The sequence below is a fragment of the Mus musculus genome, chromosome 18, assembly GCF_000001635.26.
Source record: "Mus musculus strain C57BL/6J chromosome 18, GRCm38.p6 C57BL/6J".
Classification (NCBI taxonomy): Eukaryota; Metazoa; Chordata; class Mammalia; order Rodentia; family Muridae; genus Mus; species Mus musculus.
This window is the reverse complement of record NC_000084.6, coordinates 14,617,775-14,761,953: the sequence shown is the minus strand read 5'-3', so window position 1 is coordinate 14,761,953 and position 144,179 is coordinate 14,617,775. Positions and strand designations below refer to the sequence as shown.

Sequence of the window (144,179 nt, the reverse complement as noted above, 5' to 3'; positions counted from 1 at the left end):
TAAAAAAGAAAAACCAATAATCTGAGCTTATTTTTGTCCCTATATTTTTTTTAGCATCTATCACAATGCCTAACTTACAATCCTTCTGCTTTAGCCTATGGAGTCAGCACATACAGATTTTATCAAATTGTTGACACCTCACCAACACATTGATGTCCTTACCATTCACCAAGAAATGCCGCTCAGGGTTCTGTTTACTCTGAGATGACTAGCTCCTTAACTAACAGAGAAGAGACAAACTTCAAAACATTACTAACTTTAAAAATCATCTTCTTTCCCCCTAGAATTTGCTTGTATGAAGAAAAGCAACAGTACTATTCTATTCAAGCTCTACAGTATACGATTAGAGTTACGTGGAACTGAGGAATTTTACAGAAAATCTTCCCATTAACTTATGTTTGAAAACAACGGACATTCTTGAAGATGAACGTAGAAAAGCTCAATGGTTGGTTCCAACCCATTGATTTCTTCTAAAACCTCAGGAGGGAACTCTCAGCGCCCAGTGACGCTGGCATTAGGTTGACTTCTTTGACTTTGTCTTCTCTGCTTCGTCCTTTTCCCTTTCTATTTCACTCACCTCCAGTTCAATTTCTTTGGCACTAAACATCTGAGAAAAGAAAACATCAAAAAAGTATACCAATACTTGAATATTTTCTATCTGTAACTTCGTATCGTATAACCTCAGAATGCCACAAAATACCTCAAAGTGATGCACCTGTACTAAGGGGGTTAAATTCAGGCCTGCGACATCCGGCAGCATTGCAGGGCAGGGCATGATACTTCCTTACACATCCTGTACATACACTGTCACCCTGTGACATGTAAATGTCATGCTGATTTCTGAGAACTCCCTCTCTTTCCTCCTACTGTGTGCTTCTCTTACATAGTTCAGCTATTGCTATGGCTAGCATGTAGATGATTCCCACAGACTAAGGTATTTTGGGCATTTGGTGCCAACCTGGTGTTGTTCTTTTGGAAAACAGTGGAACCTTGGAAAGGTAGGGGCCTTAAGTTTTGTAGCTTGGTGCCACTTCTTGTCCTGTCTCTACTTCCTATTATAGGGTATGCATTAGAAGGTAGGAAGGAGTTCTAGCCCAGATTGTGGGGTGGGGGTGGGGGAGGCAGGGAGCAGACAGACAGTGTGAGTGCATGTGCATACACACACCTGTGAGGATAGTATGTAAAGACACTCCTTACTAGAAGCTGATCATGCCGGCACTTGATCTGGAATTTCAGGGCTGAGAGAAATAATTGCATTTTAAGTCATCCACTCTGCAATAATTCTGTGAAGGCCTCCCCAACTGAGACAAGCTTACAGTAAGGATACAGTTTCCAAAAGGGGTAAACACCATGTTCTAGGAACACAGAATGAACCAGGCAAGGAGATCTGAGCATGACATAGCTGGTCCTTCCGAACAGAGGAAAGGGATGGTCAGCTGGCCCTGTGGAATGGGAGGGGAGTCTGAGACACCTTTCTCCCAGGGCTCTGAGTTGACTGCAGCTTCAGACTACTCAACCTCATGCCTCACCTCACTGTGCCAGTTCCAACTTCTTCCAGCACGGCTGAGATTTCTAGAGCCTGCTTATCATCCTTAATCTTTTATTTGGGCACCAAGGTTTCTTTCTGAATTTCTACCCTTAAAAAAACTTTTGACATCGTTCATAAGAAATATTCTGTGTTTTTCCCCTTTTAAGCAAATACATTTTCCTTCTGTTTACTATTATCCCTTTATTCCAGCCCCCAATTTTTTCTTGATACTTTATCTAGACATTATAGAAACATGGTTAAACAGGCCAAGAACCAAACTGTGGTATTTTCTACTTCTGTATATAAGAACACAAACATATTTCATATCTCCTTTTTGTTTAATTATACTGATTGAAATGAGTACAATTCAATAAGAATCTACCAATCTAGCACAGAACACTACCATTTCATGTTATTTCATTTACTAATAGCATTTTAGTGGTGGTGTGGGGGTGGGTTGTTGTTGTTGTTGTTGTTGTTGTTTTCGTTTTTGAATCAGGGTCTCACTATGTAGCCTTGACTGCCCTGGAACTCATTATATAAACCAGGCTGGCCTTAAACTCACGGAGCTCGGCCCAACTCTGTCTTCTGGGTACTGGGATTAAAACTATGCCTGTCCCATACTTCTTTGAGGTAGGAGATCTTGCTAAGTAGCCATGGCTTGCTTACATCTTGGGATCCACTGCTTTGGTCTCCCTAGTGCTAGTATGACAGGCATGTATCATCGTGGTAGGTTATATAGCGATGCTTGGGTGGAGTAATTAATAGCCTCATTTTGTAGAGGAGAAAGCTGAAAGCTAATGATGGGGGAAATTTGCTCAAGGTCATCCTGCAAAACGAATTGATGTGCTAGAGTGTAGACTCAGGACAGTACACCTCAGCATGTTAAACTAGGTCTACTAAATCAAAGTGCTCTACTCACGGTGCAGCCTATGCTGAAATGTTATGTGGAATGACACTATAACTCTGTATCCAGTCACTTGTCACCAAGTCATGCATAACTTGTATGTGTGTATCTATCCCAGCAGGTATGCTTGTGACATAGCTAAAGAAACAACCCTGGCTTCTGTGGTTTCATAGCTTCTCTGGTATTGTTGTATCTGTCCCTAAAGTCTTGTCAGAGGTGAAAACCTAGTCCACTACTCATCTCCACAGCCTGTGTTTACACTCCATTGTTTCTGTGGGACTGGGCAGGGGGCCTACTCCAAGACCCTGCCCCCATTCCTCTTATTTATTGAAACTTTGCTGCTGTCCTATCTTCTTGTTCCATCTTTTGGAAAAGTGGTAAAACACACACATACACGTGTGTGTGTGCACATTATTTTACATACTACTAAATTTGACATGAATTTTTTTTCTGAAAATACTTTCCTTAGACACAAAGGAAAACACATATAAAATCTATCTTCTAAGTATATTTTAGTACAGCTTCCCATGTTTTGAGAGGTTTTATGATTTTATGTAAAGAACTATTGGCGAATGAGACTGCTAACAATTCTACCTCAGGGACAAGAAACCACATAAGAAATGCTCTTAAGCCACTGAGGCCACTAGCATAATAATCTGACAAGTTGTTCTGATTTTAACTCATAATGGTTGAAGAAAGGCATAAAAGCAATATTAGGATTGTTTCCAAGAAGTATGAAAAGGTTATTATACTAGAGATTAAAATTAAGATGTGAAAGAGGAGGAGTTACAGAGACAAAGTTTGGAGCTGAGACAAAAGGATGGACCATCTAGAGACTGCCATATCCAGGGATCCATCCCATAATTAGCCTCCAAACGCTGACACCATTGCATACACTAGCAAGATTTTATCGAAAGGACCCAGATGTAGCTGTCTCTTGTGAGACTATGCCGGGGCCTAGCAAACACAGAAGTGGATGCTCACAGTCAGCTAATGGATGGACCACAGGGCTCCCAATGGAGGAGCTAGAGAAAGTACCCAAGGAGCTAAAGGGATCTGCAACCCTATAGGTGGAACAACAATATGAACTAACCAGTACCCCAGAGCTCTTGACTCTAGCTGCATATGTATCAAAAGATGGCCTAGTCTGCCATCACTGGAAAGAGAGGCCCATTGGACTTGCAAACTTTATATGCCCCAGTACAGGGGAACGCCAGGGCCAAAAAGTGGGAATGGATGGGTAGGGGAGTGGGGGGGGAGGGTATGGGGGACTTTTGGGATAGCATTGGAAATGTAATTGAGGAAAATACATAATAATAATTTTAAAAAGAGATGTGAAAGAGGATCAAGGCATTTACAAGTGAAATGTAGAGACATCAGATGAAAACCCACCACACAGGACAGAGGCATGTAACTCAGTGGGATAATGCTTATGATGTACACGGGACTGAAGTGTGTAGCACATACGATGCACAAAGCCTTGGAACCAGAGGAAAAACTGCAGTGATCAGAAAGTATGAAGGCCTTTCATATAGTGGTGGCAACACAAGTTCCTGCTCTCTGGGTGGGCAGACTATAAGAGTTCCTACTGACAGGCATCAACAATAAGTGGGCAATCTGTATCAAGCTCTTATCACCTCTCTAAGTCTTCACAAAGCCAGGAGCATGGCCTTGCTTGCAGTAAGCTAGCAGATGAGCAACTCTCAGCCCAAACAGAGATGCCTCTGGTGTCTATGGATGTAGCATGCTTGCAATGGCAATTCACAGGCACCAACAGCATTTTAACGTCGATCCAACTATGCTAGTAGTATTTCTACGTTGGTCAGTAACATACCTTCAAAGGTTGATCTCTTCTTATTATAGCCAGTTCAATGTTCTTTCCGCCAGACTGGACAACCTAGTGTGGAGCAAGGACACATAAATACCTCTTCAGCTGATTTGGGTACAGCTCAGTGGTACAGTATGTGCCTGGTATGTGTGTGTGTGTGTGGCCCTGGGCGTGAGTCTTCAACATTATAAGCAAACAACCTACTTCTGGAAATTGTGTGTTTAATGAACAAAGCAAAGTAAAGAAACCCAAAACAAATCCTCAGAACACAGCATGCAAGGTCACTCACTTCGAGCAAAGCTTTTATTGCTAATTTGATAGCTTCCTTGTCATTTGAAATTGCATCTTCTGTGTAATTTTTTTCCAGAAATTCCCGGACAGTTTTAGCACTTCGGCCTATTGCATTTGCCTAGAAAAATTAAAACAAAATTATTGATACAAATGGGTTTTTTGTTACCATATATGACCAGGTTTTGGGGGTTTACTCCAGTGTTGAATAATAAGAGAATCATAAAGTGAAAACTTGACAAGCATTTTAGAGAGTCATTTGTTACTATGTGATTAATCCATAATATTACCCCCGAGTCTTCCATAATTCTTTCCAGATCTACCTTCACCTCTCTAAAATCCCCACGTTTATTCCCTCTATTTAAACAACCCACTGAGTCCAATTTGTGCTGCCTATATACATGTCTGGATCAGCCATGGAGTGTAGTTACCCACCAGAACCACACCCTTAACAGAAACTGACTGCATCACCTGGCCACAGCTCTCAGTCGGGGGTGGGGACCACGAGCTCTCACCCCTTACCACCCATGGTCCAATGTGGACCTGGTCTTATGCAAGCAGCCAAAGCTGCTGTAAGTTTACAGATGCAGCTGCCCTGTCACTTTAAGAGGACAGTCGCAGTCCAGTCCTCCTGACCTCTGTGCCTCACATTCTTTCTGCCCTCTCCTTTGAGATGGTTCTCTGAGCCTCAGGGTGAGGTGACAGATGTCTCATTTGTAGCTGAGCACTCCACGGACACTTAGGCTCAGCACTGTAATCAGCTATGAGGTCCATAGCAGTTACCACCCACTGCACAACGACACATCTATGGTGGGAATATTTGTAAAAGGTATTATTTTTGAGTGTGTGTATGTATGAATATCTGCCCACAGAAGCCAAAAGACCTGTCACCTGATATGAGTGCGGGGAACTGAACTCAGATGCTCAGCAAGGCCAGTATGCATTCTTAACATCAGAAGTAAACCCTTCTGTTTGGCGTGGTTATTGAGACTAATTTGCTTCTCATAATTTTGTGTTACCTGGCTGCTTCCCAGAGTTTTATTAGAAAATTTCCCTAAATCCTAAAAGTCTTACAAGCTCATTTCACAGAGCTCACCCAGCCACACTGGTCTCCAAGGCTCTTTGAAACTGAGAGAAGGCGCTGTAACACTGCTCATGCTTGGTGTGTGTGTGTGTGTGTGTGTGTGTGTGTGTGTGTGTGTGTTTGTTTGTTTTCATGCATCAAAAGCTTACACTTCCACATCACATTTCATCATCAAAGGAAGTCAGAACAGGAACTCAACCAAGGCAGGAACCTAGAGACAGGAGCTGATGCTGGGGCCATGAAGAGGTGCTGCTTGCTAGCTTGATCCTCATGGTTTATTCAGCCTGCTTTCTTAAAAGACTCAAGACCATCAGCGCTAAGCCTTCCCCATTAGTCACTAATTAAGAATGCACTATAGGCTTGCCTGCAGCTTGATCTTATGGAGATTTTCTTAATTGGATCACCTTCCTCTCTGATGAATCTACCTTGTGTCAAGTTGACACAAAGCTAGGCAGCGCAGTGTTCTCCTGTGATAAGAAAAAGAGAGGTGACATTCTGGCTGTAAGACAGGCGAAATCAATCTCAAATCAACTGGGAAATGTCCTCTCTTCTGGATATTGTTTATAGTGCTAGAAGATACCGTCCAGCCAGAAGTCATATCAATGATCTTATCAGAATTGGACACTTCCTGCTGCAATACTTACCTACTAATGCAATAGTGCCATGACACTTATGTGATAACTAGCTACTTTGTGATTTAGGCCTTCTTCACAGGAAGGGATTTATTCCTGGAACTGTAGTCCTGGTCAAAACCTTGTGGCCAACAAATCACTGGCCCTAAGGAAAACCCTGTTGTTATTATTTTGCTAAATGATCAAACTGTCAAACTGCCTTCTAAATATCTTCACACATTGACCTCAGCTGTTCTCAAACTTTGTCAGAGAAGCATCTTTGTGCAGTGGGCAGGAATCAATGGAGAGATGGGTAAGTGGTCTAAGTGCTCAGCCCTAACAGGACATACACACTAACCCTACTGTCCCCAAGGATCAGGGGATGTCATGGAAGATGAGGCAGAAGAATGTAAGAGACCATTTGGAAAAGACTGCTGGCTTCTGGACATGACCAGGCTATTGCAAAACTTCCAGCAGCTATGGATACTTACATAAGATCAAGCCAGCCAGCCAGGTGTGGTGGCCTTTAATCCCAGCACTTGGGAGGCAGAGTCAGGCAGATTTCTGATTTCGAGGCTGGCCTGGTCTACAAAGTGAGTTCCAGGACAGCCACGGCTATACAGAGAAACCCTGTCTCAAAAAACCAAAAAAAAAAAAAAAAAAAAAAAAAAAAAAAAAAAAAGATCAAGCCAGCTGTATTGACTATATTTGGAATGAACTACAATCCAGAATTAGAAGGCTCACCAGTGAGAGCTGGGAGATAGAAATTTCTGATCTGGATCTTGAGGCATAGTGACTATGGATTCCAGAAGATTATGACAGGGACGTCTCCGAGTTCAAGGTCATCTGGGATTAAAGGTGTGGTGGAACACACCTTTAATCTGGGATATACCTTCTGCTGGAGACCATATAAGGACATTGGAAGAAGGGAGTCTGGCTCTCCTTCACCTGCTTGCCTTGTGGGACTGAGTAACTGCTAGATCCTTGGACTTCCATTCACAGCTACTACTGAACCATTGTTGGGAATTGGGCTGCAGACTGTAAGTCATCAATAAATTCCTTTACTATATAGAGACTATCCATAAGTTCTGTGACTCTAGAGAACCCTGACTAATACACCAGCCAAATACCAGAGAGGATAAGGGTAGATGGTGTCCAGGTCCCACCCTGGAGTAAGAAGCTAATGACAAAAAATAGTTGATGAAAAAAGAATCATTACTGAGGATGTAGCCACTGCTAGGTTTCCCATATTGCACTGGATGGCTCCATAGCTGTGAATGCTAACTAAACTTAGATTATTAAAACACACATGTTCTTGCGTGCAAGAACACACACACACATACACAGTGGAGGCTGCCAAGTTGAGGAGACATAATAGAAGACAGAAGGGAAAATGAGGGGCTAGATATTTCATTGTACATACTTATTAAAGTCTAGAAATGTAGGAATATGAAACTTTATCCATAATATATAAAATTGGTAATAATTTCTATTTTGAAATACATATAATAGAAAAAGATAAGCCAAATGTTTTTAGTAATGATGAGTTAGATGTTCCTGTTAAAGACCCTGAAGAGCTCCTTCAGGATCTGCCAAAGTGACTCAGCAAGGACTTATGAAGTGTTCGTGGCACTAATCTGGAGACCTGAGTTCTACCTCCAAACCCACATAAAGTTGGCAGAACACCACCTCCTTTGACCTTCACTTGAACACCGTGGCATGCATGGGATCACATATGCACATGCATTCACAGGCAATAGGAACAGCCTGAAGAGGCAGCTCAGGAGTTGAGAGCTCTTGTTGGTCTTGCAGAGAATCCAGGTTCAATTCACAGAACCTATGCGGCGGTTCACAGCCATTTATAACTCCAGCTCGCAACCATCCATAACTCTAGTTCTAGGGGATCGGACCCTGGCAACCATAGAAACTAGGCATGCACATGGAGCATATAAATACATGGAGACAGCACACTCATACACAGAAAAAGATACATATTAAATATGTGTAAACTTAAAAAATCCTTTCAGTCCCAAGGTTTTGTGTTTAAGGTGTCAGAATTTAAAGTAGGTTCCGTAGACTGTCAGAATTTAGAGAAGGAAGATAAGATGTAAGATAAAGTGGTTCTAAACTGAAATAATTTTGAAGGGACCTATTAACTATAAGGTTAACCACAATTAAAATATCTACAGTGCCTTTTAGAAGACGTGGAAGTGTTTCAATAATGAAACACTAAATTTCTTTAGGGAAATGTTTCCCACAGATATAAAGAGCTCATTATATTCTTTAACACAAAAGAAAAACACTCAGAGAAATAATAATCTTAAAGGTATAATATAGTATCTTACTTCTCAACTTTAAGCATTTATGGCCAATGTTGAAAAAAGCAAAACCTGTCCCCAGAGCATCAGTACTGTTAGTGCCTGGCCTTAGTCTAGAGAAGCGAGTGTCCTGACAAACTGGTTTTAGTTAATCTTCCCATTTAAACACTTCACCCATACTTGTTCTCATTATGCCCCTCATATCAGCGCTTACCAGTGTTCATTACCAGATAATTTTAATGCTTTTAAATGAAAATCTAAAGAAATAAATAATAAGCAAGAAATCTTTGAATATAAAGTTTGAGTGGTAATGACAACAGTGTAGTAAAAATTTTATAAGCAGTAACATAAATGAAAGGTTCTTATAAGCATATTTCATTTCTTATATACATATTTAGGTACCTATACTTCAGATCTGCTGTAGCCACATACTCAATTTTTAAAAATAAATGTTACAAAATACTGGTTTTTTAAAAAAATCATTTAATTAGGATTACAGCAAAAGAAATTCAGAATTTAATAATCTGAAGGCCTTATTTCCTCATCATAAAGTATATGATTAGTGAGAAAATAAATCTTGAATGTCCAGGACACAAACTTTCTCTAGCACATTTTATGTAATAGAGGAAATAATTAAAAAATGTATAAGGTTTCAAAAGTTCAAGAGAATACTTCCAGCTGAGATCCAAGTAGACCATGCAATATGCCTACCTCCCTTATTCATTAACTATAATTAATGCCTCTCTAGTATGTAAGGTTCTGGGGCTTGGCACTAGGATTCTAATAATGTAAGACACAGACAAAAATCCCTGTTCTTGGACAGCTTAAAGTCCAGTGTGAAATGGAGAAGCAGACAATGCACAAGGAAATACTATGTATTTGAAACAACATGCTGGTGAAAATATAGACAAACACACAAACAAACAAAAACCAGAAAGAGAAGGGCATGGGGAATAGGTTGCAGTACCAGGGAAAATGGTTAGGAAGAGTCCTCAAAACAAAAGATGGAAGCCATGAAGACATCTTTGAGAAGAAAGCTCAAAGCAAAGAGAAACATGTGGGAAAACAAAAGAGAAAAACTGTGAGGAAGGCACATGCTGGCAAAGAAGAGCAGAAGATACTAGTGTGACTGAACCAAGAAGGCAAGGGTGGGTGGACACCTAAGCAGACGAAGGGGTTAAAGTAGCAGAATAAACTGAATTTCGTTTTTCAGACTCCATTTTAGGTTGACTTGCCCTCAGAGAGGCATGGCCCCCACCCTGGAGTTCTGAGAAAAACACGAAATGTGTCTGGCAGTTGCAAATAGACACAGCAGCTGCAGATAACAACAGAGTGGGCTAAGAAAACACAAGTCATTCCCAGGTCAAGATGCCCCTTTTTGATGTATGGCCCCTCCTTTTGGTTTGACCAAATGTTGTGAACAATCAGCTTAAAGGCCAACATCCCTTTACCCTCTCATGTAATGCCAAAGCTTGGAAACTCCAGCTTGCAGTTTTTTTCCTTTATAAATCCCTTTCCTCTAGATCTTGGAGCAGCTCTCCTATCCTGTTGCATAAGGAAGGCTTGTGGCCTAGCCTCAAGCCTGAACAAAGAGTCTTGTGTGCTCGCATCAGAGTTGTGGTTCCTGGTGGTCACTTTGGGGGTCTGTTGATCTGGGTGTTGGCCTGGAAATCCGGAGTCCCATGACCTAGCTGGAGGGTCTGGCACTGGCCAGTAAGTTTCTAGTGTCTTTGTGTATTGTCCCTGTCTGTTCTTACTTTTGTTTTTTTTGGAAAAAGAAAAAGTCTTGAAGTGTCAGTATATGCAGCAGGGAGTGGAAGCACTGGAGGGTCACAGCTGCAGGGGTCAAGGAGACGCCCCACCCCACCCCCCTGCAGGTGGATGAGGTGCGCACCCATCAGAGGAAGTTTTGGTGGAAGACGGAGAGTTCCACCATCAGTTACTTTCCTTTCTGTGCCGCTTTTGTTTCCAGTTGCAGAGCAGCTATTTTTTCTATGTCTGTCTGTTCTGATTCTTTTGTTGTTTGGTCTTTGTCTGCATTGGACTGTGACAGATGCCATGGGACAGACTGCCTCTCGCCCCCTCAATCTTATTTTGACTCATTTTAAGGAATTTAAGGCTAGGGCTCATAACCTTTCTTTGGATAAGGAGAAAGGGAAGATGGCCATTTATTGCAGCTCGGAATGGCTGGCTCTAGATGTTGGATGGTCGCTGGAGGCCTTCCTTTTCTCCACATTATTGGCAGTAGAAGATTAAGTGTTTCAAAAAGCTCAAGGGCACCCTGCTGCTAAAGCATTTCAAAAGAATCAAGGGTACCCTGATCACATCCCCTATATAGTAGTCTGGAAGGATTTAGTTACTAACCCTCCATCTTGCATTAAGCCTTTCCTCTTTTCCCTTGCTAACATTTTTTTCATCAACAAGAACAGTTCCAACCCTGGTGACCAATGAGCAAAGAACCTCCTAGACCAACAGCTCCTTCCTACCCTGTTTTACAGGATAGTACCCCAAAGACACCCTGTGCCTGTGCCACAGGGTGGTGGGGAACAATTGGAGTTAGCTCCAACCCTGCCACCTGCCTCAGTGGCATCAGCTTTGGGGTCAGAAGGAGGATCTGCACAGGGCACGAGAAGTAGGTGCATTGTGTCCTCTGACTCTAGAGGGCTAGAAGCAGACTCCATTGCTCTGCCTCTACAGGCAATGGGGCCAGCAGACCAACATGGAAATCAACCTCACCACTGCAGGCCCTTTGATGCTGCCAACTTCTATAATTGGAGGACAAAAAATGTCCCATTTTCGGAGAACCCTAAGGACCTTATTGACCTCTTAGACACTGTTCTATTTACTCACCAGCCTACCCAAAGTTCAGGGCAGGTAGAAAGAATGAATAGAACATTAAAAAGTGACCTTATCACAAAGGAACTTTCACAATATGTACTCACTGATAAGTGGATATTAGTCCAGAAACTTAGGATACCCAAGATATAAGATACAATTTGCTAAACACATTAAACTCAAGAGAATGAAGACCAAAGTGTGGACACTTTGCCCCTTCTTAGAATAGGAAACAAAACACCCATGGAAGGAGTTACAGAGACAAAATTTGGAAGTGTGACGAAAGGATGGACCATCTAGTGATTGCCATATCCAGAGATCCATCCCATGATCAGCTTCCAAACGCTGACACCATTGCATACACTAGCAAGATTTTGCTGAAAGGACCCAGATATAGCTGTCTCTTGTGAGACTATGCCAGGGCCTAGCAAACACAGAAGTGGATGCTCACAGTCAGCTATTGAATGGACCACAGGTCCCCCAATGGAGGAACTAGAGAAAGCACCCAAGGAACTAAAGGGAACTGCAACCCTATAGGTGGAACAATATGAACTAAGCAGTACCCCGGAGCTCTTGTCTCTAGCTGCATATGTATCAAAAGATGGCCTAGTCGGCCATCACTACAAAGAGAGGCCCATTGGACTTGCAAACTTTATATGCCCCAGTACAGGGGAACCCCAGGGCCAAAAAGGGGGAGTGGGTGGGTAGGGGAGTGGGGGTGGGTGGGTATGGGGGACTTTTGGTATAGCATTGGAAATGTAAATGAGCTAAATACCTAATAAAAAATGGAAAAAAAATTAAAAAGTGACCTTAACTAAATTAGCCTTAGAGAGTGGTGGGGACTGGATGATGCTCCTTCCCTTTGCCTATATCAAGTAAGGAATTCTCCTTAGCAGATGAACAGCCCCCCCCCCCCTTGGGGCTATCCCAGCCCCCACTGTACCTGCAGTCAGCCTGCAGTCAGCAGCCATCGCAGAACTGGAGGATGCTGATTTAATGTTTAGGGTCAGAGCTACCCAATGGTCTCATAAACATGTTTGGCCCAAATTATGTGCCCTTTATGAAGCAGGCCTGGTTCCAGAACCTCAAGTTTTGACCAGGAGACTGAGCCTATGTGAGGAGATTTCACCAAGGCGTGCTTGAACCAGATGGAAAGGACTTTGCATCATCCTCTTGACCTTGCCAACCGCCATCAAAATGAATGGAATTGCTGCCTGGGTGCACTACACACATACCAGACCTGATAATCCCTTTTCCACTAAAGAACACTACCTGACTCCAGCCTCAGTGGAATAGAAGTTTCAAAGGGACACCAATCCTCTCAAATTAAAATTGACATGGTCCTGAGTCTACTGTCCCTGCTAACTGTATGTACTGCAACCCCTAACCCACACCAGCCTTTTGATTTAACTTGGGCGACTGAAAATTCTGAGACTGGTTATCATGCCATTTGGCTTGTACAAAAGGGCCAATTGGAATATCCTGTTTCCCAGACTTGATTTTTGATTTATAGTATCTGGCTGGATAACTCATGGCCCAACACCCTACAGACTCCTCAAGACTCACACCCTGAATGCTGATGAAAAACTTTTTCCATATATCCAGGGCAAAAAGAACTATCAAATATGGGGATCCCGAACAGTTCTACTGTGCTGCCTGGGGATGTGAAACAGTCCCTGGAAATAGAGGATAAATGGTGTCAAAAGAGGGTCTTTCCATGGTTGCCCAACAAAGAGATAATCCCAAAGTTTTGCTCAGGTCACTGACAAGGGAAAAGAAGCCAAGGGATGGGAAGTCAGGAAGTCTTGGGGTCTCTGGCTCAGCATCATCGAGGGTTACAATCCTGGGTCACTTCTTACAGTCTAACTCCTAATGAGGCCAACCACAGACAAGTCACCAATGGCAATAGGCCAAATCAAATTCCAGCACCCCCTAAATCAGTACTGGGCCCAACATCTTCTAGAACAAAAACTACGTTACCATCAGTTACCCAATCTCAGGGACCCTTAGTTCCAGAGCTCCCTCTTAAACAACCAGAATCAGCCAATCCCCTCTGGTCAATGATGGTAAATACCTTCCAGACATTAAATGCTTCCAAACCTGAACTTACCACCTCCTGCAGTTATACTATATGTCAGACCCATCTTTTATAAAGGTATTGGGTTAATAACATAATGCAATATTTCTAAAAGGGATTATGCATGTAGATGATCTCAGGAAGGTCTGGCTTTAACCCTCCAAATCATAGCAGAACAGGGTATCTGCCTGGGAAAGGTCCCCTTGTTGCATCGACACCTCTGTGATCAGACTATTCCCATAGTCCACTCAAATGAGTTATCCCCCCCAGAACAGGCATGGTGGGCCTGCTTAACAGGACTGACCCCTTGTGTGAATGGGGCAGTTCTTAATTCTTCTACCCCAGATGGGTTCTACATCTTGGTTCAATTAGTGCCCCGTATAACCTACTATTCAGAGGAACAGTGCTGAGAACTTTGGTAGGACAAACTGAGAGAGGCTTAATGAAACAAAAATGAGAACCTATCTCTTTGATCTTAGCATTGACTCTAGGGGCAGGACTAGCCAGAGCCAGCACTGGAATAGCTGCACTGGCATTACAGAAAAAGAATCATAACACTTTAGAAGCAGACATAGATGAAAATATCCAGTGCCTAGAAAGATCAATTTCCTATCTGGAGCATAACATAGATTCTCTGACTGAAGTGGTGTTACAAATAGGCGGGGACTAGACTTACTGACATCACTCTACCAATTGGCCCAAGTCCGCTGAAGCGGCAAGAATCTGTAGCACAACATCAGAAGTTTTTTGGTGCATTTATCTCTATGGAGTCCTGACAAACGGAGCTCAATGGTGCAATGTAAGGTGGACCGATACATGTGTGCTGTTAGCAAAGAATCCTTTTATCACATATCCTTTCATGTGCTTGCTTTAGTAGAACATCCTTTCACCTGTGTCTGCTTCAGCAAATTGTTCCTTCACGTGTTTGTCCCAGCAAAACACAATCCAACACAACTGACTTTCCAAAGAACCCTTAGGTTTCCACTTCAGTACCGCTTCTGTCTCAGGGGCATTTGAGTCTTTTACCATAAAATAGTAGCAGGCTAATTTACATAATATGTAAATACTATGGCATAAAATGAAGCCCAAAGTAATTAGAACTAAACACTGAGGCTGGTCAGTGGAGTACACACCTATAATCCCAACAGGAAGATCTCTCTGAGTTCTAGGCCAGCCTGGTTTACAGAGTGAGTTCCAAGATAGGCAGGGCTACACAGAGAAACCCTGTCTCGAAAAACTAAAAAACGAAAATAAGAAAAGAAGAGTAGAGAAGAGAAGACTGAGACAATGTTGAAATTGTTAATTCATTTAAAAATAACAAGCCTATTCTATGTTTTCTGTGTTAGCCTTTTTTGGTCTACCATTACAAAATACCACCAATTAGGTGGCTTCAGAAACGGAAATTCCTCAAAGTTCTGGTGTCTTGAATTGCAAACTGCTTTCAAAGGGTTTTCTTACAATATCCTCACACAGTTCCTCACCCTACCCTACCCCACCCCTGCTTTGGAAAATATGATCTTAAATAAAACCATAACACTTATATTAACTTACTAGAATTTGTTATGTTTCCTTCAATTCATAAGTTGAAGTCCCAGCCCTTCAATAAGACAGTCTTGAGGCTAATATGTTAAGTGAGATAACTGAGGTTAAATGAGATTTTTAAAGTAGGACTTTAATTTTTGTGTCCTTTGAGATGAGAGAGACACCTAAACTACCTTTTCTGTGTGAACATGCCAGTGGGGATGGGGAAAATATCACAGGGCCCCACCTCTATGGAGAGATGCAGGCAGCTAATAACTACTGAGAGAGGTAGAATCCCCAGGTATGAGCCTGCTAGTTGGTTATTCAAAACAACATGGATAACCCTAAAATCTCTACATAATAAAAGCAACATGAAGCAAACAGACTCAACAATTTTGTGTGCATACACACATACACACATATTCTCACAAATACACACACATATACGTATGTGTGTAACAAGAATGAAGAAAAAGAGGCTATAAATTTGAGAGGGAGGAGATGGAGGGTGGAAAGCAAAGAGGGAAAGTGATGTGATTATAATTTAATTAAAAATAAAATACTTTTTTAAAAAGTAAACTTGAGGAGCAGAGAGGCGGCTCAGTAGTTAGGAGTGCAATCTGCTCTTCCAGAGGCCCTGGGTTTTATTCCAAGCACCCACGTGGCAACTGAACAACCACCTGAAGTCTACTTCTAAAGGATGCGATGCCCTCTTCTGGTCTTAGATGTATTCGTGGTACACAGACATATATATGCAAGTGAAACCCATACACATAAAAATACATCTTAGAAAAAACTTTTAAAAACTTTAACACACACATGCACACACACATAAAAGCAGAATTTTTCTGTTATTTTGCACTCAATGTTTTGAAATACTATTAATTTGGGTGAACTATAGCATCATTCGAGTGTTAAGAAATAAAGGGACATTTTAATGCCCTTCTCAGTGAAATGTTCATATTCTACTCAAGGTAGTTGCTTTCTAACAGTTGATTACAGGGTGGAATCTGGAACCACGTGTTTTAAACTTTTTAAACAGGAACTATTAAAATGGTTTACACAAAAGTCTCTTGGCCAACAATTATTTAAAGTAAACTAAAAATTTCTTGTTAGGATAAAGTTGTACATGCCTATAATCCCAGAAGTCAGGAAGCTGAGACATATGTTCTAGGCCAGCATGAACCACACAGTAAGAACCTGTCTAAAAGCAAACAAACAAAAAAGCAAGCAAACAAAATAACCCTACAATTTTTAGACTTCTGTTCTCAGCAGTGACAGTATTTTAGTTTTTTTTTGGTTTTGGTTTTGGTTTGCTTTTGTAAATGCTTCTCCGTATGCTGTACATATCTCAGGCTGCTCCCAAATCTTTTATTCTCTTCATTCAGTAACAGGATGCTGTGATCAGTTTTTAACTTTGAATAGTTGATGATCATTGGGGGTTTGGAATGAATCTTTTATACTGTGCCTTGGTCACCTGGAAAACACTGGCTCACTGAATTAAACAGACATTCTAACTGTTGACCTATCTCATTTCTAAAATATCAAATGAGTAAACTCCTTTTTACCAATAGTTTCATCAAAGGAATACTGAGAAACTGTCAGGCACAGTGTGATAGATAGATGTTTCTAAATCTTGCTTAAAACCTTGAATTGTATCATTAGCAACAAATAATATCTGGTGTTTTCTGCAGAAACAGGCTTAGCTTGTTCAATCCTGAGAACACATCCTGGCAAATTTCACATCTCAATAAACACCATTGTTGATATTGTTCTATGAGACACAAGTGAAGTGCTATTAAGTATGGGCAGTTTTGACTTGCAAAGGAAAGAATAACTTTTTGTGTTTCTGAGCATAATTCCCACTATGCTTACAGAGGTGCTGTATGCTGATCGCTCCATCACACAAAAAGCTACAGGGCTGCTCATGTCGCCAGAATTTTACAGCAGCAATGAACAGCATCTGTTCTTTCATCAAAGATAACTTGAATTTGCTCATTTACTTGCTGCAAATTCCTGATGGCGTAGAGTAATAAGTACCACTAAGGCTCGGTGCTCCGGCATCAGCAGCTTTACCACATTTAATCAGTTTACCTGTCCACCTATACAAACTGTTGCTATGAGTTTTACCTTGTGGGCTGTAGAGGCACAGCTAGCCTCAGATACACTGTGGGAAGGGAAGTGAGAACACGGTGATCTGGTCAATCACATGACGACTGACCTAGCATTTTTATTGGGTTCCAGATATTCAATCTTGCCCTCTGAGGAAGTGCTGAGAATATCAAAGGGGTAGGAATGGGAAACTAACTCTCAAAGACTTCTCCAAGTATTTATAAGGCCTCAGCCTTCAACTGGTAACCGCAGGGGCACAGTCTAATTAGCCAGCTGGTGAGTCACCTGCCCATACCTTATTCAACCAGTGGTGTAAAAAAGTTCCCATTTGCAATCTTTGCCAATTATCATTTAAATCTATGGAGGTAGTTATATCTGGTCACTTGCTCACATTTGCAAGATGCCTAGACTTTACTGGCAAGAATAGTGCCCCTCCCCAGCTTAATTCACATGCTGACAGTGAAGGAATCACTAATATTTCTGGATTGAGATGATATTAAAATGCACAGCTATTAGACTCAGTCAGCTTGCATGCCAGAAGAGATACAGTTATGGAACTCATCTATTCTTAGAGCAGGATGCAATTGGACAATTCACTTTGGGTTGGTTGCTGTAAGATTGTCTCCTATCACCTAAACTACAGAATTAGTTGTAAATTGGCCAATTGGTTTAAAGGTCTTTGATAGAAAACACTGAGTATCTGTGGTGGTTTGAATATGCTTGATCCAAGGACTGTCACTATTGGAGGTGTGACCTTGTTGGAGTGGCCTTGTGTGGCCTTGTGGAGGAAGTGTGTCACTGTGGGGTAGCCTTTGAGACCCTTCTCCTAGCTGCCTGGAGGACAGTCTTCTCCTGACTGAATTCTGATCAAGATGTAGAACTCTTGGTTTCTTATCCAGCACCATGTCTGCCTGAATACTGACATGCTTCCTGCATGGACTGAACCTCTGAGCCTGTAAGCCATCCCCAAATAAATGGTGTCCTTTATAACAGTTGCCTTGTTCATAGTGTCTCTTCTCAGTAATAAAACCCTAATAAGATATAAGTTGAAACCAGGGACTAGGGTATTGCTGTGATAGGCCTGACTGCTTTTGTTTAGAAGACTGTGAGTTTGGGACTTTGAATTTAGAAAGCAGTGGAATGCTTTAAGTGGAGCTTAATAGGACATACTAGTAGAAGCATGAAAGACAGTGTTCCTGAGGGTGATTTGATTTGTGGGGACCCAGCTCAAGAGGTTTCAGAGCAATCATCTGTGTATGTAGCCTAGATACTGTTCTTGTTATATTTTGGTGAAGAATGTGGCTGCTTTTTGCCCGTGTTTGAAGAGTCTACCTGAGGCTAAGGTAAAGAGATTTTGATTAATTGCACTGACAAAAGAAAGGCTCAGAAAAGCCCGCATGTAATAAACAGGCACCAGGAAGGGAAATGGAATTAAATCCTGTGTTCAGGGAGATAAGCAGATTAAGGGAATGGTGACTTTGAGGCAAGATCCCACTAAGCTAAGCTTATTGTTTGCCATTGAACAAGAAATAGTTATATATCATGTTAGATGTTATTATTAATTGGTTACTGTTTTCACTAGGACTTTTAATCTGGAATGAACTATAATCCAAAAATGGAGGACATAGGATTTTGATCTGGATCTTGAGGCATTGTAGCCATGAAAAGCTTAGGCCTAGGCATGGTGGTACATGCCTTTAATCCTAGGAGACAGAGGCAAGCAGATATATGAGTTCAAGGCCAACCTAGAACAGAGCAAATTCCAGGTAAAGAAAAAGTTAAACCGGGCAGTGGTGGCACACGCCTTTAATCCCAGCACTTAGGAGGCAGAGGCAGGTGGATTTCTGAGTTTGAGGCCAGCCTGGTCTACAAAGTGAGTTCCAGGACAGCCAGGGCTATACAGAGAAACCCTGTCTCAAAAAACAAAACAAAAAAAAAAAAAACAAAAAAAAAAGAAAGAAAGAAAAAAAGAAAAGAGGAAAAGAAAAAGTTAAGTTCAAGTGCTATGGTACACGGCTTTAATCCAAGCATTCAGGACACATGGTCATGCAGATCTCTGAGTTCAAGGTCAATCTACAGAGCAAGATCCTGGATAGCCTAGATTAAGCAGTGAAGGAGTTAGAAAACAGAAATCTGGTGAAGATGTAATAGAACAAAGGGGTCAGGTTCCAGCTCCAGCAAGTATCAGCTTTGTCCATGTGGCTTTGGCTTTTGAGTCTAGAGGGGACTACTGAGACAATTGATGCTGGCTAACTGGAGCTAAGAAGTGATTAAGAAGAGACCAGCATCACTGAGGTGACATCTTCTGGGAAGTGTTTTCTGAGAGCACAAAGAAACTGTGTTCCTCATGTTTCAGCTGAACTTGATAATGTTTAATAATTACCCAGGTGGTACTGGTGAGGCCTGGCACTGTGAGAGGCCAGGGAAGGCCATTGGTAAAAGTGCAGCCTCAGTTACAGTTGATGGCCATGCAAAGAATTTGAGGCTTGTCATCATGAAAGGAACCTATGAGGAACTATTGGTGAAACATAGTAGAAGTGGGAGACTCCATTGAATTGGAGAAGCCAGTACCATGAAATAATCACCAAGAACAGCAGCAACAGTAGAGTGGAGTCAACCAGACCCCAGAGTGCTACAGAGAGCAGATCTGGAGAAGTGGTGCAAGCCCTTTGGAGGAGCCCTGAAAATCATGTGTGGATCTCAGGCACTGGAACAAGAAGCTGTAAAGTTTAAGTTGCCTTGGAGACCCCAAGATGTTTGAGATGCCAGAGCCATGGGATATCTGCTAAGGAAAGTTGCTAACAGAGTGGAAGCAGCCTAGTAGAAATAAGTTTGTTGCAGCCAACAGAGCAGAAAGGAGTTGGAGATCTAAAGAGCATTTTGACATCAGGCATGGAAAATCAAAGCTTAGAGTTTGCTCAGCTGGATTTTGGTCTTGCTTTGGTCCAGTATTTCCTCATGGTGATGTTTTGGAATGATAATGTGTGTCCTGTGATGTTGGAGGCATGGGTCTGCTTTTTGACAGTTAAGTGATTGGAACACTGTTGACACTGTTATATAGACTATGGGGACGTTGGAAGTTGAATGAAATGTATTTTGCATTATTCTATGTTTAGGTATGGACCCCATAGACTCGTGTGTTTGAACAAACCTATGGGGGTCAGGGAGTACAATTTGGTGATTTGAATATGCTTGGCCCAGGGAGTGGCACTATTAGGAGATTGTGGCCTTGCTGGAGAAAATGTGTCACTGTGGGGGTGGACATTAAGACCCTCCTCTTGGCTGCCTGGAAGACAGCCTTCTCCTGACTACATCAAGATACAGAATTCTTGGCTCCTTATCCAGTATTGTGTCTGCCTGGATGCTGCCATGTTTCCTACATGAACTGAACCTCTGATCCTGTAAGCCAGCCCCAGTTAAATGTTGCTCCTTACAAGAGTTGTCTTGGTCATGGTGTCTCTTCTCAGCAATAACCCCTAACTAAGGACTTGTCCAGGTCAGCCAGCTCTGTACATGTAACATACCTGCTAGTGTCGTGAAAGCACAAAGTTCAGACCATATTTTCCAGACCCAGAGGCAGTCCCTTCCATGCAACTGTGATTTGCCACTGTTTCCATACACCGTGAAGGAACTCAGCAGTTCCAGGCTCCTTGACTGCTCTGCTGCACTGTGCATGGTCTATACAGGGGCTGTGCTAATGGAGGTCATGGACCTGCATAGCCAGCTGTTGCTAGATAAAGACTCACATTTACACTGAAATTGACAACTGGCTGGTTGATTTTGGCAAACTCTCCTTGCAGGGGCTAGACAAACTGGAGGTGTACAAGCAGAAATACAATAGACTTTCAGACATCAAGGGACACACCCAAAAAGACTCACACCAAATTTAGATTTATTTCTCATGCTACCCATCTTGATCCTCTTTTCCAGATTATCAGTCTTTTATTCCAAGACATTAGGGTCTCCTGCTAACCTTGGATATTGCTTGAGATATAATAATATATTACTATATAGTATATATAATACTATACTATACTCTCTTATAATGAGTCTTATCATCATCCTGCAGCGCTGGAGTTTCATAGATACCAGCTAAGGCACTAGGTACAGTAGATATGAAGAGAACTTCTGAGCTAAAGAAATCTACCTCAACATGGAATTCCCATGAGAGCTGACAGTCTCACTGGAATGGTCCTGAGATCAGACATGGTGAATGTCTGGCTACCAGATCTCATTGGCCATGAAAGACATAGAAAATACTGTACACACTCACAGAAGAATTAATGGGGAGGTCTACGAAAACCAGTTACCTCCTGGATCAGAGGTTTGAAGATTACATTTTGAGAACTGTAAGTTATACTTTATATCTGATTTGGCTAGATACTTTAGACTTTTAAGTTTCAGCAACTGTTATATAGGAAATATTTGATAAACATCTACTTTCATAACAAGCCATCTGGACAGAGTCTTCTAACATCACTCACCTAACATACCACCACACAGGCTTGTCTTTCTCTAGCATCTAGAATATAACAGGCTTGTTTTAGGCACTCCTATCTCCAGTGTTCAGAACAGGTCTTGGCAAATCGTCCTTGGTCCTCTTGTTGAAGGAAGAAGAGTTCCCTTGCATCTGTGTTCTCATCTAGCTACTGTTCTATTTCTATGCTCCTCCTCATCATCTTAAAAAGACAAAACTAGCCACTGTTTTCCTCATCACCTGCTTTTTGGGAGGGATTTCAAAACTTAAGAACATGAAATATTAACAGTATATTCTTTAACTCTACACCTGACACTAACACTGAGATATGTATTGCACTTTTCTTCATACACACACACACACACACACAATTTCAGTATTATAGATACTATATTTTATTACATTCATTAATTTATTTTGTGGGTATAAATTGTATTGGTGGGTAGAGGTCAGAGGACAATTTGAAGAAGTTGGTTTTCTTCCATCAGGGGGGTCCTGGCTATTTAACTCAAGTCATAAGATTTGGCCAAGTGTCTTTACCTCCCAAGCCATCTTGCCAGTCCTAGGTCCTTATTTGACTACATTATACTTACCACATCCAGAAGACTTCACAGTATTATCTAATGTAAGCCCACATAAAACTATATCTGCACCTCCAGAATCTTCTTTGAGTCTATTTTTCCCATCCAGAATATAACCAAAAATTATGGTTCACATTTGCCTGTTTTGATTTATATCACAAAAGTCTCCTTGTGTTTGTTCTGTCTTTCAATAGCAAGAGACTAGTTCATGTTCTGAATATATCTGATTGTTCCTTCCTTATTAGAGTCAGGAACCCAGTGGTATGAATACTTCAAAGGTAATGTTATTTCCTTCCCAAGGCATCGACCAGGAAGCACGTATATCATTTTAGCCACTGTCATGGCTATTTTTGTCACCTTGACTATATCTAAATTAACTAAAACGTAAGTGGCTGGTACCTGTAAGGGAGTTTGTTTGTTTGTTTGTTTGTTTCTCAAAACAGAGTTTATTTGTATACCTCTGAGTGTCCTGGAACTCGTTCTGTAGACCAACTCACCTGGGATTTTTTTTGTAATTAAATCATTTGAAATTGGAAGACCCACTTTAATATGGGTCACACCTTTGGTATCCGTCTATAGAAAGGATATGGAAGAAGGAAGCTCGTGCAATGCCTGCTTGCCCTCACTGTTGCTGGCAAGTCTATTCCCGTGCTGGCACTAGAGCCTGCTTCCTCAGGATTCTGGTGTAAGCTGAGACATCCAGTCTTTTTTTTTTTTTTTTTTTTTTTTTTTAATTAGGTATTTAGCTCATTTACATTTCCAATGCTATACCAAAAGTCCCCCCCACCCACCCACCCCCACTCCCCTACCCACCCACTCCCCCCCTTTGGCCCTGGCGTTCCCCTGTACCGGGGCACACAAAGTCTGCGTGTCCAATGGGCCTCTCTTTCCAGTGATGGCCGACTAGGCCATCTTTTGATACATATGCAGCTAGAGTCAAGAGCTCAGGGGTACTGGTTAGTTCATAATGTTGTTCCACCTATAGGGTTGAAGATCCCTTTAGCTCCTTGGGTACTTTCTCTAGCTCCTCCATTGGGAGCCCTGTGATCCATCCATTAGCTGACTGTGAGCATCCACTTCTGTGTTTGCTAGGCCCCGGCATAGTCTCACAAGAGACAGCTACATCTGGGTCCTTTCAGTAAAATCTTGCTAGTGTATGCAATGGTGTCAGCATTTGGAAGCTGATTATGGGGTGGATCCCTGGATATGGCAGTCTCTACATGGTCCATCCTTTCATCTCAGCTCCATACTTTGTTTCTGTAACTCCTTCCATGGGTGTTTTGTTCCCACTTCTAAGGAGGGGCATAGTGTCCACACTTCAGTCTTCATTTTTCTTGAGTTTCATGTGTTTAGGAAATTGTATCTTATATCGTGGGTATCCTAGGTTTTGGGCTAGTATCCACTTATCAGTGAGTACATATTGTGTGAGTTCCTTTGTGATTGTGTTACCTCACTCAGGATGATGCTCTCCAGGTCCATCCATTTGGCTAGGAATTTCATAAATTCATTCTTTTTAATAGCTGAGTAGTACTCCATTGTGTAGATGTACCACATTTTCTGTATCCATTCCTCTGTTGAGGGGCATCTGGGTTCTTTCCAGTTTCTGGCTATTATAAATAAGGCTGCTATGAACATAGTGGAGCATGTGTCCTTCTTACCAGTTGGGGCTTCTTCTGGATATATGCCCAGGAGAGGTATTGCTGGATCCTCCGGTAGTACTATGTCCAATTTTCTGAGGAACCGCCAGACTGATTTCCAGAGTGGTTGTACAAGCCTGCAATCCCACCAACAATGGAGGAGTGTTCCTCTTTCTCCACATCCTCGCCAGCATCTGCTGTCACCTGAATTTTTGATCTTAGCCATTCTCACTGGTGTGAGGTGGAATCTCAGGGTTGTTTTGATTTGCATTTCCCTGATGATTAAGGATGTTGAACATTTTTTCAGGTGCTTCTCTGCCATTCGGTATTCCTCAGGTGAGAATTCTTTGTTCAGTTCTGAGCCCCATTTTTTAAGGGGGTTATTTGATTTTCTGAGGTCCACCTTCTTGAGTTCTTTATATATGTTGGATATTAGTCCCCTATCTGATTTAGGATAGGTAAAGATCCTTTCCCAGTCTGCTGGTGGTCTTTTTGTCTTATAGACAGTGTCTTTTGCCTTGCAGAAACTTTGGAGTTTCATTAGGTCCCATTTGTCAATTCTCGATCTTACAGCACAAGCCATTGCTGTTCTGTTCAGGAATTTTTCCCCTGTGCCCATATCTTCAAGGCTTTTCCCCACTTTCTCCTCTATAAGTTTCAGTGTCTCTGGTTTTATGTGAAGTTCCTTGATCCACTTAGATTTGACCTTAGTACAAGGAGATAAGTATGGATCGATTCGCATTCTTGTACATGATAACAACCAGTTGTGCCAGCACCAATTGTTGAAAATGCTGTCTTTCTTCCACTGGATGGTTTTGGCTCCCTTGTCGAAGATCAAGTGACCATAGGTGTGTGGGTTCATTTCTGGGTCTTCAATTCTATTCCATTGGTCCACTTGTCTGTCTCTATACCAGTACCATGCAGTTTTTATCACAATTGCTCTGTAGTAAAGCTTTAGGTCAGGCATGGTGATTCCACCAGAGGTTCTTTTATCCTTGAGAAGAGTTTTTGCTATCCTCGGTTTTTTGTTATTCCAGATGAATTTGCAAATTGCTCCTTCTAATTCGTTGAAGAATTGAGTTGGAATTTTAATGGGGATTGCATTGAATCTGTAGATTGCTTTTGGCAAGATAGCCATTTTTACAATGTTGGTCCTGCCAATCCATGAGCATGGGAGATCTTTCCATCTTCTGAGATCTTCTTTAATTTCTTTCTTCAGGGACTTGAAGTTTTTATCATACAGATCTTTCACTTCCTTCGTTAGAGTCACGCCGAGATATTTTATATTATTTGTGGCTATTGAGAAGGGTGTTGTTTCCCTAATTTCTTTCTCAGCCTGTTTATTCTTTGTGTAGAGAAAGGCCATTGACTTGTTTGAGTTAATTTTATATCCAGCTACTTCACCGAAGCTGTTTATCAGGTTTAGGAGTTCTCTGTTGGAATTTTTAGGGTCACTTATATATACTATCATATCATCTGCAAAAAGTGATATTTTGACTTCCTCTTTTCCAATTTGTATGCCCTTGATCTCCTTTTGTTGTCGAATTGCTCTGGCTAATACTTCAAGTACTATGTTGAAAAGGTAGGGAGAAAGTGGGCAGCCTTGTCTAGTCCCTGATTTTAGTGGGATTGCTTCCAGCTTCTCTCCATTTACTTTGATGTTGGCTACTGGTTTGCTGTAGATTGCTTTTATCATGTTTAGGTATTGGCCTTGAATTCCTGATCTTTCCAGAACTTTTATCATGAATGGGTGTTGGATCTTGTCAAATGCTTTTTCTGCATCTAACGAGATGATCATGTGGTTTTTGTCTTTGAGTTTGTTTATATAATGGATTACATTGATGGATTTTCGTATATTAAACCATCCCTGCATCCCTGGAATAAAACCTACTTGGTCAGGATGGATGATTGCTTTAATGTGTTCTTGGATTCGGTTAGCGAGAATTTTATTAAGAATTTTTGCATCGATGTTCATAAGAGAAATTGGTCTGAAGTTCTCTATCTTTGTTGGATCTTTCTGTGGTTTAGGTATCAGAGTAATAGTGGCTTCATAAAATGAGTTGGGTAGAATACCTTCTACTTCTATCTTGTGAAAAAGTTTGTGCAGAACTGGAGTTAGATCTTCTTTGAAGGTCTGATAGAACTCTGCACTAAACCCGTCTGGTCCTGGGCTTTTTTTGGCTGGGAGACTATTAATAACTGCTTCTATTTCTTTAGGGGATATGGGACTGTTTAGAAGGTCAACTTGATCCTGATTCAACTTTGGTACCTGGTATCTGTCCAGAAATTTGTCCATTTCGTCCAGGTTTTCCAGTTTTGTTGAGTATAGCCTTTTGTAGAAGGATCTGATGGTGTTTTGGATTTCTTCAGGATCTGTTGTTATGTCTCCCTTTTCATTTCTGATTTTGTTAATTAGGATTTTGTCCCTGTGCCCTTTAGTGAGTCTAGCTAAGGGTTTATCTATCTTGTTGATTTTCTCAAAGAACCAACTCCTCGTTTGGTTAATTCTTTGAATAGTTCTTCTTGTTTCCACTTGGTTGATTTCACCCCTGAGTTTGATTATTTCCTGCCGTCTACTCCTCTTGGGTGAATTTGCTTCCTTTTTTTCTAGAGCTTTTAGATGTGTTGTCAAGCTGCTAGTATGTGCTCTCTCCCGTTTTTTCTTGAAGGCACTCATAGCTATGAGTTTCCCTCTTAGAAATGCTTTCATTGTGTCCCAAAGGTTTGGGTACGTTGTGGCTTCATTTTCATTAAACTCTAAAAAGTCTTTAATTTCTTTCTTTATTCCTTCCTTGACCAAGGTATCATTGAGAAGAGTGTTGTTCAGTTTCCATGTGAATGTTGGCTTTCTGTTATTTATTTTGTTATTGAAGATCAGCCTTAGTGCATGGTGATCTGATAGGCTACATGGGACAATTTCAATATTTTTGAATCTGTTGAGGCCTGATTTGTGACCTATTATGTGGTCAATTTTGGAGAAGGTACCATGAGGTGCTGAGAAGAAGGTATATCCTTTTGTTTTAGGATAAAATGTTCTGTAGATATCTGTCAGATCCATTTGTTTCATCACTTCTGTTAGTTTCAGTGTGTCCCTGTTTAGTTTCTGTTTCCATGATCTGTCCATTGGTGAAAGTGGTGTGTTGAAGTCTCCCACTATTATTGTGTGAGGCGCAATGTGTGCTTTGAGCTTTACTAAAGTTTCTTTAGTGAATGTGGCTGCTCTTGTATTTGGAGCATAGATATTCAGAATTGAGAGTTCCTCTTGGAGGATTTTACCTTTGATGAGAATGAAGTGTCCCTCCTTGTCTTTTTTGATGACTTTGGGTTGGAAGTCAATCTTATCAGATATTAGGATGGCTACTCCTGCTTGTTTCTTCATACCATTTGCTTGGAAAATTGTTTTCCAGCCTTTCATTCTGAGGTAGTGTCTATCTTTTTCTCTGAGATGAGTTTCCTGTAAGCAGCAAAATGTTGGGTCTTGTTTGTGTAGCCAGTTTGTTAGTCTATGTCTTTTTATTGGCGAGTTGAGACCATTGATGTTAAGAGATATTAAGGAAAAGTAATTGTTGCTTCCTGTTATTTTAATTGTTAAAGGTGGCATTCTGTTCTTGTGGCTGTCTTCTTTTAGGTTTGTTGAGGGATTACCTTCTTGTTTTTTCTAGGGCGTTGTTCCCGTTCTTGTATTGGTTTTTTTCTGTTATTATCCTTTGAAGGGCTGGATTCGTGGAGAGATAATGCGTGAATTTGGTTTTGTCGTGGAATACTTTGGTTTCTCCCTCTATGATAATTGAGAGTTTGGCTGGGTATAGTAGCCTGGGCTGCAGTTTGTGTTCTCTTAGTGTCTGTATAACATCTGTCCAGGCTCTTCTGGCTTTCATAGTCTCTGGTGAAAAATCTGGTGTAATTCTGATAGGCTTGCCTTTATATGTTACTTGACCTTTTTCCCTTACTGCTTTTAGTATTCTATCTTTATTTAGTGCATTTGATGTTCTGATTATTATGTGTCGGGAGGAATTTCTTTTCTGGTCCAGTCTATTTGGAGTTCTGTAGGCTTCTTGTATGTTCATATGCATCTCATTCTTTAGATTTGGGAAGTTTTCTTCAATAATTTTGTTGAAGATGTTTGCTGGACCTTTGAGTTGAAAATCTTCATTCTCATCCACTCCTATTATCCGTACGTTTGGTCTTCTTATTGTGTCCTGGATTTCCTGGATATTTTGAGTTAGGATCTTTTTGCATTTTCCATTTTCTTTGATTGTTGTGCCGATGTTCTCTATGGAATCTTCTGCACCTGAGATTCTCTCTTCCATCTCTTGTATTCTGTTGCTGATGCTCAAATCTATGGTTCCAGATTTCTTTCCTAGGGTTTCTATCTCTAGTGTTGCCTCGCTTTGAGTTTTCTTTATTGTGTCTACTTCCCTTTTTAGGTCTAGTATGGTTTTGTTCATTTCCATCACCTGTTTGTATGTTTTTTCCTCTTTTTCTGTAAGGACTTCTACCTGTTTGATTGTGTTTTCCTGTTTTTCTTTAAGGACTTGTAACTCTTTAGCAGTGTTCTCCTGTATTTCTTTAAGTGATTTATTAAAGTCCTTCTTGATGTCCTCTACCATCATCATGAGATATGCTTTTAAATCTAGGTCTAGGTTCTCAGGTGTGTTGGGGTTCCCTGGACTGGGCGAAGTGGGTGTGCTGGGTTCTGGTGATGGTGAGTGGTCTTGGTTCCTGTTAGTAAGATTCCTCCGTTTACCTTTCGCCATCTGGTAATCTCTGGAGTTAGTAGTTATAGTTGACTCTGTTTAGAGATTGTTCTTCTGGTGATTCTGTTACCGTCTATCAGCAGACCTGGGAGACAGATTCTCTCCTCTGAGTTTCAGTGCTCAGAGCACTCTCTGCTGGCAAGCTCTCTTACAGGGAAGGTGCGCAGATATCTTGTATTTGGACCTCCTCCTGGCCGAAGAAGAAGGCCCAAAACAGGACCTTTCTCAGACAGTGTGTTGCTTTGGCAGTTCCCAGGTGGTACAGACTCTCACCTAAGCAGACTAAATTCCTAAGTTCCTTGGAGTCCCGGGACCAAGATGGCGACCGCTGCTGCTGTGGCTTAGGCCGCCTCCCCAGCCGGGTGGGCACCTGTCCTCCGGTCCGGAAGGTGGCCGGCTGTCCCCGGCCCACACAGGGTGCTGCCTCAGCGCCTCTGTGCTTCTGCCTGTTCCAGAAGCTGTCAGGTTCTCTGGCGCACCCTCTCACCTGTTCAGACTAATTTCCTAAGTTCGGCGGGTCCCGGACCAAGATGGCGACCGCTGCTGCTGTGGCTTAGGCCGCCTCCCCAGCTCGAGACATCCAGTCTTATGGAACTGAACTGGATTGCATTCTTGGACTTTCCATTGGTAGACAGCCACTCTTGCACTAGCTGGGTCACAGTCTATAAGCCACTCTAATAAATCCAAATAAAGTCTTCTTTGATACTGGACACAGTCTGTACATTCCCATGTATGTGGAGGATGTTTCTACAGAGAACACATTTTCACTGGACTAGAGCTAAGACCACCATTTGACTTTGACAGATACCAGAGCAGAGCATGCTTCAAATGCGGGTCACTGGTGAAGTTTCAAACAATTTGAACATTCTCTCATTTTCCTAACTAATGGGAAACAAAGCAAAACTCCTTTCCCGGATGCCTCAAGGCATTAGACAAACTATAATGAAAACCACTTATGCAAATTTAAAACAACATTAGAATGGACAGTAATGTTGTAAAGATAACTGCAAACTGAAGACAGTAAGCTTAAAAAAATATTTCAAGACAGATCATATAACAATTAAGTTTGTCTGGGGCAATGACTGGAAGGCAGAGAAAGCAAGTAAGGGCACTGAGCTGCCTGCAGAGGCAGAACGTGTGGCCTGCCGACCCTGATGAACCTCAGTTGGATCCTCAGGATCCAGAAGACTGAAGAAGAGACCTACCTGCCTCTACACCATCCTGTAGCCTCCACACGTACACAAATAAATAAGTGTAATAACATTTTTTAAGATTTATTTATGTATTTATTTAATGTATGTGAGTACAATGTCATTCTCTTCAGACACACCAGGAGAGGGCATCAGATCTCATTACGATGGCTGTGAGCCACCACGTGGTTGCTGGGAATTGAACTCAGGACCTCTGGAAGAGCAGTCAGTGCTCTTAACCGCTGAGCCATCTTTCCAGCCCCCTCCCCTGCAGAAAAACAATTCCACTTATTATATGAAGATTATTGCTATATACTAACACATAGTATGTATTGGAGTTTATGGTTACCTGACTCCTAGAATAGAGGACATGGGATTGGAGACATAGCTCAGCAGTTAAGAGCACACCCACATAATGGCTTACACCAGTTCCAGAGGATCTGATTGCCTTTCTGGCCTCTGAGAGCACTGGACATGCATGCATTCAGACAAAACATCCATACATATAAATGGAACAAATTATTTTGCTATAGAAATCAGACTTAGAAAGACAATTATTACACTTTCTCCTCACAAGTAGGTTTGCGAAGTAGGGGTGGTAAGAAACAGGAAGGGTAATGGATGAACAAATATGAATTGAATCCAATGATATGCATGTATAAAATATTAATAGGCATCAAACATCAATGTGATGTTTATTCATCTGTTTGGGTTTGTTTTGTTTTGTTTTGTTTTGTTTTGTTTTGTTTTGTTTTGTTTTCTGAGACAAGATCTCACTCAGGCTGACCTGAAACTCACATGTAACCCTGGCTGTCCTTGAACTCCCAGCAATTCTGTGGTCCGAGCTTCATAAAAGCTAGGATTACAGGCATGTACCATCATGGCCAGCTTAAACTAAAGTCTTTCACAATCATAAACCATCATTTCTAAAGAGTGAAATGACTACAATTTATAGTTTGTGTCACTGTCCATATTTTAATGCAACATAATTCTGTTATGTCCATGAAAGCAATAAAGCATTTACATTTATTACAAAGTTTGCAATAAATTAAAGCACTTATCTGACAACTTCTATGAAAAATTAATAAATTTGTTACTCACTTTCCAAGCGTGGTAAGTCCCGGAGGGATCTGTCTGATACAATCTTGGGATGCCATCATCATCAAAGCCTACAATTAAGGCTGAAATACCAAAAGGCCTTCGTCCATTGCTCTGGGTATATTTCTAAAAAATAAAATTTGTTTTTACTATAACACTGTCTTAGTTACTATTTTACTGCTGTGAAGAGACACCATAACCAAGGCAACTTTTATAAAAGCAAGTGTGTAATTGGAGGGTTACTAGTCCAGTATCATCATGGCAGGGAACATGGCAGCAGACAGAAGTCGTTCCAAAGAAGCAGCTAACAGGAAAGAGAGACTGGGCCTGGTGTGGGCTTTTGAAACCTCAAAGTCTACCCCCTCATGACACACCTCCTCCAACCAGGCCACACTCCTAGCTGTTATAATCCTTCCACATAGGGTCACTCCTGGTCACTACACATTCAAATAGATGAGCCTAAGGGGCCATGCTTAGTCAAACCAGCACACACACTATCAGATCAGAGAAAATTTAGTAACGAAAGCATTGCCATCAAAATTATCTACTTTTCTGATGATTTTTCTAAAAAATCTTTTCACTAATTTTAATTATGTATATGTGTCTTCATGTGGGTATGTGGGTGTGAGTACAGGGATCCTGTGGGACTGGAGTTACAGGTGGTTATGAGCTGCTAGGACCCAACAATATCTGGTTCTCTGGAAGAGCAGTTAAATGCTCTTAACCACTGAGCCATCCCTCTGGCCCCTACTTTTCTAATTTTATTGTATTTCGTGTTTCTTGACTATTGTTAATTCATAATGACATTTTAAATAAATCAGTGTGTATGATCTGTAAAACAGAATCACAAATTTGCTAATATATCATTTTTTTTCCTTAAAAGATCCCTACTCCACTTTTGTTATTTCCCATTTTTAAATAAAATTGTAGATTTCCATATAAATGTTCTTCTCAGCTATGCCTTTCCCTTCAGTCCCCCTACTTCTCTACCCCCTTTTGCTGCTGTTTTCTTTCCCTCTTATTTTTTTCATGTCAAATGGATTTCATTCTTCAGCCCACCAAGTATGGATGGATGTCTGGTAGCCTGAATAAGAATGGCCCCAGAGGCTCATATATTTGAATGCTTGGTCACCAGAGAGTGACACTATTTTAGCAATTAGTAGGTGTGGCCTTATTGGAAGGCTTTAGGGTATTAAAAGCTCAAGCCATGCTTTGTGTCTCTCTCTTCCTGCTGGCTGTGGATCCAGATGCAGAACTCTCAGCTCCTCTCCAGCACCGTGTCTGTCTGGGTGCCACCATGCTCCCATCATGATGATAGTCAGCTAACCCTCTGAAACTGTAAGCAGACCCAATTAAATGCTTTCTTTTATAAGAGTTGTCATGGCCATGGTGTCTCTTCACAACAAAAGAACTACGACTAAGACAGTATGAAATCTCTTTGAGCCAGTGGAAGACTGGGCATTTGTTTTGCTTGTCAGGGGAGCTAAGTTGATAAGCTGTGCTTTGGAGTCCTGCCCTTGTTTGCCTAGAGGAACACTGTGGCTACTGTTAGGGGCTACTCCTACTAGATAATATTGCTACCAAATATTCTTTGTTCACTGCACTGTGTCATCTCCTTCTGTCTCAAGAAAAGGGATCTTTTGTTTCTCTTGAAGAAAAGCACAGATTTCCCATACAGACACTGAAACCAATTATATTTCTTATTACTTCTGTGTCTGGGAACTTCCTGGATTTGTGCTCCAAGGAGTGGCATTCTCACTGAGATGGGTCATATGAAGAGACATCCCTGACAGAAGGCTAAGGACTGAATACATAGGTAATTTTACTTAACTCTGTGGCTGGATGTAGCTCTGTATTATTCTGTGGTTAGAAACAGCTTTTTAGTGGCTGTCTCTCAGTCTTATCTACACATGGGATCTATTTTCTCATTTTTCAAGTTTATTCTGCCATGATTTGCTAGTAATGTTTACATAAACTACTAAGCTATGAATATAAATATCCTCTTTTAAAGTACAGGTTATGTTTAATTCCTGTGTACTGTCTAATATTCTAGTTTACACTGAGGTATGAAGTACATGCATTACATATTATCTTAGAAGAAAGACCTTCTTACTTTCCAGTCTTTACATTTTAGCAAAAAGGTAACATAAGAAAGTTAAATCTGTAAGGTGCATGCGAGACTTCTCTGGCCTGGAGGTGCAGGGCTCCCAGTGGCTATCTTACTGTCACAGACTTACAACTGTGCTTCCACAGTCTATTCTCAAGACCTCCATTTCTCCAGAAGCAGCTTTAAAAACCACACATAAGGACCTTGTGTGTGTGATGTTCTGTGTCCTGCTTTTTTGCTAGATTCCTTTCTTACAACTGGGAAAATTGAAATAAAATATATAAGTAACTACAAAAATTTTGGAATTTCTTCTAAAATGAAGCAACAAACTTTAAAAAACCAAAACAGTGATTTGATGTATATTATTCATCAAATTTGGATTTATAAAGCACCTGTAAGTCTCCAGGGTATCTTCCCTGCCAGCGCAGCTGGAGGCACAAGTCAGCAAAGGGAGTGGCGTTCTCACCCATGTTCATGGACTGAAAACAGACTCAGTAGCTTCCCAAAAGCAGTAAGATAAAGGAAAGCCAGTATTCCATCTTTAAGTTACAGCTTTTGCAGACTACTCTTGACAAACTGCTTGTTAACAGAGGGATGGATTAAGGAAATATGGTGGGCACATATGGTATACACACACACCAGAGTGTTCCAACCATGAAGAAAAACCAAATTACTTACTCTGTTGTAGGATAGTGAATGGGACTGGAAACAATCCTATATTTTATATAGACACATAAAATCATGTGTGTACAAATGATGAGTCATGCATGTACAAATGATGTGTCATGTATATACAAATGACAAGTTATATGTGTACAAATGAAGTGAAACCGCAGAGCAATGAAGGGGATTTTAGTGGGCAGGGGAGTGGGAGAGAGAGAGGACAGGAATATAGGACAGATATGGGGGGATTTGTTCAATATACAATATATATTTACTGGAATATCCTTACATTCAGACACAGGTTTGAAAAGAGGAATGTAGTCCTGGTAGGACAGCCAAGTGGGCAAAGCACCTGCTGCCAAGCCTCACCTGAGTTTTGTTACCAGGACCCCTCTTGCTCAAAGAGAAACAGCTCCTCAGCTTGTCCTCATGTGTGTATTGACACATGTCACTGCACCCAGAATAAATATGTAACTAAAAGTGTTCATTCAGGGCCTGGAGAGATGGCTCAGCGCTTAAGAGCAGAGGTTGCTCTTTTAGAGGTTTAGTTCAATTCCCAGCAACCAGATGGTGGCTCACACCATCTATGAGATCTGGTGCCCTCTTCTGGTGTGCAGGCATAAATGCATGCAGAATGCAGTATAAATGAATCTTTTTCTGAAAAAATTAAAAATAAATTGGCATATCTGTACACTGAGCATCTTGTTAAAGGAGGCTCGGTGACAAAAATCAACAACAACAACAACAAAACTCCATAATTCCTGTTGAAGGACAATTTGCTCAAGTAGAAATGAAAAGAGTGAACTAGCATATGGGAAAATTCAATGTCACTAATTGGAAACACAAATTAAATAAACTATTACATTATACAAGTCTCACTTACAAAAGAAAGGAAAATGAAAACCAGCATTCAGTAGCCCTCTGGGATAGCTGGCTGCACAATACAAACAGCATCAATCCTTCTAGAAAGCTGTTTGGCACATATACAAGAGCCTTAAAAATCAATTATAATCTCCAATCTAGTAACCTTTTACTTAAAAATTAATTTAATAATACAGTTTTAAAAAGAAGAACAAGCAATGATCAAACCAGAATAATGTGATTGGGTGTCAGGGAGAGGGAGAACAAGAAAGTAACTGAAGTGACGCCACTTTCAAATGACCACCAGAGCTGGTCACAGATTCTAACACCACAGTTGGAGAGTATACCCAAGAAGGAGAGTCTGCCACACCCAAGCACACATGCTGCAAGAGAGAGCTCAGGCCTGCATGCCACCGTCACCCTCAGCATTCAATGACAGGGCATGCATGGATTCAGAAGACACCATATTCTAAACCTGGTAAGGAGGACTTTGGTTTGCTGGTGAAATAATTGATATTACTTTGGAAAACTTTGCAGAATTATATTATTGTGACTACAGAAGGTTAAAATTTTCTTTTGAAAATCTGACATTCTATAAATAATAACAACAACAACAACAACAACAACAACAACAATAATAATAACTCCAAGAATTGAGACTGATCTTGATTTCTGGCGATGCAGCCCACTTTACCCAGATAAGTGAATGTGGTAATTCTGAGAATGAATAGGGAACCTAAGGCATCCTGTGAACTAAATGCTTGGAGCGCCTGCTTATTTCTAAGACAGGACCAATGATGGCGGAAAACAGAGACCTGAAGGACAGTGCTCAGAGTGCAGCTCACCTGCTTTAGCGTCGCTATGAAGCGAGTTATATACTCTACAGTGACGGGATCCTCCACTGTGAGCTTGTGGCTCTGGCACTCCACCCGCGCTCTGCTGATCACCACTCTAGCATCCGCTGTCAGACCTGCAAAAACAGTCAAAACTTTAAAGTCTAAACATGTCTCAAAATGTATTTCCTTGTCAAAAGGTTTAGTTTTCAATTCTCTCTTATAGCATCCTTTGCCCTGTACTAATGCCTTCATAAAGGGTCTAGAAAATTCCACGTGCCTTAACTGTGATTTATTTCCTTTTTAAGCCTAATTGTACTCTCTCATTCATAGAGAAAATAGTAAGCAGTTTGCTTTAAACATTGTTAGTTAGTTGGTTTTATTTTTCTTACAAGAGCAAGAACAATACTCTGAAGCGCATAGTCATTGTATTCAAAGCACATTTGAATAACTGTGATATATCAATTCTTATTCTTTTTCTCAAAATGAAAACTTTGGAAATCAAAGATGTTAGGACAGGTGGACCTCTAATAGGGTTAAAATATCCAAAAGCGTTAAGCTTAATTCTCAGCATGTCTATGAGGAGACAGTGCGTGCTCTAGCTGAAGTTAAGAGACTGACTACAACATGTGACTAACACAATACTGAGTGTTTGTATAAACTAAGGACCACACTGGTGCTTAACATGTGTGTGTGTGTGTGTGTGTGTGTGTTTGTGTGTGTGTGTGTAAATGCACACACATGAAGAGGGAGAAGGGGGCATTAGATGCCCTGGAGCTGGACTTACAAGCAGCTGTGGTATTGAGGGTGTGTGACTTGGGCATGGTTTCTGGGAAGCAGCTCAAGTCTCTGCAAAAGCTTTACACACTCTTAACTGCTGAGCCATCTCTCCAGACCCTTCACTGCTCATTCAATACTTATCAGATTGTACTCAAAACCAAATCCACTCAAGCCATCAGGAAGCAGGCACTTCTCCCAGCCATTGCTCTTTATTCGTCACAAGCATCTACCTTCCCCATCCTGTAGCTATGGACACCTGCACATCTTCACTCCTTGGAAACAGGAGAACAGGCAGAGTATAGAGCTGTCTGAGGCCAGATACTCGATTAGAGGACGGGGAAGGTGATTCTCTGCACATCGTCTACAAGAAAGGACTGGCAAGAGATGGCCGAACCCACCCTGGGTTAAAGTTTTATGCACCTAGAAATAGTTCAGATAAGCTCCTTAAGAGTATGTCCTCGACTCTAGCTGCATATGTATCAAAAGATGGCCTAGTCGGCCATCACTGGAAAGAGAGGCCCATTGGACTTGCAAACTTTATATGCCCCAGTACAGGAGAATGCTAGGGCCAAAAAGTGGGAGTGGGTGGGTAGGGGAGTGGGGGGGGAGGGTATGGGGGACTTTTGGGATAGCATTGGAAATATAAATGAAGAAAATACCTAATAAAAATATTAAAAAAAAAGAATGTGTCAAAAAAAAAAGAGTATGTCCTTTTTACAATGTGACTGTGATCGACACCTAGAGAAACATTGATGTTAAAAATACCTAAGAGTGGTGGTTTCTCTGGAGATGGCTCAGCAGGTGAATGTCTGTCACACAAGCATGGCAAACTCAACTTTGACTTTGGTGCTGGCAGGCTAAAGGTGTCAGGGTCACAGCAAGTCCCTCCACTAGCATGCTTCTTTTGTGTCACCAGGCTTGTGTGACTTGCCTGTGACTGTAATTTCCGCTTCCTGAGCCCAGCAGCTGGACTGACTGCAGGCTGCTTCCTCCACTACTGCACACTCTCTGTGGCTCTTCGCTCTCTAGCCTCTCTTTATGATTCCTGCTGTTCCTCCATTCTCTTCTCTGAATAAAGTCATTTACAGCTCAGACTGTGTTCACTCTTGGGGTGACAGAGACATTTTCTAATGTGCCATCTCATTCCAGACACATTTCTTAGTATGTATAACCATTCTTTGTAGAATCTACAGGATTTTCTACATGTAAGATTAGGTTACCTGTAATCAGAGATTATTTTCCCGTCTTCCATTTACAGTTAGTGTGTTTTATTTCTTTTCCTTGACTAATTACTCTGGGCAAGACATGAAGTGACAAAGCTGGTATTCTTGTCTGTTGTGGTTCATCTGTTCATCATGAATCAATACATCAGCTTTGGGTTATTCACATGCACTTTAATTGTCCTGAGGTAACCTTCTAATGTGTTGTGTTTCTTTTTAACCAAGGAGTAGTACTGCATGATAGCAGATATACTTTTGTGATTCAGTTGTTACAGCTGTCTAGCTCTCCCTTCGGGGTTCACATCCTGTTAGTGTGGAGTCATCATCTCAGACATCCACTGAGCTCAATGGCCAGGTATTCTGTGCACTTCCTGGATGCCGTCAGCACGCACTACACAGAGTCTCCTAACTCCTTTGTACTTCTGTGCAGGTGGGAACAATGACCCCGGATTCCTTTCTCACTTTACTTGAGAATTGGCTTTACTTAGTACACCTAGCTTCTTAATTTTGTTCACCTTTTCAAGAATTAACTTTTGCTGTAGTTTCCTATTATCCTTGTTCTGTTTAAGTCGGTGTGGCACTGCCTGTGGAGTCACTCTGTTCTGCGCTTTCAGCGTAGGGTCGCTGCTGGTGAAGACTCCTTCCATGTTCCCTTCCCTTTCCTCTCAGCACTGGCTCAGCTACTACATCCATAAGTTTTGATACCATTGATACTCAGTTTTTTTTTTTAAATTTCTCTCAAAATATTTCCTAATTTCGCTTATTTATTTATTTATTTATTTATTTATTTATTTATTTATTTAGGTTTATTCGAGACAGGGTTTCTCTGTGTAGTCCTGGCTGTCCTGGAACTCACTCTGTAGACCAGGATGGCCTTGAACTCCGAAATCTGCCTGCCTCTGCCTCCCTAGTGCTGGGATTAGAGGCATGTGCCACCACGCCCGGCTTTATTGATTTATTTTTATCCATGGCAGTTTAGAATTACATTGTTTAATTGAAGTACAATCATGTATTTTTAAGTTTGCCTTCCACTATTGATTTCTAGTTTTGCTCCTTTCCAAGCAGAAAGATAATAAAGATTTCATCTTTTAGATTTGTCAAGAATTGTTTTTGTGATAATTGCAATGCATAGTATGATAAAGGACCTTTTTTGTTGTTGTTGAGTGAACATTTTTAGGGTCAATATCAAATCCCTGTTTAAAAAACAATTAGAAACGAAGGGAGAAAAAGTGATGAGAAGTGTTGTGGTAGCTGAGGACGCCTTGGGTGAATGTGTGTGTGAAGAGAAGACAGAAGTGCTGAGTGGGGGTGTATTGATTGCATGGCTATGGCAAGGATCAATTGCCCTAGACCCATGGAATTGGCAAAGCCTTCCTCCAAGGTCAGGCTCAGAGTGATGACAAAGCCTTCCTCTGGTCCAAGTACAAATGTTGACAGTGAACAAAATTGTTTAGGAACAATTGGCCAGTGAGTGCAGGACTAACAACTGCACTTCCTCCAGATATTCACAGCTTGAGACTATTCCCCTGTAGACACCTCCTCCCAAGACCACCAAGCTCCTCCCCATGTGTGATACTTAATGGATGTGCTGAGGTTCCAAGCTGGTGTGTCAGTCAGTGAGGCCCCATCACAAAACCCACCTGACCCCAGCTATTCTGTACATGTGTCTGTAAGTCTATCTGTCCTTTCTTCATACCCTTGATATCTTCGGGCAGGTTAAGGTGTCAAGCCATGCAGAATACAGTGACATGTCTTAATCAATGTAAAAAGACAAATATGCACAAGAAAATATACTCAATGCTACCAGCCTTGGGGAAATAGATGCTTAATCCATAATCAGAAATTGCACATATTTAAAGAATGATAAAACACAATCAATGCAAAACCCAATGGCCACAGAAACTTTTATTTTAAAAAAAAAAATTTACATTGGGAGCTTGCTCAAGTTTCAATGTAAAACCCAATGGCCACAGAAACTCTTATAAAAAAAAGTATTTACATTGGGAGCTTGCTCCAGCTTCAGAGGCTTATTTGCTTGTCATCATGACCTCCCGGGATGGCAGCAGGCAGGCAGACACGGTGCGGAGAAGTAGCTAAACCTAGATCCACAGGCAGCAGGAAGAGTGGGACACTGGGCCTGGCTTGAGCATCTGAAACCCCAAAGGCCATCCCCTAGTGACACATTTCCTCCAACAGGGACACGCCTTCTAATCCTCAAGTAGTGCCATTCCCCGATGACCAAGCAGTCAAATATGCGAGCCTGTTAAGGTCATTCTTATCTAAACCAACACACATACTAAATCAAATTTATTGAATTTTTTTAATGAAACTCAAGTCAACATTTCAGTGAACCTTTAAAGTCAAACATTCTAACACATAGAGTTCAAAGGTACATCAATTTGATATATTTTGAAGAAATTATGGTAGAAAATATTGTCTTTGTCTCCCACAATGAAGCCATTATGCTACCACAAAAGTTAAAAGCTTTGCATGTAGTAAAAACACTGCAACTCTTACATGTATATATGTATGTTCAAGTGCTTCAGGCATAAATGGTGATAGTGTGTGTTTGGTGGCATGCACAGTGCAAAATGCACATGTTCACAGCCCAGTCTGGAGAGATGCTCTAAGCAACTCAGGTGAGTACTTCCAAAGACAGCTCTTGACTCATATCTGTCTGTCAATTTTTGGTTGTCACGTTCTCCGAAGCCTTTTACTATTGTTAATTTTTCCCAATCTCACATTTAGTTTGGTCACAGCCCACAGTTTAGGAAGCTGAGACTTAGCATATTCGTAGCACATCACACACGGGTCTACCCCTCCCTTCTTCCCTTCCTCCCTCTTTCCTTTCTTCTCTCTCCCCTTCTCTTTCTCCTCTCACCCCTTTCATACTTGGGTTGGAGAGATGACTCACCAATTAAGTCAGACTCCTCTTGCACAATGCCAAGTTCAGTTACCTGCATCCACATCACACAGCTCACCACAGCCAACAAAGGGTGTCTGACACCCTTTTCTGGCCTCTGCAGGTATCTGCACTTACATGCAAAAACCCACACATGTATACATATAATACAAATAAAAGCAAATAAAATCTTTTAAAATTCTATAAATTATATGAATAATAAGTTCTATAAATTACATGTAAGAGAAATCCATGTTTAACATTTATGCTTTACTATCAAAGATCATTATTTTAAAATTCCCAGTTTATAGAGCTGTGGCCTTTTAAACATAGATGACCCTTTGTATTTAGGAAGTAAATGGAGCAAAACTATAGCAACATGGTAACTGAGTTAGCCCTCACCTATGTTTAAGGATCATAGGTACCACTGAGAGTCTGTACACACCTGCAAAAGCCATGCAGACATGGTCATCGAGAGCGCAGATTTTCCTCACAGTCCTTTCATCTTGAAGCTTGGCCACTGACTTTTTTTCTACCCCAAGCACAACTATATTAGTTCCTCGAATTCCAACCTATAAAGACATTTTTTAAAAAGTAAAGTCAAAACTGGCTAATTATTCTAGCATGTGTCAGAGTTAAAGGGTTTCTCTTAAACAATTACTAAAACGGAAAAGGCTCCATCTAGGAGATAAGATGTGCAGCTGCTGGCTGACTGGATGCCTTGTCCTCAACCTCAGGACAAGTATGACAAAGAGAACCTTTAAAGTTTAAAACTTACAAAGAAAATGCAATCAGTGGTGCATGAAAACAATACCTAAAAATACAACTACGTTAGGGTGAAGGAAGGAAGATGCTGGTAATCCAAGCAGATTCCTTTTAGTGGCAGAACCAATCCTGACAAGGTAAGATAGATGGCTGGGGCTGGGTTCTCTGGGTGAGAACCTTGCTGTATGAGAATGGAGACAGCATCCACATAAAATGCCAGGTATGATGTCTGTGAGTATCTATAGCCCCTGGGAGACAGAGAAAGGTGGATCCCAATAGAAAGCTGGTGGTATCCGGTTCAGTCAGAGGACAAATTTGGGGGTTCACTTCTCTCCTACAACCACTTGGTTCCTGGGGGGCTGTCGGGGTACTAAGCTTGGCAGCATGTACCTTTACCTACTGAGTCGTCCAACAGATCTCTCTGCCTCTTGAATATGGGTGCAATGTGCTCAGCTGCCTCAAGTTCCTCACTGTGACGTCCCCACCCCAAATAACTGCATCTTTGAACTGTGAGCAAATTGGGGTATTTGACTTCTTTTCCTGTTTGTCTCACTTTTATTTTATTCTTTTATCTTAGCACTCTAGCTAAGATCTGAAGCACTGTGTATTGAATAAAAGTAGATAAAAGCAGATACATATGTATTCTTCCTGATTTGAACTGTTCCATTTAATATGATTCTCGCTCCAGGTTTTCCATACATAGTCTTTATGTTCAGATATGTTCCTTCTATTCCTAATCTCTTCTGGGCCTTTATCACCAAGAGATACTGGATTTTGTCAAAAGCCTTTTCGTATCTACTGAAAAAAATAGTCATGTGATTTTTGTCCTTGAGTCCATTTTTTTCTGTTTTGCTCACTTAGTATTTGTTCTTTGAGAACTTCAAATAATGTATTTTGGCCATCATCACCTCTCCTCCAATTCCTCCCAGATCAGTTGTCTACCCACCCAACTTTGTGTCTTCTTTTCTCAATCCATTTGAGTCCAATTTGCTCCTATACTCTTGATATCTAGTCATCCCCACCCCCAGAGCATGGCTGGCCTATCAGGGGCCACATCCTTAAAGAAAACTGATGTTCTCTTTCCCAGAAGCCATCAATTGCCAATCACCATCAGTTAGGGATGGACCTTTGTGCTCATGGTCCCTTTCCATGCTGGGATTTTGTCTGGTTTGAGCTTATCGAGGTAATATGTATAAGTGCCTTGTTATTTCCATAAAACACTGTTTACTTGAACTTATCAACCACCTCTGGCTCTTACCATCTTTTCTCCACCTCTGCCACAACAACTTCTGGGCCTTGGGAAGAGGCTATGTAGCATTCCACAGTGTACATGTTTAGCTAGTTGTGGATATCTGTATTAATCTCTTATACTACCAAAAGAAGCTTCTCATTTTGGGATTGGAAGATTCAGTAATCTATGGGTAAAACAATAGGCCATTACAAGTTGTTTTTCTAATATGTCCATTTAACAAATTAATAACAATAGGTTCTCCCATAGAACCCAAGACCTAACTAGCTACAGGTGTTGGCCCAGATAACAGGGCCGAGTATAGGTTTCATCCTTTGGAGCAGGCAGTAAACACAGTCAGAATGTGGTTGGTTACTCCCATGAAGTCTGTGCCACTATGGCATCGGTGAGAATGTCTTACAGGCTGGTTATTATTGTAGCTTACGTGGTTCACAATGATTTGGCCCGAAATCATCTATCTCAGAAGCTAAGCAAAGTCACTCCTGGTTAATATTTGTATGAGAGTCCATTGATTTTATGTATTACATTTGTTGCTTTGTTTATGTGAACCATCCCAGAATCTAAGTCAATAGAACCATGATGAAAGAAATTTCTGATGTGTTCTTGAATTGAGTTTATAAGTATTTTATGAAGAAATTTTGTAATTATCGTCATCAGAAAGAATGGCCTGTAATTTCCTTTGTGAGATCTCTTCTCTTCTTTAATATCAGTAATCCTGGCTTTGTTAATAGAGTTTGGAAGCATTTCTTTCCTTTCGAATTTATGGAATAGTGTGAGAAACAGTGATGTCAGTTTGTCTTTAATGGTCTAGAAGTCAGCAGTGATATCAACCCAGGCCTGAACGTTTTTAGTTAGGAGAATTTTTATTACTGTTTCAATCTTGTTGTATTACAGATCTGGTCATATTATCATCATGGCTTAGTTTTGGTAAATCATATACAATAACATTTAAGATTTTCTAATCTAATTAAATATTGAGTCTCTAGTCATCATAATGGTTTTCTGAATATCACTGGCAAGTCTTTTTCTTTTCAATTTTATGAATTTAGACATTTGAATACAAGTATTTAATGTACACTGAACACATTCTTTATGGCTTATCCTCTTCTGTGAGTTGAATGAGGAATGTTTCCCAAGGCTTGGGTCTCCGTGGTCACACTATCTGGGGAGGTTTAGAAGGTGCACCCTTACTAGAGGAGGGCTTTGAGAGCTTATAGCCTGACCCCACTCTGGTTCATTCTCTATGCTTCATGCGTATGGTTTGACGATGAGTACTCCGTTTCCTGCTACCATGCCAGTCAACTGTTGTTATGCCTCCTTATTTTGATGGGTTTTTATTTTTCTGGAACTTTAAGCTAAAATAAATACTTTCTTCCATAAGTTGCTTTGGTCATAGTATTTTATAGAGCAATAGAAAATTAAATGATACATCCTGTTTCTTCACTGAAAACCAAACCAAACCAAAACCAAAACCCACAGCAAGGTCTCATGCTATCCACGTTGGCTCTCAGAATCACTAGTATAGTTGAGGATGATCTTACCTTCCTGGTCCTTACATCCTTCCAACAGCTGGAACTACAAGAGAAAACTGCCACGCCTGGTTCTTGTGGTTCTGGGGATCAAACGCAGGCAGTCATCAATGCTGGGCAGGCACTTTACCAACTGAGTTACATCCCATGCCTCTCTTCCTTTCAGTTTGGCTAAGGGTTTACCTTTTCAAAGATCCAACTCTTTATTTCACTTATTGTCTGCCTTTTAAAAAATAGCTCATTAATTTCTGCTCTGATCTTAATTCTTTCTTCCTCTCCACTGATTTTGAATTTCTTCCGAGGCTCTAAGATCCATCATTAAGTTATTTATTTTAGATCTGACTCTTCAATATAGACATTTGTAGCTATAAACTCTTAACATTATTCACTGTTTCTTCTATGCCATGGTATACTGTTTTCATTTTCACATGCTTCTCAGAATTTAATTTCCTTTTTGATTTCTTCTATAACACATTCATTATGTTGTTTAATCTTAATAAGTCTGTATATACTCAAGCTTCTACTATTATTTATGCTTTTTTCATTATGGTCAAATATCATTCAAAATTGATCATGACCTCCCAGGGTTTTAAGGCTGACTTTGCCTCCTATTATATGATCCATTTCCATGGACTAATGAGAAGCGTATGGAGTCTACAGTGCTCAGATGGAACAGTCATGGATGTCTGTGAGCTCTCTGTAATCTCTGTTGTCACTTAACTGCTGCTTCTGTTCCGTTTCATCAGGATGCTACATTGGTGAGGCTAGGTAGCTAAAATGAACCACAGTGACTTTGTTGTGGTTAACGTGTGCCTTTACATTGGTAGCATTTGTTTTACGAAATCAAGGGCATTTGTGTTTTGTTCATATATGTTTAAAACTGTAATATTCTCTGGGTGATTGTTTCCTAAATCACCTTTAAAAGTTTTTTAAAATCTATTTTGTCAGATATTAATCACAAGTTTTCTGTTTTCATTCCTTGGAATACCTTTTTCCATTTTTAAAAAAAAATTATTAGGTATTTTCTTCATTTACATTTCAAATGCTATCCCAAAAGTTCCCCCAGATCTTCCCACCCACCCCCCCCAACTCCCCTACCCACCCACTCCCACTTCTTGGTCCTGGCATTCCCCTGTACTGAGGCATATAAAGGGGCCTCTCTTCCCAATGATGGCCTACTAGGCCATCTTCTGCTACATATGCAGCTAGAGACACGAGCTCCGGGGGTACTGGTTAGCTCGTATTGTTGTTCCACCTATAGGGTTGCAGACCCCTTTAGCTCGTTGGGTACTTTCTCTAGCTCCTCCATTGGGGGCCCTGTGTTCCATCCAATAGCTGACTGTGAGCATCCACTTCTGTGTTTGCCAGGCCCCGGCATAGCCTCACAAGAGGCAGCTATATCAGGGTCCTTTCTGCAAAATTTTGCTGGTGTATGCAACTGTGTCCATTTTTTTTTCAGTCAGAGGTTGTGTACATCTTTGATGATGAGGTGCATCAAATAGAGTTTGTGATTTTAACTTTTTGCTAAATGACAGAACTCACAGAGATCCTCTTGCCTTGTTTTCTGAGAGCTGGGAGTCAAGTATTTACTATTACATTTGGCTAGATCCTGTTTTGTAATTCCATCTTATAGCTTGTGCCTTTGAGCTGAGAAATTTAGACCACTAATACTGGCTTACTGAAATCTGCTACTAATTCCAGAGTGATAGTTTTCAATGTTTTGTGTGTTTTCTTATTTCTCATTTGTTTATGTTGTATTATCATGCGGTTTAGTCTTCCCTTTGGCCTCATAAATGTATTTCTGTTTTAAGTTGGAAAGATTCCTTCAAGAATCCCTTTAGAGCTAGTGTGGTGGTCATAAATTTCATTAGCCTTTTATATATTATTATTGTTTCTTTCTCCTTCATTTATGACCAACAATTTTACTGTTTATTGTAGTCTGGGTTGAGTAACTGCTTTCTTTCAGAACTTGAAATATGTAATTCTAAGAACTCACAGCTTTTAAAGTTTCTGTTTAAATCTGATATTATTATAGCTTGCTTTTGTGTGTGACTTGGTGTTTCTTTCTTATAGTTGCCAAATATCCTTTTTTCTTTTCATATATTTAATAATTTGACTATACGATGATGAGAGGAGATTGTCTGACCTATTTAGTGTTCCATAGCGTGGTGTTTTGATTGAAAATGGCCCTCATAGGCTCATACAGAGTAGCAAAAGGATTGGGACATTTGGCCTTGTTGGATTGGTGTGGGCCTGTTGGAGGAAACGTGCTACTGGGGGTGGGTTGTGAGGTTTCAGAAGCTCAAGCCAGGCCCAGTAGCTCTCTATCCCTTCTTGCTGTCTGCCAATCTGGATAGAGAACTCTCAGCTTCTTCTCCAGCCGCATGTCTGCCTGCATGACACCATGCTTACTAACTATAAGCCAGCCACAATTAAAGAGTTTCCTCTATAAGAGTTGCCATGATCATGGTGTCCCTTCCCAGTCACAGAAACACAGTCAGAAGTTGCTACCAGCAACTGGGTTATTGCTGTGATAGGCCTGGTCATGATTTTGCCTGGAGAACTATGGAACAATTTTGGACTTTAGACTAGACTAAATAAATATTTTAAGTGGGGCTTAGTGGGCTATACTAGTGTGAGCATGGGAGACAGTGGTGCTGAGTGTGAGCATGGGAGACAGTGGTGCTGAGGGTGATTTGAACTGTGGGGCCCAGTTCACGGGGTTTCAGAAGAGAAGATTTTTGATATATGACATAGAGATCATTCTTGTGGTATTCTGGCAAAGAATGTGGCTGCTTTCTCCCCTTGTCCAAACAAATAGCCTGCGGCTAAATTGGAGAGTTTTGAACTAACAGCATTGGCAGAGGAAATTTCCAGACAACCTAGTATCAACTGTGTTGCTTGGTTATTAGTGGCCACATTTATGCAGCTCTATAATGAAAAGGAGCAAGCTGAGCAAGGAAAAATACAGAATGTACAGTGTGAGGAGAAAAGGAGCACCTAGAATAAAGAGAGGGGTGACTACAGGGCACCCACATAAACTTCTAACTTTTCTAATTAAAGAAAAGCACACACCTTCAATCCCAGCACTTGGAAAGCAGAGGCAATTGGATTTCAGACTTCAAAACCAGCCTGATTTACAGAGCAAATTCTAGTTGAAGGAAACAACTGAAAACAGAAAGCTGATGTTTTATATGTAATTGAATGAAAGGGGCCATGTTCCAGCCCCAGCAAGCACCAAACCTGGCAGCTTTGGCTACTTGTTTTGGCTTTAGAGTCAAGGATAGAGAAAAGGGACTATGGATTCTCCTTCTGTGACTAAGGAAAGCTGCTGAGGCCAAGACTATGACAGGGGTGTCTCCACATGGAGGCTCAGAGGCCACTGTGTGAGGCTGTGAAAGGCCTTTGTACAAAGCTGTAAAGGTAAACCCTAGATTGCCTCGGAGGCCCCAAGATGCTGGAAATGCCGGAGCTATGGGATCGCTGCCCGTGAAAGCTGGTAATCGTGTGTGGAACCAACCCAAGAGAAAGAGGTCAAACATAGCTGACAGGGCTTGGAGATCTGAAGAGCACTTTGATATCAGGCATGGAGATGCAGAGTTTGGAGTTTGTCCAGTTGGCTTTCAGTCTTGCTTGGTCCAGTGTTTCCTCACTATGGCTTCCTTTCCTTCCCTTTGGAATGGTAATATATAACTTGTGCCATTTGCTTGTTGCAAGTATATGATCTGTTTTTTCATTTTGATTTTACAGATTGCCATGAATATCAGAGACTTTGAACTTGAGATTTTTAAACATTGTTAAGACTGTGATAGACAATGGGGACTTTTGAAGTTGGACTGAATGCATTTTATATTATGATATGGCTACAAGCAAATGAGGTCAGAGAATGGAATGTGGTGGTTTGAATGAAAATGGCTCCCAAAGGCTCATAGAGAGTGGGATTGTTTGAAAGGCCAAGGACAGCCGGGCGTGGTGTCACACACTTTTAATCCCAGCACTTGGGAGGCAGAGGCAGGCGGATTTCTGAGTTTGAGGCCAGCCTGGTCTACAAAGTGAGTTCCAGGACAGCCAGGGCTACACAGAGAAACCCTGTCTCAAAAACCAAAAGAAAAAAAAAAAAAGGCTCTCCTGAAAGGCAGAGGACATGTGACCTCGTGGATTGGTGTAGCCTTGGAGAAGTTTGTTACTCAGGGTGAACTTTGAGGTTTCAGGAGCTCAAACCAACACCAGTGGCGCATGCTCACTCTCTCCTGCTTGCTGATCCAGATATAGAACTCTTAGCTCCTTCTCCAGCACCAGGTCTGCCCATGAACTGCCATGTATCCAACCAGGACAATAATGGACTAAACCTCTGAATCTGTAACCCAGCCCCAATTAAATGTCCTTTGTTAAGAGCTGCCATGGTCATGGTGTCCCTTCATAGCAACAGAATCCCTAATTAAGACACATAGATCTACAATGTTTTATACATACCTTCTCTTTATCTTTGTCATTGTCTGAACACTCAAATTGTTCTACATTACCTTTATGCCCAGATGTTTTGTCCTGCCTTGATCTGTCCTATTGGTGAGGGCTTTATGGATCATAATAGACTTCTCAACTATGTCTCTTGCACTACCTTAATTTGCATTTCTTTTCACTATTTCTCTTTATTGAATTTTACTTTCATATCCTATTTTTACTTCCTTATTCTCTCTAGTTGTGTATGTGTGTGTGTGTTTTAAACTCATTCATGAGTTTGTATACTTTCTGATTTCTTTTTTCTAAAAAAAAAATTATTTATTTATTAATTATATGGAAGTATACAGACACACCAGAAGAGGGTATCTGATCTTGTTACAGATAGTTGTGAGCACCATGGGTTGCTGGGATTTTAACTCAGGACCTTTGGAAGAGCAGTCAGTGCTCTTAACCACTGAACCACCTCTCCAGCCCACTCTCCATAATCATTCTTTCAAAAATTTTTTTTTGTCAAGGATGGCACCTTGTTTACTCTTATTTGAGTACATTACTGAGACTGGTAATTTCTGAAAGAGACATCATGCTTTGGTATTGCATGGATTTTTTGAGTTAGATGGTAAACCATTGTTTGGAATTTTTATGGTTATTTTTCTTGTTTTTGTTTTATGTGTCTGGGGTTTGCCTACAGTGTGTGTCTAGGCACCATATGCATCCCTGGTACCCATGAAGGCCAGAGAAGGAATCAAATTCCCTGGACCTAGAATTATTCATGGTTGTGATTCATTGTGTGAGTACTGGGATTCAAACCAGGGTCCTCTGGAAGAAAAGCCAGTACTCTTAACCACTGAGCCATCTCTTATGCCCAGAATATTTTTATTAAACACTGCTCTTCTTTTAATGGAAATGTCTGTTACATTCAAGAGGGACTAGACTGTAGTACATTTGAGGTGCCGTTTTTCTCTACTAGGCTTCTGTTCCAAACACCAGGCTCAGTCCCTAGTACTCTCTTTAAAAAAAAAAAGACTACTGGTGTTGACTTATTCTGGCCTTCCATGGACACAGACACAAATGTAGGCAAAATACCTATACATATAAAATAAACAAATAAATACTGCTTAGTTGGTAGTTGAAGCCTCAACTCTTTTAGCATTTATTCCTAGGATCCAGATACTGATAACATTCCAGGATGGTCTAGTTGTAGATGCTTGTCCCACAGTGGGGATCATATATGCTAGTCACACATCTGGTGGTCCTTTAGAGTCAAGTAGTGAAGGCTGTTCTTGCCTCCGAGTAGTCTATTCCATTATCAGTGTGAGGTCTCAAGACAGATGCTGGTTAAATCTCTTGGCGTTCCTTCAGGAAGCTGGTTTCTAATGGTATTTTCTCCTAAGGACGCTTTTGTGAAGCTGGGTCACTATAATACTGGTTGATCTACTCTTCATGAGTCAGAACGCAAATGTTGGTCCCTGGATCTGGGCAGTTCTTCCTGATGTCTGGTGTGCTGCTCGTAGTCTGTGACCCATATAGACACTGTTTTTCATTTGTTTTACGTCTTGCTAAACCCCATATAGTTCTCAAAGCATTTCCATTACCTGGAGTTACAAGGTGGTTGTGAGCTGTTAAGTATAAATGCTGGGAGCTGAACTTGGATCCTCTGGAAAGACAGTACGTGTTCAAGTGCTGGTGCCACTTCTAGAAACTCATACTGAGTCTTTTTAAGATGTCATCATACTGCTGCTCAGGTCACGTGCTAAGTGAATATTCTAGATCTCTCAGTCTGCTGCTGCCTGCAACTTTTTGAGTCTGTCTCTGTCTCATGCTTTAAAATACAGTGGGTGAGGCTGGTCCAACAGCTCAGTGCCATGGTTAAGAGTACCTATTGCTCTTGCAGAGGCTAGGGGTGGTGGTGTGTGCATGTCAGTTACCAGCACCCACATGACTGCCTGTAACCCCAGGCCTAAGTGTTTCCATGCCATCTTTTGGCTTCTGAAAGCACTGACCATGTGTGGTACACAGACATATATGCAAGAAAAAACCCATCCACTTAAAAATAAACAAATTATTTTTAAAATATGGTGGGTGCTGGGAACATGCACATGCAAGTGAGTATATGCACACACACACACACACACGCACACACACACACACACACACACACACACACACAAAGTAAATAAACAAATAAAGACATGTAATTTTATAATTTTAAATAGCAGCTAGTGAGGGCTGGAGTGATGACCTAGCGGACAAAAGCACTGTGTGCTATTCCAGAGATCCTGAGTTCAATCCCCAGCAACCATATGTTGGCTCACAACCATCTATAATAGGATCTGATGCTCTCTTCTGGTGTGTCTAAAGATGACAGTATATTCATATACATAAAATATACTTCTTTTAAAAAAATTAAAAAGAGGTTAGTAAGCTGGTTTAGTAGTTTAAAGAACCTATTGCTTTTGCAGGAGACTGTAATTTCTTTTTTAGAAACCACACAGAGTGGCTTACAACTGGGGACCCAAAACCCTCTGCTGGCCTCCACAGGCACTGCACCCACATGCACACTTAGACATACAAATTAATATATAATTAAACAACCTAATTACTTACTTTATTTTATTATTTTGGTAATTAATAATATTAATTAATTAAATTAATGAATTAAATTAAATTAAATTAATATACTCTCCAGCCAAGATCAGTCTTGTGAGCGTTAAACATGTATATTGTTGTATACGAGATTTGTTTGTTTCTTGATTTAACTCAAGGTCTTGCTAAGTGGTCTAGGCTGGCCTTGAACTCACAATCTTCTTACTCAAGTGCCACCATAATCTGTATTGTATTTTGAACAGCTGCTCCTCTGAACTCTTTTGCAACACAGACCTCTGTGCAGGGCCACTCACAACATGGCAAATGGGCTCCACTAGAGTGAGGAACAGAAAGCAAGCACAGGCAAGCAAAGGTGAGAAAAAGAAGCCATCTCATTGCCACCCAGTCTCCAGAGTGGCATTCCATCACTTCTGTTTCATTCATTAGATGTAAACCATCAGCATCACTCATCCAAAGGGCCATGACACAACATGGCAGGCATTCAAGGTGAGGAGTAGAGGTAACTTCAGGAACACCTCCTCAATCTCACCAAGTCGGCTATGGTCTCACATGTTCCACATTCACAAATAAAACTGCAGTTGAACTCAGAGATGGAGGCACCATCTTAGATTCTTCCTCCTTCCTGGCCAGCACCCAAAAGATAACCATGACATTTCTCTGGAATCTGCTTTGTTAGCATTCTTGTTCCAACCCTAGCAACAGCTTTTATCTATACTATTACCATGGGGTGGTGGTGGGGGTAACTGGTCTCTCCAATCCCAGTTAGAATCTCATCCAATCCAGTGTTCACAGTATAGCTGAAGAAATCTTTGGAAAGGATGCAGGAAGGAGAGGGGACATGAAGAAGAAAAAGAAGAGAGGGAGGAAAAAAGGAAGAAATGGAGGGAGAAGTTATCTCAGCCACCATTCTTTGCTTCTTACTTTGTATATGTAGAACACTTTCTCACTAAGCAAACAAAGACAACAGCAAGACTTGGACAAAAAGATCCAAGAACATTTGCCTGCGAGTAATATCTGTCCTTTGTTCTGGAGCAGACAGGCATCATCTTGATGGAAACAAACCCTCACTACCACCTATGGACTCATATCTCATAAACTTCTCCAGAGAAGAAGAGTTACCAATATCTCTGGTGATGGACTTGCAGGACTGAGTCCCATGACCAAGAGTGGAGTGAATACATAGAGTCTGTTTTGAGGAGAAAATGTCAAGAACCTAAAAAGGGACAACAGTCACACCAAATCCTTTCCGGGTCCTTTAGATTTCTAGGTTCAACCCTTCCTATTGTTTTCTTGGCCGTTCTGAATGTTTTTCCACTCTACAATGTAGTTGTCTTGCCTTACCATATGATATTCCCTTTGTTTAAAATACTCTTCTTTCCTCTGCTTTCCACCTCCTCACCTGGCTATCCTCCATCATTCCAATGATTCCTTAAACATACTTTCTAAGGAGGGGTTCTCTTATAACTGCAATTTCAGTAACATCCCATACCATCTCTAGCACTATACTCATTTAGGTCTTGTATGGACTTTTAATTTTGTAATATAGGGAGGGACTCTGTACATAGCCCATGCTGGCCTGGAACTCACAGTCTTCCTGAATGTTGGGTTTACAGTCACACACCACCATTTCCATCTAGGACTTTTCTCTTATTCCTTTAAATTGCTTTCTAGACAGTTCTTTAAAAACTAGGATACTATCTACCACTTTTACAGTGAAACCCTACGACCCAGGTTAGCGTATGTAAGTCTTTTTGAAAAGACTTTAAAAATCAACATGCTGGAAGGAACAGAGACAAACTGAATCAAAAAGAATAATCATAAATAATAACAATTAATAATTAATTTATGTGAATTATATCTTAACTTGTATTACTTCTTTAAATACCCATCAATTTTATGAATCAGGAGCCGTTTTGATGTTTATTTTACTATTAAAAAGAATACTACTAAAAATATATATAATAATTAAAAAAAAAAGAATACTACTGCTATGGCTAAGCAGTCAAGAGCCGTTACTGCTCTCATAGAGGACCCAGGTTTGGTTCCCAGCACCTACATCTGTTAGCTCACAACTGCTGCAATTCCAGATAAGGAGGATCTTAATCTTACACCCTCTCTTGGCCTCTGAGGGTATCAACACACACAGGGCACATATACATATGAAGGTGCACACAGTCATACACAGAAATAAACAGATCTTTCAAATAAATACAAGGAATAAAGAAACTATAGGATGAAGAGGTGACTCACTAGTTAAAAACACTTACTGTTGCTCTTGCAGAGGACCTGTGTTGGTTCCCAGCACTCACAGGGTAGCTTACAAATACCCATAACTTCTGTTTGATTAGACTAGGCTGGCTAGACAGAGCCTCGCAAATCCTTCTGTTTCCCCTTTGATTACACACATGTACCACCATTCTGTGATTATCTAAACATAGGTTCTGGAGACTGAACTCTAGGTCTCATGCTTGCACAGCAAACCTTTTACTCACTGAGCTATTTCTCAGCCTAAGAAGAGAGATGCACAAAGGATAAGTAAGGGCTGGAGTATCAGTCAAGAGTAGAGCACACACGTAGCATGCACACTGCCCTGGGTTTGATAGCACAAAGAAATAAAAGACACAAATCAACATTGAAGAAAAATAAAATATGGGTGGTAGCATACACGTTTAGTCCCCAGCACTCAAAAGGCAGAGGTGGATCTCTGAGTTTGAGGCCAGCCTGGTCTACAGATTGACTTCTAGGACAGCCACAGTTACACAGGGAAAACTTGACTTGAAAAAAGAATAGAAAAGAAAGCAGATGTTTTCCCTTCTCTGAACATTGACAGAGTGAAATCAAGAATCCACCTCTTAACTAAAGAGGTGGATGGTGACTAAGGAACACTCTGAAGGCTACACTGCAGAACTGAGATTCAACAAGTTAAAATATAGCCCCCGTAAAAATCTGGGGTCAGGGGAAGGGTAAGTCGAGGAATGAGAATAAATTTTATCGGTTTTATGATAATGCTGTGATTCACATGCTCTCCTAAGATTGCAGTACTTTTCCAAAATGTCATTCAGACATATTTCGTCTTTATAGAAAAAGAAACTGAACCAAAAAGAAAGGAGTCTTCCGGCTCCAGTTTGTGCTGCTAGCTAATTATCAAGCAGGAAGCATATCCTGGGCTCTCTAATTATGGCCCATATAATTTTTATATTATATTACTAAGTAATGTCATGTCTACATAGTGGTCAAAACTCATCAAGCATGCTTACTTGTAATTCATCATATCTCCGGTTTATGGACACAATATTTAGCAGCATAACTTTATTCTATGCAAAAGGTCATAGTACCCTCAAGGAAACACAATGAATAACTCCATAAAAAGATGCAAATTGCAATCTCAGAATCCTGAGGTAAGAGTCTCATCCTTCCAGTGTATCCTTAAAAATGCCCAGTATAGGTCGTTTTATACCCTTACCCTTTTACAGCTCATTACAGAGGCACTATCAATCAGTTCTATAACATTCCTAAAACACTTTAAATGAGCCGACGTGGTTTCTTATTACCCCCCCATCTTCTCCCATTACTCCCTTTATTTTAGGCTCTAAAACTTGGGCATTATTTCCTAACCATATGCTACACACCATGCTGGGGACTATATAACTTTTTGTTTTTATCAAAATGGTACCCTTTTGGTTTAAACAACACCAGGCTTTCTTTAAACTACCAATTCCAACAAAGCTTAACTAGTGGGCCCAATTAAACTGAAAAATACTTTTTTAAATTATCTTTTTGTAATTACTTTTGCCATTTTACATTTGATAGATTTATAATAAAAATCTATTTTTACTATAAACTTTATACATGTATTAGATTTATAATAAAAATGAATTAACTTCTTTCTATTATCAAGTTGATACAGAAGTGGAAGTAGATACTTGTAGACAGAGATGTTCTGTGTATTCTCATAGCTACTGTCTCCATTTCCAAAACACACACAAGCATACTCATGAAATTTGAGAGTTTTTTAAAATCATATTCTATATTCATAGACTAGGGCTCGGAAGCCTGGGGGTGCTAGATCTTTCACTGGGGCACTTTTGTCCTTTAAATTTTTCATAAATTATGATGATTATTGAACGCAGTTAAAATTTGGCAGCAGTGTAACAGCTGTCCTGAGTATTTAAAGGTTTTTAGGTAATGTGAATTCATAAGTCTAAAACAGGGTAGAATCTCATGAAATTTCCAGTATGACTTGAACACCCACACATGTGGGCACACACAGAACAGTACAAAAGTGAGGATGGGGATGGGGGAGCGGGGTCCTTTGAAACACAGCTAAACACTGAGGTTAAAATTTGAGACAATTACTTTTAATGAAGCCATTTGGATTAGCATTCTAACTGTTCCTCTCACTAACAGGAAGTTAGTACTTGATTTGTTCTGGGATTGGGGGCGTGATGGGGGTGCGCTGGAAGGTTTTAACTTTTATCATTGTTAAATAACGGTTTGGATTATGAAAGAACTATTAACTTTACCTTGGGTCAGTGGATTCCCACGGAAGTGGCCATAAGCACTGACGTAGACTGTTCTGTGTTTTGTCAGTTACTACAAAAATATACAGCATATTTTTTACAGAGTCTATAGCTGTCCTTAAACAAAGGCAGTTGCAGGAAGAAAACAGGCTGAACTCTACCTCCACTGCCAACCTGAGGTTGCGTCCCTAGTAAAGGAAATAGTCCCCACTCCAAGGCCCTTGCTCTGGGAGCCAGGGCTGGAACAGCGGCTGCCGGCTGCCCGGGGAGCAGCTTACCGCGGTGGAGCCTTTCTTCACTGCTTCCTGGGCATACTCCACTTGGAAAAGGTGTCCATCTGGGGAGAAGACGGTGATTGCCCTGTCATACCGAGAAGCCATCACGCAGGCCTCAGAAGCTGCCTAGGACAGGAGTCCACGGGCCCCCACGTGCTAACGCCCGCCCGGAAGCGGTTATTCCTGAACGCCCTGTGCGCCCAACCGCCTCCGGAAGTCCTGGAGTTCCAGACTTTGGTCCCCTCTCCCCCCAAGTCTGAGCGCCTTTGGCTGTCTCCAAAAAGTCCTGCTTGTGTGGCCTGAAGGATAGGAAAGATTTTATATATATATGCGTTTCAATGGATCTCTGAGTTGAGGCTAGCCTGTTCTACGGAGTGAATTTTAAGACAGCCACGGCTACACGAGAAGTCCTATTTTGTAAACAAAACAAAATAAAACAAAACAAAACAAAAAAAAGTGAACTTTTTTTTGGTAGTAGACTTTGAATCTTGCACATTACATCCGGGAGACACATCCATCCCTAGCTCTGCCTTTAGAAATTTAAACAGTTAATTGAAGAAAATACGTAATAAAAAAAAAAGAAAGAAATTTAAACAGTCTTGCTAAATTGTCCAGGTTTGCAAAGAAATTACAATTTTACCAATGTTACAGTTTCTTCTACTTTTCCCCAGCTTTTTAAACAAAAATAGAGCTTATGGACAAATAAGACATTAACTCAAGAACATACTCCATCAAATTAATAGAGATGGCAAGAATCAATATAATACTGTTTTAGTTAAAGAAGTAAGAGTCCAAAGATATGATTGAAACATGTCTGAAGTTGAGTTGTAGCAAGAGTTATATATAACCTGGTGCAACATTACTACCTATGAAAGAAGTCTTTGTCCTCATCAGTAAGACGGGAATATTTAAAAATCTGCAGCAATGTGTTTATAGGTGTCATAACTTAAAATGGTTCCAGATGGGCCCTAACAGGCAGGTACGTTTAGCTATTATTACTTGCCATGTATTTTTTATTAGATATCATTTTCCATTGGGAAGGATCTTAAAGTTGGTGAAATCAACCTTAACTGAGAGAGAGAGAGAGAGAGAGAACAAAGAAACTCATTTCTTTCTATTCAAAATTCTAGATTTTAGTTGATTGCTGAAAATTAGTTGTATTGATCCCTCCCTGACCCCTCCAACACTTTTCTTCCATATTAGCCACTCTTTACAAAGTGTGATCTACCGGAAGGGCATTCTTGACTAAAATTATTTTTTCTCTATGCAGTTATTTTACAGTATCAGGACAAACCACCATTTGCCAAAAGATGTTTCTGAGAAGTGTTTGATTATTCTTGTTACATATTCATCTTCTTTCTTCCTTTCTTTCTCTTTCTTTCTTTCTTTCTTCCTTTCTTCCTTTCTTCCTTTCTTTTTTCTTTTCCTTTTCTTTCTTTCTTTCTTTCTTTTTTTTTTTACAAAACTTGTAGTACTCATCGATTCACAGTCTCAAAATTAGCAGGAGAGAGGGAGCCTATTTGCCTAGTTCAGTCTGATGGCAATGGTTTTCTATCTACTGTAAGTGCATTACCAACCCCAGCAAGCTGACATTGATGCATCTCCTAGAGCTTTTCTAGATTTCAGCAACTCACTGCCCTCTTCACATGGATTTCTGTGTAATTTACCAGGTGTAGGTGGCCACCACACCCAACACCATAGTCCACCAAGGTTCCTTGAGCTGTCCACTTGCAAAACACACCTAACTATTCCCACTTCAGTCACTTTGACAAACACTAATCCATTCTCCATCTCTTAATTTTCGCTACAAAAGGTTTGTATATAGGATGTAAATGTTTTATGACTTTTTATTTTAAAAAATAAATATAGATCCACAGAAAGAGAATGATAGAGTACGCCCTTATATGGTCAGGTATAAGCTTTAGAATCACAGAATAATAGAAAAGCCAACAGTTAACATTAGTATAATGAATATCTATACATTTAAAGAAAAAATTATTTGTATTAAGTATATTGTGAGCCCAAAGTGAGGATGCGTGCATATACATGAGCACAGGCTTCTAATAGCAAGACTAGGTTGTCAGTCCCTTGGATATGGGGCTACAAGGGAGTGTGAGGCACCTGGTATGGGTTCTAAGAACCAAATTCAAGTGTTCTCTCTGTAAGAGCAACAAGTGCTTTAAACACTAGCTCTGGTTTTGACTTAAAAGCATTTTGTGTAAACATATTAGAGGCTGCATTTCAGAAATATTAGGATTAATTGACCAGGAACAGTGGAGTACACCTTTAATCCCAACATTCAGGAGGCAGAGGCAGGTGGGTCTTTGTGAGTTCTAGGCCAGCCTGGTCTACATAGTAAGTTCCAGGATAGTGAGCCACTACATAGAAACACCTTGTTTCAAAACAAAATTAATACATTCAAGTGTCACAAATTCTATCTTAAGAGTATGGTATCTTTATGTAGATATGTTCATTTGTATATGTATATATTCATTAACACTTAATATTCCTACTTATATAATCAGGATAATATCTAGGTCACAAGTTTGCTGCAATGAAAAAATTAATCAGTGAATTAGTTCCCCATAACTATCTGATACACAGGAAGCTCTTTAAAATATTAGCTATTATTTATTATTGAGTTGAGAAAAGATAACTTTTTAAGAGAGAAATCAGAAAGAACACAATTAAAACAGGAACCAATGTATATTTCTTTAAAATGTATGTTTAAGCAGGCATGACTGCAGTTGGGAGTTGGAGGCAAAAAGATCAGGAGTTCAAGATGATCTACAAAGAGGCTCATGGAAACCGAGCCTCATGTGATCCTACCTCAAAAAGTCAGAAAAATTCAAAGATCTATATTTGAGCAAATACACATTTGGAACTGTATAGAGAAAGGAGTGAAAAGACATATGTCAACTTGCCAAAAGCCTTTTTGGCAGCAGGCTAGAGATTTAAAAAGTATATGAGGGAGAAATTAACATTTTAAACTCTCCCCTTCTCCCTCTCCTTCTCCCCCTTCCCCCTCCCTCTCCCCTCCCCTCTCCCTTTCCCCTTTCCCCCTCCCCCCTCCCCGTATGTTATTTAAAATTTTGTTGAGCATAGCCTAGCTTAGCTTACACTTACAAAAAGTAACAGCATGAAACAATTTAATTCCTAGAAGTTTCAGACATTAGTTTTGAAGACTAGGGCTAACTCTATTAAGAACCATTTAAAATATGAACAAAATATTTTTAAAACCTATATGTTGACCTGCAAAATGGCTCAGTGGTTAAGAGTAGCTACAGTTCCAGGGCACCTAATGCCTCTATTCTCCACCGGCCCCTATACACACATGCACACACCCATATGAATATTCATAATTTAAAATAGAGTAAGTCTTTAAGAAGGTCTGTGTTCTCTCTAAAGAGCTAACAAAGAATGGAGCTCTGAGGTGCCATGATTCATAAGCACAGAAAAATAACCTTGGCTTTTCCCCTTGAGGTATTTGCTTATTCTCATAGCATAGTTAAGAAACCAAAGTAGAGGGGCTGGCGAGATGGCTCAGTGGTTAAGAGTGCCGACTGCTCTTCCAAAGGTCCCGAGTTCAAATCCCAGCAACCACATGGTGGCTCACAACCATCCATAACAAAATCTGATGCCCTCTTATGGAGTATCTAAGGACAGCTACAGTGTACTTACATATAATAAATAAATAAATCTTTAAAAAAAAGAGAGAGAGACTACATTTAAAAAAAAAAAAGAAAAAAAGAAACCAAAGTAGACCTTGGTAAACAATCAAAGTCCACAATGTTATGGGACACATCTAGACTTCCGTTGATCCCCAAAGGCTATGGCATAGATTATGAGGGCAACAAACATGCTTCTGTTCTGAATTCTTCCGGGCCACAGGATCTGTCCTCTCACATGTCCTCTACAGATAGGTCTGCTCTTAAAAATAAAATGAAAAGCCAGGTGTGGTGGCGCACGCCTTTAATCCCAGCACTCGGGAGGCAGAGGCAGGCGGATTTCTGAGTTCGAGGCCAGCCTGGTCTACAAAGTGAGTTCCAGGACAGCCAGGGCTACACAGAGAAACCCTGGCTACACAGAGAAACCCTGTCTCAAAAAACCAAAAAGAATAAAAAAATTTAAAAAAATAAAATAAAATGAAAAGACCCTTAGGTTGATACATGTGTACATGCATGACCATGTGTGTGTGTGTGTGTGTATGTGTGTGTGTGTGTGTGTGTGTGTGTATATGTGTGTGTGTGTGTGTGTGTGCTGTATGTGTGCTGTGTGTGAGTATGTGCTGTGGCATGCATGAGTGTGGAAGACAAAAGACATCAAGGGTGGCAGAACTTGAACTTTTTGCCTTGTTTGAGATAAGGTCTTGACTACTGCTGTCCTTACCAGGGGAGCTGGCCACAAGGTTTTGGGGATTCTTCTGTCTTTGTCACCCACCTCAGTATAGAAGTTGTGAGATTACAGACTTGGCTACCCCATCTAACTTTACACGGGCATTGGGGATCCAAACTCAGATCCTTAGGCCTTACCCCTGAGCCACACGCTGCCTCCCAAGCAAGCTGAACAGGAGCAATAAGCAGGTAAATTGTAATGAGGCCCATGTCACTGATATTCACTGTACAACCCACATGCATTAACCTGGTTTGCTTATTTCAACTGTTTAACTTTGAAAGATGCATGGAGATTGGGTCAGGTCTAGGCAGCTCCGCTGCCCCTTAAATCAGATTCTTGAAAGACTGGCTTGCCTCTTGCATCTGAATGACTCGCTGCCAGGGAAGAAACACTTATGCTGGTATAGGAAGAAGGGGAGAAGTCACTGAAATAAAGAATAAAAATTAGAAGCTGAAGAGATGTTGCTGTAGTTAAGGGCACTTCCCACATAACCAAACATCTCACAATTCCCTGTAATCCCATTTGCTGGGCAGCCAGAGTTTTCTTCTGCCCCTGTAGATACACACACACACACACACACACACACACACACACACACACACACACACACAAATACATAAGAAATAAATCTTTACAATATTTTAGAGTAAAACTCAAAATCCTCCAAGATGTCCTATAGTCAGTAAAATGCACTGTCATTGGAATTCCTGGTTCCATTTCTAACTAAAAGAATGTAATTGAAATTAACATTTTAAAATATCCAAATAAAAGTTTTCAGACGGGCTAGAGAGATGGCTCAGCGATTAAGAGCACTGACTGCTCTTCCGAAGGTCCTGAGTTCAAACTCCACAACCACATGGTGGCTCACAACCATCTGTAATGGGATCTGATGCCCGCTTCTGGGATCAGAAGACAGCTACAGTGTACTTACATATAATAAATAAATAAATAAATAAATAAATAAATAAATAAATAAATAAATAAAGAGAGAGAGAGAGAGAGAGAGAAGAGAGAGAGAGAGAGAAAGAAAGAAAGAACGAACGAACGAACGAACGAACGAAAGAAAGAAAGAAAGAAAGAGAAAGAAAGAAAGAAGAAAGAAGTTATAATAAATAAATAATTCTTTGGGCCGGAGCGAGCAGGACCAGAGAGAGCAGACCCCGAGAGAGAAGAAAAGTGCCTGGTGTCTGAAGACAGCTACAGTGTACTTACGTATAATAAATAAATAAATCCTTAAAAAAAAAAAGACCTAGAAAGAGAAAGACTGATATTATCTTGCACAGAATATCATGAAGATTTAAATAATTTCAATCTATAACTTGAAGAAAATCAGTTATCAAACTGAAACTTCTTGATATTTGGCGACACCTAGATCAACTTCCAAGGGTTTTATATTGTCAAAAATAGAGTAGACTAATAACTACATATATATATAGTGGTTTGCCTGTGTATATGTCTGTGTACCACATACATGTATGGTACCTGCAGAGGTCAATAAAGGACATTAGTTTCCCTGAAAATGAAGTTATGGATTATTGCAAGCACCATGTGTGTGTAAGAAACCAAACCTGGGTCCTATGTAGGAAGAATCCAAATACATTTTTTTCTTTACATCCCAATATCAGCCCCTTCCTTCCTCCTAGTACCCCCTCATGTAGAACCTCTCCCCATTCTTCCCTTCCCTTCTCCTTTGAGAAGGGGGACCCCCAACTATCACCCCCCCACACACACTATCCCCACCTCCTGAGCACATCAGATTGCTGTGAGACTGGACACACCCTCTCCCACTGTGGCCAGACAAAGCAGTCCATTTATGGGAACAGGATCCACAGGCAGGTAGGCAACAGATTCAGGAATAGCACCTGCTCCAGTTGTTGGGAGCCAAGCTGTCCATCTGCTACACATGTGCAAGGGATCTAGGTCCAGCCTGTGCTTGCTCTTTGGTTGGTGATTCAGTCTCTGGAAGCCCCCAAGGATCCAAGTTAGTTGACTCTGTTGGTTTTTCTGTGAAGTCCCTGTCATCTTCAGGTCTCTCAGTCCTTCCCCCAACTCTTCCATAAAACTCTCTGAGTTTCACCTAATGTTTGGCTATATCTCTTTCCATTTGCTGCTGGGTGGGGCCTCTCAGAAGAGTTATACTAGGTTTCTATCTACAAACATAACAGAGTATCATTAATAGTGTCATGGATTAGTCCTTGTCCATAGGATGGGTTGACTATTCCCTCTGTCTCTGCTTTATTTATGTCCCTGCACATCTCGTAGGCAGGATACATTTTCGGTTGAAGGTTTTGTGGGTGGGTTGCTCACCTTATCCCTCCACTGGGAGTCCCTGGCCACAGGAAGTGGCTACTTCTGGATCCATATTCCTCACTACTATAGGAGTCTCAGCTAGATTCTCTGCCATGAGTACCCTGGGGACTCCCCCATCCCAGGTCTCTGGCATGTCCTATAGATTTCCCCCTCCCCACCAAATTCCCTTCTCTCCCTGCTCTCCCTGAAGCTGATCTCCCCTCCTTGACCCTCTCCTCTCCCCATCTCCTCTCCCACTCAATTCCCTCTTTCCATTGCCCCAACCTCCAAAACCTATTTTGTTTCCTCTTCTGAGAAAGAGTTAACCATGCTCCCTTGGAGCCCAAGCACTCTTTATTTTATTTATTTATTTATTTATTTATTTATTTATTTATTTTTGGTTTTTCGAGACAGGGTTTCTCTGTGTAGCCCTGGCTGTTCTGGAACTCACTTTGTAGACCAGGCTGGCCTCGAACTCAGAAATCTGCCTGCCTCTGCTCGGAAGTGCTGGGATTAAAGGCATGCGCCACCACACCCGGCAGAGCCCAAGCATTCTTAACCATTGAGGTTGAGTCATTCTCCAGCCCTACTAACTCAATATTTATATTTTTGTTGCATATATATATATTCATGTTTCAAAAGAGGAGTAGGTAAATCAAGACAGTAGCAACAAATGTAAACTAAAATATATGTTATTCCTTGCCATCTATCATTCATGAGAAAAAATAGCTTAAATTTATGTCATTCAATAATCAGAAGATTATTTATTATATTTTTGACTATCGAATAACTATCTTATTGCTCAAAATGGCAAAGTTGGTAGCACATAGAAAGCAATCTTGCTGCCTTCAAATAAATCCAATTGGTTTGAAATAAGAGAGCACTGTGTAGACCCCTCAGTTGAATGAACAAACTTCTTTTCTCTTGGAATGCTCACTTTGTACTTGAAAGAATGTTTGACAGACTGTGGTTATCCATCTAGGCAAGCAGACATTTGAACATGAACACAACAAGCCTGTTTCTTCACAAAAACTATAACTAACAGGCTTTATTCCAAAGACAAAATTCAGTCTTTCAGGCAGCATTAGGGTTCTGAAGACCCTTACTCATCATTATGAACTTGCCAGCTCTCAATAACCAAAGGCTCTTAGGATAGAGTGGTAATGATATTAGCCAGGATTTCTGTTTGTTTGTTTGTTTGATTATTGAGACAAGGTCTTGCCATTTAGCCCTGGCTGCTCTAGAACGTGATACATAGACCCGGCTGGTTTCAGATCTGTGATGATCTGGCTGCTTCTGCCTCTCAAGTGCTGAAATTGCAAGTATTTACTGTGATACCTTGCTATAAGTATGATTTTGATATGGATATTTTCAAGATATGCATAGTTTTGTATATTTTATAGTAATTAAAGTTTGATATGAAATTACATATAAGTAAAAGAAACATTGAAATAGATCAATGGACTTTAATATAACAAAGTACTAAAAGTTTATTGATATTATTTTAGACTATGGATGTCAACTAATCTGTAGGAAACAATTTGCTGTGTTTTAGTTTACTACCAAAGAACACCTAATAATATGAAATCACTGAATTATTGATACAAACTGCTCAAGAAAGACTTCAAATACTCCTTTGCTGGCTAATATTGTTGTAAGAATATTTTAGCTATATATTCAACTAGAATACCATATTGTAATAGTTTAAATGTAGAAGCAGATATGAGATTCTGTCTGTAATTAAGCGAGGCATTAAAGGGACTCAGTGGCAAAGTATTTCCTAGGGTGTGTGAAGTCTTGAATTCAATCTCAGGGACTGGGAGAGACCAGGGAGGGAAGGAAGAAGAGGCAGTGCCACCCTTCTCACTAAAATATTGGTTTTAAGGCTGGGGAGGTGACCCAGTGGTTAAGACACTACTACTCTGGGAAAAAGAGCCAGCACCCACGTCAGGCTACTTACAACTGCCTGTAACTCCAGACCCAAGAGATCCAACGCTCTGGCCTTGACAGGCACCCACATTCACATACACATACATACACAGAGACACACAATCATAATTAAAATGATAAAACTGTTTTTGCAAATGAAATAATTATTCATAGAAATATGCTAAGTATGCAAACGTGTAAAAAGCATTTTTCATGAGTTAGTAACTAAAGCATCTTTACTTTTCTAATCTTTAAGTATTAATAAATATGGCACATTTAAATATTGTTCCTTACAATATTCAAAATGTTTTAAGAAGGAGCAGTAAGGACTACCACTTTGAAAGCCTGGAGGAGAGAGCTCTGAGTGGCTAACTACCTGCCAGAAGCAAAGAGCGGCTTGGATATGTGTGAGTTTTTCACATGCACTCTCTGTGCTTGATCAAAAATAACCATGCAATAAGTAGTCAGAGAAATGGTGCCCCCAACAGCAAGGAGAACAGTTGGCATGGCAACAGACAATGGAATTTGGTTTACATTCATCTCCTAGGTCTGAGTTATGGAACTATCAGATGAATGTCTTTAAAATGTAAGGTAATCATAGTCACAGGATTAAAGACAAGATTACCACGTTCAGACAAGTGTAAGTGCTGCATGAATAGAGTTTAAAATGGCTCACAGAGACAAAGAAAAAAGTGGTCAACATTGAGCTGCAGGCAGGAGTGGGTAGACGATAGTAAATGTACAAAACCTTTAAAAGTACAGGCACACAAAGTATAGAGACACCTAAAGATGTGCCTAGAAGCGTTAAAACTTACAAAACTGATCAGAGTGATGCAGGTGCTTCATTTGTAATATTCCACACTTACAGAAGAATCAACTTAATAATTAGGAAAAAACCATTCATACCACTCATAATAAAATTTACACTTAAACAAATGTAAACTTGTATGAAATGCAATGAGAAACTCTTTAAAACCATCTGAATACAAAAATATAAGAGGTTACCAGCTGATTTCTATCCTGAGCTAGTATCTCGCCAGCAAGAATTCACTCGGACAACCGGATTCTTCTACGGCAAAACTTTATTGCTTCATCTGAAGGAAGACCCCGAACAAGGAAAATGGTGCCGCCTATATACCCCTCCCTGTGACGTGTCAGCTCCTGATTAGCTGCTCACTCATCATCCCACTACTACGCCCCGGGATGGGCAGTGACTTGGCACGAATTTACTCTTGCACCTGCGCACATTACTTGTTTACCAGTTAGGCACAGTGGAGGCTCAAGATGGCGATTGCTCATGGCTCTCCACAGATTTCTATATTGACAGGAATTCAGTTTTTCAACATGGCCAAAGGAAACAACTGTAAGCATGACATTTTGTTGTAAAGTACAGCCATTAATTGAAAGGAAAGGAAAGGCATTTTTCACACAAACAGATCATGTCAATCACCAGCAGACAGTCACTAAAGGAAACAGTAACGGGTGTTCTTCAAGCAGAAAGAAATGATCAAATAAGAAATAAAATTATTAATTTAACAAATACACACATATAAAATCAAATAAATATCAAGTGTCTGAAAGGATGACAGTCTCTTATGGGTTTACAGAGGGCAATAAACGGCGTCAAAACTAATGCATAACATGTAAAGGGACAAATGAAGCTGAAGTGCCCAGAGGTTTATTGTGTGAAAGAGTAAATCTTCGCATTAATACTAGTGCTTAATGGGTCTAAAAGGCATACTTTGTTCTTTGGGGGAAATTACCAAGAAATTCATATAATAATGTTTAAAAATAATAAAAATTAATCAAAGACAAGAAAAGATCTAGGCATGGTGGCACATAACTGTGATCCTAGCACTCAGGAACTAGAGCCAGGAGGACTGTCAAAAGTTTGAGGCCAGCTTGCTCTACATAACATAGTGAGCCAGTCTGCCTGAACCACAGAGTAAGAACTTTGTTTCAAAACAAACAAGAAAAAATGGCCAACAAACAACAGGGCCTGGGGATGAAGTTCAGTTCTAGAGTAGAAGCACAGGACACACAAAGTCTTGAGTTTACTCCCTAGAGAGGAAGAGAAAGAAAAAAAGAAAAGAAAACAAACAATACAGGATGAGAAATAAAAATTAAATGGTATTTAATTGATTTAAAAATAATTATATTAACATTTATTTTCTCCATAATAATTTAAATGTTTTAATTAGATGACTTAGATCTTTAGAACATTTTTTTCTAGACAGGGCCTCGTGTAACCCAGGCTGGCCTCAAGCTTGTTATTTAGCTGAGGCTAGTCTTGAACCCTTTCATTCTCCTGCCTCTGCTTCCCAAGTTTTGAGAAAATAGATGAGTGCCACTGTGCCTAGCTACAAGGTCTTGTCACTGAAAGTGAATTTTAGGAGGACTGGAGATTGCTCTGCAGTTAAGAACACTTCTCCATTTTCCAAAAGACCCAAGTTCAAATCTCAGAACTCAAGTCACATGGGTCATAGTCGCCTATAACTCCAGTTCCAGGGGGATCTGATTCCTCTGTCCTGGAGGGTACCTGCACTCAAATACACCCCACCACACACACACACACACACACACACACACACACACACACACACACACACACACACTGAAAAATCATCTAAAAGCTTTAAAAAGGATATCTTAGGTTAAGATGAAGAACAAGTGATAGTTAAGATTAGCTTAATTTTCCAAAATGACCTACCAACTTTAAGTGTTATCTGGAGATTACACTAGCCTTCTTGGTGACTAATGAAACAAGCACTCTCCAAATTAAAACAATATTCAGCAGCATGTGAAATATATATGACATGCTCTCATAGCTATGGATTACCTATATGACTTAAGCAAATGTAAAAAATGATAACTGATTGTATGGTACAACTTGAGGCAAATTTCAAACATTATAAGGAGACAGAATACATGTTCTGACAGAAATGAAATTAATAAAAAAAAAAAAAAGTAAAAGCCTAATTACAGGATACAATTTATTTAAATTTTTTAGGAGAACCCACACATCATAGAAGAATTAACAATAGGAAGTGAAAAAAATACTTTGACAATCATAAAAACATAGTATATTTTGGCTATAACACAATAGCTCTAATAATGACTAAGCAGGACATGATAAGACTAAGTGCTCACAGCAGAAAGGAAGAAAATAGGGATGCAGACATGATTCTGCAGTTAGAGTGTGTGCTGTGCTTCAGAGAATCTAAGTACAGTTTCCAGCACCTGAATAGTTTTTCTTTTCTTTTCTTTTCTTTTCTTTTCTTTTCTTTTCTTTTCTTTTCTTTTCTTTTCTTTTCTTTTTTCTTTTCCTTTCCTTTCCTTCCCCTTCCCCCTTCTTTCTTCCCCTTCCCCTTCCCCTTCCCTTCCCTTCCTTCCTTTCTTTTTTCTTGGCTATTTTCTTTATTTATATTTCAAATGTTACCCCCTTTCCCAGTTTCCCTCTCTCCCGAAACACCCTATCACATCCTCCCTCCCCCCTACTTCTAGGAGACTATTCCTCCATCCACCCACCCACTCCCACCTCCCCCGTCCTAGATTCCCCTACACTGGGGCATCTATCGAACCTTCATAGGACCAAGGACCTCTCCTCCCACTGATGCATGACAAGACCATCCTCTGCTACATATTCAGCTGGAGCCATGTGTACTCCTTTGTTGATGGCTTAGTCCCAGGAAGTTCTGGGGGTTCTGGTTGGTTGATATTGTTGTTCTTCCTATGGGGTTGCAAATCCATTCAAATCCTTCAGTCCTTCCATTGTGGACCTCGTGCTCAGTCCTGGTTGGCTGCGAACATCAGCCTCTGTATTTGTAAGGTACTGGCAGGGCCTCTCAGGAGACAGCTATATCAGGCTCCTGTCATCAAGAACTTCTTGGCATCCACAATAGTGTCTGGGTTTGGTAACTGTGTATGGGATGACTTCCCATGTAGGACAGTCTCTGGGTGGCCCTTCCTCAGTCTCTGCTTAACACTTTATCTCTATATTTGCTCCTGTGAGTATTTTGTTCCCCTTCTAAGAAGGACCAAAGCACCCACACTTTGGTCTTCCTTCTTATTGAGCTTCATGCAGTCTGTGAACTGTATCCTGCTTATTTGGAGCTTTTGGGCAAATATCCACTTATCAGTGAGTGCATGTGTGTTCTTTTGTGAATGGGTTACCTCACTCAGGATGATATTTTCTAGTTCTATCCATTTGCCTAATAATCTCATGAATTCATCATTTTTAATAGCTGAGTAGTATTTAATTGTGTAAATGTACCACATTTTCTGTATCAATTCCTCTGTTGAAGGGCATCTGGGTTGTTGAACATAGTGGAGCATGTGTACCTATTACATGTTGGAGCATCTCCTGGATATATGCCGAGGAGTGGTATAACTGAGTCCTCAGGTAGTACTATGTACAATATTCCGAGGAACTGCAAAACTGATTTCCAGAGTGGTTGTACCAGCTTGCAATTCCACCAGCAATGGAGGAGTGCTCCTCTTTCTCCACGTCCTTGCCAGCATCTGCTGTGACCTGAGTTTTGACTGGTATGAGGTGGAATCTCATAGTTGTTTTGATTTGCATTCCCCTGAAGACTAAGGATGTTAAACATTTCTTTAGGTGCTTCTCAGCCATTAGATATTCCTCAGTCGAAAATTCTTTGTTTAGCTCTGTACCCCAATACATTTCGAGACAGGGTTTCTCTGTATAGCTTGTCCTGGAACTCACTCTGTAGACCAGGCTGGCCTCGAACTCAGAAAACTGCCTGCCTCTGCCTCCCAAGTGCTGGGATTGAAGGCATGTGCTACCCCTGCCCGATGTGTACCCCATTTCTAATAGGGTTATTTGGTTTTCTGGAGTCTAACTTCTTGAGTTCTTTGTATATATTGGATATTAGCCCTCTATCAGATGAAGGGTTGGTAAAGTTTTTTTCCCAATCTGTTGGTTGCCTTTTCGTCCTATTGACAGTGTCCTTTGCCTTACAGAAGCTTTGCAATTTTATGAGGTCCCATTTGTCAATTCTTTATCATACAGCATAAGCCATTGGTGTTCTGTTCAGGAATTTTTACCCTGTGTCCATGTGTTCGAGGCTCTTCCCCACTTTCTCCTCTATAAGTTTCAGTGTATCTGGTTTTCTTCTTTTCCTTGATCGACTTGGACTTGAGCTTTGTACAAGAAGATAAGAATGGATCGATTTGCATTTTTCTACATGCTGACTGCCAGTTGAACCAGCGCCATTTGTTAAAAATACTGTCTTTTTTCCACTGGATGGTTTTAGCTCCCTTGTCAAAGGTCAAGTAGCCATATGTGTGTGGGTTCATTTCTGGGTCTTCAATTCTATTCCATTGGTTTTCCTGCCTGTCTCTGTACCAATATCATGCAGTTTTTTTTTAAGTTTTTTTTTTGTTTGTTTGTTTGTTTGTTTGTTTGTTTTATGACTATTGCTCTGTAATACAGCTTGAGATCAGGGATGGTGATTCCACTAGAAGTTCTTGTATTGTTGAGAATAATTCTCGCTATCATAGGATTTTTGTTATTCCAGATGAATTTGCAAATTGATATTTCTATGAAGAATTGATTTGGAATTTTGATGGGCATTGCATTGAATCAGTAGGTTGCATTCATCAATTAATTAATCCTGCCAATCCATGAGCATGGGAGATCTTATTTGATTTCTTTCTTCAGAGACTTGAAGTTCTTGTCATACAGATCTTTTCGTTTGCTTGGTTAGAGTCACAATAAGGCATGTAAAATTATTTGTGACTATTGTGAAGGGTGTCATTTCCCTAATTTCTTACACAGTCCGTTTATGTTTTGGGTAGAGGAAGGCTACTGATTTGTTTGAGTTAATTTTATATCCAGCCATGTTGCTTAAGTTGTTTATCAGCTTTAGTAGTTCTCTGGTGGAATTTTTGGGGTCACTTAAGTATACAATCATATCACCTGCAAATAGTGATGTTTTGACTTCTTCTTTTCCAATTTGTATCCCTTTGACCTCCTTTTGTTGTCTAATTGCCCTAGCTAGAATTTCAAATACTATGTTGAATAGATAGGGAGAGAGTGGGCAGCCTTGTCTACTCCCTGATTTCAGTGGGATTGCTTCAAGTTTCTCTCCATTCAGTTTGATGTTGGCTACTGGTTTGCTGTATATTGCTTGTACTATGTGTAGGTATGGGCCTTGAATTCCTGATCTTCCCAAGACTTTTAATATGAAGGGATGCTGAATTTTATCAATTGCTTTTTCAGCATCTAATGAAATGATTATGTTGTTTTTTCTTTGAGTTTGTTTATGTAGTGGATTATGTTGATGGATTTCCGTATATTAAACCATCCCTGCATCCCTGCAATGAAGCCTACTTGATCATGGTGAATTATGATTTTGATGTGTTCTTGGATTCGGTTTTCAAAAATTTTATTGAGTATTTTAGCAGCTATGTTCATAAAGGAAATTGGTCTGAAGTTCTCTTTCTTTGTTGGGTCTTTGTGTGATTTAGGTGTAAGCGTAATTTTGGCTTCATCAAGTGAATTGGGTAGTGTCCCTTCTGTTTCTGTTTTGTGAAAAAGTTTGAAGAGTATTGGTATTAGGTCTTAAAGGTTTGATAGAATTCTAAACCCATCTGGCCCTGACCTTTTTTTGGTTGGGACTATTAATGGCTGCTTCTATTTCTTTAGGGGTTATGGGGCTGTTTAGATGGTTTGTCTGATCCTATTTTAACTTTGGCACCTTCCATGTGTCTAGAAAATTGTCCATTTCATTCAAATTTTCCAATGTAGTTGAGAATAAATTTTTGTAGTCGGCTGTGATGATTTTTTGAATTTCCACTGTTTCTGTTGTTATGTCTCCCTTTTCATTTCTGATTTTATTAATTTGGATGCTGTCTCTGCCCTCTGGTTAGTATGGCTAAGGGTTTATCTATCTTGTTGATTTTCTCAAAGAACCAGCTCACAGTTTTGTTGATTCTTTATGTAGTTCTTTTTGTTGCTATTTGGATTATTTCATCCCTGAGTTTGATTATTTCCTTCCCTCTACTCCTCTTGGGTGTGTTTGCTTCTTTTTTTGTTCTCGGGCTTTCAGGTGTGCTGTCAAGCTGCTAGTGTAAGCTCTCTCCAGTTTCTTTTTGGAGGCACTTAAAGCTATGACATTTCCTCTTACCACTGCTTTCATTGTGTCCCATAAATTTTGGTATGATGTGTCTTCATTTTCATTGAATTCTAAAAAGTCTTTAATTTCTTTCTTTATTTCTTCCTTTACTAAATTATCATTGAGTAGAGAGTTGTTCAGTTTCCATGTTTATGTGTGTTTTACATTCTTTTTGTTGCAATTTAAGACCAGCCTTAGTCCCTGGTGATCTGATAGGGTGCACGGGACCCTATTTTGTATTGGTTGAAACCTGTTTTGTGGCCAATTATATGACCAATTTTGAAGAAGGTACCATGAAGTGGTAAGAAAGTATATTCTTTTGCTTTAGGATGAAATGTTCTATAAATATGTGAGATCCATTTGGTTTATAACTTCTGATAGTTTCACTGTGTCTCTGCTTAGTTTATGTTTCAGTGATCTGTGCATTGCTAAGAGTGGGGTGTTGAAACCTCCCACTGTTATTGTGTGAGGTGCAATGTGTGCTTTGAGCTTTAGTAAAGATTCTTTTATGAATGTGGGTGCCCTTGCATTTGGAGCATAGATGTTCAGAACTGAGAGTTCATCTTGGTATATTTTTTCTTTGACCAGTATGGAATTTCCTTCCTCATTCTTTTTGATAATTTTGGCTGAAAGTCAATTTTATTTGATATTAGAATGGCTACTCCAGCTTGTTTCTTGGGACTATTTGCTTGGAAAACTGTATTCCAACCTTTTACTCTGAGGTAGTGTCTGTCTTTGTTACTCAGCTGTGTTTCCTGTATGCAACAAAGTGCTGGGTTCTGTTTATGTATCCAGTCTGTTAATCTATGTCTTTTTATTGGGGAATTCATTCCATTGATGTTAAGAGATATTAAGAAAAGTAATTGTTACTCCCTGTTATTTTTGTTGTTAGAGGCAGAATTAGGTGTGACTATCTTCTTTTGAGTTTGTTGAAAGATTACTTTCTTCGTTTTTCTAGGGTGTAGTTTCTCTCTTTGTGGCGATGTTTTGCATTTATTATCCTTTGTCGGGCTGGATTTGTGGAAAGATTTTGTGTAAATTTGGTTTTGTCATGGAACATCTTGTTTTCTCCATCAATGGTAATTGACAGTTTTGTTGGGTATAGCAGCCTGGGCTGGCATTTGTGTTCTCTTAGGGTCTGTATGACATCTGCCCAGGATCTTCTATCTTTCATAGTCTCTGGTGCGAAGTCTGGTGTAATTCTGGTAGGTCTGTTTTTATATGTTTCTTGACCTTCCCCCCTTATTGCTTTTAATATTCTTTCTTTATTTAATGCATTTGGTGTTTTGATTATTATGTGACAGGAGGAATTTCTTTTCTGGTCCAGTCTATTTGGAGTTCTGTAGGCTTCTTGTATGTTCATGGCATCTCTTTCTTTAGGTTAGGGAAGTTTTCTTCTATAATTTTGATGAAGATATTTACTGGCCCTTTAAGTTTGAAATCAACCCTCTCTTCTATACCTATTATCCTTAAGTTTGGTCTTCTCATTGTGTCCTGGATTTCCTGGATGTTTTGGGTTAAGAACTTTTTGCATTTTGCATTTTCTTTGACTGTTGTGTCAATGTTTTCTATGGTATCTTCTGCCCCTGAATCTCTCTGTTCTATCTCTTGTATTCTGTTGGTGATGCTTGCATCTATGACTCCTGATCTCTTTCCTAGGTTTTCTAACTCCAGGGTTGTCTCCCTTTGTTATTTCTTTATTGTTTCTATTTCCATTTTTAGATCGTGGATGGTTTTGTTCATTTCTTTCACCTGTTTGATTGTGTTTTCCTGTAATTCTTTAAGAGATTTCTGTGTTTCCTCTTTAAGGGCTTCTACCTGTTTACCCGTGTTCTCCTGTATTTCTTTAAGGGAGTTATTTATGTCCTTCTTAAAGTCCTCTATCATCATTTTTGAGAAGTTATTTTAGATCCAAATATTGCTTTTACAGTGTGATCGTGTATCCAGGACTTGCTTTGGTGGTAGAACTGGGTTTTGATGATGCCAAATAACCTTGGTTTCTGTTGCTTATGTTTATGTTCTTATGCTTGTCTCCGGCCGGCCATCTGGTTCTCTCTAGTGCTATCCGTTCTTGCTATATCTGACTGGAGCCTGTACTTCCTATGATCCTGGTTGTTTCAGATATCCTCAGAGTCCAGCTGTCTCCTGGGATCCTGTGATTCTGTGATCCTGTGATCCTGAGATCCTGGGTGTGTCAGAGCTCCTGGGAGTCAAGCTGCCTCTGGGACCCTGAGATTCTGGTGTGACCAAGCTCCTAGGATCCCGGGATCCTGGGATCCTGGTTGTGTTAGAGCGCCTGGGAGTGGAGCTTTCTCTGGGTGTTGTGGGACTGGCTGCAGAGTTTGGGCCCCAGGTGTGCCCAGGACTCCAGCCCAGACCAGAAATTACCTGTGCCACTGGCCGAGCAGGGGTCCTGTGTCCCTGGATCACGCCGGTCCCAGTTACCCCAGGAAGTGTTGGGACAGATGTTGTATCCTCCTCACCTCTGATCCTATGACCCCCTGCACCTCGTTTTTCAACTGGGCTATTTGGGTTGTTGTCTAACTTCTAGTTATTTATATATTTTGGATATTGGCCTGCTGTCAAATGTAGGGTTGGTGAAAATCTTTTCCCAATCTGTAGTCTGTGGTTTTTCCTATTGATGGTGTCCTTTGACTAATGGAAACTTTTCAATTTTATGAGATCCTATTTATTCATTGTTAATCTTAGTGCCTGAGCCATTTGTGTTTTGTTCAGAAAGTTATCTTTTGTACCAATGAGTTCAAGACTATTCCCCACTTTCTGTTCTATTAGGTTTAGTGTATGTGGTTTTACATTGAGATATTTGATCTACTTGGACTTGAATTTTGTGCAGGGTGATAAATATGGGCAAATTGCATTGTAGTACGTGCCGACATCCAGTTTAACTAGTACCATTTGTTGATGATGCTTTCCCTGTACAATTGTATGGTTTTGCCTTTGTCAAAAAAAAATCAAACGTTCATTTTTGGCAATATCTTTGCCAAAAATCAAGTGTCTATAGGTGGGTGGGTTTATTTCTGAGTCTTCGATTTGATTCCATTCCATTGACCAACCTGTCTGTTTTTGTACCAATAAAATGCAGTTTTTATCACTATTGCTATGTTGTATAGCTTGAAGTCAGGTTTGGAGATACCCCAGAGGGTCTTTTATTGTTTAGCTATCCACTGTTTTTGGTTTTGTTATTTTTTTCCCATTAGAGGTTGAGAATTATTCTTTCAAGGTCTATAAAGATTGGGTTGCAGTTTTGATAGAAATGGCATTGAATCTGTAAATTGCCTTCAGCAAGATGGTCATTTTCACTATATTAATCCTACTGATCAATGAGCATGGGAGAGCAGGCCATTTTCACTATATTAATCTTACCAATCAATGAGCATGGACGATCACTCCCTATTCTGATATCTTCTTCAATTTTGTTCTTCAGAAACTTGAAGTTCTTGTCATGCAGGTCTTTCACATTTTTGGTTAGAGTTATAGCAAGATATTTTATATTATTTGCGGTTATTGTAAAAGGTTTTGTTTTCCTAATTTCTTTCCCAGCGAGTCTATCATTTGTGTAAAGGAGGGCTACTAATTTGTTTGAGTTAATTTTGTATCCAGCCACTTTGCTTAAGGTGTTTATCAGTGTAGATTTTCTAGATTATTAAAAATAAAATATTTTACAGAGGATTGGGAAAGGTAGTTTGTTCTGACTAGAATAATGATCGTGCATAAAGATGTATGCTGTTCCTTTTATAGTCTTGAAGTCTGTGGAAGCCACCACTCACATTGGCTCATCAAATGCAACAAGACTGTGGGTGGAAATATTTTGACGAACATCACCCTGAGGGGTTTGCTCTGGGGCCAATTACAAGCCCTGCCTTTTCAGTATATTTGAAAAATGTATGGGAGACAGAGACTTAAAAGATCAATAAATTTTGTACTACAGATATTCTATTAGTTACAAAACATTAAGTATTAAACAAATTCTCCTATACAAACACAGTTATCTCTGACATCTGCATGTATAGGATTTATTTTTAGGGAGATTAAGACAATTTTTAATCCCACAATTTTTATTTCCCTAAATATTGAGCAAATTCCAGGAATACTTCATTTAGTCAGTTCACTGAGATATATTTAAGGGATACAGACAAAGTTACATGAAACATTAAAAAGTGAAACACTGGGGCTAGGTTTGCCTTTTGATTTCCATCTCTTTCTATATTTGTTAGTGTGTGTAGCCAGCAACTCATACTCATCAGCTGCTCATACTCATCCTGATCCACTTGTGATGTCTGCAAAACCATTCTCAGGTCTTGACTGAGTTATTCCGTCCATAGCAGATTAAACGATGGGACGGATGTGTTTGGGAAGGTGGCTCTCCAGGAGCATCCTTTTTTTCTTAAGTCCTCAAAGCCATTATTGGTTAGGAAAATTCCCATTTTCATTAATGGTTTCTTCCTTAGCGAAATACCAGAGTCTCTTCTTTTACTGCTCACCCCTCTGCCAATTCACTGCCTGTCTTAGTTAGGTTTTATTGCTTTGAGGAGACACCATGACCACAGAAACACTTACAAAGGAAAACATTTAATTGAGGTGGCTTACAGTTTCAGAGGTCTGGTCCATTATCATCATGGTGGGAGGTATAACAGTGTGCTGGAGAAGGAGCTGAGAGTTCTACATCTTTATCCAAAGGCAGCAGGAGACTGCCACTCTGGGCATAGCTTGAGCCTGCTACCACAGTGATACACCTACAAGGTCACACCTACTCCAACAAGGCCATACCTCCTAATACTGCCACTCTCTATACGGGTCAAACATTCAAACACACGAGTCTATGGAAACCATTCCTAATCAAACCACTAAACTGCCCCAGGATTTCTCGAAGAACTGACGGTAATGAAAACCGTGTTTGCAATGCTGGTGATCCCTAGCTCAGTCCTTCTCTGGGCTTCAATCTTTCTTCTCTCCAAATTCTCTGCTTTTCCAGGGAATGCTAACTGATTGATCCAAAGAAGTTTGAAGATAGAGTAGTGTCTTAATTAGGGTTCTACTGCTGTGAACAGACACCATGACCAAGGTAAGTCTTATAAGAATGATAATTTAATTGCAGCTGGCTTACAGGTTCAGAGGTTCAGTCCGTTATCATTAAGGTAGGAACCTGGCAACATCCAGGTAGGCATGGTGTAGGAGGAGCTGAGAGTTCTACATCTTCATCTACAGGCAGGTAGGAGCCAATTGAATTCCACAAGGTCAAGAGGAGGGACTAAAAGCCCAGGCCCATAGTGACACACTTCCTCCAACAAGGCCACACCTCCAAATAGTGCCACCTCCTGGGCCAAGCATATTCAAACCATCACAAGTAGGTTTCCTTTATAGTTGTCTTCTTTCCTGGAGATCATTTGCAATTTTGGATGGCCCCTTTGATCAATGCTTTGCAACAGATGTAATACAAAGATCATACAAAAAAAACAAGTATTTTAATGTCAATCAGATAACCACAAAAAAGGCTGTGGTTGTTTCCTACATGGGCCTTACAGTCCTAGACACTATCTCACTATTCCAAATACTTGAAGCCTTATAACCTTTGGTCTATAGAGTCCTCTTTTCTACTCTTAGCCACCCCCCCCCCCTTTAAAAAAAAAGGTATACTGTAGCTGTCTTCAGACACACTGGAAGAGGGCATGAGATCCCATTACAGATGGTTGTGAGCCACCTTGTAGGTGCTGGGAATTGAACTCAGGACCTCTGGAGGAACAGTCAGTGCTCTTAACCACTGAGCCATCTCTCCAGCACCCAGTAAGCTCTCATTTAAAGAGTCCTGCCTGGGATGAGAACTTTTCACATGTAATTGTTTTTCTTTTAAAAAACTGCAATGTAGAGGTGCAGACACCTGCTGATTTGGTTTGCTTGTAGAATTTCCATACCGTCTGCCAAGTGGACTAAGGGGAGCCACAGGACTGTTTCAGATTCAGCTTTCCCACTGAAATCCTGTCCCTAATCACCATGATGTTGTTGGAAAATCAAATGTGACCATCCTTGCCAACCATCAGGCACACAGTGTTAGCGCGGACAGTAACTGGTTATTGTTCAGCCTTCGGTAGAATTTTCAGGTGTGTTTACATGAATCCATTTGTATCACAGCAGGCTCCTTAGGTTTAGGATAGTGAAAGACAAGAAGTTACTTCTCAAGAACAGTTACCATTGTAAGGGAGAGAGAAGGTTCCATCCTTTGATGTTAGAATGGCCAGAGTCTTCATCTTCTATCGTGTGTGTGTGTGTGTGTGTGTGTGTGTGTGTGTGTGTGTACGCGCGTGCGCACGCGCACTATTTCATATGCACAGCGTAGGGGAACCACATGTGGAGGTCAGAATACAATTTGACTGAGTTGGTTCTCTCCTTCCACCATGCTGGTCACACAGACTGTACTCAGGATGTCAAGCTTGGCCACAGCACCTTACCAGATGAGCCATCTTGAAAGCCTAGTCTTCACCCTTTAGGTTTCTTTAAATACAACAGAGAGTTCAGAACTTAAGGCACACGACTAGCCTGTAGTGCTGTCCTTGTTTGCTAACCGTTAAATTTTACTTATATGCATATCTGGTTTTGTTTACTTTTTGTAAATCTTTTCTATAATTAAACAGCATGAAATCTTTGAGAGTTTCCTTTGCAGCTGGTCAGTTCTACCACCCGTATAGGGCACTGACACCCCAGAATCGCAACTGACCCGTGACATTTGAAATAACATTTAAAAATACGTTTATTTTTTACTTTATTAACATTTTGGACACTAATTTTTTGGTCTTGTGAGACAGTGGCCGTCAGTGTAGCTCTAACTGTCCTGAAACTCACTCTGTAGAGCAGGCTGGCCTTGAACTCACAGAGATCTGCTTGCCTCTGCCTCCTGTGTGCTGAGATTAAAGGCGAGCACCCCTGACATCCAGTTAGGCACTAATTTTTGAGCATCAGTGATGTTAAGTAACGATTCACATAAACTTCTCTTTTGTGCGACTAGGAAGTCTATGTTGCAGAATTAATCCACAGCAACGTGTTCCTTTTGAATTTGCAGCTGTTGGCTTTATTCCCTTCATACTGACTTGAAGCCTGGGCCTAATTAAGCACTAAGTATTTAACTGGAGAAGAGGGTGGCTTTTCACAGCTTCCTTCCAGAGGCCCCAAGTCAGATCAAGTAGATCCACAAGTGTGGGCAGGGTCTATCTTTAGGCAAACTCCGAGTCCGGGGTTCTCTCCACTGTTAGGCTAGACTAGACGAGCGTGCACTCCGAGGTGCGCACGTGGAGCGCAGGGAGCCATTTAAACTAGCGAATCCGCGTTCTCTGTGCTGACCCGGTAGACGCTCCGGAGCCCCGACTGTCCTCTTTCCCTCTGGGCGGCCGCCCGGGCGAGCCTCTTCCCCAGAGGGTCGAGGGCACAGTTGGGGCAGTGTGGCGGGCGGGCCCCGCGTTTCCTGTGACAGCGCGGCCCAGCCGCTCCCTCCCGCCGTGGCGGGACCATTTCCTGAGCGTCCGGGCAGAGGCGGCCGGCGCGGCGCTACCATCAGCGCAGGGACGCGGGGGTGCGGCCGGTGAGCGCGTGAGGGCAGCGGGGCGGACCGCGGCGGGACCGGGGGCTCGAGCCGCACCGGCAGCAGTGAGCGTCTTACACTCCTTGCTGGGAGCTGCGGCTCAGCGTTAAGGCCAAGCCGGCCAGCGAGGGACGCGGCCCGGGAGCATCCTCCCCCCACCGCGCGCCCTAAGGTGGAACTGCCCGGAGGCGGGCGTCGGGCCCCCAGCTCCGCGGGCCCTGGAGCGCTCGGGACTCGCTGATCGCGGGCTCGGCGGCAACATGTCTGTGGCGTTCGCAGCCCCGAGGCAGCGGGGCAAGGGCGAAATCACGCCCGCCGCCATCCAGAAGGTGAGCCGGGAGAGGCGCCGGGACGCGGGCCGAGGCGGGGTGGCGTGGGGGCGGGCTGACGCCGGCTTTCCGACGGAGCCCTTTGGCGCCTGCTCTGCCCGCACAAAAGCGCTGGCAACCGCCGCCCGATTTCCCCGCGGGCCGGGTGGCCTCGCGCCGCGGGGCCGTGAAGGAAGCGGCCCCGAGACTCCGGCGTCGCCCCGCCGGGACCCCACGCGCGGAAGCCCGACCCGAGAGTGCTGCGCCGCAAACTCCTCGGAGTTGAGGCCCTCTTCGGAGAACTTGAGAACCTTCCGCAATGTCTCGGGGCAGGCGAGAAAGGAGCCGGGGGGCCTCCGGGGCTCCCCGGGGTCGCTCCCGGGATCGCACCCCGGATCTGTTCCGGTCTGCAGCAGATAGATGCGCCTGAGCGCGCAGGGCGGGCGCTGGGGTTCCGGAGGGCGAGCCTGCTCTCGCTGGCCTAGCGCTGTTGGCCGTCCACAGCGACAGGCGGGCGGTTTGCATGAAGTCACGATCGAAGCGCTGGGAGCTGGGTCCTCAGAGAGTGCCACCCAGTCGCCGCTCCGGGGCTGCCAACTGGAGACACAAAGGTTCTTTATTATCCTCTAAGCCAGTGTCTAAAAGCAAGGCACTATTTAGCTCTCAGCATGGTAGACTTTTGAAAGTCGCCTCCTGTTAAGTTTAGCAGTTTGCCTTGCCCTGAGTATTTCGATCTTGTTCCCTGCCCCGGAGTAAGGTTAAGGGGAGCAAGTCAACCTGTAGTACCAATCGGGGCACCCTTGAAGACCTGTGGGTTACGGCCATCGGTTTCTGTTTACTGTCAGGGTCTTTGTAGTGTGGCATTTGACATTTGCCCAACTGTTGCTTTATTTTTCTTTGAAGAAACCCGCCTGGCAGTGTCTGGAAACGCAGTTGGTTTCTTTAGAGTGCCAGGTTGAGCCAGTAGTCTGGTGAACAGCTTTCTTTAAGCACACACGTGCAGAAAGAATGTTTCTAAGAGGATTCTTTTTGAACTCTAGAAAAAGTCTGGCGCTTTCCTTTTTCTCAGTAGAGTTTTTTTTTCTTTCTTTCTTTCTTTTTTTTTTCTTTCTATTAGTTGCTTATCGTGAGTGATTGATCTAGGTGCTAACTGGTTATATTTCATTCTCAGATGAAAAGTGAAAATGGATTAAAATTCTTTTGTTATTTTATACGTCTGTGTATGTCATGTGCATGCAGTGCTTGGGGAGGTCAGAAGAAACATCAGTTCCCTGAAATGGAGTTAATAGCCTCCTGTGGGGGCTGGAAACCACAGCCAGGTCCTTAGCAAGAGCATTAAGTGCTCTTGTCCTCTGAACCATCTCTCCAGCCCCCCAAAAGCATTACAATTCAAGTTCTGTTTGCAGTGTCAGATGTTGGTTTAGACAGGAGGCAGATGGTTGGGGTTGTTTCATGTGTCGTGGATTCCTTGGTTGAGTATTGAATTGATGGCACTGCCTTCAGGGGCAGGCAGATTTCTGTGAGATTGAGGCCAGCCTGGTCCACAGAGTTAGTTCCAGGGCAGCCGACGCTACACCCTATCTTGATAACAACAACAAAAATAGTAACAACAATAAAAAACAAAAGAATTTTTTTGTATATAGTGATTATATTTAAGAGGCACACTTTAGAAAAGTGTTTGCTCTTAGCAATCGAAGATAATGATAAATGTGCCGGAAATACCAATTCATGGTAATTGGATTTTGTTTTTAATTGAAAATCACGTTAAATGATTTTTGGTTTTGTCATGAAATTTTGAAAGGTGGGGCATGCTTAGGATGCCCCCCTAAATCTTAAGCTCCTACAAACTTGGATAGTGTGCTAGGGACTCCATGTAGGTTTTCTTCTGTAGTGCCATTGGCATAGATGAATTACTTAATCCTCAAAACCAAGGTTGCTTAGATTGTTATAAGATGCTAAAATGATAATCTTATGGTTTTTGGACTTTCTGAGATATCTCAGTTTATTTTACAAACTTCTATTAATAATTACATGCATAGAGATGATTGCTATGTGTCCTTTTGGAGAATCATGAATCTGCACAGTTAGAAAAGAAGCTGAGCCATTACCTCAGGGCCCTTGGGCAGCACTGCTCCTGTGTTTGTTTCCTTCTGGAGAAGAGATTTCCTCCTTCACACTAGAGCATGAGAATGCTCCAGTAGCAACTGCGAGTCCACTTTCAACTAGCAGAAACTACTGTTACAGATTGGAGAGGTAATGAAATGTTTCTGTATTTAAAACAAGACACCCCAAAACAATGGCCTAGAAGATGGTTCAGCTGGGTTCAGGGAGAGAGCCAGTGCTACAGAATTGCCCTCTGACCTCACACCACAGCACTGAGTGTGTGTGTGTGTGTGTGTGTGTGTGTGTGTGTGTGTGAGTGAGATGATTAATACACACTGATGATAAATAAGTCAAAAGAAACACCCTTTTTCCATTCTGAGTTTCAAAGAGAATAATTGAGATAGGTATTAAACAGAATTGATTAAATGTGATATCATTCCACATACACAAAGTAAGATTTTTTTTCTTTTTTGAGATAGTTTCTCTGTGAAGTACTGACTGTCCTTGAACTCACTCTTGTAGATCAGGCTGGCCTTGAACTCACGGAGATCTGCCTGCCTCTGCCTCCCAAGTGCTAGGATTAAAGGTGTGTGCTACCTTTCAACCAGCTTGTAGGATTTTTTTGTGTGTGTGTTGCAAGTTATGAGCAGTATTTTAACAGAAGACCACAGAAGGTTCACTTTCTATGTAGATACATTTCTAGAAAGATTCAAAATATGAAAAATCAGTTGTCTCAGAATTATCTATGCAAGTCATATATAGCATATTTCATAAGTGATTATACATTTTAACAGCAAAGGAAAATTTTAACCAAGTTAATTCAATCTCATGTTTCTTACAATGAATTTTAAAATATTTTGTCAGAGCAAGTAGAAACACTATCACAAAATAATTCTAAGTGGGTGGTGTTTTCCATGTTCAACTAGATGGTTTTATAATCTGAAGTGGCTTTGAGGAAACAATGTTTCGCTTCTTTGCAGTGTCGTGTTCATGGATACCTTCTCTTGGCTTCTTGGTTTTGAATTTTACTGGATATACAGGTTTATAATGAACTCTCTGGCTTAGTTTTGAGTTTTACTCGATGTACAGGTTTATAATGAACTCTCTGGTTTTAATTTCAGATGCTGGATGAAAACAACCATCTTATTCAGTGTATAATGGACTATCAGAACAAAGGGAAGGCCTCGGAGTGCTCGCAGTAAGACAGACAAGCTCTTGGTCTTGGGTCTTGTGGTTGTTACTTGTTACTTTGTCTTTGAGTTATTTATTTCAAAATGTGCATTTCAGTCTTTTAAAATGTACTTGTAGAGTCATGGTACTGTCACCTCAGTTGGTTTGAGAACATTTTAATCACCCCAGAGAGAAGCATATGTTTATTGGCCATCATTGGAAGTCTTTCCCACCGACCTCTTACCCTATAACCTACTTTCTAGTGGTATAGGTTTGACTATTGAAAACCTTCTGGATAAGTGGATTCCCCCCTGTTTTTGAAATAGGGTCTCCTGAAGCCAGGCTGGTGTCAGGCTTGTGATCCTGCCTCTGCCTCTGCCTCTCAGGGGTGTCTGCACATCACATAAAGGGATGTATGTGCCAGACACCCAGCTCCAGTTGGCTTTTCCACACAGCTGACTGGTGCTGACACGTGCACTACTGCTTCCTTAGAAAGCCAAGTGCTCTCCCTGTCCTCCTGTCATTTGCCATTCATGGCACTTTGCTGAACATGAGACTGATCTTGACTTTTTTTACAAATGAAAATTCCTTCCTGATGGGAGCTATCATGTATACCCAAATAATGACCGACAGACACACACACACACACACACACAGAGAGAGAGAGAGAGAGAGAGAGAGAGAGAGAGAGAAAGGTATAATCTTAGTCTAGTGGTGTTGTGACCCCACACACCTTTAATCTCAGCTCTTGGAAGGTACAGACAGGCAGAGCTCTAAGTCTGAGGCTAGCCAGGTCTGGGACTTCACTGAGAAACCCTGTCTTGAAAAAAAACAGGCGGGGGGGAGGGGGGGAAGAAAGAAAAGGAAATCTTCATGTATGTAGTGACTTCAGAAAATACTGCTATTCTAGAAACCCAGTTACCATTAGGACCAAACTTCTGAAGTGATCTCTCTGAAGTGAGTGATAAACCCTAGTAGAATCAGATGGGCATGACCGGAATCCCAGCATCTTTAAGGCAGGAGAATTATAAATTCAAGGCCAGCCTGAGCCACATCTCAAGATCCTGTCTTTTTTTTTTTTTTTTTTTTTTTTTTGAGACAGGGTTTCTCTGTGTAGCCCTGGCTGTCCTGGAACTCACTTTGTAGACTAGGCTGGCCTCAAACAAGACCCTGTCTTAAACAAACTAAAAATCCACAGAAACAGATCACCAGAAGAATCTGACTCTGAGGCATCTTGGGCAGCAGTGTCTGGCAGATACAGGTAAAGACGAGACACGTTTTCTAGCAGATGCCATAGGGAAGAAGTGACATGCTTTACAAAATACTGTCACGTCTGTGTGAAACCACCATCACTTTGAGAGAGTTGACGCCCCTCTCGGTCCTGAGCTGTGTGTAGTGTTTTGGTTTTACTGAGTCCAGCCACTGACTGCTGCCCGGAGAGCACTGCTTTACAGCCTCTCACTCAGCCGTGGTGTGCCCTTTCCTAGGGCTCCTGTTGGCTCTCGGGAGAGAGCGCCAGCAACCACTTGGTCAGCTTTCCACCTTTATTGGTCTCTTGCCCTCCAGTGATTCACTCTACATCTGAATTTCAGGTCTCTCTTTTACCTCTACCTAAAGTAAGTTTTGAAATAAAAATCTATGTTTAATATTATAAAAATTTTATGGCTACCTCTTATTTTCCATTATCTTATTTCCTTCTGTATAAATTTATGTCAATACACATATAGATTATGATGTTCTAATGTTTAGAGAAGTAATTTTTTTCTTTTTTTCTTGTTGGCCAAGGATCAAATTTAGGACGGTGTTTCTGTTTGGCAAGTGCCGTCCCCATTGAGTGATTGCCAGACCTAGGCTGCAGTTCTTAAGTAATCACTAGGGCAGAGACCATGCTAAATTGCCGAACCACTCTGCCAAAAGTTTCCTTGCTTTACTTCATCCCTGTCACGGCATTCACCCACCACGGCCAGCCCTAGATACAGTGACACACCTAGTCCAACAAGGCCACACCTCCTAATTGTGCCACTCCCTGGGCCAAGCATATACAAACCATCACGATATTATCCCTTACTGAAATTCTTTAGATGTTAACAGATCGGCCCAATCACTTTATTTCATAGACATTTGAGAATGATTGCAGGTATGGGTTATGTTTAGTAACCCAGGTTTTCCCTAAAGTCCGGGGTGCACTCTTACGTTGCCTGAGTTTAGACTATTGAAGTGATGAGTGCAGGACTGTTGGCTGCACAGCTTTCAGGGTTTCCCAGTTAGTGTGTCCTCTCCGCATCCCAGTGTGGGTCATATTTGCATTTGGTGGGTGTGCTTTAACCATAGGCCGCTCCTCAGACTTAACGTTTCACCGTGTTGACGTTGTTGCAGAATGCAGCAATTCTGTGGTGGACGCCTCAGTTAAGTCCTAATTTATGTTTCTGCATAATGAAGTGCCCTATGGCCTTAGTGTAACTGTCCCCACCCTAGTTGAACAGTAGCAGCTTGTTCTAGTATCTGTGGTAGCTTTGATGAATTAGTTAAGCTGCTGCCTGCTGTTTTCTTCACCAGATTTACCGGCTAATGTGTAATTCAGATGCATATCACTGGGAAGGCACCTTGAAGCACACCTTCCTCATTATGCTTCAGTGTATTCATTTTAGTAGCCACTAGTGATTCCCCCACCATGGTTATTACCATTACAGTTGTCAAATGATGCCTAGGTCCATCGCTCGTAAACCCATTTGGAGTTCTGTTGTGAGGTCATCTCTCTCCTCTCGCTTGGCATTTCATGCCTTTGCATTTGAATGGAGTTGTACATTCCTTCTGTGTTCTTAACCTTAGGTGTGACTCTGTCAAATACCTTGGGTTTTTTTTTCCCCCCTTGGGTTGTTCTAGATCTGGCTACTAGAAGCATTTCTGTCTGACTTCTTGATATCTCTCTTAAATTTTTGAATATTTTATTTTCCTGTACCATGAAATGTTTTATTTCCTCTTGTACAAATCTGGATTCATCTCTTTCTCTTAAGACCAGATTGATGGTGGTTTTATTTGTCTAAATATATGGTTGAAATATAGAAACCAAAACATTGATATTAGATTATCTTGTTTTCTAATCACACACTTGGCATTTTGTATGACCACTTCCATTTATATATTTTGTTTCTTCACTACATTTTGTTGATATATATTTGAAATTTTATTTTTATTTTTTATTTTTTTTTTTTTTTAAAGATTTATTTATTTATTATATGTAAGTACACTGTAGCTGTCTTCAGACACTCCAGAAGAGGGCGTCAGATCTTGTTACGGATGGTTGTGAGCCACCATGTGGTTGCTGGGATTTGAACTCCGGACCTTCGGAAGAGCAGTCGGGTGCTCTTACCCACTGAGCCATCTCACCAGCCCAGAAATTTTATTTTTAAAAAGTAGTGGTCTAATTCTGTGGTTTTGTCACGGATGTCAGGGGTGAGGTCACTCCCTGAAGCACACATGCATGCACTGCCACAGTGATTCTTTACTGTGTGTGTGGCATTTAAGAACCTGGAGTAGAATAGGTTTCACTTCTGTGTCTGACCCAGTGTTAATGGCAGCGAGGTGCTCCCACTGTGGCGGATCCTGTATGGTTTGTATTGGAAGCTTTGTCACCTGTGTGTGTGTCATCTGCCCACTCTGCCTCTACACATGGCCTAGACGTCCCAGACGGTCCTCCCCTGTGCTTGCTGCTGCCGGGGCATAGACTGACCTCAGGTGGAGGCTTACGGTTTGCCTTTTCTCATGAGTTTTTGACTCTGTTCTACATTGACTCAAGCAAGTTTTGCTGTGTCATTTAGGACTGCCCTTAATTCTTGGGAGCTGGAGTTTTATGTTTTTCAGGTTCTTGTATTCTTTCACAATTTCACACTTATCTGTAATGTGCTCTGATGGGATTCTCCTCCATTATACTGTTACCCCTCCTACCAAGCCCTCCTTCCTACCCAGACCATGAGGCTTTCATCTCTCTCTCTCTCTCTCTCTCTCTCTCTCTCTCTCTCTCTCTCTCTCTCTCTCTCTCTGTCTCTCTGTCCCTGTGTGTGTGTGTCCCTGTGTGTGTGTGTGTGTGTGTCCGTGTCCCTGTGTTTCCCTGTGTGTGTGTGTCCCTGTGTGTGTGTCCATGTCCCTGTGTGTGTGTGTGTGTGTGTGTGTGTCAGTGTCCCTGTGTGTCCCTCCCGTCCGCCTCAGAGAAGCCTGATCAGCAGTCTGAGCTGCAGTTCCTGCTTTGATGGGTTACCTTTGTTTGGACTGTTAGTTTGTTTGTTTTTGTTTGTTTGTTTGTTTTTGTTTTGTTTTGTTTTGTTTTGTTGGTATTCGCTGTTTTCCAAGTTGTTGCTGCAGCTTGTGAATAAAGAAAAAAGCACTCCCTGCTCTCCACACTGACCGGTGCTCTATGCTCCTGCTGGGGCTGAAGGGGAAGGAAAGTGCATAGAAGCCTTGGAGAAGGATGTTTCTACTGGCTCTTGCTGCAACCCTAATTAATGCAGTGGATCCCCCACCCCATTGTGAAAGAAAACATGAACTTGAAAAAAAATATTCACCTCCCCTACACGCACACAAAAGACGAATTTTAGCTACATGTCCCACATCTGTAATCCCGTCACACAGAAGGCTGAGGCAGGAGGATTGCCATGACTTCCAGGTGAGCCTAGAGCCTATGAGAGCCTGTCTTAAGAATAGCAAACCTAACAAGTCCTTACTGTTTTAAAACTGTTGATAGTATTTGCATTGTAAAACAGTTAGGAAGCAAATACATTGAAAACAAGACAGTGAGCACCCCCTTCCCACAGGGCTTCCCAGGAGTGAGGCTTTGTTCTGTAAGTCAGGGGTTGTGCATAGGCAATGTTCTTCCTGGTTTGCATACTTGAGCCGGTTACTGCTTCCTTCTTTGTAGTTTGGATGTTTTTCTAAGTCAATCCAGATTTTGCTTTAATCAGAAGCCCCCCACCCCTTCCCCTTTTGGGTATTTTAGGATGGCTACAACTATTTCAGAGTGTTTTATAAATTTTAATGCCAAAAGATTGTATTGGTCATTATTTAATGGATTCTTAGTTTAAACCACTGCTCACCAAACTAACTTATCCTACAAACTGCAGTTTGACCATTGAATAAATGTGCTGTATAAAAGTTATTTTTAAAATTAAGCTTTCAGATTAATTTTTTTAATTAATAAATTTAGGACTGTTTATTCTGCCTTATGGTAGGTAATTCATCTTCTCTTTAGTGGTGTCTTTAGGGACTGATGTCTCTTTTAGTAGTGAGCATAGACATTTGGAAGTATCTGTTAGAACTTGTTAGGACCAGACAGTCATCAAACATAAGATTTTAATGGATCTCGTAGGTGGCTGGCTTCCAGCTGTTCCCATTATCAAATATAAGATGTGATGTGATTGGTCATCTCCTGTTAGTTATACATCCATATTTCTTGTGTTAACGCAGTAGTGAGAACAGGTACAGTGATGTTTAAAGAAAAGAAACCATAAAGGCACCATCAGCCAGTTTTGTCATCGTGTGGACATTGCAGAGCACACCACACAGACTGAGAAGGCAGCCGGACATTGTGGGAACACTGGGGATACCCACTCCGTCCTTGACTAAAACGTAGAGGACCACACACCTGTAAGGACTGCAGTAACAAGTGTAATGATATTTATATTAGAACATGAAAATTTGCGGGAAAATGTTTTTATTTTCTTGCCCATAGTCTGAGTTCAGATTCTTCAAGTTTTTGTTGTTATTGTTGTTGATTTATAAATTATATCTTAGGTGACTTACATGTAAACTCAGAAGAGAATGAGAAAAAAATAAAAGTAACCAGGTTTTTGTTAATCATTTTTGAGATTTGTTTTGTCTTAGCTTTTTGATGAATATTACTTATTTTTCTTACTGCAGTCGTACTCCAAAGAGCACCTGCTAGCCTAGTTTATTGATATCTGCCTATAGTCTCAACACTCTGGAGTTTGAGGCAAGAGGATTACTAATCCAGACAAAAATCTGTCTAAAATAAAGTGAGATAAAATTGCTGCGTTAAAGGCCAGTTTCTGGCTTATGTAGTTAGTTCTGGGGCCAACCTGAAGTAAATTAAGGTGTCGCTTCAACAAATAAACAAAACAATAGAAAACTAGAAACCACAAATCAGCTTGCATTTGTGAACCTTCTTATGTTAGGAAAAGAACTTAGAGGACTGTGTTCTCTGTGTTGGATGGGTGTTAATGTTCTCGTGGGGTGGTACTCAGGGGTGGGCCGATGTACATTGGGATTGAAGTATGTTTTTGACAAACCAGATGGGTGCCTAGACAGAATAGAAGGACAGATGCTATAAAATACTGCTCAGAAATCTGGAGAAAGGTGTAAAGGTTTCTCCTTATCTTTTCCTGAAACTTCTGAAAATTTAAAATCACTTCAAAAGTTAGATTTGATGTTGAGAACATTTGGGTAAATAGCTTGAAAATTTAACCGAGTTATGGTGTGAGTTAAAGCTTCAAGAGACTTTTGAGGCCTGCTTTAACCCCTGTTAGGCAGTCAGCTAGCATGTACCATGCAGTAATTTTCTAAGGGCTGGTCAGCCTAAGTAAGAGGTTTTGTTATATTGCACATAGACAGAGTCTTCAGGTTGGGCATCTTCACCTGCCATGGTAGTTGGTCATGTTGTTAGACGTGTTAATCTGCCATGGGGTAGTTAGTCTCAAGCTCTCACTTGAGAATCATACTAACGTAAGAAAACTCAGAGAAGAAAGACTTGAAAATGTAGGCTTTGAAGTTAGTGTGTGTGTCCTACTTAAAAGTGACTGCGTGGTCCTGCCAGTGGGCTCAGCAGGTAAAAGAGCTTTTACCTGCTAGCTTTTACATCACTAGACATGGCTTTAGTTTGATCCCCAGGACCCACCTAGTGGAGGGAGAGAAGTTGTGGTCCCCATTACTGCTCCTATGACCATGGATACAATTGTTAAACATGGGTGTTTGAGGGCTGGACATGGTGGCACATCCTAACTCCCAGCACTCAGGAGGCAGAGGCTAGAACTTAGGCAACCTGGCCTCCAGACTACAAGGTGAGTTCCAGGAGAGCCAGGGCTATACAGAGAAACCCTGACTCAAAAAAGGGGTTGGGGGAGGCAGTTTGGTTATTTTTGTCTTCAGTGCAAGAGAGTGTTAAGTTCCAAGAAAGACAAGTATGGAGTTGTGAGACAGTCCCAACTGCTGCTTGCTGTCAGTAGTCTGCAGAATTGCAAAGACAGTCATAAGAGCTCCGCTTGGTCCTTGTTTACCCAAGAGCCTTATAAAAAGGTCTCCTTTCAGATTTGGTGTATGTGAGGAGCGGGACTACAAGTCTAAGTTTCTTAGTGAGGAACCTGTGATCAGTAAAGAACCAAGCTTTTCTCCTCTTAGAAACCCTGCGGTTAGTTGTTTATAATAGAGAATTATTTCAGTTTGGATCTGAATTTGAATGCTTCATTTATTTGAATACAATTCTTTTGACATACTCATTTTAAATTTATAGCTAGTATCTATAATTAATGAGTCTCAGCTTCTGAGACATGGTCTTGCTATATTCCCAGGCTAACCGTGTTTCCGTGCCAGCTTCTCAAGTGCTGGGGCCACAGGCCTTTGCCACCATGCCTGGCCTGAGGAAAATGAAGTCTTTAAACAGTGGAACGTTTTTGTGTAGACTTTAAATTTGTATTTATGTACTGAAACCAAACAGTAATTAGATCACTGCCAATTTTTGGTTTTATATGAGTTAACTTTAAAAAATTACAAAGTGACTTTAATTATTAAGCAATGTTACTAAAAGCCATTGTTCTAGCTGTATTTAACCATACAGCCCTAGTCTTAAGAATTCCAGTTATAGTTTTAAAGTGAATTGTTAATGATTTTAATCTTCTGCCATTTTATTCATGTCTGCTGTAGCAGTTTTTACGTTGATTGATTCCCGTTGTGTTGGCAAAGATGCCCTTATAGAAGAAGGGTGTAACGTTGGCTAAAATCAGCTGAGACAACCCAGAGAGGGAGTGTGTGATCATACCTTGGCTTCAAGTTTTTGGTAAAATGCAAATGGCACAGGAGTACTTGGGAGGCAGGTGGATCTCTGAGTTTGAGCTTGCCTGGTCTATAGAGTGAGTTCCAGGCCAGTCAGGGCTATATAATGAGACCCCAACAACACAAAGAAAGCAGGAGAAAGTGTGGGGGCAGTGAGCATATCTCATTGAATTCCTGTGTTCTAACTCTTGTAAAACCCACTGTGCTGTGTGTCTGCCTCTGGATGTGGGATATTGATCCCTTGACCAGCTGTGGAGTCTTGTGCAACTCAGCACTGTAAACCATGATTTCTCAGTGGTAGGTAAGCGGAGAGACTCATTGCCTCAGTCAGGGTTTCCATTGCTTCAATGAAACACCATGACCAAAAAGCAACTTGGAGAGGAAAGGGTTTATTCAGCTTACACTTCTACATTGCTGTTCACCATCAAAGGAAGTCAGGCCGGGAACTCAAGCGGGCAGGAACCTGGAGATAGGAGTTGATGCAGTGGCCATGGGTGGGGTGGGGTGAGGTGGGGGTGAGGGGGTGGGGGGATGCTGTTTACTGGCTTGCTTCCCATGGCTTGCTCAGCCTTCGATCTTATAAAGTCCAGGACCACCAGACCATGGATAGCACCAGCCACAAGAGCTCACTAATTGAGAAAATGCCTTACAGCTGAATCTCACGGAGGCCTTTTCTCAACTGAGGTTTCTTCCTTGCTGACTCTAGCTTGTGTCAGGTTGATACAACCAGCCAGTGCACATAGAACATGCGTGCCTAGCACATGGTGAGATTGCTCCGCGCTCCATTACCTTAAATGTGTTGTGTGTCAATTGGAATTATTTTGCAGAGGAAATAAGAAAAGTTGAAGTGCTATTGATACACAGGTAACATCTTTCATTAAGCTCTAAAAATAATTATAGTGCTGTTTGCATTTAAGCAGGTTGGAAGATTTTTTTTTAATATTGGTATTTGTTTTATTTTAATAGGTATCAGCAGATATTGCATACAAACCTGGTATACCTTGCTACAATAGCAGACTCTAATCAAAATATGCAGTCTCTCTTACCAGCAGTAAGTACCTATGCAACCATGTGGGTGAATGTCTCTGCCCCCGTGTGATGTCACCGGGTTTTGTTTCTTGAATGCTGTGTTGTGTTACTCGTCTGATTTGCATGAATTCTCCCCAAATGCTCCCTGTTGGTTTATTTTAAATTACTGAGTAAGTTGCTAATGTGCCTGGGATATTTCATTTCAGTGTTAACCACTTCCACCCGAATCTCTAGCTATCAGGACTGTTGACCTTACAACAATGTAAACCAGATTGCCAGGGTCTGAACAGAAGTTTCTCAACAAACTTCTGTGTGATTGCCTCAAGGCCAGACAAGATCCTGGAGTGGCACTGGCTGCTTTATCTGCCAGTTTATGCTTTTGTAGCTCCATCTGTTTGTTGGACAAACTGAGTCACTTGCTGTGCAGCCTCTATCACACTCTGGATTCTGTCTTGTAGAATCTGTAGCTATAACATGTCCTTCCGTCTCAGTGGCACAAACTGGTGCGTAGGTGGAGACTCAGCTGGGCTTGAGGTTGTTCTAGGTTTCCTCTGTTGGGTCAAGTCAGGAAGATGTGTTTTCAGGATCCGAGATACCAAACTAGTCAGCTATTACACTCAAGACTCGGCCGGGAGCAGCGGCTTTCAAGGCGTTTTCTTTCCTTCTTGTTTGTTTGGGGACTAAGACTCAGGGATCAGTTTGAATGCTTGGACATTGTTACTACAAGATTTTTATGTTTACTAGGCCCTTTTAGTTGACAGAACTAGATTTTTTTTTTTTTTTTAAATACTGAGATCTAAGATGGTTTTAGTTATCTTATTGAGATGAGGTCCTCCTGGCCGAGGCTGGCCCGGCATTTGCTGTGTTTACTTTCCTTTGGTTGCTAAAGGCATGCACCAACACGCTCACTTGAGAAACTATTTTACCTGGCTTTGATTTTGTGGTTAGTATCTCCTGCCTTCATCCACAAGCTTGAAGTGGATCATGTGATAAAGTGTGCACAGAACTTGTGAGCCATGAGAGCAGGACCCTTGACCTTGACCCAGTCTGTGGGATACTTTTGAATATGAAATAGTTTGTATGGGTATTGCTGTGTACTTCATTGCCCTTGAGTTGATTTTTGCAGGCAGTGGGTGCATTTGGCTTGCTTCCTCCTGTGTGGCTGATTCTCTCTCAGTATGCTTGGAAATGGCCTTTTTTTCATCTAGTTTCTCAAGTATTGGTGTATGTGTGGACCTGTGTCTGGCCTTTGTTCTGTTGGTCTTTGTAAGGAAATTCCGTGACGTCATCACCCCTGACCACGCAGTTCTTCCTTCTTCCCCTCCTCAAGGGTGATGTTTCTAGATTTCTCACTCTGCTTCATGGACTTAGTGCTAGGTACTTCATTCAGGTGTGTGTGTGTGTGTGTGTGTGTGTGTGTACATGCATGTGCACCACAGCACTCATGGAGATCAGAGGACAGCCCAGTTCTTTCTGCCTTTTTAGAGTTCTAGACTTGTGCTGCTGAGCAAGCGCCTCTGAGCTGAGCCGAGTCTCTGGTCTGTCTTTGTTTTTCTGTGCCTAGCATCTGCATGATGTGCGTGCAGTAGGGTTTGAATCTTCGCTTCCAGGACATTGTCTTTAGCTCCTGGCGTTTTGCTCTCTGTATTCCCAGTTGTGTCATTTGTTTGTTCCCCGCCAGTCCTGACTCCTCTGTTCTTAGAAGAGGTAGCACAGGACATCGCTGTCTGCTCTGACCTCAGAGGGAGAGATTCATCTGACCAGTATGTGTGATGTTGACTGTAGTATTCTGTAGAAAACTATATCGAAGTAAAAGTCTGCTTTGGTTTCTGGTGTGCTAACTAAAGCGTGTATTTCGGATGAGTTGCACTTAACCCAGTGATCAGTGCTTTCTTCTTCAGGCTGTCAGTGTGGTACTTTACAGTGGTAAACTGACCAATAACTCCTACCTAAGAAAGGACTTCACTTTCCTGAGTCTGTCTCACTTGGTCACGGCCTTTGTCTTTTTGTTTTTGTTTTTTGAGGTGGGACATCTTATTGTAGCTGAGGTTGGTGTGGAACTTGCTGTGTAGCCCAGGCTGGCCTTGACTTCCTGCTTTTGCTTCTGAGGCGCTGGGATTACAGGTGGATGTGTGAGAACGCCCAGCTTGGTCACTGTACACAATACCTGTTGTATTTGGCTTTATCAGGGTTTTTGCATCTTTGTAAGTGATCTCTCTTTTTTTAATTGATTGTTACAGACTTCATAAAATGAAATGGAATTTTCTTGCTTTGTCTTATGTGAAAGAGTGCTGAAATGTGACTTTAAATGGTTGGTGTGCCTCTGTAGAATAGTATCTTCCTTTAGTTTCCTTAGCATTTTAAATTTATTTGTATAAAGCTGATGAAATAATTTTTTAAATAATAACAATAGGACTATTTGTGTGTTTGATTGTTTGAGACAGGGTTTCTGTGTGTATCCCTGGTTGTCCTGGAACTTGCATTTTAGAGTACACTGGCCTTGAACTCAGCCATCTGCTGCTTCTGCCTCCTGAGTACTGGGATTCCAGACATCACTCCCCAGCTGGAATCTTGTTTACCATAATTGACTTGTATATTTTCTTGTGACTTTTCTGTCAGTCGTGACAGATATAGGTGACCTATTTTTAAAATATTTTAATTAGTCAATATTTGGCTTTGATTTTTTTTTTTTTCTGTATTGAAGGATTTTTTAAAAGCTTTTTGGACTAGAACCCCATCACACATGCCACCATCATCGTGATGTTACTATTGCAAATAGGTTCTCATGTAGTCTGGGCTGGCCTCAAGCTCACAGTGCACTTGGGTACAAGGCATGCATATGGTACACTGTTGTAGGACAAACATTTTCCAGAGGAGGCACAATACTCACCCAGATAGGAGACTATGACAGCAAAGTTTTAAGTACCACCAAAGGCTGGCTTGGTAAGCCAGTGAGTTTTATTGAGGTTTCTTACAGGAGCAGAACTGACTGGAAGACAGTTGCATCACCAAAGCCCACCCCAGCATGGGCGACAGCTCACAGAGCTGGGGACCTGGAGCTCACTGCACAGCTGGCAGGCAGCTTGCGTAGTCCATTGTCGAGAGTGTTGTTTCCATGTGACCCGGTAGACAGTCATTTGCTAGCCACATGAAAGCACATGCTGATCTTAAAAGAAGGCTGCTGGCAGTCACCTGTCTTGCTTTTCACTTTTTTCAAGTTTTAAATAGTACAACTTCACCACTTAGATAGAGTCCTTAAATTTCCCTTTATTAAGGGTAGCTGTTGAAATGACTTGTATGCAAAGACTGAAAGGCTGGTCTCTGAGTAAAATTGATTTCGAGTACATAGTCCTGTATTTTAGACAAAACTTTCACTTTCTGGCTTCTGGTTTTTAGGTGATGTTACATTTAAGATCCTGAAAAGCCCTTGGGTGATAACGAATGGCTTTTCTTTTTTTCTAAAAGCTTTAGTAAAGTTGAGTTTTAGTTTGTAAGTTCACTGAGTGCTCTAACAGAGCATCATTTAAGGCCCTTCATGTCAGAAATTTAATATAGCTATTTTTTTCTTTTTTATTGGATATTTTCTTTATTTACATTTCAAATGTTATCCTTTTTCCCGGTTTCCCCGTCTCCTGGAAACCCCCATCCCTTTCTTCTCCCCCTGCTTCTGTGAGGGTGTTCCTCCACCCACTCACCCACTCCCACCTCCCACCTCCCCGCTCTTGATTCCCCTAACAGGGGCAGCTATTGAACCTTCATAGGACCAAGAACTTTTCCTCCCATTGATGCCTGACAAGGCCATCCTCTCCTACATAAGCAGCTGGAGCCATGTGTACTCCTTGGTTGGTGGCTTAGTCCTGGGAGTTCTGGGGTTCTGGGGGGGTACTGGTTGGTTGATATTGTTGTTCTTCCTATGAGGTTGCAAACCTCTTCAACTCCTTCAGTCCTTTCTCTAACTCCTGTATTGGGGACCCCGTGCTCAGTCCACTGGTTGGCTGTGAGCATCCACCTCTGTATTTGTAAAACACTGGCAGAGCTTCTCAGGAGAAAGCTATATCAGGCTCCTGTCATCATGCACTTCTTGGCATCCACAATAGTGTCTGGGTTTGGTGACTGTTTATGGGATGGATCCTCAGGTGGAGCAGTCTCTGGATGGCCTTTCCTTCAGTCTCTGCTCTACACTTTGTCTCCATATTTGCTCTTGTGAGTATTTTGTTCTCCTTCTAAGAAGGACTGAAGCATTCACACTTTTGTCTTCCTTCTTCTCGAGCATCATGTGGTCTATGAATTGTATCTTGGGTATTCCAAGCTTTTGGGCTCATTTCCACTTATCAATGAGTGCATACCCTGTGTATTCTTATACGAGTGAGTTGCCTCACTCAGGATGATATTTTCTAGATCCATCCATTTGCCTGCAAATTTCATGAATTCATCCCTTTTAATACCTGAGTAGTACTCCATTGTGTAAATACCACATTTTCTGTATCCATTCCTCTGTTGAGGGACATCTGGATTCTTTCCAGCTTCTGGCTATTATAAATAAGGCTGCTATGAACATAGTGGAGCATGTGCCCTTATTACCGGTTGGAACATCTTCTGGGTATATGCCCAGGAGATGTATTACAGGATCCTCCAGTAGTACTATGTCCAATTTCCTGAGGAACTGCTAAACTGATTTCCAGAGTGGTTGTGCCAGCTTGCAATTAATGTAGCTATTTTTATAAGTACAATAAGTAAAGTAAAAGAACGTGCAGTATCGTAGCGCATTCTGAACATTTCAGTGTGTGTGTTGCCATGTCACATGAAGATTGCAGTGTGTGTGTGTTGCCATGTCACATGAAGATTGCAGTGTGTGTGTTACCGTGTTACATGAAGATTGCAGTGTTGTGTGTCTGTTGGCATGTCACATGAAGATTGCAGTGTGTGTGTTGCCATGTTACATGAAGATTGCAGTGTTGTGTGTCTGTTGGCATGTCACATGACGATTGCAGTGTGTGAGTTGCTTTGTCACACCTATTGATCTTCTCATTCCCTCTGCTGTTGTGAAGTGAATCCAGGGTCAATACTCTGATGTTTCACCTGCGCTTGCTTTTGTGTCTGTCTGTGTGTGTTTGTGTGCACGTGTGTATGTGCCAGGGTGTGTGTGAGACGGTCAGGACAACCTTGGGTGTAAGTTCTCTAGGCTGTCTAGCCTGTGAGTTTCTGGGGTTCTCCCATCTCTGCCTCACAGCTCCCCATGGGATGGACCGATGCTTATGCTATGTATCCGGCTCTCATGTGAGTTCTCTTCTAGCATGGCAGTCTTTATTTGGCCTTGCCTTTCCACACCATCTCTACCTTGTTTAATTTGGCATTTAAATGAAAGGCTTAAACACATTCTTGTCTGAAGTTATGGAACAGAGCCCTAAGTATGAATATTAAGTCATGTCATCTGTCGACAAAATACTATTTTTCCTGACATACTTATTCTTTGACTTCCTAATTTCTCTATTTAAATTATGTGTGTTATCGGTGTATGCATGTGTAAGAACTGGTGCCCATGGAGTCCACAGGGGGAGTTGGATTGCCTAACACGAGTGTGGAAGCTGAACGTGGGCTCTCTTCAGGAACAGTAGCCTTAACCACTGAGCCATCTCTTCTGCTCACTCCTGTTAGTTTTTAATCTTACCTTCTTCGAGTGCTCAGCTCATGGCATGACCGTACATCCGTTCTCTTGTTTCTTCTCAGTGCACACAGTTCTTCAGGGAGGGTTCCTTTATGCTTCTACTTAACTGTGCTCTTTAATTTCTCTCTAGAAATAGACGGATTCCAAATAAGGAGTTTCTTGCCTGAGTGTGAGACAGCACTCTAGCTTCCATTAGACACGACCATTTGCATATTCAACAGGCCTTTCAGCAGTATGACAAAAACAAACAAGAACCTTGTGACTGTTGTGTGACAGACTTCCTGGGGAGACATGGCGCACACATCCCTTCACCCCTAGAAAGGTAGCCCATGGCAGACCAAAGTATGGCTGTGGTAAACTAGTGTTTTATTGGGGTTACTTATGGGAATATGGGTGGATGGGGTTCCTTGCGGGAGCAGAAACGACTCAGAATACCTGGATCACTAAAGCCCACCCCAGCGTGGGTGACAGCTCACAAAGCTGGGGAACCTGGGGCTCACTCTCGCCGGCAGACAGCCCCACAGGTCGGAGAGCTTCCTTTCCAGGTGCTCAGTTGTTCTGAGTTCTTGTGAGCAGCTCACCTGGTTTTTGTTTTGTTTTGTTCTTTAATGGAGCTGGCTGTGTTCTGCTCTGTTCAGGCCGCTGCTTTATCCTTCCAGTTCTGTGTGCTGTCTCAGTCTTCCGTACAGCTGTTTTGGGACGGACTCTTCCTAGTCTTCACTGCGCATAAATTCTTGGGGAGGGCTGTGTATTAGATTCAGTACAGATTAAAACATCAGTATGTGCCTGATCTTCTGGGCGAGGGTTTTTGTTTTGTTTGTTAGCATAAAAAAGAAACACTAGAAAGATTGATTTTATTCTTTCAAAAATGTAAAACAAAGAATTTTACATGCCTTAAATGTTTATAGCCAAATGGCTTAAATGTGTATTTGATATAGAACAATATGTACTATTTTAGAAATACTGCGTGTATTAAAAATACATTTTAAGCAGCAGATGAGATTACTAGCTTTGCTCAATTAGGGACAGCTCTGCAAGGAAGTTGTTCTGTGTCTGTGGGCACTGATCTCTCTGTTCACGTGCTCGAAATGCTAATGTCACAGGCAGCATTCTACCAACAGGCTGCTGATTTGTCACATCTATTTAAGATCTATATGATGCCGCCTGGACTTTTATCTATTAAATTCAGAAGCCTGTACAATTGAACCTAGATATTCTTTGCATATTGGCTGTACATTTCTGTGAATAGTGTGTGTGTGTGTGTGTGTGTGTTGTCAGCATAGGTATAAAATATAGTCAAAGTACCTCTAATGGAACCTAAAGATTATCCTTTTGACTTTAATTGGAAATACTATTTCAGTATTCCAGTAGTAAGAAATTAATAACCTTCTGTTTTGTTTTTTAATTGAATGCATGTGTGCTGTGTGTGTTCACATGTATGTGCTTGTTGTGTGTGGAGGCCAGAGGTTGACGTCTGGCATTTTCCCCAGTTGCTCTAGGTGGTACTTTTTGTGGCGGGTGTCTTACATAGCCTGGTCCTCCCTGGTTTCCTTAGGCTCCTCGGCAGCCAGCCCCAGGGACCTTGTGGGTCTGCCACCACTCACTTTCTCCTCCCAAGGTTTGCATGCGTGCTGAGATCAGGAGTCAGGTGTTCATGTTCGTGTGACACGCACATTACGCACTGAATCGGCTCCAGCCCCAGCCCCTCTTAACATTTGGACAAGTACACAAAAGTCTTCGTAGAAAGCTGTCTACTGAAGCATTGCTTATATAAATAAAACCAACAAACAGAAGCAAGGGTCAGTATTGAGGATGACTTCAACAAATACATACAACTGTTTAGTAGAGTTTTACTCTTGAATAAAGTTAATTTGTATAATAATAAAGAATAATGTGTATAGAATTTTTAAAACTACAGAATGGTTCTACCCTGCTTTCAAATATTCAACAAATATTTATTTAAGTCTGTTTTGTTTCAATAAATGTATATGCTAAGCTTTTAGATTTCCTAATTGTATTTGTATATCACGCTTATAAATGCATCACTTTTGTAATATAAACAAATTGATAGATGTAAAAATAATATAAAGAATGAATATAGTTGTGCTAGTTATTTTTGTTGCTATGGACAGAATACCCAAACAAACACCTTACGGATTAAAGATTTGCTCTGGCCACAAGCTTTCAGAAAGCGGCGTGTAATGGCCACCTAGCCCCACTGCTTTCCAGCAGTCTAGAATGAACATGGTGGAGGATGGCCCTGGAAAGAAGTGCTTCACCTCCTGGCAATCGGGAAACCAAGAGAATTAACAGGGAGGAAACTGGGCCAAGGTAGACCCTTCACAGGCCTGGACCAAGTGACCAGCTCCTTCCAGCTCCTTCCCATGGTCCCTTGCTTCAGTGCTTCCAACAGTCCACTCAAAATGTAAACCTGTGGACGAATCAGTGGATTAAAGTTGGTAGGTCAGAAACTCCGTGATGTGATAGTTTCAGGAAGGAATTCCAGAGACACCCAAAGGGTGGTTTGCATTTTCCTGGGCTCCCCTCGAGCAGTCAGGTTGACCTTCGGGGCTAACTGCCTCACATGCTCTCTTTCATTTCCTTAACGTGTGGTATACCTGTAGCTTGCTGGTGAGCATTTGATGGTCTCATATTTACAAGGCCACGAGTTAGATTCTAGCATTTGCATATAAAACCATATACATCCTTAAGTACTTGGGCCTGGAGAGGTGAAGCAGTAGTAAGAAAGCTTGCTGTGTAAGCATGGGGCCTTAGTGACTTTTCTATTGCTGTGATAAGACACCATGACCAAGGCAACTCATAAAAGAGTTTATTGGGCTAGAGTCCATGGTCGGGAGCATGGCGGCTGGCAGGCAGGCACTGGAACAGTAGCTGAGAACTCACAGCAGAGAAAACTAGTTGGGGTGGCATGGACTTGGGATGCCTAAAGCTCGCCCCAGTGACACACCTCCTCCAGGAAGGTCCTACCTAATTATTCTCCAACTGCTCACCAACTGGAACAAAGATTCAATGTATAGGTTTGCTTTCTTACTTAAAATTAAGTGATGGTGGTACCTGTTACTCCAATACTTGCGAGGCTCACTTAGGAGAAGCCTAGGTTCTGTGACAACCTGGCCTACAATAGTAGACCCAATTTCAGTTTAACGGACTGAGAATGGCTGTTCAGTAATGAGTATGTTGGAGTTGGATAAACTCAGGTTGTCAATTTGTTATGTAGGAAATACTTGCTCTCATGAATGAGAAAGTGTGAGTTGATTGAGAACCTGGTACTAAATCTGGCGAGTATCCAGGTAGTGGACTAAGCCCGAAGCACCCCTGCCCCCACTGAGACTTGAGCCCCAGGGAGTCTGGAGAATGCCCCCTAACAAATAGAAGTGGGAGCATTAGCTATGGATATGGAAGGTCACCCAGTCAGGTCTTGTGGTTAGCACTGAGGTTTTTTGAACTAGCTTTCTAGCCCAGGGGTTAAGATGAATCAGTTTTGAGAATTAATTGGGGACACCTAACTCCTGCAGAAATTCAATACGGGTCATGTCATGATGGCATGCATCCTGAGATTTCTTTTTTTTTTTTTTAATTAGGTATTTTCCTCGTTTACATTTCCAATGCTATCCCAAAAGTCCCCCATACCCACCTCCCCAATCCCCTACCCACCCACTCCCCCGCATCCTGAGATTTCTGTGAGAATGAATTACCAGGAGAGGAGACCTTCCTAAGCTGTTTGAGGTCGATGTGTGTGGGTATATGATATATAATGAATATGTGTGCGCACATGTGCATATTCATCACGTGTGTGCTGTGTGTGCATTTACCTTTGAGAGACTGAATTAGGGCTGGAAGGTAAGGTGAGCAAACATGCCCCCGTAAGGCTGCGGGCCCCGGTGAGGCTGCGGGCCCCGGTGAGGCTGCGGGCCCCGGTGAGGCTGCGGGCCCCCGTAAGGCTGCGGGCCCCGGTGAGGCTGCGGGCCTCCGTGCATGACCAGCTAAGGCTCTTGTTTGTGTAGCTTTTACCAGCTTTAGGCATGTTAAGTGTACATGTCTCCTTTTTTTGGTTTTGATTCTTAGGTTTCTCTGTCATTTTAGTGCCTCCTTGTGGGAGCTTTATTAATGCCAGTTATACTACAACTGAGGAAGCTAAGGATTTTGTTTGTAGTTCTGTGTTTGTAGTCTAAAAGAGATATTGAAAGTAATTTGATATAATGATGTATAGCTTTATGGAAAACTATGAAATTTTTGAGCTCATTAGTTAATTGAAAATATATTGTTTATAATATGTCTGGCTGTAGCAAGTAGTGCTTTTGAAGTGTCAGTGAACAAAACAGCCAGAAATTCCCACTCTCTAGGGTCTGTCTTCCATCAGGCAAGGCAGGCGCAGTAAAAGATCCTTGCGGGTGTTGAAAAGTGGTGGGCTGTGGCAAGGAAAGGCAGAGAGCAGGAGAGGTGTACTTGGGTACTGGGGGTTGCAGGATGGTATATGCATAGTCAAAGAGCTGCACATCTTTGAGAAGGGGACCTGGGAACAGAGTAAGGAGGCACGTCTACAGAGGATTGCTTCGAGGACTATTCTTAGGACCTGGGTTTCTCTTCTGAAAGTTGAGAAGTTGTTCTAACGGGACCCTGTGCAGACTCAGGAGGCAGCTGTTAAACCAGAGATGTGGCAGTAGCCATACCCGGATAGAAGTCCAGGAGGTGTAGACGTGGGTACATCCCAGGTTAGAATAGAGGCCAGCGGGGATGAGAGAGGCGTTGGGGTGGCCTCGCCATTTTCAGGGTAGAACTGGCTTCATGAGACTTGAGCATGGGAGTTGATGAGGCCTTTGCATCTGTGGCATTTCCAGGAGAGGTGAAGGGACGGTGCAGGTAGGAGGAGGGCTGGTGTAAGTGTGCTGTGAGCATGCTCAGAGCCCTAGCAGGGCTCTGCTCAGTGAAAGGCCTAGAATCTAGGCTTCATAATCATTTCTCAAATATTTATCAAGTTGATACTGGATGACTGGAAGCCCCGACAGTTAGCGAGTAATACAGTGGTGGCTCTCACCCCTATTTAAGCTACTGCCGAGTAGAATTGACAGACAGTGAGCACTGACATGGGAATTAGAAGGGAGCTAAGCAGTGGAACGGAGAGGTTCCTGGGAGTAGACAGTGTGGCCAGTTATTCTCATGCCGGGAAAGGGAGCAGGTAAAGTGTCCTTTTACATGTCATTCATACACAGTAACGCCATCCCTTGAAGGGTATAGGTGACTTTACTACTCGTCAGAACAATGCTCTCATCCCCAGAGTTTCTAGTGTCCCATTCTTGGCTAGTTTCTAATTCTTTGACCTTTTTGTAATTGACTGTAGGAGTTTTAAAAATAAGAACTGAACCAATGCTGGGCTTCAAACCCAGGACCCTATAAGTCTTTGTTATCTGTGTTTCTCTTACATGCACTTATTACACTTTGAAATTTGCCATGGTCTGCTTGAAACATCATTGCATGAATAGTTCTGATGTAAATGTTTCTCTTCCTGTATCAAGGTTATGAAGGTATGCCTGCATTTCCTTCATTTATTCAACAGGTGGGGGATGTGGCTTAGTGGCAGCTGACCAGCACGCATGAGGTCCTAGGTCGAGTTTCTGGTAGGGACAAAAAGGAAGGTTTATCCACAGATCACATCCATCAGCACCACTTACTGGAAAGTGTTAACTGCCCACTGACTGTCACCTGCGGGTCTCTTCCTGTACGCGTGAGTTCTCCATTACAGCCAACATCTAGGCTCTTGTTCTGGTTTGCTTGTCTGTCTTTGCACCAAGCACATGCTTTTATTATTGTAGTTAGCCTTCCTGTTTGCTAGTAATTGTTCTTAAGATTGCCCTGGATACTCCAAATCTTTCACGTGTCCATATAGATGTTAGACTTTCTGGGACAAGTGTTTCATGTCACCTGTAGGTTGAAACCCATTATCCTTAAGCATTGAGCGAAGGTGGCACATCCTTCCGTGACAGGCTTCTTTCCCAACAGTGTTCCCTTCAGATAGCGCACATCTCTTCTCGAGATAAGTGCCGCCGTCAGGTGGCAGATTAGCCGGTGACGGATTCACGCACTCTGTATGTGTGCTCTGTCTGCATCCATGAGGAAGCAGTGATGCGCGTCCCTTCCCCAGTTTGTTGTTGTTTTTTTTTTTCTATTTTGCTTCTGACATTAATTTGCTAGTTGGTTTATTTTACTATCAGTGTTAGGTAAATATTTTTGTCTATCTCTTAAACTGTGGGGGCAAGAGTGCTTTCACCAATATGATAGTGTTGTAAAGTTTTGTTAAGTTTTATTTGGTTGTGAATGGTTATTTTATATGTAAGTGGGAGCTGTGGGGCCGTGGTGTGCTGTGGGATCGGAGGACACTGGGGGTGGCTCTCTCCTTCTAACTTAAATGGCTTCTTGGGGTCACTCTCTGGTCGTCAGACTTGTATTTTGGGGCTCAAGCCCCCTTAGCTGCCGAGCCACCTGGCCAGGTCAACTCCTGTTCTTAATTGCTGTTATGTAGACGTATTAAGTTTATCAGAGCCTTCTCTTCATGAGAGCTCTGTAGACTTCACTCTGATTCGCTGCACTGTGTCATTTTCACAGGTCATGCCCTGACCCTCATCCCTGGAGTGACATTGCTTATGTTACTCTGGACTTGATTTGCCTCTGTTTTTGTGCAGTGGTTTTAGTGTCTGAAAACATGTCCTGTAGCCTTTCTTCCTGAAGTATCTTTGTCAAGGAGTAATGGGCTCATAAAGAATTGGTACCTGCTCTCCTTATTTTCGATTTCTGAAAGGTTACATATGAATTTCTATTTTTTTCTTTTTATTTATTCCTAAGTGACTTAGACATAAAACTACAATAAAAGCTCATGAGGAGATTTCTTCAGGAAAGGTTTAAATCGTGGATGGTGGTTTTTGCTTTGCTTTGGTTTGCTTTGTTTTGTTTTGGTTTTGGTTTTGGTTTTGGTTTTTCAAGACAGAGTTTCACTGTGCAGCCCTGGCTATGCTACAGCTAGCTCTGTAGACCAGGCGGGCTGAACTCAGAGATCTGGATCAAGAGTGCCTGGAAAAAAAGAAAAAAGTTCTTTTCTTTTTTTAACAGAGAAATTTTTACATTTGCCTCCCTCCTTTCTTCCTTTCTTGGTGCTGGGACAGCCCAGGGCTTGCCTTGTGTTAGTTGCCCTAGTGCACACGTGTAAAACTGGAGCCATGTCATGGCCTCTTCTGTGCAGCCTTTCTCCTTTGCTGACCTTCAGGCATCCCTATGACTGTGTTTCTGTGTGGCCAAATAGTACCCCACTTTATGATCGTCCATTGTTTGTTTATCACTTGGGGGTTCTTCTGAGGGACTCCCTGAGTGAGTGCTTTATCTACACATTGTGCCAAGACTGTGTGTGTTCAGCCCTGGAATATGTACAGGAGTTGGAGTTACCAGATTTAGTGTTACCTCCGTGTTAAGCTTGTTGAGTGGTGACGACATTTGCCATGGCGCCTGTATCCTCAGCAGGACGTGTGGGTTTCTGTCCGTCTAGTTTTTACTGTGATAGTGTTACAGCCATCCTGCTGCTGTTGGACATTACTTCCTGTTTTTCCTAGTGCCCTGTGGTTTTAACCGAACGTCAGACGTTGTGGCTAAGCAAAAGCAGTACACATCGGTGTTGTTTTCTTCCAAAGGGAGCCATTTGCCTTTGGTGTTGAAATACCCAGAGATTACCTTAAGTTGAGTGAGGCTCAGGTTAGACTTGCTAAGGCTGATCTATTAAGTATGACGCTAGTCTCAGAGGAGATTGTGACCTCTCCAGCGAGCTCGAGCTTCATGAGAACCCCTGTGACTTTGGGCCTGCCCCAGCAGTCAGTCACCTTCCAGCCATCTGCGTCACTGTCACCTCCTGGCTACTGTTTCCCTGCTTCACGTGGATCTTCTGAACTTTTATTCTTAAATTTTCTTTTTTTCTGGTTGTCAGAGATTCCAAAGAACTCTAGCTTTCTACTGGGCTCAACCTCTGAGCTCAACACAGTCAAAGAAAAGTCCAAGGTCTAGCGTATGGTCTTGCATTTATTTGACCCCTCTTTCTGAAAGGGTAGCTTTCAATTCATTCTCCCAAACTTGCTTTGTAGAGCCTTCAGATTGTGTCTTGTTTTGTTTGCTCATTTGTGTTTCCCAGCACTTATTAGCTCTCATTAGCAGGAGAGTTTGTTTGTTATACCTTGTAATGATGATAGTGATTCGAGATGAATTGGAGATTGAATTACAATCAGATTGGAATTGAGGTATGTAATTAAAAGTGAGATGTATGATTTGGTGGTTTTTTTCTTTTTAAATCAGAACTAAATTGTTGTCTATAAAGGTAGACAAAGACCTGAAGATGAGATTTAAAAATTCTAAAGGTTAGTGATTTACTGGATTTGCTAATAAAGAGGTTAAAGGTTGTAATTTTTTTTCTACGTGCTGTTGGCTGAAGAACAGTGTGTCTGTCTTCTGTGTGCTGCTGTATTCACATCTGGAAAGCTACATAGTAACTATAGGTGGTAAATGTGAGGAACTGCTGGACTGGACATTACCATAAGGTCTGGAAGGAAAGGGCAGGGCAGATAGATGTGTGGATTATAACTGAGTACATACGTGTGTGCGCGCGTGTGTGTATTTATTTATATATATGCATATATGTGCCTTCAGGCTGAAATGAGGATTTAGAGAGAAACTAACCAGCTATTTTCCTTTTCCCCCATAAGAAGGGAGACAGGTGTTGAAGGTGTGTTTGTGTGCAGGCACATGCATGCGCATGTGTGTATGTGTATGTATGTGTGTGCGTGCACTCTCATGTGCATGTCCTTTCACTCTTTTGTGAACTCTCAGGTTTCGTGAGTATTTTCATTAGGATTGTCAAAGTTTAGAGGCCCCTGTTTAGAGGCTACCTGTAACATTCCCACCCTGTAGTAGTGACTAGCACAGAGCTATTGAGCCAAGCTGCCAGCTCCTATTTAAAGCATTCTCCCAGTCCCGGAACTTACCCTCTTGACAGAGTTCTCTGAGACTTCTTGTTCCTTTGATGTATTTTGCTGCTTTTATCTCCTTTGCAGGTAAAAATCTACTATTAGTAAACATCTAGATATCTTCATAAGGAAAGGACACTTTGTTTTTTAAATGTAACTTAAATAACAACAATAGACACATTAGAGATCATAAATAAAGTTTGTATAGCCTGTTAGAAAATTTCTTTCCCTGTGAGATTTTATAAGTTAAAACACACTTTAACTGTAGTCTGCTTTCCAAGGCACTGAAGTTATGAGGGATATTAAATATGATATTAATAAATGCATCATTGAAATGCATCGGAAGACACTGAAATGGATTTATTGTTTTGTTTATATCCAGTTTAGTAATATAGACAGCAGTGATTCTATATGAATCTTTCATACATTATTCTGCCGTTCCTCTTGTTTGACTAAGCTGTCTTCTTTCAGCCGCCCACACAGACTATGCCAATGGGTCCTGGAGGGATGAGTCAGAGTGGCCCTCCACCCCCTCCCCGCTCTCACAACATGCCTTCAGATGGAATGGTGGGTGGGGGCCCTCCTGCACCACACATGCAGAACCAGATGAACGGCCAGATGCCTGGTAAGTTTTTCTCCTCTAAGACATTAACACCAGAGTTGCTTAGCAACTGGAACGACATGGGGGCTCCGGGGATACTAGATTGTTGATGACAAAACTGCTTTGAATGCCCCCGAGTACAGGCTCGCTTCGAGTTTGTTAGCTACAGAGCGACGTGACCTGTATTCAGTGTTTATCAGGCTGCCCTTGGGCTTTGATGTAGCTGACACACGGCATTCCTCTGATGAACAGAACTGGCTAAATTTAGTCTGTCTGAAACTATGCAATACAGTCGGCTTTAGAAGCTTTTGGGGGGAAAGGGATTGTGCCATTGCTTAAGAATTAAAACCTGTTCATGAAAAGTACCATAATGTTTATTTACCTGAAAATACATTGATCTCAGAAGTAGGGACACTGCAAAACCACATGGGGACAGGAACAGAATTGCCCCTGAAGTGCCTAGGGTATTTAGTATTTCCTTGCAGATATTCCTGAAGCCAAATCAAGATTGTTATTAGTACATATGTTTATAGGTTATGGCTAATCTGAAGTTGAATTAGAAGCAGTATTAAAAGCAGAAGGCTAATGTAAGCTTTCTTAACACCGAGTCCTTCCCTTTACCTGCCTGGCGGTAACAGCAGAACACTGACCTGCTCAGGCCATTGGGTGTTTATCTGGTTACCTTTAAAACTATTGTTTTTTATAATAGATAGTCCATAGCATAGGTTTTGATAAAGTGTACTCTTCCTTTAATATGATCATATTTTTACGTTCTGGGGCCAAAGATTATTTTCATTAGCCAGAAAGCAAAGAGCACTGTTCAATTACCAATAGAGTAAATTAACATAGCAGAACCATTTTATTATTAGCCTGATAATTGAAATGTCCAGCATAGTCTCTTACTTGGCTGGCTGTGCCTTTGGTTGCATTGGTGTCCAAGGAGGACGGACATACTAAAAGAATCCAAGGGAGAGCACTGAGCCACGAGATAAGGTAGGCTGCTTTAGAAGATCGGTGTGCAGCTGCTAATGCTGGCGGTAAATGGTGTTTCTGTCACTCATCTGTTTCCTGCTAAGGTTCGCACAGGATGGAGGGATGAGTCAGAGTGGCCCCACACAGCATGGAGAGAGGGGTATACACAGACTACGTTTTAGGTTCCGGTTAGGCTGTAGTAGAGGGAAAGTTGCTTGCCAAGTTCATGTCTGGCTCTTAGGACAGCAGCTTTAGAACTGGGACACTGTGAGGTTGTGTGGTTTAGAACATTAGCCTGCTCTCCAGATTACAGTGAGGCCTAAGACCAACGAGACCTCTGAGAATCAAATAAGTACTTTTAACTTGACATACTGGTTCACCTATAAAGCATTATGTAATAGAGATATGTTCTTTTTATTAAAAGTGTTAAATGCTGCTTCTTATGTATGTGGCTGTGTCCGGAAGTCAGGGAGGTTTCGGGGTCTCTGTCCGTCTTGTTCCTACTGTAGCTGTGTGCTCAGGCCTGCTGGAAAACTGCTTTTTCCTGCTAAGCCACCTCTCACACCCTAAGATTAAAGAGCGAAGATTATCAACTAATGAGGAGATTGTCTGCACTACTGCAGAGCTTCTAAAGCAATCTCTAAATACCCATTACTGTCTTAAAAGTACAGAGTTTACTCTTTGGTGTAAGAGAATTTGGAAGGCCAATAGCATATATTTCCTTCCATGAGTTTAATTTCCTAGCATAGTTTTTGTAGTTCATTTATATCACCTTGATTTTAGTGTCACTTACATCATTTGATCTTGGCTAAAAAAATCAATCACAGCTTTTTTTTCCCTTTGAATTAAATTTATCAAAAAGAAATTTATCATTACTGGTTTGTTTTTTGTTAAGCCTAGAAGGTAAATCTCCGTGCCCGTGGAACCAAAATCAAAGACATAGAAGTCCGTCCCTCAACCCCTTGCCTCTCCAAATGCTTGGGTCTGGGTCTGGGGAGAAAGAAAAGGGGCTCGTGTAGATTTTGGTTTCCTCCCTCCCTCCCTCCCTCCCTCCCTCCCTCCCTCCCTCCCTCCCTCCTTCCCTCCCTCCGTCCCTCCCTCCTTCCCTCCCTCCGTCCCTCCTTCCCTCCCTCCGTCCCTCCTTCCCTCCCTCCCTCCCTCTGTCCCTTTTTTCCTTCCTCCCTAAAGGAAACACCCTTTACATAAGCTCTTCCTTCAGTGTCTGGAGAACTGTCTCATTCTCTTGGTGGCCATGCTGCATCCTTTTTTTTTTTAAATAAAAATGTTTTCCCTGTGTTTGTCTGTCTGTCTGTCTGGACTGTGTGTGTGTGGTGCCCGGGGAAGCCAGGAAAGGGTGTAGGATCCCTTGGGACTTTAGTTACCAACAGTCATGAGTCGTGGTGGGTTCTGGGAATCAAACCCAGTGTTCCGGGAGGAGCCGCCTCTCCAGTCTCACATCCTTCTTGGTGGATGTCTCTAGTCTATATGCCATTTCCTGGTGACAGAAATGAAGCTTAAAGTCTTTTGGTATGCCTATGCACATGCATATATTTTTGCATCCATACATCTGTGTACCCCAAAACTTTGTACCTGTATGTTCCTAGAAGTTAAAGTGTTGGATCCTAACTACATTTTAAGCTAGGTGTAGTGGTGCGTGCCTGTACTCCCAACACCTGAGGTGGAGGCTCAGGAGTCCATACTCACCCTTTACTGCATTGTGACTTTGAGGCCAGTCTGCTACAGAATATTTGTGTCATCAAACCAAACCAAAACCAGGACATTTTAAAATTTGCCTGTCATTGCAAATTGTTTCATATGAAACAGTACTTGCTTAGATTTGCATTCCTTCAGCTGTGTATGAAAGTGATTCTTCATAATGTGCTGGGTCAGAGGTTTGAGGCAGGGTCCCCCTGAACCTAGGCCTCACTGACTGGGCTAGACTAGCTGACCAGCAAGCCCAGGGACTACAGGAGTGTGCTGTCTCCCCCTGCATTTTACATACATCCCAGTGAGCCAAACCCAGCCCCTCATGCCTCATGGTTAGCACTTTACCAATTGAGCCAGGTCCTCAACTTCTACTTTAGGTTTTTCTGTTATGTTCAAACTTGCTTTTATGGAGTTAAGTGCATCCATCTAACATGGCTCTGAGCTTCCAAGCGTACTCAAGGCCTTCCCTTTCCAGCATTGTTTCCAAAGTCCTCATGCTTGAAGTTAGTTTTTATGCTTTGTTTTTCTTTTAATATTTAATTCTTCACTAATTAATTAGTTAATTAATTTGTTCACTTTATCCCAATATCCAGTCCCCTTCTTCTCCCAGTCTCCCCCTCTCTCCTTCCCTTCTCTGGGGAGGGGAGTTTTTTATACATATGAAATTAGTTGTAGGGAAGGAATGAGGTAGGGACCTTACTGGATGCTTTTTCCAGCTGTCCCCGCCCTCTCCGAGAACTCTCTGTCTGTGGCCCATAGATATAAATGCTACCGTTATTGTTTACTTCTAACTATTTTATGTATTTGGCATATTTTTACACTCTGTGCTTCAGTGACCTGTTGATTCAGTTGCTTGTGTCTGCTACTACTTCACAGTACTGCTCTGTGAGTCTTCGCTGTCCTAGCAAGCTTGGGTCCCTTCCTGTTCCACCATCAGTTTCCTCATCACTAACCTGGGAAACTGACAACATGTACCTGATCAGAGTTAGTTCCCATTTAAGCTGTTTGCTTATTTCCTGTTGATTAATTACTCAGTTTGTTGCTTAGACTGTTAGTTCCGTAATGAAAAACAGACTTGTACCATGCACCTCCGTAACTCTGTCCATTCTGACCATTTCTCTTTGAAGGGCCTAACCATATGCCAATGCAGGGACCTGGACCCAGTCAGCTCAGCATGACAAACAGCTCCATGAATATGCCTTCAAGTAGCCATGGCTCCATGGGAGGTTACAACCATTCTGTGCCGTCATCCCAGAGCATGCCCGTGCAGAACCAGATGACAATGAGTCAGGGGCAGCCAATGGGAAACTATGGTCCCAGACCAAACATGAATATGCAACCAAATCAAGGTAACTGTCCACAGCACTCCTGTCCCTCTCTTCCCCAGCTCCAGCTCCTTCACACCCCTGCTCCCGACTCAGGATCGCTTTCTTCTTATTATTGGGGGGTAGCCCACGGGTAGCTCATCACTCAGGTGTAGGGATTCCTTGTGGGATCTTCTCTGTGCATATTGCCATTTCACCTGGCATTGTCATGCTGCTCCTGTTTAGGCAACTGTTTTTTGTTTCTGTTTTTGTTTTAAAGATTTATTTATTGTTATATGTAAGTACACTGTAGCTGTCTTCAGACGCACCCAAAGAGGGCCTCGGATCTCATTGCGGATGGTTGTGAGCCACCATGTGGTTGCTGGGATTTGAACAGGCTCTTACCGGCTGAGCCATCTCACCAGCCCCTTAGGCAACTGTTTTACTGAGGTTTCATAGGTACGTTTTCCCTGTGTGTCTAGTAGACACTGTCCGTCACCAGCTACCCTAGGTGTCTGGCTCTTACAGCCAAGCTGGTATGAAGGGGGGGCTTCTTAAGACACGTTTCTACTCTGTAGCTGAGGCTGGCCCACACTTGGGGAAGTTCTGCCTCAGCGTCTCCATTGCTGCGATAGCAAGGGGAAGCCCAGAACTGAACGTTTATGTTTTCCTTGAGTCGAATGTCTATTTGTTTTGGTCATTTGAGGCAGCCTCTGTCTTAAGTGTCAACTGAGTCACAGCTGTGCACATGAGAGACAACGTTGAGTTGAAGCTGCCCCGAGTCTTTTTGTGTTTGTAAATTAAATTGCACTTGGTTTGCCTTTTGCACCTTTTATTTGGGGTTCTGTGTTGGATTGTTTCTTAATGCTGGCCACTGGGTAAGTTACCTAAGCAAGCGGGCACACCATCTGCCCTCACAAGCAAGCTCGCCAGCCTTGTTCTCTTTCACTTGCTGGGGAACTTCTGGTAACTCCAGATGGCTTTTCTGGTGTTTGAGGCAGGGAAGGGTTTGCCTTCCAGTGTTTAGTGGGGGTGCCTCTGCACCCCTAGCTAGCTACTTAGCATGGAGTGCACTACAGTTTATTAGTAGCATAGTGAAGTTGTTACCATGGTTCTCTTTTAAGTAAATAATATCTAAAAGCCGGTAAGTGGCGCTCTGTTCTGCTAATTGCTTTGTTTAAGCATTTGGCACGTTACCACCGTAAAACTATCTCACTATAAAATGTAGTGAGCCTCAAATTTGATTGATACAAAAAAAAAAAATCAGATCACTCAGAGGAAGTTGGCTTGTGTTAAAATTATTTATGATCAAATATTATAATTTCAAAATACAAGTACAGTTATGTAATTTGGATTAGAGGTGCTCACCTTACCTGGGACCCATTGAATCAGAAGCTGATTTGACAAATGAAAGTCACATTAAAAAATTGTTTTGTTTGTTCATCATAAAACCTTTTTTAGATAGTTTTTATAACAGTAAGCCATATTTAAATATTTTCCCTGTGTAGACGGCAGAGATCATAGCACACGGCATTGCAGGTGGCCCCTTTTTAGGAAGCTTAAAAAGTTCTAAAGATGAAAGGGAACTGTTTTTGCATTTTCACCTCTTAAAAATTTCTTTCAGGACCAAAAGTTCAGTCCTTGGTACTGCCCCGCCCCAAGTCTCAGATTTAATAAAGGTTTCTTTAATGCTTTTGTTTGCATTGTAAATGGCAAAAATCCTTGGACGGGCCTCATATTTTAACATTTATCTCTGTATTAAGAAACACTGAAAAAAATACTTAAAAGTAGTTGTATTGTTTTCTACTGGGGGCTGTTTTTTGTTGTTGTTGTTAATGTTTTCCTGCATGGATGCCTGTGCACATGTGTATGTCTGCTACCTTTGGAGGTCAGAAGGGGGCATCCCCAGGAATAGAGTTAGTGGACGATTGTGGGTCACCATGTTGATGCTGGGAGCCAAACCCAGTTCCTCTGTAAGAACAAGTGCTCGTAACCACTGAGCCACCTTTCCAGCCCCTAGTTGTTCATTTCGAGATACAGTTTGGTTGTGTAACCTAGTTGGCCTTCCTCAGCCTGGTTAATTCTGGGATGACAGTCATGTGCCACCATTTTTTTTATTAACAGGGCTTTTGAGTCATGGAAACTAAATATTCTAGGAATGTGAAATTCTAAGATGCAGCTTATGGTTAGTAGTCAGGAGCGTAGCTCACTGGTAGGATGAGCTCTCAGTGCGTTCAACACCGTGGGTTTGAGAAAAGGGACGAAGGAAGGGTTTGTCAAGTGACCCATCACAATTGAAAAAAATAACAGCTTCGAGTTCTGTGGCAATTAACTAGTGCATTGTATCATTTGCTAATGTGTTTGTATTCCTGCATAATGGTACTTTTATAAACTGACTGTTTATGTTATAGTTTTCTCTTCTTGCTGGGGATGTACCCACAAGTACACACCTACCACACAAGTGCACACCTACCACACAAGTATTCTACCAGCGAGCTACACCTCTCACCTACCCGCAACCCCAGAACGGCAGTAGGTTCCTAACAGGAACACTGCAGGGAGAGTCTAAATGCATTCATTCTGGTAGTGTTTAAACTCATTTCCCTCCACTCACTTGTAAATTGAAAGAATTCTGCCGCCCCTTCTCATCTTTCTACTTTGAATGTGATATTAAAGGGAAAAAATACTCTCCAATTTCTTTTATTGTAATTTTACTTATTCATATGAAATAAATCTAACGTGTAGAAATTTTACTCACTTTTATCTTTTAGGTTGTTTAAGAAGTAGAGAGTGAGTTTGTTAGCTTACACCACTGGGGCTGATGTAGTCAGGCCATGCAGTAGAGTGAGGCAGAGTGGTCGGATGTGGAATCCTTGGACTTTAAGGTGCTGGGTTCCATTACGCTATTTCCATGTATGTGTTTCCTTACGCCTTTTCTAGCTTGTCCACCTGCCTGCCTGTGCCCAGATCGCCCCTTTAGCTCCTGCTCAACACGTACTCTAGTCCTCTCCCTTACAGCAGCTCCAGCTCCCTCGCATGCTCCCCTTGCTAGTGGGCCTCACCAGTAAAAACTGGCTTTAGCTTTTGAGTAGTTTGTGAGAAAGTTTGAAAGTTAGAAAGATAGTAACACATTGTTGATACTTACCTGGCAGGGGAGATACCATGATCACGAAGGTGGTTTTCCCAGGGCGAGGCTTATCCATTGCACTCCGGATGTGCTGACCCCTGCGATTTCCCCAAATGCGGGAAACTCGACTGCATAATTTGTGGTAGTGGGGGACTGCGTTCGTGCTCTCCCCTGTTAAAAAAAAAAAAAAAGAAAGAAAGAAAAGAAAAGAAACTTGTTAAAATACACCACAGCATCTGCCTCAGTGTTAGCTGCAGAGGCTGAGCAGCTCACTACAGCCTGGGAGTATGAACCAGCCTGAGCAAGACTCTGTAAAACAAATTGACCCCGTTATATTTACTAGTTATACTTTTGTATATTTGTGTTATTGAAATGCATATTAGCAGCAGTTGGCTTTTAAACAGGTTATATGTGGTAGTATCCATATATATGTGATAGTATCTAAGTGCCTCTATATATGTGATAGTATCCATCCATGGACATGGGATAGTATCCATTGGATATGTGATGGCACTGTGATTGGTATCTACTCTCAGTTTGTTGAGTATTGCTCATCTAGAAGTTGAGAAAGTAGATTTTTTTTCAACTCAGTTATTAAACTATAATTTTAGCAAAATACTCTCCTCTGTGCTGTCTTCGAGCAAATTTTAGTATTGAACTTGTGGCACACCACAGTCTAAGTATAAGACATCTCAGTATCTGCCTCCCCGTCTTAATTCAGTCTTGTCCAGGTGAGGGTCTTCCGTCGTCCCTTGGAGCCTTTACGGTTAGAGCCGTGTGCCCGTGTATACACCTGCATGGAGCGAGGTGCGGTAGAACTGAAAGCCAAAGAGGCCGGAAGAGGGGCTTCTCTGTTCACAGCCTGATCCCTGATGCACAGCAGACTGCTTGGGGTCATGCACGTCTGTTTCCTTAATGACTAGGAATTGGAACTAAATGTCATGTCATAATCTGGAAAGATGTTTAATCAAGCAAAAACCCACAAATGAGAACAGAAAAGCCTCTGGAAATGGCCCACAGTTGTATTTGCTAGAAGCAGTGTATTATTCATTCACAAACATTAAGTGTAGCTCGCTTTACTTAACAGAAATGAAACGTCAGCTGTAAAGAGTTCCACAATTGTTTTGCGTTAAGAATGTGCTTCAAGAGCTCTATGAACGTAAGTCTTAGGACTTAGATTTAAGCTTCGAGCTTGGGGCTTTTGATAAATTGATTCAAATTCTTAAAGATTAAGTGAAGTAGGCCAGTGTGACTGCGTGGTGGCTACACACCCCGGAGAGCCTGAGCTTGACTCTAATGTGCTTGTGGTAAAAGGGGAAAACTAACTCCTGGAAGTCGTCCTTTGAAGGCTGGAGAGATGGTCCAGTGGGTAAGGCTGGAGAGATGGTCCAGTGGGTAAGAGGACCTGGGTTCAATTCCCAGCACCCACGTGATGGCTTACAACCATCCAGAATTCTAGTTCCAAGGAGACTGATGCATACATACTTAGGTGCAGACAAAACACAAATATGTAATTATGTTACAATTTTAAAAAGTAACAGCTGACAGATTACAATACCACAGAGAAGGACACTGGTTTCCTAATGTGTTACAGCAGAAGGATCTTCTGACCCGCCCACCCCACACTATTACTCCCATCGCTAACGGTGGTGATAACCAAGCTTTTTCTTTTTACATAGACATAAACATTGACGTTGATTTTTTTTCAATTGTCATAGCGCAGCAGCATCGTCTTAACTTATTTCTATTCTCGAGGGCTTGCCTCACTTGTGAGTGGAGAGCAAGTGTGAGTGGTTTCCAACTGCCTTTAGGTTTTGTGACTTTTGGGAGAACTCGTAGAGCACAGCTGAGTGCCATTCTACATGTAATGTGTTAGGTTATTGTCCCAGGGCACAGACCACATGAGGAAGCGGAAGAGGTGCGGAGGCAGCATCCAGAAAGGGCAGTGGGATGATGCTTCTGTTCTCTCCTCCAGCACCAGGGGACATCGCTCACCTAGCGCGGTTATGGGAAGACGCACACATAGTTTACCTGTGCTGGGGACTCTATTGGGTGGGTAGATTTGATCAGTAGATTAGCCCCATGATAAGTCTACATGTAGTTATTAGTCCAAACTCCACCTAAGTTTAGGAACTGTAGGACATCCAATATAGAAACTATAGACAACTATAGTATATGGGACTATAGGGGAGTGTTTCCCGTACTGGCCTCACTACTATGAAATTAAGGGAGCAATCGCAAGTCATGATTCACTCACTAAATTTCAAGAATAGAAAGTTAGAAAACAAAAGAGTTACTTGAAGTATTCCATGGGAATGTCTTGTTCGGTGACCAGTGTTTTAGACGACTGGATCGTGTTATCTTTGTTCTTCCTTACCATCAAGACTGACAAGAATATTGCCGATCCCACGATTGCTGTGAATCCAGGGTTTGAGGTGTATTGCAGCCTTTCTGTTGTTCTGTTCTGTAGACCAGATATTTTGTTTTAATACGCCAGTTTCTACTTAGAAAAGTTAACCTCTGATTAATGTGAAAACTCTAGAAGATGTAAGAAGCCTAGAACATGGACTAGGAGACACTGCCAGACTTGATATGTTTTAAATGATTCCATACACATAGTCTATAGGCACAGTAACATACAGTTAGCCTGTTCATAGAAATCTCTGTACTTTTCATTATGTAATTGTTTATTTTTCTTTCCTCTATACTCTTTGTTCATGACAGTCAGATGCTCTGTTTGCTTCGGTCACTCTGCATCATGAGTGATAATTGACTGGCTAGGTGTATGTCCTTCTGCTGTAACACATTAGGAAACCAGTGAGTGCCCTTCCCTGTGGTATTGTAATTTGTCAGCTGTTACTTTTTAAAATTGTAACATAATTACATATTTCCCCTTCCCTCCATCCCTCCAAGCCCCCCCACCCCCCACCCCTTGCTTTGCAGTCCAGGTGGAGCTCCAGCTTGGTAGGTTGCTGAAGGTGACCTTCAATTCCTGAGCCTTGTGCCTACACTGCCTGAGTGCTGGGGCTATAGGCGTGCGCGCATCATCAAGCCAGGTGCCTGTAATGCTGGGATCCACACTGGTGCGTTGTGAATACTAGGCAAACAGTGTAGCAGCTGCGCTGGACTCCTGACCCCAAGCGAGGCATTCTGATGTCGCCCATCCCCAAGACTGTCTACTTAGACAGGGTTCTTCACAACATATTGTCACTGTACCACCCAATCCAGAGGTTTTGGAATTCAGTTCAGTCACCAACAGATGTTTACCAACAAATTTCTTTATGAGTCACTTTGGAGTCTAGTTCAAACTGTAAGTAATTTTCTGAGGGTCTGCTAACTAAAATATGCCCTAGCTTTGTCTGTTGCTACATTTATTAATCCATAACATACTCAGTTGGTTTTTTTAAAATTTTTTAATCACTACGAAGCAGAATCCATAATGTAGTTCTCAGACTAGTTTGTGAAAATGCCTGCGATGACCATAAGAAAACCAGAGTAGAGTGTCTTACCTCACTGCTAGTGATGGTCTTGAGGTTGTAGCCGATTCCTCGTTGTGGGGACTCTGCGTCTGTCCTCTACTCTCAGGTGGCAACACCCTCTTGGGGACCACCAGAAATGCGGTGAATGTCAGTAGGACTGAGAATCACAGCCATTAAAACAGTTACTGTAAATAAATGTCTGGGAAGGTCGTTTGTGTGTGAAGATAGAAGTGGATGTGCCTATGTATGTGCGTGTATGAAAAATGGTCTTAAAATAACACCATTTAAGATTCTTCTCAAATTAATGAACTGTTAACATTTGTAAGTTCTTTTGGTCTTAGTGTAAGCCCCTGAGATGGTTACAATACTGTCACATCTGTCTGTCACCCTGGCTCCTTGCCTTGGGCCTAGTAAGAAGCACTCAAATTTGCTTCTTGACAAAATTTTCTTGGAGCTCATGATATCAGTAACATAAAGTATACCAATTTTGCGCTATTTTTTGTGTTTAATATAGAATTGTTATTGTAGACTGTGTAATACATTGTAAAATTCAAAATGGATTAGTGTGGAAATGGTAAATATTTGGTTTATGTCCTTTGCAAAATACATGAAAAATTTTATCTTAGATTAATGAGGTATTATACACCTTTGTATGTATTATCTACTTCGTAGTGTATCTGATATCAACATTATATAGAAACAAGGGATATCTGTGAAGTGACACCGTATGCTGCTGTTATTTGAAGCAATGATTATGTAATATTCATTTTGAAATGCTTCTTTATTCTAGGGTACACATTTGTAGAGTTGGTAGCCTTTGTCCTTTAACTTGTTTCCGTTAGTGTGTTAAGGAAAACCATGTGTGCCCTAGATAATCAGAATTGAGGTTTTAAACTCTTTTCACGGATACACCTTCAAGGGGGTGGTGCAGAATGCGTGCTCTACGGTGCCATCCTGCCCCATTGTCTCTGGATTTACATTGATCCTGAGTGATGTGAGGGTCCCCTGGGGAAGTGACAGAGAATACAGGAGGGTGGTAACTGGATTGGAGCCACTGGCAGTCCCAAGAGATCCGGCTTGGGTGGCATGGTCCTGCCCGGCTGGGCCTTGTGCTGGGATTTCCTTTCCTGGAAGGACTTTCAAGTGAGACCAAATTTTGTTGTGATAGATTTTTGATATTCCCTCATCCCCTCGCTATGACTTTCATTTTGGCTCCAGTATACAGATATGGTCTAACTGCACCGTTACTTCTAAGTCAGGAGTTCTTTGGGCATTTTTTTGATAATAAAAATAAGGCAAACCTTTCATTTCTTGAAAATGAAATTTAAAAAGGTGCAGTCAGGTTGACACAACAAATTATGAGTAATAGCATTAAAACTTTTATCATATTATGTCAAACGATCATGAATAGAGCAATAACCCAGCGGTTAGGAACACAGTTCTTTCGGAGGACCCGCGTTCGACTCCCAGTTACCCACAAAGCATTTCATGACTGCCTGTAACTCCAGGTCTAGGGGATCTAAAGGGCTCCTCGGACTCCAGCCATGTGCATGGCTCACACCATCCTTGCAGGCACAGAGGTGCATTTAGAACTCGGGCCTGATGCGTGCAGTGTTGCCGGGTACTGTTAGCGGGTCTTGTTCTGTGGGTTCCTCGCTTGTGTGGGTACTGCAGTGAGCCATGTCCATGCATAACGGCTCCAGTAAGCTTTGAAGAACTTCTGTTTACAATAATAAAAATTGGAGAGAAGAGAAAAGAATTCGGAAAAAAGCAGAAAGCACAAAGGTAGTTAGGAAGGCAGGCGCTCTGGAAAAGCATTTCTTTCCAGGAAACAGATGGTCACATGCCATGGAGGTAAAGCTTTGTACCCGCACGGTCCCTGGAGACTTTCAGAGTGGGCTGCTTCGTTTTTAGATATTTGTTAAAATTAATAATGAGCCTATGACTCACCTGTGTCATTGTGGTCTGCAGAACTTTCCCTTTTGTAGTTGGATACTATTTAAGCGGGATACTGCAAGATGACACACACACTCTTGAGACAGCCGGGTGAGAGTGGTAGGCAGGCCGAGGGACTCTGTTCTCTAATGACCCAGCAGGTCTCTAGGAGCACCTTCCCCTGCCATGTGGCAGCATGGGATGAGATGGCCTCTGCTTGTCACGTGACAGTCTTCGCTGTGTGTGCTGCAGCAATGGGACTGGATTCTCACTCGGTAGACTGGGTAGCCCATGCCTTATTACAGGCCTTTTCCTGGTAGTTTTAGGATAGGGAGACGGGGGTTGGGGCAGGTGAGAGCATGGGCAAGGTGAGAGGATTTTAGTTAGTTATTAAGGAACACCGAGGTCCTGGAGGCAGGAGAGATGGTACAGTGTTCTTGGAAAGGACCTTGGTCAGTTCTCAGTACGCATGTGACAGCTCTCGGGTCTGTAACTCCACTTCTAGGGGATCCCTCTGGGCATACATACAAATGGTACACAGATACACACATGCTGGCAAAACACCCATACACACACAATTAAAAAAAATCTTTAAAAAGCAAAAACAAAAACTAGACCATTGATTTCAAGTTTATAAAGCTTGTAAAAAAATTGGGAAAGGGAAATTTTTTTTTTTGAAATTTTGCATGAAATTGAAGTTTATAAAATTCAGTTGATCTGTTTATGAAGCGCTTCTATAGGTTTCCGTTTACCACTATAGAATAAATGTCTACTAAAAGGAATGAAAGTGTAGGGCCAGAGAGATGGCTCAGTGGTTAGAAGTGCTTGCTGTTCTTCCAGAGGACCTGTGTTCAGTCCCAAGCCTTCACAGCGGGCAGCTCACAGCACCTGTGACTCTGTTCTCTGGATGCCTTCCCTTGTCTGGGCTCCTGCATGCATGCGGTGTGCATACATCATGCAGGCTCACATGCATACAGAGAAGTCATCTTTCTCCTCCCCTCTACTTAGAGAAGGAAGTAGAAGCCTGGAAGTTGGTTTCTTCTGTTGGTTTTGTCTCCAGCCTTTTCCTCTTGCTGCAGGAGGATGCTTTGTCAGAGAGATGGTGAGATGATGCAGATAGGAAATGTATATGCCAGAAAGAGCTTGTCTCCATTTTTGTTTTTTAAAGATAACGGGAGCACTCTGGTGGACCTGAGGGCCACCACCAGGTCTTGGTTGTTTTCCTTATTTGCAGATAAATTCTGGCCTGTGAGCTTTGTGCAGAGACTCATTTATATTTGAAGTCAGTGTTCCTTGTTTGATCACACACTCGCGTATTATGTTGTAAGAAGTTCTTGTATCTATCATGAAATGGTGAACTGTTGTGCCGGGATACTGTATGATGATGTTTTGCGTGTCCTTAGGGCCGATGATGCACCAGCAGCCTCCTTCTCAGCAGTACAATATGCCACCTGGAGGGGCACAGCATTACCAAGGACAGCAGGCGCCCATGGGGCTGATGGGCCAAGTTAACCAAGGCAGTCACATGATGGGCCAGCGACAGATGCCTCCCTACAGACCTCCGCAACAGGGTGAGACGCCATTTGGGAAATTCCGTGCTTAATGTAAATAACAGTAATTGAAGGGCTTGAAGTTTTAATGAACTTTTGATCTAGGTAAATCCAGGGCTTTTGCTGGACTCCCCTGACACCCACGAAGGGAGCAGGGTTTAGGGTACAGAGGGTCCTAGGCACATAGGAGCGTCCCAGCACCCAGCTTCCTGTTGCCTGGTGTTCTCCAGGGAAAGATGACATCAGGAAATATAAATATCAGAAAATGCCCCCTCCCTTTTTTAGAAGCTACTAAATATATGACAGAACAAAGCCAATTTTACTTCAAAGTGCTTTAGCGTTAATGTCAAAGTAAAAAGAAGTCAGGTTCCCACCAGCTTCAGCCCCTGTTTCAGAGGTTGTTTTTCCGAGTTGATATTGTTTGATATTATGTGTATCTTATATTAATTTTATAAATGACGTGTGGACCTGCTTGTGTGTGTACCTGGGAATAGTGCCAAAGCATGGTGGGGTCTCCAGCTCAGAAGTAGTCTCTCGTAACAGCAGATTAGAACGATCGCCTTTGATGCCATAGAGAACAAATGATTTATGTCTTGACTGGTTGTGGTTTTTCAGGCCCACCACAGCAGTACTCAGGCCAGGAAGACTATTATGGGGACCAATACAGTCATGGTGGACAAGGTCCTCCAGAAGGCATGAACCAGCAATATTACCCTGATGGTAATCTCTCCTAATGTTACCCTTCCCGTTTCTATCCTTGCCCAGTATCAATGCAGACAGCATTTCACAACTCTTTAATGAAGGGCGAAGAAACTACCAACTTGTTTCTTCATTTAGAAGAAAGCATTTGGGTATTGTATAGTACCACCAGGAAGGACATTGGTTTGTAATTAATTCAAAGTATATTTGTGCGGTCACTGTTGGTCCATCCGGAGCTACATTCTATCTCTATATTGTCTCTCGTGTGAAAGAGGAGCTTTTTATATTTAGGATTGTTCATTTGAACCCAAGACAAATTTCTTCTTCTACTTCTTTTTTTTTTTTTTGTATTTTTATAGATTTAATTCATGTGCTATAAAGTTCACTCATTGTTTTGCTCTTATGCATTCTATATAAGGAATATAGCTCTATAAGACTGTAGAGAATATTCTTGGGTAATTTTCATTTTATTTATGTTCCATTCTTGGGAAAGAATTATGCCTTATATGCTTGCTCTTGAGAAAAGATGTGTCTGCAATCTAGCCGTAGATAAGGTGCACTGAATAGACTGAGTGTACGCAAGGCATTTGGGTTTATAATTTAGCGACTTCCCCCTGCCTCCTTTAAAAGGGGACGTGACTTGTAAGAAGTTGACTCCGCTAAGAAAGTGCAGGCACTGATAATCCAGGTGTACAAGGGCATTTCTACTGGGCAGTTTAAAACTCTTTTTGTTTGAAAATTTTGTATCCTAATTTGAAGAAACATTCAACATAGAATCGGTAAAATAATAGATAATGTTAATAGGTAAAAAGTAATATTACATAGTAATTCATAGTGTTTTGCCAAAATATTTCATCCATAAAGTAAATTCTTTTGTTATTTTTTTTAACGCAATTATATGGCAAAGAAACTTCAGACTAACGTTTAGGACCCCTTGGCTAGAACCTAACGCAAACCACCAAGAAGATGGAGTTTGCATTCAAATGGCATTTCATCTGCTGCTTTTCGTCAGCATACAAGGCATAAAGGCATGTCTGTGCTAAGCACTGTCACCAGGGCTACACACAGAAGCGTTGGTCAGTGATGGTGCATAACTCCGCTTAGAGCTGTGTGCTTTTAATCTCAGGTCTTCTTGCCATTGGTATTCAGAGTATTGGGGCTTTTTCCTCTCCTTAATTCTTTGTGGATAGATGAAGCTTTTTTTTTTCTGAAATTTAGACTTTATTAATAGTACATTTATAGAAGATTTCAAAGGTGGCATCTATCTGGTAAATAGAAGTAATCTCAGAATAAATGATCTTTTAAATCAACTTTAAAGTACATCTTAAGCAATTGTGTTGAACTTAATGGTTTTGGGTCCTGAACATTTCCTGAAATACGAACTTTGTCTTATTTTAAACCTTTCTATTGAAAATAGGCACCTTATTTTTGTAACTATTGAAACTTAACATTTATTACTTGTGCTAGCTTGTTCTTAGTCTAAGTAGTACCATGGTTTCACAGATGTATGTATAGTAGGCCCTGACAAGTACAGAGTGTTAGCCACAATTACATTTCCTTAGGCAAAAGTGAGTATCTTCTCTCAGGTCCAGATAGTCTTGCCCATAAATACATGGGTGAGTGTTTGCCTGAGTTTTTCTGCAAAGGGCCAGGCAGTGAAGGTTTTGGTCCTTGTGGGCCATGTGGTCTTGCTGTCACATTGCAGACCTTTAAAGATAGCAAGAGAGCTGCTGTGGGCAGCACTTAAAGTGAGCAGACATGATTGGGTCACAATAGAACTTTGATCTCAGCCGGCCACGGCCACAGTAAGCTGGTTGATCATACATTGCCAGCTCTTAGAGACTTTCATCCTAACACAGTGAGTGTGACATGTGTTTGTGACTACAGTCCTAAGTAGGCCTTTCTGGAGCATTAGTACCCATTTAGCAACTGAAGACATTAGTTCCTACATTTCGTTTTTAAGTGAAACATTAAAGAATTAAAAAAAAAAATAGTCTACTGGTGGAAGTTACTGAGTCATAAAACTTAAGGTGTTCTCCAACTCAGGAAATATGAATTTTATGAACTTTTATGTGCAGAATACTCTAGAAATATTTCTAAAGAAGCTTTAAATGACAGCATTATAAGATACATTTTTACTTGGGTGCCAGTCAGGTGGGTCCCTGTGAGTCTGAGGCCAGCCTGGTCTACAGAGCGAGCTCTAGGAACCCAGGGTGAGAGACCATATCTTTAAAAAAAAATGACTTTTTTTGGCATCTGGAAATACTGTGAAACACTTGTACTTGATGCAATAAAATATTAGAGGTGTTAGAAACTCACTTCACTTCTTTTCGGAGTACAAACTCAAGGACCTCATATTTTGTATTGTTTTTAGTGTGTGCTGGAAATGGCGTCCAGTAGAACAGGGGTTTGATTAAACTATGATAACTTCCATCCTTTGTTCATTCTGATTGGTCTCGAATTTCTTACATGTGAGAGGCCTAAATGTTCTCACTTTCTTTTTTAAAATAGGATGTAAGGGTTTTTTGTCCTCAGTGAGGATTATCACAGTTTGGAGGATGAGTGTAACATTTCTAAGATTACTGTTCTTTGCCTTGAAATAGTATGCTTATAATCTCACAGTGAAAGCTTTCACGTTGGTAAATACTTGCTAATGCAATTAAGATTATTTTTTTATGTATTTCCATTTCTTTTTCTTTTTTTTTTTCTTCAGTTTTATCTTAAAGTTTAATTGTAGGGTTTTCACTCAGTGGCCATTAACGTTTCTTCCTGTCTCTTGTCGAATTGATGTAGGTCATAATGATTACGGTTATCAGCAACCGTCGTATCCTGAACAAGGCTACGATAGGCCTTATGAGGATTCCTCACAACATTACTACGAAGGAGGTATCTATATACCTTCACACATACACATGCACATCCCTTCTCCAGGAATGGTAGTTCTTGCATAGGACAGCGTCTCCCATGCAAAGCTCTCGTACAGTACTAGTGGCTGGCTGGCTGGAAAGTTACAGGGCCCCCCAAACAACCTTACAAAGATTTAGAATGTGTAACTATGATGTGTCATTTCTAACAGCAGTAAAAAGACTAAAACATTTAAAAATGCTTTTTTGCTCCGTGGAAATTTACTCTTTGGACATAAATCCATCAACCCCATCCCCCAACCCTTTGTGTGTGTGTGTGTGTGTGTGTGTGTGTGTGTGTGTGTGTGCTCACACGAGAGTACGAGTGTGTACGTGTGTGCGTGTATGCGTATGTATTATTTACATCTCAGCATAGAGCCTGTAGGGAACAGCTTGCTGACCTTGTGTAGCTAGTGTGTGCTCTTGTAGCTGTCTTTAATTTTGTCTTTTTTATTTTATTTAGCATAGTCATGATCTTAGGCCTGTGATGCTCCAGTAACTGTAATGCTCGTAATGGCAGAGGCGCTGAAAGAGCTGCAGTTCAACCTTGCACAATTGGCTTAAACTGCAGTTTGTTTGGCCGAAATCCTTCTGTTTGGTTTGAGTTTTTTCTTTGTTTTGTTAAGTTTTTTAAAAAATATGGCATTTCATTTTGTTCTTGTATTGTTGGCTGTGCATCTTAGAGGGAAAAGCCAAAATCGTTAATTAGGCAGACTTCTCAGGACTTTGCGCTCCTCTTCTCCGTTTCTTCTGTAGGAAACTCCCAGTATGGCCAACAGCAAGACGCTTACCAGGGACCACCTCCACAGCAAGGATACCCACCCCAGCAGCAGCAGTACCCGGGACAGCAGGGATACCCAGGGCAGCAGCAGAGCTATGGTGAGCTTCTTCAGTCTGCTTGTCTACCAGAAGACGTGGCAAGAGGTCTTCTGAAATACATACATAGCATTTAACTTTTATTCTAAATGTTAACCATCTGTTTATGTTTAGCGAAAGTGGTGTGTGTGTCTGTGTACACATGTACACGTGCCCACATGGAGCACAGTGCACACATAGAAGTCAGAGGATAGCCTGTGTGAGTCACTTCTTTCCACCATGTGTGTCCTGGAAATTGACCTCAGGTTACCAGGTTTGGTGGCAAGTGCCTTACCCATGGCATCATCTGCCTCTCCAGCTGGTACCATTTTATAAGCATAATTTTAGCCCAGTCTGCCATTATAGTGTTGATTTCAAGTGCTCCTTTTAAAGGCATGGGAAAATAACCGAGTTAGTAAAAGTGTTTATTACACATGCATGAGGACCTGAGTCAGAGCCCCAGCACCCACCTGAAAACTACACCTCTTTAGCCAGAGCACTGCAGAGGCAGAGGGGCAGAGGGGCAGAGGGGCAGAGGGGCAGAGGCGAGGGTCCTTGGGGCCTTTGGCCAGTTACTTTTACCCAAAGACTCAGCTACCAGGAGTGTGTCTCAAAAAATAAGGCAGAGGCTTAGCATGAGCGTACACATGCATGTGAGCACACACCATAATCAAGGACATTACATGCAGGTGTTACCCTTAAATAAACTAATCATATCTGTTTCCGAAGAACTACAGGCTAAAGATGGTTGGTTCATTGTTCAGTGGTAAGGTGACAATTTAAAAATGAGAAGAATGGATTTTTGCGTCTGTTACGAGCTTAGATAAGTGATAATTAGGTACATAAGTAACTCACTATAAAAAGTACTGTTTTTTAGTGCAGAGCAAAAGATTATTCAGATAAATAAAGACAATGTTTGTTGTTCTAGCTAAAAGCACTGCTAAGGGTGTCTTTACTGAATTCGTGTATCCTACAGCGTTTCGGAGAATGTACAGCGGTATTTCCTGTAAAATTTTCATAGTGCTGTCTGCTTCCTCTGCTTGGTGTGCACATGGCCCTGGATTTAAAAATCTATTACAATGTCTGACTTTAAATATTTTTCTTTGGTTCTTTATCTGTCTGTCCACCCACCCACCTATCCAGTCTTACATCTAGGCAACGTCTACCACTTTATGTGTAGAGAGTGAGGCGTGGGTCGTCTGCAGCAACAGTTTGTCAGTATGGGTGTGCCTTTCTGCTAACTGTTCTCTTTCTTGTGAGTAAGTGCTTTGGGCCGTTGGTGTAAGCCTGTCTGCTTTCTGGCACTGTCTTTGTCTGCTTATGAAGAAGCTGAGATTCTTGTGTCCCGTAGCATGTGCATTACCACTAACTGATGGGGCATCGAATCTCTTCGCAGTGAAGAGAAGTCTAGGTGTGTATGACGGCTAGTACTTATCCATGGGCTTTCTTGCCTTTTCTGAATGGCATTTCCTTTTCATGACTTTTGTATGTCAGATAAATTTTATTGCAAGTACATGAAAACAAATTTGATGTCACTAAATGAGCTAAATATACTAACCTGAGAAAAACAGTTTTCACTTGGAAAAGACAAAAGAATTTTCTTTAAATACTTAAATACTTACTGATTTGTTGAATGGCAGGAATCCTAAAGGAGGCCTCCCCATTGTGCTCATTTAGAGGCCTTACTGGTCAAACTGTCTTCTAGGTTGGTGTTTTAATAATTTGATATTCAATAATTGAATAACCTGGTAGAATTTATTTGAAGTTGAAAGTTGATTATTCTCTTCTGAGTTTCTCTACAGTCATTGTTTTTGTTTTGCTTTGTTTTGTTTTGTTTTGTTTTTTGAGACAGGGTTTCTCTGTGTAGCCCTGGCTGTCCTGGAACTCACTTTGTAGACCAGGCTGGCCTTGAACTCAGAAATCCACCTGCCTTTGCCTCCCAAGTGCTGGGATTAAAGGCGTGCGCCACCACTGCCTGGTGCAGTCCTTGTTTTTATGGTAGGTCTTAAGTGGCTGTTGGGGAAGACACTGAAGTGTCCAAGCCATGAGCTTCCGCTGGAGAAATGGCTCTCGGCTGTCGTTAGTTGAGTTTCTAAAGCGGACAAGCTTGCTTAACACAGGCGGTCTCTCCCATAGGGACAATTACACTATTAACAATACTTGATTCTCAGTGTGTTAACTCTCTTCTAAAATTTAATTGTATTTCACGGGGGTGGGTGTTTTGCCCGCTTGTATGTATGTGTACCACGTGTGTGCTCAGTGTTTCAGAAGGTCAGAAGTGGGCATGGATCCCTGGAACTGGAGTTACAGAGCCATACCTGCAGCCTTCAAAGTGTAACTTTTCACTCAGCTTTTTTTCACATTACAGCTTGTGGCTTTTTGAGTCATTCATTTTTTATTTAAAATTCTGTTGATATAAGTTTATTGATGGTGGTACAGCCCTACCATTTTGATGACTTCAAATGTAAATTTAATCACACAATTAGTATGTCATTGTTTTTACAACTTTAGTCAGAAATTATGTCATTTGGGCCTGCTTCTAGGTTATAGAACCAGGACCTGATCCTGGCTAACTTATGGATCTTAACTTAGTTATTATTGAGGGGTTACTGTGGGCCATTGCTTCCTGGGCCTGCTTTATCATAGTCCCAGTCATTTCACTGAAGCAGCAGCCCCTATTTTGCTTTTACTATAGTCATTAGCTTTGATCTCACTGTGCAAAAGTGACTGACTGCCCTTTCAGTTTAGATATAAGAATTTTGTAACATCTGTTTGAAATTCTTGCTGAAATTGTGGAGACTCTTTCTAGCTTTACCTTTGGGCTTGTTGCTGTTGTCTTGCAGGTCCTTCGCAGGGCGGTCCAGGTCCTCAGTATCCTAATTATCCTCAGGGTCAAGGTCAGCAGTATGGGGGCTATAGACCAACACAGCCAGGACCACCCCAGCCACCCCAGCAGAGGCCTTATGGGTACGACCAGGTAAGTTGCCTACCAGCCGTGGAGTTACCACGCTGTCCTTCATTTCTGTGGACTTCTGAGTCAAGATTTCACTATGTTGTTGTTTTGAACCTGTGATCTGTCAGCTTCCATGAACTGGAATTTCAACCATGATGAATCACATGTAGCCCCCTTCTCATGACTGCTAGCCACTACTACACTCTAATTAGTACTTTAAGATATTTGAGAAGACCAGCACAGTTGAATAACAATCACTCTTGATTGTAACAGCTTGAAGTACAACAGCAGCTCATTGTCCCCGGACACACTGTCATCGGTACTTCTCCAGTGTCCCTCATTAGTGAACGCGGCCCGTGCTTTCCTCTGTTCCCCAGTGCAGCTCACCCGGCATACTTGGACTTGCTGTCAGAGCTCTTTGTGTTCCAAGTTCCCTGCTCACACTTTCACACGTGTTTCTATCGCCAAGTGTTTTTTCTCTACCCTCGATTTCAGATGTTGAAATGTGTCTTACTTATCCTAAGATAAGATTCCCTAGAACCTGGTAGTATCCATCTGGGTTTTTCTCTTTTTAATCAGACCCCGCAGACTTGGACTGTGCGCCTAGGCACTTAGGGATGCCGCCGTGGTTGTTCTGACTTGCTCTGGGAATGACTATAGACCACGGAATGTTTCAGGTTTGTGCAGTGAATTTGCAGTGAGGACATCTTAATACATTCACTGCTTGTAAGGTACTAAAGTGGGGGAGTTAGGAACATGGAACTGTGTGTAGTCTATAAGTCAGGGATCTGAGGCTAATGTAGAAGATGTCACAATTTGAGAATGCTGTAACTAGCACTAGAGCTGCAAGCAGTGTTTCCTGCTCTGTCTGTCTGTCTGTCTATCTGTCAGGCCTGCAGCCCTTTGTACTGGCACTTGGTCTCTAAGTAAGGACAAGAGGACAAGAGACAGACACGGGAAGGGTGAGGTGCATGAGCGTGCCTGCTTCTGTGCAGAGCAGAGTGGGGGAGAGGGCAGAAATTGTACTCTGTGTACAGTGCCTGGGAAGGTCCGAAGGTCACACTAGGTTCCCTGAAACTGCAGTTACAGACACTTGTGAGCTGCCGTGTGGGTGCTGGGAATTGAGTCCAGGTCCTCTGGATCAGCAGCCAGTGCTCTTAACTACTGAGCCATCTCTCCAGCCCAGAAATAAAGTCTGTCTAAGAAGTAAAATTATTATTGAATAGTTAAGTTACCTTTAAAAGACCTGATGAGGGTCCTAGGGAGATGGCTCAGCTGTTAAGAGCACTTGTTCTCCTGGCAGAGACCCAAGGTCAGTTTCCAGCAGTATGTCAGGTGACTCACAGCCACCTTTGCTTCCTGCTTCCAAGGGGATCTGACTATATCACGTGTGTGCATGGTACCCGTACACAGACACACGGATATGCATAATCTAAGAAAAATGCTTTAAAAATTAAAACCAGATTAGATAACTTGATATATTTTAAAAGGTGAGACTCGTTGTTCTTGCAAGCGTGGTGTGCAGCTAAGACAGACAGATGAATGCTTCCGGCTTCTAGAGCGGATGTCTCCATCTTCCTGCTTCTGTCATTCGGCACTTCTCTGCCTCTGCCTCCTCCTCCTCCTCCTCCTCCTCCTCCTCCTTCTTCTTCTTTTATTTTTTTTCCAATTTTTTTATTAGGTATTTTCTTCATTTATATTTCAAATGCTATCCTGAAAGTCCCCTATACCCTCCCCCACACCCTGCTCCCCAACCTACCCACTTCTGCTTCCTGGCCCTGGCATTCCCCTGTACGGGGGCATATAATCTTTGCAAGACCAAGGGCCTCTCCTCCCAATGATGGCCGACTAGGCCATCCTCTGCTACATATGCAGCTAGAGACACGAGTTCTGGGGGTACTGGTTAGTTCATATTGTTGTTCCTCCTATAGGGTTCCATCCAATAGATGCCTGTGAGCATCCACTTCTGTATTTGCCAGGCACTGGCATAGCCTCACAGGAGACAGCTATATCAGGGTTCTTTCAGCAAAAACTGAAAAAACAAACAAACAAACAAACAAACAAACAAACAAAAAACTGGTGTATTCAATAGTGTCTGTGTTTGGTGACTGATTATGGGATGGATCCCCGGGTGCCGCAGTCTCTAGATGGTCCATCCTTTTGTCTCAGCTCCAAACTTTGTCTCTGTAACTCCTTCCATGGGTGTTTTGTTCCCAATTCTAAGAAGGGGTGAAGTGTCCACAATTTGGTCTTCCTTCTTCTTAACTTTCATGTGTTTTACAAATTGTATCTTGGGTATTCTAAGTTTCTGGGCTAATATCCACTTATCAGTGAGTACATATCATGTGAATTCAAGGCCCATACCTAAACATAATAAGAGCAATCTACAGCAAACCAGTAGCCAACATCAAAGTAAATGGAGAGAAGCTGGAAGCAATCCCACTAAAATCAGGGAATAGACAAGGCTGCCCACTTCCTCCCTATTCAATATAGTACTTGAAGTCCTAGCCAGAGCAATTAGACAACAAAAGGAGGTCAAGGGGATACAAATTGGAAAAGAAGAAGTCAAAATATCACTATTTGCAGATGATATGATAGTATATATAAATAACCCTAAAAATTCCACCAGAGAACTCCTAAACCTGATAAACAGTTTCAGTGAAGTAGCTGGATATAAAATTAACTCAAACAAATCAATGGCCTTTCTGTACACAAAGGATAAACAGGCTGAGAAAGAAATTAGGGAACCAACACCCCTCACAGTAGTCTGCCTCCTCTTTTATACCATAGTCCACCTGAACTGCAAGGTAGAGCACTTAGGTAGTTAGCCAAGTTCCTGAACAATCCTGCTTCACACTTTAGCCTACACAAGACACTGGCTGACTTGTTGTATTTAGAATGTGTGTGGTGTGTCTTCATCTGTCTGTATGCTGACTGGGGCAGGGTCTCTGAGTTGAACTCAGAGCACCCCAGTTCCTTTGGTCTAGCCAACTGGCTTGCTGTAGGATCCTTCTTTTGTCTGTGCCTCTGGAGCTGGGGGTTGCAACCCATGCCTGCCTAGCTTCTGATCTATGTGTTTTTGAGATTGGATGAGGGAATGAAAACCAACGCAGATTGCTTAGCACAATAGTGATAAAGTTGTCGTGGCAGTTTATATAGTTACAGTGAGAAATGGAGAGTGAGCGCCTACCTCTACCTCTTCAAGGTACATTTGTGCTCTCTGTCTCTGGAAACAGTTCCTTTGTCTGACAGTCGTGTTAGCCTCAGCAAACACACCTCCCCCTCCCATCCACCCCCCCATGAGTAAACATTGAATCAAGCAACAAATTTCATTACCTTTCCTTAAAACTGTGTCTACTAGCTTTTTTTCAAAACCTTTTTCAAAACTGCAACTGTCATTTGCCCTTCCTGGCTTAGCTGATTCCATCCTGCCCTATCTAGAGTCTGTCTGTTCTCCACACAGGACCTGGAGTGGCCTTTTAATAACAGTCAAGTTCTGCCACCTTCCCGTCAGTGGTGGCTACAGTGTTGAGAAGTGTTAGCTTTGTATGTTGGGCCTGGGAAGAGAGAGCGCACTCTTTCCAGTCTCCTGCCATACAGCCCAGCTGTGGCTGCAGCATGAGCGGCCGCAGCATGAGCGGATGCAGCATGAGCGGATGCAGCATGAGCGGATGCAGCATGAGCGGATGCAGCATGAGCGGCTGCCCTCCTTATTCCTCTTGCCTCATGCCAGCCTCCTGCTCTCTCTGATGTGCGTCAGGCTCTCTCAGAACCAGTTTGGTTTTTTGGTTTTTTTTGTTTTTTTTGGCAGCTCCTGGTACCTGGAACTCCCCCCTCTATCTGCAGTCCCTCCCTGGCCTTGTCAGATGGCTACAGTAGTGAACACCCACCTTGGATTACTTGGTCTTCCTGTCTCTATTGTAGAATAGCCAGGGGTAGTGGCTGATGCCTGGGGAGATTGAGAGGGACACAGTGGATCCTGAGTTCAAGGTCATCCTCCAGGACGGTAGTGAGTTGGAGGCTAGACTTGTCTATATGAGACTGTCTCAAAAACCACAAACAGAATAACTCTCTTAAGGTTTAATTTACATGTAACAATCTGCACATCAAAGTTATACAGTTTAAACCAGGCGTGGTGGCGCACGCCTTTAATCCCAGCACTCGGGAGGCAGAGGCAGGCAGATTTTTGAGTTCCAGGCCAGCCTGCTCTACAAAGTGAGTTCCAGGACAGCCAGGGCTATACAGAGAAACCCTGTCTCGAAGACCCAAAAAAAAAAAAAAAAAAAAAAAGTCATACCGTTTAGTGCCTTTTAACTGTATGCCTGTGATGTCATTATCAAAATCAAAATAATGAATCATCGTGCCCCACGGTTTCTGTGCCCCTGACCCCTTTAAAACCACCACTGCATCCACTGAGACTCTCCCTACATGTCTGCTGATAGGCTTTCTGTCACTATAAATTTATAGTGTGTGTGTGTGTGTGTGTGTGTATGCATGCATGCAATAAAATTTGTGAAGGTCAAAAGACAACTTGTGATAGTCAGTTCTCCCATCAGTGGGTCCTGGAAATTGAACTCAGGTCATTAGACTTGGTAGCAGATGCCCCCTGCACAGCCCTTTTGCAAGCTCAGTCAGACTTCTTTTATTGGCCATGATTGTTTTGATATTTGCTCTTACTATTGTGACCATGAACAATTCTTTATAGCTGACTAGTACTCTTTGATAAGGCTTTCTACCCAGTTTCAGTTAAAGTACCTGAACAATCAGGTTCAATTCTTTTTGGACACATTAATTTTTTTCATCTAAATACCTAGGTGTGGATGTCACATGGTAGCTGTGTGTTTAGCTTGAGTCAGTGCTGGCCTGCTGCCTCCCTTCACTCCTTGCAGCCTGTGTGTTACTGCCTTCTAGGTGACAGCAACTCAATGTTGACAAAGCTAGACACACTGGTGCCTTTGCAGAGCTGTCACCGCAGCATAGAGAGCATCGGGACAGACACTGTCCAGAAGGATTGCCTCCTAACCTGTAGCAACCACAGCTGCAGCACAAGAAGTAGTTGTGTTCATCACTACATAGGACAGTGATCTCACATGGAAAACAAAGTAGAGGAGCCCGAGAAACTATTAGTGACTCTAGTGGAGGGAAATGACTCAGGCCCTTTCCCGGAGGGAGGGAAAGGGACCTCCCTCAAACTTAGTGTGACCTGAAGCCATTCGAGCTTTTTTAAGTGAAGGCCTTGTTCGTACATTGACTTGAGTGTACATACTCACGTGAGCACCGTGGTGCCCCCATGGAGATCAGAAGATGGTGCTGGACTCAGTCCTTCCAGGACTGGGTCCTGAGCTCAGGTCTTCAGGCCTGAGCCAAGCCTTCCCCAGGCCCCTTCCCAGTGAGTTGTGGACAATGCACTTTCTTTATTAGCATCTCACTTCACATTGCCAGGGGAGAATTACCCACCAGTATTGAGACTTGGTGTGTTAACTAATCAGTTCTTTAGTTAACTTATTTTGGGACAGGCTTTCGTTACCTTCTTGGTCTCAAACCTTTAGTTTGAAGCAGTTCTCTTTGACCTCCATGGTGGCTTGCACTGCAGCCATAAGCCATGGCATCTCTCTGGGAAAACGCTTTTTCCTATCCTCTCTGAGATGCCAGGATCATAATAGCTATGAGGTAGGATTTAATATCATCAGTCTGTGGTGGAAGGGAAACTGGTGCAGAGCTGTAGCTTACCCTCTCAGTTCATGGGTAAGGAAACTGGCCTTAAAGAGTGTTTTCACAGGCGTAAAGATACCAACAGGGTTAGTGTGTGTGTGTGTGTGTGTGTGTGTGTGTGTGTGTGTGTGCGTGCGTGTGTGCGTGTGTGTGTGTGTGTGTGTGTTTGCGCGCGCGCGCTTGAGCAGGCGTGCATTTACCACAGAGTCTGTAGCACTTCATTTTGAGTGCACTGACCATTAATTACGCTTTTGAGATGTACCTACTCTCCCTGCCAGCCCAGCCCAATCCAAGACTTTCACGTGTGTGCTACCGGGTCCAGCTTTAAAGTACTAATCGTCTGGTGATGTGGGCTGTACAAACCATTTGCATTTGAGTATAATGTCAGGAAAATTAGAGTGATCGTGCATAAACACTTGTATTTTTTGGATGGATAGTCACTTTTCTGAGATGATGATATGCAAATTATATTTGTAATTTTCTGTGTTAAACTAACTTAGGTTAAGCTGTTAGCTAATTCTGTTTTTCGAATTTATCTTTCAGGGACAGTATGGAAATTACCAGCAGTGAAAATGTCCTTACATTCCAATAGCCAGTACCTATTAGCAGGCACGTTGTCACAGCACTGCACCATGGACACCCCCCTGGGAAGACTCCTTCCATTCCAGCTAGGTTTTTGGGAAAACCTTTGGCTAAGTGGCTGCTTCGTCAGCAAGTAGCTGTTATGGTTTAGTTTGTAAAGGCTTCGTAGCTACCGATGCACCTGATTTCACGTTTCTACTCTAGATGGCAACATTGGACAGAAAATGCATTGACGTGAGGAGTTTGCAGCGGTTTCAGAACTGTGCTGCAAATGGACTGTCACAGCCTGAAAGGTGTGAGCAGCTGGGTGTGTGTTCGCGGAGCTTCAGGGGGTTTCATACTTTTCCACCGATTATTTTGTAAGGGGAAGGGGGAAATGTACACTTTTTACAGCAGCAATATTTTGTCTATTATGTTTATTTCATGTGATAAATATGCAAAGCGGTACACTACACACTGGGCAGAATCAGAACCCCTGTTAATGTGGAGTGTGGTAGATGCTCGGTGCTGTGGTGCTCTGAAGACAGGCGAGGGGAGGCAGAAGCCCACCACAGGCCCGCTGTTAGTTCTTAGAGGAAACTCCTCTCTCTCTTATCTACCAGATTAGCAAGGGCGCTGTGATACAGTTTTTTGAGTACAAAGACATTTTTTAAAAAGCCTTCCAGTTTTGTGCATTAAAACCTTTTTGTAAATATGGTTTATAATACTGTTTTCAAACGCAAGGCAATAATTATGTTGCATCTGTGAACTTTGGCAGGTTTGTGTAAAAGGAGGGAAGCCTCTCTTAAAACAGCAATAACAGAAAAGGAGGAAGCGGGATGTTTTTACCTTGTCTTGTAATCAGGGAGCTCTCACCACGTCAGAGAGGAGGCAGCATTGGTCTCACCTTACTGTTTTTTACATTACCATGATTGGTTCATGGAGCAGGGAGGAGTCCACGAGACTTCACACGCTTGTGCTTTAACTTTCTTAACTGGGCACAAGCAAAGGGCGCCTTCGTGTTCCTCTCTTCATCTTAGTTAATGCGCGAGGAAAATGCTTTGATGGCCATTTCTCATTCGCACTGAAAGCCGAGAGGTGACATTTTACGGTTTCTTGTTTTTAAGCACGACATACTTAATCATTATTTGAGACTGATTATTTTAGCTAAATTTGGGGATATGCCATGGGGCAAGAAAACATGTACTGAGAGATTTCTAAACACATCTATTTAAGCATACTTTAAAAATATCTAGCCCAAAGGTAAGTTGCTGTATCCTCACAGTTGTCTGCATCCAGGGAATATGACTGAATATAACATATCTTTGTAATTGAATTAGTTTTTGCCACTTCTAACTGAAAACAGAACAGAAGGAGTGCCATAAATGCAAAGAAGCAAAGTGTACTGTTGTCAACATACTGTAATCAGAGGAGGGGTTTCAATGTGTCTGGATGAGAGTGTGTGTGTTTAAGGTCAGAGTATAGGGTGTTCTTCAACTTGGACAGTAGAAAATAGGCATCAAGTGTGAACCGGTGAGGCGTGGACAGCCTTCTTGTGACTGAGATGCTTGTAAGTTCTGTGCCAGGTTCTCCACCACTGTGTACTTTATTGCTATTTAAAACTGTATCAACTCTAACGAAAGAATAAATTATTTGTGATTTTAATTTTCTCATTTGTTTCTTTAAATTAGATCTCTTTGACTCTTACTGTTTTGTCTGGAGACTGCACTCTGGGTTTCTAGTCCGGTACGAGTAGACGGTATTTGCATTCTAGGACTTGATCAATATTCTCTTGCCATGCCCACGTTAATTAGAATTAACTGTTCAGTAATCAGCGTGTTGTGTAGGATGTTTGTTGCAGAATTCTTTCTCTGAAAATGAAGTCCGTGAAGCTATAATCAAGATGACTGAATTAGATAAATGAGTTGAAGAGACAAAATTGTGCTGATCCCAACCTGGTGGAGATACGTTATCTCATTTGAAATGAGCTCAACTGACATTAAGAAATAATTTGTCTTGCCAACCCATCTTCTGTTGTCTTATTCTCCTTTAATGGAAACTAAAATTGCAATTTTAATAAGCAGAATTTCCTCCAGGACTGTCTTCCTGGAGACTGGTGCATTTGCAAGGTTTAATTGTTTTATAACGGTCCTGTTTCGTAAAAGTTTTTAATTGGTGGTGACAAAGATTACCGTAATCCTTTGGTGCCTAGTAAGAACAATAACTTCACCGGCAGCCTTTCTACCGAAGCTGACATTTTCATATAAAAAAAAAGTAGAAATTTTATTTTATCGAATGAATTATAAATAAGTTTTGTAGTATCCCATGAAATAGCATGGCTGTTTCCGAATTGCCAAGTGTGCTGGTGCCATTGTGTGTGACTATTAGCGTCATTCTGCAGCTTTGCCTGGTGGCACAGTGACCTGCAGAGAGTGGGGACATGTGCCCCACGTGCAGCTACACACCCCACTCACTCAGCACACGGGCCGATCTTCTGTTGTTTGTCCTCCTTCCCATAAGCAGAGGCGAGCACTGTTACTTTGCTCTTAAATATTTCAGGAAGGACCTGAAGGATTCCTTTTTAAGAATTCTTTTGCTCTGAGATTCTGTATTTTCAGTAATAATATTCAGTTCAGCATCATCTTACAGGCTTTACATTCAGACTGCTGCCTTTTCTCTCACGTTAAACAAAAGATTAACAAGTAAATTACATAAAAGTGATAAACATTTTATATAACTGTCATATAAAAGGTGATGATTATTGAAGATCTGTAAAAGTGACTGTCCCATGCATAATGGCATATACTGAGAATATATATTCTCGTTTCCCTTCTGATGAGAGACTTATGCTTCCCTGTTTTGTGACTTCTTTTCCGAGTCGCCACTCTATTCTTGCACTGTTAAAGAAACAGTTTTCTTAAATTATCCAGCAGACTTCTTTGTGTGTGCTCTTGGCTGTTTATGTGCATTTCATTTCTCAGGTGCTTTGGTCTTTTAATGTCTTAAAGATCTTTCTGTCACTTTAGAAACTGTGATTATGGTATCTTCTACTGTATTAAATAAATGTCTGCAGCCTTCCTCACTGCAGATTCACAGACTCGACCCTCCTATTTGTTATCATTTTTATAATGTACATTACTTGTGTAATTCAGGGTGTTAGCCCTTTCCCTGTATAAATAACCAACCGTTTGACCATCTATTAAGAAAGTCATTCTCTTGCAGAGAGTTGAGATCCCTTTTATTGCTTTTGTTAACAATTTAAGTAAATGTAAGCTGTGTTAAATACACATTGCAACGACTAACTAGGTTCATTTAACTAGAACTACTTTATTGCCTCAAAGCTAAATTATTCTTTTCCCATAATTTTCTTCTATTGGATAAAAAGTTACTTGTCAACTTGCAAACAGTGACTAGCTTTTTAACAGTAGGAGTCATTCAGATATTTTATATAGACTGTGTAGAACACATTAAAATTTATCACTTGTTGAAATTTAGAAGCTCTTTGATTTTTTTGTACCCTGCTAATTAATTATCTCTATAATTTTTATTGTTTATTAATCCAAATCTCAGATAGAAAATCTTGTTTTATTGTTTAGTAGTTTGAGTCTTAGAAGCAGAAGATGCAATATAATTTCTACTAGTTCAGTAGAGTGCAGTAAGCAGGTTGAAGAGGAGAATAGTTTATATACATACATTCATACATACATACATACATACATACATACATACACACACACATATACTTTTATATAAACAAAAACGTGTATGCCTGAATTTTGTATGTGCATATATGTTTTATATCTATGGGTAAGTATGCTTCTAGTTTTTAAGGTTTAAGGCTGGAGAAATGGCTCAACAGGAGTGCTTGCTGCTCTTGCAGAGGACCTAAGTTTGATTCCCAGACTCCATCATGTCATGTGGCTCAAAACCTCCTACATATAACTCCCACTCTGAGGGATCTGACATCTTCTGGCCTCAGTATATGCCATTATGCATGGGACAGTCACTTTTACAGATATACACACATATATACATTAAAAAATAACAGTCATAATAAAAAGTCTTGGAATTTTTTAATGTTTTTCTGACAGGCCCCATAATTGGAGAATGTGGGTAATTGTGATGTTTTTACAGGTAGAGTCATTTGGGAAGGGCTCTTGGTTTGAGAAACTGACTCTGTAAGAGTGGCCTGTGGGCAAGTCTAGAGTGCATTTTCTTTTTTTTTTTTTTTTTTTTTTTGGTTTTTGGTTTTTGAAGACAGGGTTTCTCTGTGTAGCCCTGGCTGTCCTGGAACTCACTCTGTAGACCAGGCTGGCCTCAAACTCAGAAATCTGCCTGCCTCTGCCTCCCAAGTGCTGGGATTAAAGGTGTGCACCACCACTACCCTGCTTGGAGTGCATTTCCTTAAAAGTGGCCAGGGGGCAGAGTACCAAGGGTTGCCACCCTTGGGCTGGTGGTGTTGGGTCCTGTGTCATTTGAGTGAGTGGTATGTCTGGCTTCATAGAGTTACTCAATTTAAATATAGTGATGCCATAAATTTAAGAGTTATATAATATTTTTGGTAACTGTAAAGTCCGAGCACAGCTTGCTCTGTTTGTTTGATAGAGTTCTGTGCAAGACCTCAGAGTCTGTGAAGTTTTCACTTTTATTTTGGCTTCTGCTTCATTCTTAGTCTTTGCTGTTCTTTAATTTTTTGGCTTCCCATATTTATCTGTGTAATTTATTGTAAATCATGTGCCAGTTTTTCTTTGTTCGACTGTTTTTGTTTGTTTGTTTGTTTTTAAAGACAGCTTATATTTAATTTTATAGCTGAGTGGGGTGCTTAAAGCCTGTGAAAAGTTGAAAAAGTGAGGCAGGAATAGTTTAGGTTTGAAGCAAGCTTTGTCTACGTAGCCTCATGGAGGAGGGGGAATGAACTTAATAGTGGAAAATGCTTAGGAATTGTCTCATTCTTCATATGCTATTCCATACATATGATCAGGTTTTAGGACTTTTTAAGACTTACAGTTGGCTAAATATTGTTTGTTTGTGGCTACCACAGATTTTCTTTCCTATCCTTCTAAGCATACTAGGGGATTCTGTCCATCAGCGCTGAGTGAGTTCAGAGCAGGGAAGGGTGGCCTCCTTCTCGGGCCTGACATCGCTTCCTCTCACACAGACTTTCCTGCTCCTTAATTCTATTCTTCCTTTCCCTCCCAAGATGTTGTTTCACAGCAAGCGTTTCGTACTTCAAGCTCTTCACGTTAGTCCTCAGCCTCATTCCCACATAAACACAGCCATTTTGAAAACATGAACTGATATTAATTACCCCCTTGGCACCAAGAAGTCAGGGTTTCCTGATGCGGCACGCTAATGTCGAATGCATTAGTGCCAGCGCTGGCTCCGAGGGGTAATGCTCTCTAAATAAACACAGCGATGTTTTTCTCTGTTCACGACGCTCGGGCTCTTCTCAAAGTCAGTCATCCTCGTCACAAACACCACCCGTAAGAAGCGTTTGGAGTTTTAATAAGATACAGCCAGGTTTTCATAAAAAGCATTCCGATTCAGGCAGCAGATATTAAGCACTTAACACCTTGGTTCGATGAAGTAAACTACCTAAATATATGAGTGATTAAATGGCTTTGAACTGAAATCCGGTTTGTGTTCAGTTACCAGTGTCACCAAAGAACGTGTTTTTCACCTTTAGGCTTAATTTCTAGACATAGAACAAGATGCCTGTAGTCACGTGTTGGCTTGTTTAGGGTTATGTATATGTGAATTATTTCATTGGGGTGGGGGGCGGTGTTGAGAGTACTTCGGTATACTGGTACACGCTTTCTAACACAGTGATGTGACTGCTGCTCCTTCCTGCTGCTGCTGCTGCCGGGAAACTAAGAGAGCGAGGTCTGACCAGCCTCAGATAAAGCTGAGCATCTATGTGGACCAAAGGGAAGTGGAAATGTGTGCAGCGCAGTGAGAAAATGGGAAACACAGGTTATGAAGCAGGAGGTGGCACTTGGGCAGTTGTCCCCTGTGGATGGATAGAGGTTGCCGTGTGGCTCTCCGGCTTCCTTCCCAGTAGTTGTTGACTACCTTGAGGAAGTAGAGCATAGTGAAGGGAAGGCGGGGACCTAGGACAGAGCCGAGCTGTGCTGGAGCTTGACAGATGAGTCGGGCCGAGAATGCTCACACTTCTGTAAAGTCAGAGCACAGGAAGATGCTCAAGTCCAGGCTACACACCTCCTCACGCAGATGGGGAGAATGGTCAAAGAACAGGTAAGGTCCAGGGAGCTCCATTTGGAAATCTTGTAAGTAAAAATGTTATTGCAAAAATGCTCAATTGGTGTAAATTATAGATTGGAGATGGAGATGTTAGATGATAGCTTGAGAAATTGTCCTATTCCAGAGCACCAGGAAGCATTCTTTTAAAAAACACAAAGGAGCAATTCAGACAGAGGAGAGCTGAAAGCAGTGCGTTGATACAAAACCTCTAGAGGGGGCTTGGTCCAAAAACCAAAAAAGAAAAAAGAAAGACATGAAGAAAAGCTGACAGTTTCCTACAAATGAGTCCAAAAATCTGTCGTAAGCTCCGTGTATGTAGTTCCGTCAGATTGGGTAAAATGATTTCTTCACCTCCAGATGGTACATTGGTGTCTGAGAGGGAAAATCTTTACAACTGCTTGAAAGAAAAGGTATGTTAAACTGTTAAATAAAACTTGGACAAGAATCGTCTGCAAACACAAGAGGTAAAACAAGCCCGTCAGCTCAGGGATGGGATTGTGCGGGAGGAGGGCAGAGGCATCTTAGGCTCATGGACGACTGAGAGGCGGCCTCGTCCATCCATGCTAGGTGCGCTTATACTGACAATGATCCAGAGGGAAGATACAGAAGTTTAAAACTAGCAATTATATAGAGTTGGCAAAGTACGATTTTTTTGATAGGAAACTGAGGTTTGAAGAAATGATATAGTTAAATGCAATAGGCTGATCACCCTAATGACTTCAAGTTTTCACCCCTCTGAGTCCTCAGCCCTACTGCAGGGCCCCTTACAGTTCCCTTCAGTGAAGGAATAGACCAAATTTTTTTCTGCACTTTACAGCCACATTTGGACGTGTAGATTTTGCTGTGGCCACTGGGATGTTAGCAGATGCCTACTGAGGCTTGTGGAAATTGTTTCCACTTGTTACTCTGCCGTGGCAATCTCCTCAGGCTCGTGGGGAGTAGAAACAGCCAGAAGCCACCAACTGCCAAACAAAGGCTGCCATCACCTGGCCATCCCTACTGAAGATGTGCAGGCCTGGCTCCCTAGGCTGGCTGTCTGTATTCTGTAGGTTCCTGTAGGTTCCTGTAGGTCCCTAGGCTGTATTCTGTAGGTTCCTGTGCATTGTACAAGGCACTTGTGCAATGCACAGTGTGTTCATTTTGCATCAGTAGTATAGGAGCAACATTCAAACGGTACAGTTCAATGTGGGGGTGTGGCCAGTGAGCCTCATGCTGAGGGCGGCTTGTGAGCAGAACAGCCACTAGAAATCTCTAGAGCTTGCAGTTTTTCAGGTAAGATAGTTATGTTAAAGGTAAAAATAAATGTATATGTAAAAAATAAATGAAAAGTAGATGTAAGAATCATAAGGGCAAAGAGAGGCCCATTGGACTTGCCAACTTTAGATGCCCCAGTACAGGGGCAAAAGGGGGAGTGGGTGGGTAGGGGATTGGGGGGGGTGGATATGGGGGACCTTTGGGATAGCATTGAAAATGTAAACGAGGAAAATACCTAATAAAAAAATTAAAAAAAAAAAGAATCATAAGGGCAAGTTCAGAAATTGAGTGTCAGAAGAAGGAAAGGAAGAAATCGAGAAAATGGTATTCATACGATAAAAGTCATGAATGAGGGGAAATGGTAGGAGGGGCTTTAGAGATCCAAATGAATGGTTGTAGCTCAGCATCCTTACCTGGCAGACACGGGCTTCCGGATTTGATTCCCAGCATTGTAAAATATAGAAACATTGTCATACATAACCTGTTGTCCCAGTACTTAGGAGGTGGGAGCAGGAGGATTATAAGTTCAAAGCCAGCCTGTGACACATGAGACCCTGTATCAAACAAAGAAAATTATAAGGGAGAGCAATAGAATTCTGTCTGTATATGGCAGTAGGGACAGCAAATGTAGCCTGGTTGAGGTAACTGAAAGGATTTAGAGCAAGAAAAATGCTTTTTGTGTGAGTCTTAAAATAATACAGCAAAAGTGCAGAAAACAGGGAAGTTCAACTTAGAGCAAAAAGCACTAGAGTGATAAAGAAGGAACCCAAACAACATGACACATCTAGGGTGCAACTGTGAGTGGCACAGAGCAAAAACTTAGAAGCACATTATAAAGCTGGAGCCACACTGGGAAGGTGAATCCAGGCTTGGTGGGAACTCAGCTGGTAGATAAGTGACATGGGACAGTTAGAATATGTCATCTGGGCCTGGCAGTGTGCGTGACTACAGCTGCTGCTCTGACGTGACTACAGCTGCTGCTCTGGAGACTGAGGCAGGGGATCACGCATTCAAAGTCTACTTCATCAACTTAGACCCTATCTCAAGTGTTGAGAAAGGAGGTGTGGGGATCAGATGTAGCTGTTGTAGGCCACTTGCTGATCATGTGTGAGGCTCCGTGTTTAATCCCTGGAACTGAGGGAGGGGGAAAACAGCCACAGAGACCATGCCGATGGAGGTGTACACTTCTAGGAACTACATTTAAAATGTTGGAAAAGATTATTTTGATATTTTTTCTAATATAGCCATAGTGCTATAGTGCTAGTTCAACATCATGCACATTAATGTAGCCATAGTGCTATAGTGCTAGTTCAACATCATGCACATTAATGAGACATTCTGTATCCTTTGTATGGTAGTCTAAAGTCCCATTAGTATTCTCTTACAGTCTCTAGCCCAGGCTCAGGTGCTCAGTAGCCACATCTGGCCAGTGGCTATGCAGGAGAGTGGTGGTGCTGAGAATCTAATAGGTCAAGCAGAAACTACACTTGATGGTGCACAGCCTTCTCAAGTACATATAATACAGTTTTTTAAAAAACCTGACCTCTTGCTGACTTAAAAGCTGCCTGATGACAATTCAAAGGCTCAGTAGGCTATAAGCCACTTTCTCTGATAATAATACATGTGCCAGGAATCTTGAAAATGCATTATTCAGCAGCTGTGTTCAATGAAAAGTCGAGAATTTAAAAATTTTGGGAATGTGCTACACTGAAAGTTGTTGGCCCAAACCTATATTTGTAGTAAACCATATCTACTGCACATTTAAAATTCAATGTGCGGGGAGGGTGGAGGAGATGTTCTGTAGGTAAAGTCAAGTGGGCGGAGGAGCTGGTAATGAGACTAGCCAAATACAAGGTTCCCGGTTCAGTAAGTGAACTGGAGCGTGATCACGATGCCGAGGGTCAACCTCTGACCTCTACTGGTGTTCTTACACATGCACACACATGTGAACATACTGATGCATAACATGCACACACATTTGCCAAAAAAAAAAAAAAAAAAAAA

At 41.7% G+C, this 144,179-nt stretch overlaps 2 protein-coding genes and 1 non-coding gene across 10 annotated transcripts in view; 2 read left to right on the top strand and 1 right to left on the bottom strand.

The window, feature by feature from the left end:
* The window catches only part of Psma8 (proteasome subunit alpha 8), a 56,167-nt gene extending 348 nt beyond the window's left edge, over positions 1-55,819 (bottom strand). Inside the window, exons 1-7 of one of the 3 annotated variants that reach the window (XM_006526294.4) lie at positions 55,347-55,819; positions 40,661-40,787; positions 35,326-35,450; positions 30,853-30,975; positions 4,553-4,672; positions 4,270-4,332; positions 1-607 (exon numbers count right to left, since the gene is read on the bottom strand). The exon at positions 1-607 is cut by the window's left edge and continues 348 nt beyond it. In XM_006526294.4, the coding sequence (XP_006526357.1) occupies positions 515-607; positions 4,270-4,332; positions 4,553-4,672; positions 30,853-30,975; positions 35,326-35,450; positions 40,661-40,673 (537 nt within the window). In that variant the 5' untranslated portion in view covers positions 40,674-40,787; positions 55,347-55,819 and the 3' untranslated portion in view covers positions 1-514. The remainder of the gene's footprint in view (positions 608-4,269; positions 4,333-4,552; positions 4,673-30,852; positions 30,976-35,325; positions 35,451-40,660; positions 40,788-55,346) is intronic. The other 2 variants (NM_001163609.1, NM_001360823.1) reach the window with 2 other exon arrangements.
* Positions 55,820-77,534: 21,715 nt separating this feature from the next.
* Positions 77,535-136,325, top strand: Ss18 (SS18, nBAF chromatin remodeling complex subunit). Of its 6 annotated transcripts, NM_009280.2 has the most exons (11): positions 79,040-79,287; positions 82,491-82,567; positions 91,561-91,645; positions 106,774-106,927; positions 110,710-110,931; positions 120,831-120,998; positions 121,593-121,697; positions 124,470-124,562; positions 125,336-125,458; positions 128,278-128,411; positions 134,643-136,325. In NM_009280.2, the coding sequence occupies exons 1-11, from the start codon at positions 79,219-79,221 to the stop codon at positions 134,667-134,669; spliced, it is 1,257 nt and encodes a 418-aa protein (NP_033306.2). In that variant the 5' UTR covers positions 79,040-79,218; the 3' UTR covers positions 134,670-136,325. The 6 variants fall into 6 exon arrangements, with proteins under 6 accessions (XP_006526011.1, XP_030106329.1, NP_033306.2 ...); NM_001161370.1 differs by lacking the exon at positions 110,710-110,931; NM_001161369.1 differs by lacking the exon at positions 124,470-124,562.
* On the top strand, positions 114,024-114,187 carry Gm24924. The gene has a single exon (XR_003952721.1). It is a non-coding gene; the product is annotated as a U1 spliceosomal RNA (small nuclear RNA).
* Positions 136,326-144,179: the final 7,854 nt, after the last annotated feature.

What these genes read in the sequence shown, in the direction of transcription:
- Ss18 (NM_009280.2), top strand. Translation starts at nt 79,219, where the DNA reads ATGTCTGTGGCGTTCGCAGCCCCGAGGCAGCGGGGCAAGGGCGAAATC. An exon ending in AAGGCCTCGGAGTGCTCGCA is followed by an intron (nt 82,568 to 91,560) that starts GTAAGACAGACA and finishes TTATTTTAATAG; the next exon opens with GTATCAGCAGATATTGCATA. An exon ending in AGGGCAGCAGCAGAGCTATG is followed by an intron (nt 125,459 to 128,277) that starts GTGAGCTTCTTC and finishes GTTGTCTTGCAG; the next exon opens with GTCCTTCGCAGGGCGGTCCA.